At 51.6% G+C, this 142,733-nt stretch overlaps 3 long non-coding RNA genes across 23 annotated transcripts; 1 reads left to right on the top strand and 2 right to left on the bottom strand.

Moving 5' to 3' along the window:
• Window positions 1–7,032: 7,032 nt before the first annotated feature.
• Window positions 7,033–20,197, bottom strand: LOC147341737 (uncharacterized). 6 transcript variants are annotated; one of them, XR_015157749.1, is made up of 4 exons: window positions 19,924–20,197; window positions 19,185–19,326; window positions 18,931–19,096; window positions 7,033–16,141 (listed from the first exon to the last, which is right to left on the bottom strand). It is a non-coding gene; the product is annotated as an uncharacterized LOC147341737 (long non-coding RNA). The 6 variants fall into 6 exon arrangements; XR_015157750.1 differs by having other exon boundaries at window positions 7,033–14,205; window positions 18,973–19,096; XR_015157747.1 differs by having other exon boundaries at window positions 7,033–14,209; window positions 19,920–20,196.
• A 12,086-nt stretch (window positions 20,198–32,283) lies between these two features.
• LOC147341735 (uncharacterized) lies at window positions 32,284–93,626 on the top strand. 16 transcript variants are annotated; one of them, XR_015157717.1, is made up of 5 exons: window positions 32,294–32,382; window positions 35,261–35,349; window positions 36,655–36,914; window positions 47,618–47,686; window positions 56,732–58,307. It is a non-coding gene; the product is annotated as an uncharacterized LOC147341735 (long non-coding RNA). The 16 variants fall into 16 exon arrangements; XR_015157718.1 differs by having other exon boundaries at window positions 32,335–32,382; window positions 35,258–35,349; XR_015157725.1 differs by lacking the exons at window positions 32,294–32,382; window positions 36,655–36,914; window positions 56,732–58,307 and adding exons at window positions 79,184–79,348; window positions 90,710–90,907; window positions 91,670–93,626 and having other exon boundaries at window positions 33,352–35,349.
• On the bottom strand, window positions 32,372–38,391 carry LOC147341736 (uncharacterized). Its single transcript, XR_015157729.1, has 3 exons — window positions 38,221–38,391; window positions 37,802–38,063; window positions 32,372–32,497 (listed from the first exon to the last, which is right to left on the bottom strand). It is a non-coding gene; the product is annotated as an uncharacterized LOC147341736 (long non-coding RNA).
• Window positions 93,627–142,733: the final 49,107 nt, after the last annotated feature.

Here is a 142,733-nt window from a genome sequence, read left to right as displayed (position 1 = left end):
AAAGTCATCCTTATTTTATCCACTCAACAGTTGTTTTAGACAAAACTAGTCCCTTTAGATCCTAAAAAGAAACCCTATATTCTAATGTGTGTGTGTGTGTGTGTGTGTGTGTTCAGCGGCTTAGTCGTGTCCGACTCTTTGTGACCTCATGGACTATAAGGCTGTGTCAGGCTCCTCTGTCCATGGGATTTTCCCAGCAAGAACTCTGGAGCAGATTGCTGTTTTCTCCTCCAGGAGATCTTCCCAACCCAGGGATTGAACCCGCATCTCCTGAGACTTCTGCGTTTCAGGCAGATTCTTTACCTCTGAGCCACGGTGCTGTGCTTAGTCCCTCAGCTGTGTCCAACTCTTTGCGACTGGGAAAGTCTATATTCTAATGTAACCGATGTTATTTACTTAAAAAATCAAACCTATTAGCCTATAAATTAAATTCATCTGTGAAAAACTAATGTTTCTACAATTTTTTTAAATTTTGAAAAATTTATCAAAATTGTTTAAACTGTATTGGGTTTTTAATATTATCTAAGAAGTGGAAAGAATAGACAGAACAACTATACAAAAAAGATCTTAATGACCCAGATAACCACGATGGTGTGATCACTCACTTAGAGCCAGACATCTTGGAGTGTATAGTCGAGTGGGCCTTATGAAGCATCACTATGAATAAAGCTAGTGAAGGTGATGGAATTCCAGTTGAGCTATTTCAAATCCTAAAAGATGATGCTGTGAAAGTGTTGCACTCAATATGCCAGCATATTTGGAAAACTCAGCGCTGGCCACAGGATTTCATTCCAGTCTCAAAGAAAGGCAATGCCAAAAAAATGTTCAAACTACCGCACAATTGCACTCATCTCACATGCTAGCAAAGTAATGCTCAAAATTCTCTAAGCAAGGCTTCAATAGTAAGTGAACCAAAAACTTCCAGATGTTCAAGCTGGATTTAGAAAAGGCAGAGGAACCAGAGATCAAATTGCCAACATCTGTTGGATCATCAAAAAGGCAAGAGAGTTCCAGAAAAAACATCTACTTCTGCTTTATTGACTATGCCAAAGCCTTTGACTGTGTGGATCACAACAAACTGGAAAATTCTTCAAGAGATGGGAATACCAGACCACCTTACCTGCCTCCTGAGAAATCTGTATGCAGGTCAAGAAACAACAGTTAGAACCAGACATGGAACAACAGACTGGTTCAAAATTGGGAAAGGAGTATGTCAAGGCTGTATACTGTCATCCTGTTTATTTAACTTATATGCAGAGTACATCATGCAAAATGCTGGAGTGGATGAAGCGCAAGCTGGGATCAAGATTGCTGGGAAAAATATCAATAACCTCAGATATGCAGATGACACCACCTTTATGGCAGAAAATGAAGAAGAACTAAAGAGTCTCTTGATGAAAGTGAAAGAGGAGAGTGAAATAGCTGGCTTAAAACTCAACATTCAAAAAACGAAGATCATGGCATCCAGTCGGGGCTCCAAAATCACTGCAGATGGTGACTGCAGTCATGAAATTAAAAGACACTTGCTCCTTGGAAGAAATGTTATGACCAACCTAGACAGCATATTAAAGAGCAGAGACATTACTTTACCAACAAAGGTCCGTCTAGTCAAAGGTATGGTTTTTCCAGTAATCATGTATGGGTGTGAGAGTTGGACCATAAAGAAAGTTGAGTGCTGAAGAATTGATGCTTTTGAACTGTGGTGTTGGAGAAGACTCTTGAGAATCCATTGGACTGCAAGGAGATCAAACCAGTCAATCCTAAAGGAAATCAGTCCTGAATATTTATTGGAAGGACTGATGCTGAAGCTGAAGTTCCAATACTTTGGCCACCTGATGGGAAGAACTGACTCATTGGAAAAGACCCTGATGCTGGGAAAGATTGAAGGCAGGAAGAGAAGGGGATGGCAAAGGATGAGATGGTCGGATGGCATCATCGACTCAATGCACATGAGTTTGAGCAAATACCAGAGATGGTGAAGGACAGGGAAACCTAGAGCGATGCAGTCCATGGGGTCGCAAAGAGTTGGGCGGGACTGAACTGAACTGAAAAAGTGGGCAAGCCTGTCAAATTTACTAATCTATATTATTTTAAAAACAATCTATGTAGAAAACCTATCAAATTGAGTACATAGTATTAATATGTTAATGATATAGAATGCTCTAGTTACAAACTTTTAAAAAATGTTTTACTCAGAAATTTTTGCTGGTACTTTTGGTAGTTCTTTTTTTAATTGGAGGAGATTTGCTTTAGAGTGTTGTCTTAGTTTCTGCCATACAACATGAATCAGTCATATGCATACATATCCCCTCCCCCTGGAACCTCCTTTCCACCCCTCACCCCATCCCACCCCTTTGGGCTGTCACAGAACACCGGGGTGAGCCCCTATGTTAGACAGCGATTTCCCATAAGCTATCTATTTTGCATATGGTAATGTATATGTTTTAATGCTACTCTCTCTACTTGTTCCACCCTTTTCTTTCCCACTGTGTCCACAGTCTATTCTCTCTGTTTGTGTCTCTATTCCTGTCTTGCAAATAAGTTCATCAGTAACATTTTTCTAGATTCCATATATATACATTAATATATAGTATTTGTTTTTCTCTTTCTGATTTCTTTCACTCTGTGTAACAGGATCTAGGCTCATCCACCTCATTAGAACTGACTGAAATTTGTTGCTTTTAATGGCTGAATAATATTCCATTGTTTTTCCAGTGGTCATGTATGGATGTGAGAGTTTGACTATGAAGAAAGCTGAGCTCCAAAGAATTGATGCTTTTGAACTGTGGTGCTGGAGAAGACTCTTGAGAGTCCCTTGGACTGCAAGGAGGTCCAACCATCCATTCTAAAGGAGATCAGTCCTGGGTGTTCACTGGAAGGACTGATGCTGAAGCTGAAACTCCAATACTTTGGCCACCTCCTGTGAAGAGTTGACTCATTGGAAAAGACCTGATGCTGGCAGGGATTGGGGACAGGAGGAGAAGGGGACGACAGAGGATGAGATGGCTGGATGGCATCACCGACTCAATGGACGTGAGTCTGAGTGAACTCCGGGAGTTGGTGATGGACAGGGAGGCCTGGTGTGCTACAATTCATGGGGTTGCAAAGAGTCAGACACGACTGAGGGACTGAACTGAACTGAACATTCCAATGGATAAACTTCTTTATCCATTCATCTGTCAATGGACATCTAGGTTGCTTCCATGTCCTAGCTATTGTAAATAGTGCTTACTGTAAATTGTAAATAGTGTTCACTGGGGGTACATTGAGGTACTCAGCTGTCTGTTTTAATGAGTCCTCTAGGTGAGTCCCGGGCACAGTCTGAGAACTGTTGGAGGAACAAGGAAGCTAGGTGGGGGTGCAGAGGGAGCCACGTTCGGAGGCCGCCTCACTCCTTGAGCCCCTGCATATCCGGTCCCAGCAGCCCCCGAAGCCCTCTCCTGGGGGCAATGGTCTGCAGTGTCTCTGATCCCTGGCCTGTCCCTCTCCCTGTTTTTATCCATCGTCCTACCTGGGCTGAAGCCTCAAGGACTCCACTCAGCCTGACTCACCTGATGGCTGACATCTCTGTTCTCCATCAAACACACACCATGGTCCCTTCTGGAGCGAATCTGATTGGGTGGAGATGAAGCTCTCTTTACATCATTGATGCCTAGGGAAAGGCAAGTTACGTTCACACATGAGTAGAGTTTTTTTCTATCATATGTATTTTAAACTCTAATGTAATGCTGGTGTCTTTCTTGCACCTCTGCTGGCCCAGCTCTGGTTCATTCTGATACCTCCTTGCAGGACCAAGTGCGCTTTCCTCCCCCTGGACTCCTCATAACCTTCTGGCCAGCACCTTCTGCCACTGCTTCCCCCATACCAGCCACCAGAGTGGCCTTCCTAGAGCACAACCTTGTAAGATTTCACATGTGTTGTGTACTCAATTTTTATTGTTTATTTGTTTTCTTAGTGGCTTATGGTTTCCGGTCTTGCTCAGGAAGGCTTCCTGCACAGTGGGATTGAAGAATATTTGCTTCTGTGATCTTCCATATGTTTATAGCTTAAAAAAAAATAACACTACTTTCTTTGGATTCACTTGGAAATTACTCTTACATATGGTGTGAAATAGGGATTTAAGTTTGACTTTTTCCAAATGACTGGTCGATCGTCCCAACTCTTTCATATTAAAAAAACCTGTCCTTTGTCATATTTTAAGTTCCTGTATATACTTGGAGGGGCTTCTGGACTCTATTTCTTCTGTTGCTCTGTCTGTTCCTATCGTAGGAACAGTTTAATGACCACGGCCGCAGAGTGAGGTTTAAAATCTAGTTGGTCACAACCCCTGCAAGGTCTCTTTCCAAAGTTGTTTTGACAATTTTTGCAGATTGATTTTTCCACTTGAACATCAGATTCAGACATGCAGAATCTTAGTTCCCTGACCAGGAATCGAACCCACGCCCCTGCAGTGAGAGCATGGAGTCTTAACCACCGGACCACCGGGGAAGTTACTTACATGGTCCAGTTTTTAAAAAATGAAGATTTAGTCTAGTTTTTAAAGAAATGATTCGGACTCAAATTTAGAATCTTTCTGGGATCCAGAATGAATTAGAATAAACATATTAATCCTTGGAAATTTGGCCAATTGTGACAGTAATGTCTTTTTCTTGGAGAACATTTCTCCTCATTGATTCAGGACTTCAGTTCTTCAACGGTGTTTTGTCATTTTCACCATAGAGATCTTACCCTTTTTGTGTTAAACTGATTTTGAAGTATTTCATAGCTCACTCACTGAGGTTGGAGAATTAGGATGTGGCAGGCCTGGGGGAAGCAGGGCAAAACCAATCCCATGTGGCGATGAAGGAAGTATCTAGAAAGTTCTTACTCTGTGGGTCTGTGGCTACCCCGGCTTGTAACCCCAGCTTGGGGAGATTCCAGAGTCAGGTTCAGATCTGAGCAAGATGTTTCCTTGGAACTTACACTTGTGATATCAACATTCATCTGGAAATTTCCAGGTGGATGGTGAGATTAAGGGATGGGTCCTTCTCCTGTGCCTTCAATGTACATGTTTAAAACTTCTGGGGCCCTTTAAGACCTAAAGGGCCAGACATCAGCATTGGCAATGTGACTTTAAGTGGTGGAAGACCTGCAGCTTCATGATCAGAGCCTGCTTGGCTGTGTTGATTTTCCACCAGGCTGTCCTCAGTGGGACCCGGCATGAACCGCTGGCCAGGGCAGGCACCCTCCAGCTGAGCTCCTGTCTGGGTGACTTTCCAAGGAGTCCCCACAGGGCCCCAGGTGGTGGTCTCAGCTTCTTGGGCAGGACCCTTTCAAGATGACCCACTCTTGCCTTCCTTCCCTTGTCAACAACAGACAGTAACAAGTGTCCACGAGGATGTGGAGAAATTGGAACCTTCTTATGCTGCTGGTGGGAATGTAAATTGTGCAGCCACAGTGGAAAAGAGCTTGGCAGCTCCTCAGAAGGTTAAAAGCAGAGTTACTGTATGATCCAGCGTTTCCACTCCTAGGTGGATGCCCAAGAGATATGAACAAATACTTTGACGTGAGTGTTCACAGCAGCACTAAGGCTGGAAAGAAAACAAGTGCCCATCAGCTGATGGACGGATGAATAAACTGTGGCAGAGGCAGTAGAATATTATTTAGTCATAAAAAGGAATGAAGTGCTGACATTGACGTGCTACAACATGGGTGACGATAGAAAACAGCATGCTGAGTGAATACAGCCAGTCACAAAAAAATACTTCCTGTCTGATTTCACTTAGATGAAATGTCCACAGTAGGTGAATCTATAGAGACAGAGAGTATATCAGTGGCTTCCTGGGGCTGATGACTAATGGTGCAGAGTTTCTTTTTGGAGTGATTTGAATGCTCGAAAAAAGATTGTAGTGGTGAGTACACAGCTCTAGGAATTCACTAAAAATACTTTAAATGATGAATTGTACAAAACATAAGTTATGTCTCAATAAGGCTGTCATTAGAAGAAGAGCCCAGCCATGGCTTGTCTTTCTGGAATAAGGTGACCTACCTAGATCTTAGGGGTGGGGAGGGTGCTCCTAAGAATCTTAACCTGCTCCTTCCTTCTCCCCACCTGCCTGGCTGTGGTCCCTTCTACTCCTTGTTTCCCACAGCCCCCCATCCCCAGACTAGCAGAGAGGATCTGCCCTCACTACACTGCAGGGCCCCTTTAACCCCTGCTCCCTGGAAGCACCAGGTCCCCAGCTGCAGTGGGCTCTCCTTCCACTATGTGGTCCCTGCCGCCACAACGGTGCATTTATGCCAATGAGATCATGCCTGTCCACATCCACCCCTACATCCATCCATCACCCATCCATCCATCTATCCATCCATCCATCCACCCATCCATCCACCCACCCATCCATCCACCCATCCATCCACCCACCCATCCATCCATCCATCCACCCATCCATCCATCACCCATCCATCCACCCACCCATCCATCCATCCATCACCCATCCATCCATCTATCCATCCATCCACCCACCCATCCATCCACCCACCCATCCATCCATCCATCCACCCATCCATCCATCACCCATCCATCCACCCACCCATTCATCCATCCATCCATCCATCCATCTATCCATCCATCCACCCACCCATCCATCCATCCACCCACCCACCCATCCATTCATCCATCCACCCATCCATCCACCCACCCATTCATCCATCACCCATCCATCCATCCACCCATCCATCCATCCATCCACCATCCATCCATCCATCTATCCATCCATCCACCCACCCATCCATCCATCACCTATCCATCCACCCATCCATCCATCTATCCATCCATCCACCCACCCATCCTGCCATCCACCCACCCATCCATCCATCCATCCATTCATCCATCCATCCATCTATCCACCCATCTATCCATCCACCCACCCATCCATCCATCCACCCATCCATCCATCCATCCATCCACCCACCCATCCATCCATCCATCCATCCATCCATCCATCCATTTTAGTCCATTTGGCCTGTTATAACAAATATCATAGACTTGGGTAGCTTATGAACAACACAAATTTATTCCCTCCAGTTCTGGAGGCTGGAAGAGGTAAAAGTGTTGGCAGATTTGGTATCTGGTGAGGACCCCTTTCTAAATCATAGATGGCCAACTTCTTTCTGTGTCCTCACATGGCAGAAGCAGGGAAGGAGCCCTCCAGGGTCTCTTTCATAAAGACTCTAATCCCATCCATGAAGCCTCACCCTCAGGACTTCATCAGCCCACAGCCCCCACCTCCTCATACCATCACTTCATGGGGTTAGGATTTCAGCATGTGAGTTTTGGAGGGGGTACATTCAGTCTATAGTACTATCCACCCCTCTCTCTGCCGTCTCATTCCAACTGTCCGCTCACCCGCCCACCACTCACCTACCACCCAACCCTCCATCGTCCCGGCAAAGACTCGCTGAGTGCCTGCTGTGTCAGCCTCAGTCTGGTGGGAAGACAGCTGAGTAAACAGTGACCACTGGGTATCCAGGGCCAAGAGCGAGAACATTTCCCGCTTTGGTTCTGAAAACATGAGTCTCACACCCCTCTCTGTGCTGGGCTGTGTCTCAAGGTAGCTGACATGGCCTGATTATTTTACCCTCTAAAACAGTGGTCCCCAACCTCAGTTCAGTTCAGTTCAGTTCAGTCGCTCAGCTGTGTCTGACTCTTTGCGACCCCATGGACTGCAGCACGCCAGGCCTCCCTGTCCATCACCAACTCCCCGAGTTTGCTCAAACTCATGTCCATTGAGTTGGTGATGCCATCCAACCATCTCATCCTCTGTTGTCCCCTACTTACTGGAAGACAATTTTTCCCTGGACCCTGAGGGCAGGGGATGCGGGGGAAGATGATTCGGGTGGCAATTTGAGCAGCGGGGAGCGGCATGTGAAACTGCTTGCTCCCCTGCTGTGTGGCATCATTCCTAACAGGCACCCAGACTGGTACTGGCCTGAGACCCGGGGGTTGGGGACCCCTGCTCTAGACCCAGATTGCTCCTCTTGGATTCCAGGGAGGCAGAAGGTGCTGGTCTGGGCTGAAACCAAATAGATCTCAGCTCTCCCCCTGACTGGCCATGTGACCTCAGGCAGGTTGCTGCCCCTGACTTGGTCATCCCTTCCGGCACTGCGAAGGGACCAGCTGGCCATTTTCCAAGGCCCCCACTGGGACTGGACCCCTCCTGCCACATGCGGAGCAGGACCCCCGCCCCCCACTACACTCTGTTAACCCATTACAGTCACACAGGCGGGAGGCGCGCTCCACGTGAAACATCAGGCTTTGATGCTCCCTTGGAGAGAAGGCTTCAGGGGTCACCTGGGCCTCTGTGGCACCTTCTCCCCAACCTGGACTGGGGCTGCGCATCAGCTCAGCCTTCCCTTAAATACCACACGCTTTCCTGTGCGTCTTGACCCTGGAGCCTGTTGAGCACCCACCACCGGGCTAGCTTCAGGGCGAGCGATCGTGTAATTGGGTCTCCCAGCCCTCAGGGCACACACTTGACTCTGCTCCGCAGTAGCTACCTGGAAGCGCCTCATGTTTTTTTGAAGGAGAGCCCGCTATTTGGCCCCTGTGAGTCCTGCCAAGGGTCTTGTGGCCCAAAGGCCCAAGCCTGAGCAGCCCTGGCTCAGGCCCCGCCCCCGTACTCCTGTGAGGGAGGTGGGCTGGGGGCGGCATGGGGCAGGGATGGAAGCTTCCCAGGTGCTCCCTTTCCAGTGCCCACCCACCTTGCAGACCATCAGAAATTAGGAGTAGAATCCTCTGTCCACGGGAACATCAAAGCCTGATGTTTCACGTGGAGGGAGCCTCCCGCCCAGGGCACTTGCTGTGGGTGAACAGAGGGTGCCCAGCAGCGAGGGGTTCCCTGGTGGCTTAGACAGTAAAGCGTCTGCCTGCAATGCAGGAGACTCGGGTTCGATCCCTGGGTCACGAAGATCCCCTAGAGAAGGAAATGGCAACCCACTCCAGTACTCTTGCCTGGAAAATTCCATGGATGGAGGAGCCTGGTAGGCTATAGTCCACGGGGGTCGCAAGAATCGGACTTGATTGAGCGACTTCACTTTCACTTTCAGCAGCGAGGGGGTCCTGGGCTTTTCAAGTCAGGACAGTGTCAGAGTCTGGGTCACATTCGGTGACGTTTGGCTTCCCTGGGGCCCAAGGCTCAGAGCTGTCACAGGGCCACCTGTCACAGGTCAGTGTGAGTATCAGGCTATGAAATGCCAACCAGAACAGCCTTCTAGAGTTTAGTCCAGAGTTTAGTCCTGGCTCTCCTCCCTGGGCTTCCCTTGTTGCTCAGTTGGGAAAGAATCTGCCCGCAATGCAGGAGACCTGGGCTCGATTCCTGGGTCAGGAAGATCCCCTAGAGAAGGAAATGGCAACCCACTCCAGTATTCTTGCCTGGAAAATCTCATGGACAGAGGAGCCTGGCGGGCTACAGTCCATGGGGTCACAAGAGTCAGACATGACTTAGCGACTAGACCACCACCACTCCTACCTGGAATGGAGCGACTGAGAGCAACTTCTGGCCTCAGTTTGCTCATCTGCACAGTGGGCATAAACTCATCATCTGCAGGGGTGGGGGCCGAGGGAATGCGATGACTGCTCCAGGAGGCCTGTGAGAGCCCCCAGTGATGTGCTGTGTCTGAAGAGGACTACGGAGGCGAGCCCTGTGCTGGCACAGAGGAGCACTCAGGGAAAGCCAGTCACGTGGAGGGAAGGCAGGGAAGGATGGACGCTGTGAGCTCCAGCGATGCACCTGGACTCGAGGTTGCCAGGCTCAGGCCCTGCGGTGAGGCAGGGCCATGGCTGGGAGGGCGGGCGGGGGACGATGAGGCAGGAATGTCAAGGGGAAGGCGGCACTGGCCGGAGCTCAGGAAGGAGCGGTAAGTAAGCAGTGCCCGGAGGATTAGGAAATGCAGGAGGAAACGAGAGGCGTGGAGGGCCCTTCGCAAGTCAGATGGGAAGAAAGATTAGATGCTGAATCAATAGAAGAGGCTCCAGCAGGGTCAAAGGTGCTGCTGGGGAATGCGGTGACTTCAGGGTCAGGCTGGAGGACTGGGGTGCAACCACCCAGGGAGCTGGGGAGCAGGGCAGCTGGTACCTGCCTGGTGCCTACTCACGAGTGCTCCAGACCCTCAAACTAGGTTCCACACTTGCCAGCTCTGTGGCCAGACCTCCCAGATCCTGGGGTCCTGCCTGCTGGAGGCTCCTGGCGAGGGGAAAGTACAGCGGGTGAGGAGAGGTCTGGAGGGACAGAAGCAGACCCCCATGCCCACCCCGCTTTATTCCTCCCCAGGGAGCCCAGCCACCTGTCCCGGCCTTTTGTCCCAGGCAGCAGGCTCCTCTGGACCACGGGGGACTGTGCTGTGTCTCCAGGGACCCAGGAAGGCAGCCGTTTGGCCCCCACATCCTTGGCGGTGGTGTGGCTTTGAGTCCACCTACTCCCCAGAGCAAGGAGACAGTGGCAGTCCTCACTAATTGAGTGTGGGTAGAGGGGGCCAGGAGCCCACACCTGCTACCGGGAGCTTTCTAAGCATCTTCCTCCAACTTCAACTCCACACTAGGTTGGGCCAGAGCCATGAACCCAGCACTTCGGGGCTTCGTGGGCACCTTGGGAAGTGTTTCTCAAAGAGGGTTCCAAGGAACACTGGCTCCATAAGATGTTCCAGGTAAAGAATTTCTGAGGTCAGATTAGATTGAGAAACTGCTTGCTGTCTGCGGTTGGAGGCACATAGGAAAGGCTCTGACCCAGTCCTCGGGAAGACTTTGCCTCGTTCTGTGACCCCCTAGTCTCTGATCCTACTGACATCCCGTGGAACTGGAATTGGCTTCGGGAAGTGGAGGCCATGTGTATCCGAGCTCTCTCCACACTAAATGGGTGTCTGCAGAGCTGTGTGCTTCATTTCCTCGGGGGGATTGTGTCTGCAGGGTGGGTCAGGTGCCGCCCTTGCCCCCTGCCCAGATGGTGCTTCCTTCCCCTATGGGGGTGGGGGTGGGGGTTGGGTGGGTGGAAGGGGCCGTCCAGAACCCTCCATGCTGGGGAGAGGGGCAGGGAGAGTAGATGAATGTCTGCTCCTGTGGGTGGAGACCCCTTTCTGCCTCCATGGATGGAGGGAAAATGGCCAGGCCACCGAGAGTAGTGAACTCGGTCCTGATCAGGTGCTGGGGTCCCATGCAGTCACAGAAAAACATCAGTGGAGTCTCTCCTTGGGCTGCTGGCCCCTGGAGAGGCTGGGGACAGGGGTCCCCCCATCCTGCCCAGGAACGGAGAAAAGACAGGAGGGTAGAGAGGACCCCAGGGCCCAGCAGTGCTGGCTCTATGCAGAGGAGGCCTGGAAATGAGATGCTGAGGCAGAGAGGGGCTTCCCAGACCTCAGGCTCAAAGCTGGACCACCCGGGCTGACCAGAGACCAGCATGGAACCAGTGAGTGCAGAGGGTCAGTGCGCGGGGGCAGGGAGAGACTTGGAGAGATCAGAGCCAGGGAACCAGTCAGCTGCAAGGGATTGGGAAGGGAATTTCAGGCCCCCGGTCAGACCAAGGGGGATGCCCTGAGTGCACAGAGGGCCAGTGTGGGCATGAAGAAGGACCCCCCAATCCCCCATCCGCCCCCTGCCCCAGCCAGGCTCACCTCCAGTCCCAGCATCTGAACTTCCAGCGGAGCAGCTGGCAGAGGCTCTGCTGTCCAGCCTTGGTGGGCTGGAAGCCCCTTCCCAACCCATGGGGGGCCAGCCCGGAGCCCAGCAAACACCTCATGAGCTCTGTGGCTAGGCGGTTGCAAGGGTCTTGGGTGGGCTCCTTGTGCTGAGCACCGCGATGGCAGATGCCAAGCCTCAGGAGGAGCCGGGACCCCAGGCCTGGGCCATGGGGGGACCCTGCCATTGGGGCCTGGGAACTCTGGGACTCAGGCTGCGAATGGCCCCGAAGATTGACAAGGGGCAGGGCCTGCCCTCTGGCTCCCGGGGGACGGGATTGACGGTTGATCAGTGGGGGGCAGGCGGCCCCAGGCTGGGTGTGCTGGGAACGGTGAGCCCCTGGCTCCCACCTCACCCCTCCTGCTCCTCCCAGGCCTGGTCGCTCAGTTTGGAGGGAAGGGCTGGGGCACCACAGTGACCCCAAGAAGATGGCCGCATTGCGGCAGGAGGTCAGCCCCAGGCATCCACCTGCCGGGGCTGGGACGAACACAGAAGGGGATGGGGGAGCCTCGGAACGGACCGTGTCTCCCTCAGGCTTCCCAGGGCCTCCGGCTCCCACTGCTGGACTTTCCACTGCCCATCCCCCAACCTGCTCTGGGGCATGTGCGGCTCATGGTGGCCTACAACCCCCCCAGTCCTCCCACAGGCCCCTCCCTGCCAGGCCCAGGACACCCCAGACTCCAGTCCCAGAAAAATTCCCATGTTCCTGACCCACACTGTCTTCCATACAGGCTCAAGACAGAGATGGGAAGGTGGTCCCAGAGGAGGGGTTGATCTTGGCCCAGCACACGTCCAAGGGGACACCTCTGTCCAGGTGAGTGTTGATGTTCAGTTGCTCAGTTGGTCCGATTGTTTGAGACCCCATGGACTGCAGCACAGCAGGCCTCCCTGTCCATCACCATCTCCCAGAGTGTGCTCAAACTCATGTCCATCAAGTCGGTGATGCCATCCTACCATTTCATCCTGTCATCCCCTTCTCCTCCTGCCTTCAATCTTCTAGCATCAGGGTCTTTTCCTATGAGTCAGCTCTTTGCATCAAATGGCCAAAGTATTGGCGCTTCAGCTTCAGCATCAGTCCTTCCAGTGAATATTCAGGGTTGGTTTCTTTTAGGATTGACTGGTTTGATCTCCTTGCAGTCCAAGGGACTTTCAGGAGTCTTCTCCAACACCACGGTTCAAAAGCATCAGTTCTTCAGTGCTCAGCCTTCTTTATGGTCCAACTCTCACATCTGTACATGACTACTGGGAAAATCATAGCTTTGACTAGACAGAGCTTTGTTGGCAAAATAATGTCTCTGCTTTTTAATATGCTCTCTAGGTTTGTCATGACTTTTCTTCCAAGGAGTAAGCGTCTTTTAATTTCATGGCTGCAGCCATCATCTGCTGTGATTTTGGAGCCCAAGAAAATAAAGTCTAACTCAATGAAACTATGAGGCAAGATTAGGAGCCCAGATAAACCAAGGATCTTTTCTCCTCCAGCCGCCTTTGCAGTGTGAGCTACCGGAACTTGGTTTTCTTGGCCTGAATCTCAATTTGCTGAAGCTGGACGAGCCCTGGAGATGGTCCTGGCCAGTGCGTCTGGAGACCCCTCACCTGTGAGCAGTAGCAGCGGGAACTACGAGGGGGCCTCTAGGCCAGTACCTGCCTGGGTTTTCACTCCTGTCCTGTTGCCCACTGTGATAGAATCCCCAAGATGCGCAGGGCCTTCCAGGATACATTAGGTGAGTGTCAAGGCTGGCGATGTGTCTCCAGCCCAGGGCTCTCCCTCCAGCTTCTCCGGTTGGGAGGGAAAGTGGCTGCTGACTCGCCTTTGCCTGCAACGGGGCTGTTGGCACAGTAGAGGGGACACTGGCAGCATCTGGACCACAGGGCTGAGCCTCATCTTGGGCTGGGTGCCGGGTGTTTGAGAAAGTCTCTTGTGCAACTAGAGTTCGGTCAGCAGGGACCCATCCATCGCCTCACTCACCTAACTTTAAACCCATCTCTCTGTCCAGACTTCTGTCTTTCATTCCAGTCATCCAGACACACATCCACCATCCATTGGCTCATCCATCCATTCATTGCTTATTTATCCATCTATTCATCCATCTCTTGGCCCACTCATGCACAGGTTTATCCATCCATCCATTCATCCATTCAACCATCTATACATCCCTCTGTCTTCCCACGCTACTTATAAATGTGGCAGTCATCTATCCAACCATGTATCCATCTATCTAGCTGTCCCACTGTCCATCCACCTGATTCCTCGATCCAGTCGGATATCCATGAACAGATAATGCAGCACAAAGTCGCCATATTGGCCACAAAGCACAGAGTGACGTCATTTCTTGGACTGTAAGACTCTCCCCACTCAGGTGAAAACCCTGAGGCGCCAAGGTCACATATATACTGGAAACTATTCTCAGTCAGACAGACGTTGGTTCAAACCCTAAGTCCACTGTCTCGTTAGCCGTGTGGTCTTGGGTCAGTCACTTGTCTCTCCGAGCCTCCGTTTTCTTCCTGTGTAAAACAAGAATATGAACTTTGAGATTGTTCTAGAAATTAAAGAAAAACATGTAAGATATTCTGTGCATAGCAGGTTTTTTTCTTGAATGTTGTTATTCAGTTGCTCAGTCGTTTCAGACTCTTTGCTACCCCATGGACTGCAGTACACTAAGCTTCCCTGTCCTTCACCATCTCCCAGAGCTTGCTCAAACTCACGTCCATTAAGTTGGTGATGCTCTCCAACCATCTCATCCTCTGTCACCCCTCAATCTTTCCCAGCATCAAGGTCTTTCCCAATGAGTTGGCTCTTCACATCAGGTGGCCAAAGTATTGGAGCTTCAGCTTTAGCAACAGTCCTTCCAATGAGTATTCAGAGTTGATTTCTAAACATTCATTTCTCAGAGTTCTGGAGGCTGGGATCCAAGATCACGGCGCTGGCGTCCAGCGTCTGGTGAGACCCTCCTGGATTTGTAGGCCGTCATCCTATTGTGTCCTCACAAAGTGGACAGCAGAGAGTGCAGCATGTTGTAGGTTCTTAATAAGAGTTTGTGTCCTGGAGGAATGACCGTCGCATCCAGGGCTGTGCCCAGGTCTTGTTCCTCTAGTCTCCCAACTCTTTGCCATCCTGTTCAGATGGCCATCTGTCTACCCAGTGAAGCTGAGTGGTGCCAACGGCAGGCAGGACTTTGGATCCGTCAGGGGCCATCAGATGACTGCCACCTTGGTGTGACCTGGGCCTGTCCTGCAGCTTCCTGCCAGGGGAGCCCTGCCTCTCCTGGCCCAGGCTGACCGCTGCAACCCCAGCAGGCAGCTGAAGGTGTGTGGCCCGCACTCCTAGGACGTAGCTTCCCCCTGTCCCCTGCCGACGTGCCCCCACCCCAGTCCAGTGGCCAGGCATGGATGTGCAGCAGCAATCGAGCCAAAGGCCTCTGAGCTCATCTCTGCCCGCTCTACCAGGCAGGCCCGTGCCTTCCCCATGGAAGGTAAACACAGGAGTCTAGTTACGCAGTAACACGGCCAGTCTGCGTGGCGGTGTAGGTGGCTTACGTAATGGTAGCGTGGTGCTTGGCAGCCCCCGGGCACCGCAGGAGAGGGAGGCCTCCTGCATGACAAGACTTGTACCCTGGGGCCGGCTCCTGGGGGTTGCTGGTTTGGCCCAGGAGCCCTGGATGGCCCCAGTGGCAGGGGTGTCAGGCCCAACGCCTCACCTGCCTGCAGGCTCCCTCCTCCCTGCGTAGCCCCTCCAGAGGCACACACATGCCTACGGGCTCGCCAGTGTCCAGCGGGCATCGCCACGGGCTCTCATGGGTCCTCCACTGTCCCCACTCTATGGACAGGGCTGCTGACCCTCAGGGAGGAGAGATGCTTGTTCAAGACAAGGGTTGGTCTGACTCAGCCATGCTGTAGCGCTGAGGCCCCTGCTCTGGGCTGCCTATGCTTGGCCTGGCCAGGCTTGGCTCGCTTGTCCCTGGGGTCTTCTCCAGCTCCCACCCTGGGAGCTCTGAGGCTGGCAGCCTCTGAGTCGAGTGAGGCAACCAGGCTATGAGGGACCCATCTTTCCCCCACCTCCCCTTGATATCACGGCTCTGCACCAGAGGTGCATCTGCTCTTTCCTCCTCTGCTTGGGGACCCCCTGGGTGCCCTGCCCAAGCCCACTCAGGCTGCTCTTCTGAGAACCCAGGTCTCCATGGCAAGGCTCCTGAGGCTCTGTGGACCTCAGACTCTTCTTCTGCCAAAGGGGAGAGCGATCCCGGAAATCGCTTGGCAGATTAGGCAAGAAAACATATGAAGCTCCTTCCATGTCCCTCACGCGCAGAAAGGGTCCCGCACATAGAAGTGATAAGGTCACACTGCAGATGGACCCCGATGCATCTCAGAAGCTGACACTTTCGAGGGCAGCGGGTGTCCCCGCTTCTGTCTGGATCCCCTCCTGATGCAGGCCCAGTCCTGAGGAAGAGAAAAACCACTAGGGACTGAGGGGTGGATAGATGGATGGAAAATGGAAAGAGTAAACGGACACAAGACTTAATGGGAGGGAGGGAGAGGAGAGACGGAGAGAAAGCAGAGGTGGGAGGTGGTTAACCCCGCAGGCCTGGAGTCGGCCGGCGCAGAGCCCAGCTCTGTGACTGGCTGCAGACGGCACCTGTATGCGTCTCATTTCTATCTTTTTCACCTAGAAAAGGCCCTGTAACTGTGCCCACCCCGGAGCGCTGTTGCAAAGATGAAACAAAACGATGAGATCATGCAGGGACCTATCTTAGTGTGAGAACGCCCCTGGAAAGGGACGCTTCCTCTCGGACACCGTGGCTCCAGTTCCCAGCGGGGCAGGTACCTGCACAGCCGTTCCTGTGCTGGGTGTGACCCGCCTTCTCCCACCTCGGATAAAAATCCCCTGGATCAGTGCCTCTCCCAGGTATGTCCCGATTATGTAATCTCCGCGGGGCAGCTACGCACCGGCGGCTCTTCCCTGACTCCTGTTTACTCTTTGGCTCAGGGAAGAGCTTCATTCAGAAGAAATTGCTATTGTTTCTCAGCCTTCCCATGGGAAAGTGGCGCTGGGGAGGAGCTCTGCGAGCTGGCACGGGAGGAGGGGGTGGTGGCAGGGGAGGAGGAGAGAAGGAAGCAGGCCCTGGCACAGCCTGGGGCTTTCTTGATACGCACACAGGGCTTACCGTTTACTTTGTCTCTTTAAAAACAAACGTCTCAAAGGATTTTTTGCATGACCTGGTTTTCTGATAAACCTGGAAAATGGTTAAGAAAAAGGCAGACCCTTATCTCACTCACTTCCCTAGTCATGACCTTTTATTCACTTCTTACCATGTTTTGTGGATTTATCATTCATTCATGAGTACATGCATGCATCCATCCACGCTTCCACCCACCCATACATCATCCATCCATCCATCATCCGTCATCCATCATCCATCCGTCATCCATCCTTGCATCCATCCATCCATCTGTCATCCATTATCCATCCATCCATCATTCATCCACCCATCCATCCATCTCTTCTTCAACCTCACAGGTTTGAGTTAGTGGCAGAAATACTGGACTTGAGTCTTGTGACCTGGTTTCCAATCTCAGCACAGTCATAGTGTTGAAGCAGAGTGCTCCGTGCAGAAAGCCAAGTTTGAACGTGATGCCTACCCAGGTCTGGGTCTCACATCTGTCATTCTACTCCTGTCCTTGGCCAAACCCTTCGCCTCTGTGAGCTTCAGCTTCCTCATCTACGGAACAGAGCAATAATGGTACTTGTCTCCCTATTTTGCAGGCACGATAAGAAAGTATGCATGGGTTTTCCTGGAATCATGTGAGCCTTCCGCAGGAGGTACTCGTGTCCTGTGATTTGGGCAGGGGCTGCCAAGATGGGGCAAGAGCTGGCCCTGGTCCTTGGGGCTTCCTGGGCAGTGGAGCAGAAAGGGACGCAGCCAGCACTAGTGGGGCGGAAATGGAGGAGAATGGAAGAGGCCAGGACAAGCGAGGCGTGGTGGGGAAGGGTCTTGATGACCGTGGTGGCTAAGGAAGGGTTTTGAGCAGGGTGGAACATGATTGGATTAGTATTTTGGAAGGACGCTCTTGGCTGCTGCATGGAGAATGGATTAGAAAGGGTCCCACAGGGACAGAAACCAGCCAGGAGACTGGCGGCAGCCTGGAGTAGACTGGGAGACTAAAGGATGGGTGGGGGGAGGGATGCGGTTAGAAAACTTCACAGGTGTTTTTTTCCTAAGCGTGGGGGGACTTCCCCAGTGGTCCAAAGGTAAATTCTACCTTCCAATGCAGAAGACATGGGTTCGATTCCTGCTCAGGGAACTAAGATCCCACGTGCTGCAGAGCCACGAAGCCCACACATCACAACAGAGAAGCCAGCGTGCTGCAGCTACTGAGCCCATGCTCCACAACCACAGAAGCCTGAGCACCACCGTGACAAGCCTGTGTGCTGGAACAAGGACCCAGCGCAGCCAATCATAAAAATGATCAATGTGAAAACTACGCAGGTGCCAGAATTGACGACTTGGACCCCAGGTGACGTAGGTCATACCAGTTCCCTTGGTCGTTGGGTGACACGGTACTCGTATCTTACCGTCTAATCCGGTGTCCCTGGTAGACATTGCTAATCAATTACAGCTCTTCTTTTCTTAGAGCCTAACACCATGCTGCCCCAAATAGTAGCCACCAGCCACCGTTTAAAGATGGCTATCATCGCGCACGTGTGTGCCTATTTGTGTTCATGACTCTGCGACCTCATGGACTGCAGCCCGCCAGGCTCCTCTGTCTGTGAGATTTCCCAGGCAAGAATACTGGAATGGGTTGCCATTTCCTTCTCCAGGGGATCTTCCCGACCCAGGGATTGAACCCGCATCTCCCGCATTGCAAGTGGATTGTTTTTTGACCACTGAGCCACCTGGGAAGTCCTGGTAGACACTGCTAATCAGCTGTAGCTCTCCTTCCCCTAGGGCCCCAAACCATGTTGCCCCAAGTGGTAGCCACCAGCCACCATTCAAACATGGCTATTTAAATCTAAATTCAATCAAGTGAAATCAAATGAATGATTCTATTGCTGAAAGGCAGTAGTCACATCTCAAGAGCTCAATTCCTCCACGGGGCTAGCAACTCCCTGTTGGCCGGAGCAGACACAGAACATTTCTGTCATCGCAGACATCCTCTTGGACTCTGCTGGCCTCAGTCAGGCTACCGTAGCCCGTCCCTCATCGCTGGGAAGGACAGCAAACACTCACCTTCTTGGGCCAAGAAGGCATGAGTTCTGCCAAACCTCACACTTGCCTGGGGTCACATCTCGCTGCAGCTTCTGTTTCCATCCGCATTTTACATACAGCAAGGTCATACATGAAAAAGCAAGGTCCTTGTGGGCTGACCCTTTTCAAGTTCACTTTCTGGTTGTCTCTTAAGGAAGAAAAAAAACAAACCCAGTAAAACCCTTGCATGCAGCCACACACGTAACCAGTGAGTGTCGTTTCTGCCCTGAGTTCACCTCATTCTCCAGCCTCCAGAGACCGGGTCCTTCTGTATTGCGTCTATTTTTAGTGCCTCTAGGTGAATGTCATTGCCGCCAGGGGCTGACATTTCATACTCTGGGAACCTTGACCCGCTGCTTTTCCGGTTGTGAGCTGAACCTGCTTTTTCATGCCCCAGAAGGAAAGAACAATGATCATTAATAATCAGCATCTTCTGGAAAATCGGAAACGGGGCCTCCGTGATCCGAGACTGCCCTTAACCCCAGCTGTGCTGCTGGCTGCAGCCACCACAGGGCTGACCTATCGACGGCGCCACGGCTGCCAGGGTTATGCCCTGGGGCCACCAGCCACGCCAGAGCAGGGACAGTGGGCTGGCCACATCACCGGGGGGAGGAGGAGGCTGAGGCCGAGTGATACAGACTTGGTGGAGAAAGCATTTCCAACCGTGTAGAGACCAGCGGTGGCCCACCCGCAGAGACCAGCACGGGGAACGCCCGCTCAGGGCAAGGTGGGGTGGGGGCAGGCAGGAGGAGGGTGCCTTACTCTAGGTGGGTGGGGGTGTCTCTTTGGGCTGGGGAGCTTGATTGATCCAGAATGCCAGAGCCTCTGACCCTGGGCTGGGTCTTATGCTGGGTCCTGGGGGCACAGAGGAATGGGGACCAGGTAAGTGGTGGAGTGATATTGGGGTAAGAAAGGGGCGCTGGCCAGATGCTGGCGCAGGGGTGGGGACAGAGGGGCACAGGGCCTCATACTTGCCAGCAAGGGACGAGGTTGCAGGTTCCCCTCGACTTCCCAGGTGTTCCTTCTGCCCCTGTGGCAGTGGGAACCAAGGCGGGCCTGGTCTTTAGGGAATGGGGGGAGCGGTACTTGCCGAAAGCACCTTTGACAAGGAAAGCAAAGGTCGCGGGAACAATTCCTCCCTTTCACGCTGGGCGACCTGGCAGGAGTGCGCTGGAGCTGACGGAGGGTGGCAGCCCTTCCCAAGCAGCCCAAGACAAACAGGGTGGCAGGAAGTTCCCACGCTCCCAGGGCTGGCGCCTTGGAGCCTCTGCAATCACCTGAGGGGTGGGGGTGCGGGGGGAGGCCAGGAGGAGGGCGGGGCCTCAGCCACCCACAGGTGAGCCTGGGGCCTGCCGGCCTGGGGGCGGGGCCAGCTGTGGGGGCGGGGCCAGCTGTCCTGTGCCGTTTGCAAATGCCATCCCCCTGAGTCCTTACAGGAATCCTACTAAATTAACGTTGTTGCTGTTCAGTCGCTCTGTTGTGTCCAGCTCTTTGTGACCCCTTGGACTGCCGCATGCCAGGCTTCCCCATCTTTCACTATCTTCCAGAGCTTGCTCAAACTCATGTCCATTGAATCAGTGATGCCATCCAACTATCTCACCCTCTGTCGCCCCCTTCTCCGCCTGCTCTCAATCTTTCCCAGAATCAGGGTCTTTTCCAATGAGTCAGTTTGTTGCATCAGGTGGCCAGAGTAGAGCTTCAAGTTCAGTGTCAGTCCTTCCAATGAATATTCAGGGTTGATTTCCTCTAGGATGGACTGGTTTGATCTCCTTGCTGTCCAAGGAGTGGGGAGTCAGGTCAGCAGTCAGGGGTCCGTCCTGCCCACCCACATCTGGACCTGCCCATCCACCCATCCTCCTTCCTGATCCACACTTTCCATCACCTGCCCAGTGTGAGCAGCCACCCCATCAGGTCACCCACCAGCCAGCCACGCACGCAGGTTTCCGTCCTGTCATCCCTCCACTGGTCCAGCCGTTCACCCGCCAGCATCCTCCACTGACTGTCCATCTGCCCGTGCAGCCTTCACCCACCCACTGAGTTGTCACTCTGTCCACCCTGCACATCCACGCCCTCCTGCGAATCCCCCGAGCCAGGCCTGAAGCTGTCAGCTCAGAGCAAGGCTGGCCGGCATAAATTCTGGGTGATGTGGTCAAAACCAGGTGGGTTCAAATCGAACCAACTTTCAGACACTTTCAGTCACTGGCAGCTTCCCTGCCAGCCACACCTGCCCTTCTTCTTCTGGGAGGTCAAATGGAGTGGGGCTGGGGAAGCTTGGGCTTTGGGTCTGCGCAATGCTGGACATGGTAACTTGCATGGTGTGAAGAGTCACGCCAGCACGTTGTTGCTGAGAGATGTAACAGCAAAATGCCCAGAGTAAGTAATCTGTGTTATTGCCATAATTAACTGTCCCTGACAGAGGCTGGACTGTCCAATTGCACCTGATTAAGGAGAGGTTGCTGTGATTCCCGAATGCCCGGTTAATGAAAACCATCCCTTTCTGCAGTTTCTCCTTCGCCCAGGCCTTCCTTTTTCCTAGCTGGCCATGCCTTGTTTTCTATGGCACATTTCTTCTTTATTGATATTTAAGCAGCACTGATAACACCTCTTTGATAAAAGGAAAACAAAACTTCCAGCGGAGATAAAGGAATGTCCGTGCTCTTTGTCCGCGGTCCTGGGAAGGAGCGTTCCACGGCCCATGTTATTTTCTCACTGGAATGTGACAAAGGAGGTGTGAGATATTTGTCCAGCTCGTTTCTCATCAATGGGACATTCCAATAACCACCAGCCGTGCTGGCCCTTTCTCCCCAGAACACCCCAGAGGGAGCCACTGCTCTGGCTAATCTGGATTTGGGGGTGGAAGGGTCCTGGCTCACTGGCTGAACGGGGGGAAGGGGGCCCTTGTGTGTCTGTCCCTGTCAGCTGCGGGCCTGCTGCTGTGTCTGGTCTGTGTGAGGCCGACCCTGAGGCTCCGGTAGGTGCCAGACTCCTGGGCCTGTGGGGCTTTATTCTCTCTCTTGCTTGGGAGAAACGGCTAATTATCCCATTTTAGAGGAGGAGACTGAGGGTCAGAGTGGATCTGGGAGACTTACTCAGGGTCGCACAGCTCTCACATCCAGCTCCGAGGGCCACGGCTGGAGGGGCTGCCTTTCTCCTGGTCATTCGCTCCCTGAGTCCACTTGCCATTGCCCAGCAGGCCGTGTGTTTGAGAACAGTGCCTCCTGGGCCTGATCATCCTCTGTGTTTCCCCCAGTGTGATGACAGCCAGGTGTGAGCGTCTCCCTTCAGCTGAGACAGCTCCCAGATGCCGCTGTGGTTTGGGTCCCTCTGGATCGGTGCAGTGCCCCCAGCTGGCACGCCCCCCTCCTCCAGGGCACCCCACTCCCAATTGCCTGTGACACCAGACGCCACTGTACCACTGGCTGCTGGCTTTCCAGGAGAACTCAGGTGCCTGGTGGGAGAGTCAGACAGGCCTGGGGTGGCAGCCAGTTCGAGATGGCCTCTGACAATGCTGGCCCGTTGGTATTCACCCCTGTGTATCCCCTCCCCACCTTGAATGGGGCTCACCTGGTAACCAGTAGGATGCGGTAGGAACCTGGAACACGATCCCCAAGGCCAAGTCATGAAAGGCATTATGGCTTCTGTCTTGTTCTCTTCAACTGCTCACTCTGGGGTAAGCCCCGCATTTTGTTGCGAGGACACTCAAGCATCCCCGTGGAGAGGCCAGGAGGCAAGGTCCTGAGGCCTCCTGCCCACAGCCAGGTAAAGAGACCGTCCTGGAGGCGAATCCTCCAGCCTCTCTCAAACCTTCGATAACTGCAGCCCTGGCTGCTACCTTGCCACCAGTCTCCCAAGAGATTCTAACCCAGAACCACCCAGTCTAGCGACTCCTAGGTCCTTGACCCATAGAAATGGTGGGAGGTAATAACAATTTGGTGTTTCCAGCCACCTCGTTTTGGGATAATTTGTTACCCAGCAAGAGATAATTAAAACATGAGCTTTGAACTGTGTGCTTCTCCTTATGAACTGAGTCGCCTGGTTCCCTCCTTTACAAGACAAGCTTACCCGTAACCCCCTTAGAGGACCGTGCTGAGAACCGAATGGGATGCAGCCTGCACTGTGCCCAGCATCCCCAGGGGCCATGGAGATGCCGTGACTGTTGCCTGTGAGGGGCTCTGCCCTCCCTGCCCAGGGTGTCAGCACCACCTTCTTATATCCCTCTTATGCCCCGCCACACACACACTCACATACACACACACTCACACACTCACATACACACACACACACACACTCACACACTCACTCACACTCACACACACACTCTCACACACACACACACTCACACTCACACACACTCTCACACACACACTCACACACTCACACACACAGTCACACACACACACTCACACACTCAGACACACTCACACACTCACTCACACACACAGTCACACACACTCACACACACACACTCACACACTCACACACTCAGACACACTCACATAGTCACACACACACAGTCACACACACACTCACACACACACACACACTCAGACACACACTCACACACACACACACACTCACACACACACACACACACACTTACACACAGACACTTACACACACTCTCACACACATACTCACTCACACACACACACACACACTCACACACACACACATTCACTCACACACTCACACACACTCACACACACTCTCACACACACACACACACACGATCACCTGGCCCAGTGCCTGGCCGAGAACTGAAGTAGACTCTGCTGTACTCACTGCTGCAGACCCAATGGATGAATACATGTTTGCTTTAATTTTTTTAATCTTTAAAATTGTTCATTTACTTGGCTAGGCTGGCTCTTAGTTGTGGCACGCGGGACCTTTGATCTTTGCTGAGGTGTGTGAACTCTTAGTTGCGGCGTGTGGGATCTAGTTCCCCGACCAGGAACCTAACCCAGGCCCCTTGCTTTGGTGTGCAGAGTCTTCGCCCGTGGTTGCGGCGTGTGGGATCTAGTTCCCCGACCAGGAACCTAACCCAGGCCCCTTGCTTTGGTGTGCAGAGTCTTCGCCCGTGGTTGTGGTGTGTGGGATCTAGTTCCCCGACCAGGAATCTAACCCAGGCCCCTTGCTTTGGTGTGCAGAGTCTTCGCCCGTGGACCACCAGGGAGGTCCCTGAAATGTTTTCTTGTAATTAAAAATTGTAATGGTGATGAAATAAAAGTAAGGAAAATTTCACCTGTTAATCACTTTTGCATCCAGTTCAGTAGTGTTTAAGTATGTTCACGCTATTGAGCGGCCAGACTTCGGAATTTTTTCCTCTTTCTAAACGACACTCTGTCCCCATTAAACAGCAAGTCCTCATCCCCCTCCTCCAGCCCCCGGCACTACCATCCTACTCTCTGCCTCTGGGACCCTGACTCCTCGAGGGGCCACACGTAAGTGGATGCAGGCTTCATGGCACACGGTGCCCTCTGAGTCCAGCCACGCTGGAGAATATGTCAGAATGCGCCCTTCCTCTTGGAGGCTGAGTAATACTCCACAGTGAAGGCTTTCTCCATTCGTGTTCCCTTTCCCCCTAACCATGAGACCGTCGGGGTCAGGCATGAAGTCTTACTTATCTGCTTGTTCCCAGCCCGTATCTTGGAACTTGGCCCTGAACCAGCCTGACTCAAGATGTATTTATGGAAGAAATGACTGAGGCCCACACGTCTGCCACTTGCTGGTGGGGTGGCCTCTGCGGGCGGCTTGCCCTCTTTGAGCCTCTGTTTCCTCCTCTGTGGAATGGCGATGGTGACTCAGGCGGCAGCTGGGGTCGAAGGTGATGACTGTACTGTTGGGTATGCGGGCAATGTAGAAGCTTCCTGATTCTACCCTCGAGGTCAGAAATGGTGATGCTCCTTTGCCTGACCCTGGCCTGGCCAGATGGCCACGCAGCAGGGGGCTGGGCTTGGTGGCCAGTCTGTAGTTTCAATATGGCAGCACAGGATACTTAATTACCACCTGTCTTCTGAGATAAAGCTGGTAGGTCCCACATTCCAGACTCGATAATTCCATCAATAAGACCCCAGGGCCGAGTGGAGATGTCTTATGCCCAGGAATGCCGCTGAAAACGATAGCAGGGGAGGAATTAGACCCAAATTTGCTTTGAGTGAGGTGCAATTTCACATACAGGCTGATAACTTCTCTGGGGTGAGGGGGGCTAAAGGCTCTGGAACTCCAGCTGAACCTGGATCAGAGGGCAAAGGATCAGGAGAGCAGGCTTCGTGTAGTGACAACATGAGCTAAGACCTCGGGTGGCCTGAATTAAATCTCAGGTCAGCTGCTGGCTTCTTAGGTAACCCTGGGGACCTAACTGAACTGCTCTGAGCCTCAGTTTCTCCACCTGTAAAACAGGGCTATTAACGGTTACCACCATTGCAGGGGACAGGCATGTGGATGGAACCCACTGAGGCTCCGTAGCCTCCTGGCTGCGTTCTCCTCTCTGAGCCTTGGTGACTTTGTCTGTAAAATGGGGAGGCTCTCCTCCTGCCCCATAAAATGGCTTGTTGATCCCTTTTCTCCCACTCCCACCACATAGATGTGGTGAATTGGCCAAGTTGTCTTTCCAGAATAAGGGGGCTTTTCAAATGTGCCTCTTCCAAGCTTGGGTCAGCCCCCTGCCCTGAGCTCTGTGCATCCGGGCCTCTACCAGCATCCCCACTGGGGTGGCTTGGGGCACCGCACACTGGCATGTCCCCAACGCTCTGGCCCCCTGCTCCCTGCTCCTGTCCTTACCTTTCCTTCTAGGCAAGCCCACCCCTTGTCTACCCAGGGCTCAAGACCAGAACCTTTGCCTCAGCTCCTCCAGCCCGCATAGCCCGTACCCAGCCCCTCACCCAAGCCCTCCCATCATTCACCCCTGCTGGAGACCCATCACAAAGACCCTCGCTGGACCACGACGGGAATACCGAACAGATCTGAGGTTTAGTGTGATGGTAGCCCAGCCTCGCACGGCCAGACAGAACTGCCCTGGGCAGCTTGTGCCCTGCAGCGGCCGGGAGGGTTCATCACCTCCCCTGGGCTCCCTGCACTTGGCCTTTCCTGTCACATCCCACCTTGCTGGAGTCGCGAGCTCAGAGGACCCCCCTCCTGGCCTGATACCCCGAGGCAGGTGCATAGCACCCTGCCCACGCCTCCGTTCATGGGCCCTGCCGAGTCCCTCCTCCCCAGGGCTCTGGCTCTGCCGGCCGAGCCTGTTGGGTGACTGGCCTTGGCGGGGACCCAGCTGTCCTCCGCGTGTGCATTCTTCTTTCCCGAGGAATGTCCTGGATCCAGGTTCCCACAGAGGTGCCCGAACCGAGGGGAGTGACTCTGAACTCTGGCTGTTGTTCTGCTGCAGAAAAAGCCATTCTTTTGAACTCGGATAAGCCGGCCCACGAACAGGGCATAACTGAGACTCAGGAATTCCAGGGTCAATGGGCACTCACTCGGGCGGGGCCGCCCTCCCTCTGCGGGTCAGCGGGAACGTCAAGTGAAACCCATTCTAATTAAAGGGAACATTGAACAGGGGCCTTTAAAACACAGACATTTCCGAAAATCCTCTCTTGATACTAATTAATTTCCCTGAGGAAGGAGCAGGGATGTGGCCGGGGGAGGCGGAGACCCCTCGGAAAGCCCGGTTTTTCCACCCCCATCACTCACTCGGCATTTATCTAGAACTTCATCTCAATGGTAATTTAAAGGCCCCGGGAAGACTGCTCTACACCCTAATTCATCAACCGTTTAATGAGAAGGCTGGCCCTCCGTCAACACCACTTCCTGGGGGAAGAGATGACCATCAGGGCGCTGGGACAAGGGGGCTGAGACGCTGACGCAGCCAGGAGACCGTGCTGGGGAAGCCAGGGCTGGTCTGAAGACAGCTTGGAGGCACAGGGGTTCCTTCACTCAAGAGGCATTAATTGAGTGCCTTCTGTGTACTGTCCTAGATGCTGGGACAGAGCCTGAGGCGGGCCTGACGGGTGCCTTCCGCCATGTGGCTTGCATTTCACTCTGCTTCACGTGATTTGTGATGCCAGTGGCCTTGCTCTACCTACATTCCTCTGTGCGTGAGAGAGAGGAGGGGGCGGGGAGAAAGAGGGCTGTCTCATTCTCGCATTATGCTGTTGCTGTTGTTCCGTGGCTAAGTCATGTCTGACTCTTTGTAACCCCATGGACTGCAGCTCACCAGGCCTCCCTGTCCTCCATTATCTTCTGGACTTTGCTCAAATTCATGTCTCTTGAGTCAGTGATGCCATCCAACCATCTCATCCTCTGTTGCGCTCTTCTTTTGCCTTCAACCTTTCCCAGCATCAGGATCTTTTCTAATGAGTCAGCTCTTCGCATCAGGTGGCCAAAGTATTGGAGCTTCAGTTACAGCATCAGTCCTTCCAATGAATATTCAGAGTTGATTTTCTTTAGGATTGACTGGTTTGATCTCCTTGCTGTTCAAAACCATCAGTTCTTTGATGCTCAGCCTTTTTCATGGTCCAGTTCTCACATCTGTACATGAGTACTGGAAAGACCACAGCCTTGACTACACAGATCTTTGTTAAAAAGTGATGTCTCTGCTTTTTAATATACTGTCTAGGTTTGACATAGCTTTTCTTCCAAGGAGCAAGTATCTTCTAATTTCATGGCTGCAGTCACCATCTGCAGTGACTCCTGTTATACTGGTTTCTATAATCTTCCAATTGTCTTGGCCAAAACTGGCCAGAGCATGGAGACTCAGACCCTAGTGGGCTTCATGACAAAGCTAGTGTCCATCTCAGTGGACACAATGGCTCAAACCCCAAATACCCTGAAGGATCAGTTGCTTGAGTAACTGGGTTGAGAATTCTACCACGGATTATGGAAAGGGATAGCATGCGTGCTTAGCAAGTGCTGGCCCTGCTCTAAGATCTAAATTGAAGTAGCTTTTGAGGAAAAATCGTGAATGTTCCTGAACAAAGCCATTGAACTTTATCTCAAGGGCCTGGAGTACCTTGTGACACGTCCTGAGATTAAAAACCCACATTGGCCTCACCCATTGCCCCGGGTCACCCGATGGCCTCAGACACCAGGTGAGGGCTAAACCTCTACCTGCTGAGCTCAGCATCACCAGATTCTTGGCCTCTGCTCTCACCCTCGGGGGTCTCCCTTGGGCCCTATTTGGTGGCTGGCTCAGTCTGTAAAACTTAATGGGAAAGTGGTGCATTTGGTTAATTAATCATCTGAGTCAGTCTTGGAAGGAATAGCAGCAAAGGAATTCCCTTCCAGAAGTGGGGCCCAGGGCTCCTTCCCAGAGCCGACAGCCCACCTTGTGCCCAGCAGCACATGGTTCCCCAACAAGCCTCTGTACCTTTGCCCAGGCTGTTCCTTCTGCCCACTATGCTTTTCCTCACCTGGTCTGCCCGGAAAGCCTCTTCTGGCTCCATGAGGCTCAGATAAAGCTTCCTGACCGTTTCAGCCCACCATCTTCAAGCTCCACAGCCTCCCCACGGATCACACCACATGATAAACAGCCTATGCGCTGGGTCTCTGTCCTCTGCTCGATTCCAGGGCCCAGAACTCAGCCCAGCCCGGGGTGTGGTGCAGGCGGGTGCCCTCCGAGTGGCACAGGACAGTTGCCTCTCTCCTTGGTGGCTTGTGTCAGCTGTCATTCCCGAGTCTGCCTCTGCCAGGGCTCATGGAAGCAGCGACTGGGTTTATTTTGGTCCTAATGGTACCAGCAGAGGACCTGTGTCCAGTTCATTCAGAGTCCGTGGACACAGAATAAAGGCCCTTGTAGGTTTTTAAGATGTACTTTTTATCATTGCTTGATAAATGTGTGTGTATGTATGTGTGTTAGATGCTCAGTCGTGTCTGACTCTTTGCAACCCCATAGACTGTAGCCCTCCAGGCTCCTCTGTCCATGGGATTCTCCAGGCAAAAATACTGGAGTGGGTTGCTAGTCCTTTCTCCAGGGGATTTTCCTGAGCCAAAGATCGAACCCAGGTATCCTGCATTGTGGGAGGATTCCTTACCACTGAACCACCAGAGAAGCCCTGTTTGATAAATGTTATGCCATGCTTAGCTGCTCAGTCATGTCCGACTCTTTGTGACCCCTATGGACTGTAGCCCACCAGGCTCCTCTGTCCATGCGATTCTCCAGGCAAGAATACTGGAGTGGGTTGCCATACCCTCCTCCAAGGATTCTTCCCAACCCATGGATGGAACCACATTGCAGGAAGATTCTTTACCATCTGAGCCATCAGGGTGTTTGATAAATACTTTTTTTTTTTAAACTCCTCTGAAAGGTTCTTGAGGGCATGAGTATGTGGGCTTTTCTAGTGGATGGCAGGGTTCCTGTCTGCCCCAGGAACTGGAGGCGGGGAGGCACAAACTGGCCTCTTTGTCGCTCCTTGGGTGTGAGATTCTCACCTAGGACTCTAACCAGGGAGGCAGAGATGCCAAAGTCTGTTCTCCTGCCCCAGAACTTAGCTGGGCACCTCTTCCATCTGCATGGAAATCATAAAACAACTATTGTTGTTGTTGTTCAGTCACTCAGTCATATCCAACTGTTTGTGGCCCTATGGACTGCAGCATGCCAGGCTTCCTAGTCCTTCCCTATCTCCCAGAGTCTGCTCAATTATTGTTAATATCAGCATACTATCAGCCAGGCTGCATTCCTCCTGGAGGCTCTGGGAAGAATCCACTTCTGCATCATTCAGATTGAATTGAATTCACCAGACTCAATTCCTTGAGGCTGTGGGACTGATGTCCCCATTTCTTTGCTGAAGAAAACCCCTTGCTTCCAAAGGGCTCCCATAGTGAGGTCAGCCCCCCTACCTAATTGATATCCCTTTCTTAGAGTGAACAGGTTGTGTGTTGTAACACCACTTGTCACAGGAATGGAACCCATCATATTCACAGCAGCAGGGAGTAGAGGGTCATGCACCGGGTTGGTGGGATCATGGGGACCACCTTAGAATTCTGCCCACCACAATGAAGCAACACACTCAGCATGTGACCACCTTGGTCCCAGGGGCTCGTTTCCATGGAGGCAGCAGGTGCTGGGCTGGATGGGCTCCCCACCCATGGCAGCAGCAGGTGGACTGGTGGGCTGGGTGGGCTCGAATCACAGCTCCCTCCCCAGTGATTTGGCTTCCACTGTGGCTCAGATGGTAAAGAATCTGCCTACAATTCAGTAGACACAGGTTTGATTCCATGGACTGAGGAGCCTGGTGGGCTACAGTCACGGGGTTGCAAAGAGACATGACTGAGTGACTAGCACTTTCACTTTTTCCCAATGATTGAGAGCCTCAAGGAAGCAACTTAACTGTTCCAGGCTTCAGTTTGCTCATCTGTAAAATGGAATGAGAGCCACTGGTGGGACAGCAAGACAGCCGAATGAGTCAAGCAGACGAGGGTTTTGGTGGACCGTGTAATGAACACGGCTGCTGTATCACGGTTTTTAAAAACAACCCAGCTTTCCATTTCATTTCAAGCAGGATGGGATGGATATAAAGCATGTTTTCAGGCTCAACGCATCCAAGTACACTTTAGGCATTGTTCCAGGCAAGTGTGGCCAGGAAAGGGCCTGATTACCAGATGGGGGTCCTTGAGAGACATGCCGTGTGCTGACCGGTGCCTGTCCTGGCTGGAGGTTGCAGCTGGCCAGTTGCTATGAGGGGAAGAATGTCAGGGCCATGCCTGACCAATGGGTTAGGGTTAGGGTTAGAGCAGGAACCTTGGGTGGGGAGTGGTGGCAGGTGAGGTGGTCATGTGCCTCCAGCAATGCAGTGGTGTTGGCAGTGCCTTACAGGGCACCCATGACCCTGTGTGCCCCCATCAGCGACCTCAGCTTCCTCCTTGGGTCTTACCGGGAAAGAGCGGCCTGAAGGGTATCGATGGGGACGGTGTTTTCCTTTGGAGGCAAACAATGAGTATCATAGGAGGGGCACACCTAGCAAGCTGTTTCACGACAAAGGCAGGGTGGGGAGTGCTCAGTGAGCAGACTCTGCTACAACCGCCTGTGTGAGCCTCTCACCTCGACTGCTAACTAGCTATGTGACTGAACCGCCCCGAAATCAGCCTCATCTTCCTCTTGTAAAATGGAGATAAGTAGGGGACTGCGCTCAAAATGTTGTCACGAGGATTAAATGAATTGGTGTGGGAATGCAATTGGCAGGTAGTGAGTGTTCCGTAAAATTATCCTCTCCCTTATCGTCTTCATCCCACCCTCACCGCCATCACTGTCATCATCGTTACTGTCATCCTGTCACCACTGATGCCACCACCAATATGATCACTGTCTTCATCGCCATCTCCATCATCATTATCTCCATCATCATTATCACCATCAACGTTGTCATGTCCGTCACTATCACCAGCATCCCCAGTATCGCCACTGTCTTCATCGCCATCTCCATCATCATCACCATCATCACGGTCAGCGTCAGTGTTATCATTACCATCACTATCACCATCACCACCATCATCATCACCACAGCATCACCATATCATCTCATCATTGGTTTAACAGGTGGACTTGCACCCAGAGGGAGAGAATTCAGCCAAGACCAGTCACAATTCTATAGTACTCATCACCTCCCAGCAGGGCCCAGCAGGTGGTGGGGTGGTCACAGAAGCAGCCACTTGCTCAAGGGAATACATTTTGTTAGCCAACACTAGGCTCTGGTCGGACTGAGTCTGGGGTCAGCATGGGGGTGCTGGAAGTATCTAGGGTTGCTGGGATGTTGACAGCAGACAGCAGTGGGATGAGGCATCTCCTGGCACCCACCTCTTTCCATCTGCTCCTCAGAAGCGGCTCTTTGGAGAGGGGCTGCTTGGCAGGACCCCAGAGGTCTCACACCACCTCTGCCTCTTGCTGGATGGTCTCAGACAGGCCTCTTTGGCCTCAGCTCCCCGTTCTCTAAAGTGGGGACACATCAGGACATCACTGAGGGCCTGCCCTGGACCTCCAGTAGGTGGTGCTGGTGGGCATGAAAGCGACCTGGGGTGGGAGAGGGGGCACTGGGTATGGAGGAGCTGCAGAATGTTCTGTATCTGTGGGCCTATTATTATTGCCTGGGACGGGGATGGTGAAAGCAATGAATAATGAATGAAGGAAGGAAGAAAGGAGTAAGGGGCGCCCTGGCTGCACCATCCCCTGGTCCCCTGGGCTCCTCCAGCCTCCCTGAAGGAGGTGGCTGTGTAGATCCCCCATGGGGTGACCCAAGCCAAGCGGGGTGCCCTGACACCCAGGGCAGGGTGGGTGTCTCTCCACCCTGACCTTAACCCCAGGGGAAGGAAGGGTGATGGGGGAAGCCCCGCCCACCCCGATGCCCCGCCCACCCCGACTGCCCCGCCCACCTCACTTCTGAGGTCTTGGTTCTGCTCCCTTTCTGGCTGGCTCCGTCCACGCGCCCCGCTGTCTTACCAAGGAGGAAGGTGAGTCTGGGAGAGGGCAGGTGACTTGGGAGATGGGGCTGGGGCTGGGCTAGCTGCCGGTGGCTGGGGTGCTCTCTCACTGGATCCCACGACTGTCTCCCACCCTCTGCTCCTCCTGTGTAGGAGACAGGGAGGGCACTGCTGCTGTGAACACTCTTGGACCGGGTGAGTCCACCAGCTGTCTCAGCCCCAATACCCATGTCGAGGGTCCCAGCTTTCATACCTCTGGGGCCAGGGACCTCACCATCTCAGAGACAGCCTGGTCGGATGATGGGTACCTTGTATCAGAGAGTTCCGCCAGCCTCTGAGCCACAAGCTTTCTGGACCTTGCTGCTCTTTACCGGGGGGCCCTGGCTCCTGGGGTGGGGGGGCGAGGAGGGCATAGCTCAACTCAGGCCCCGCCTCATGGAGATCTGGGGGCGATGGTGGGTGTTGCCTGGACAGAGGGAACTGGGGCCTGTCTTGGTCTCGTATCTTTTGGTGGAGCAGTTGTCGGGCCATCCGCTGGCCAGGGACCCCCCACCCCAAGAGGACAGACAACTGGCGGCAATCACGTGGCCCTTTCAGCCTGGTGGAGAGTCTGGGTTTTATCCAGAGTGAGGTGGCTGGGCCCTGGTGGCCTGAGCGGGGAAAGTGGTGTTTGTTGTGTTTTAAGGAAAGCCCTTTGGCTGGAGTGTGGAGAGCTGCCTGGCGGGGGCAGAGGGCAGCCTGCCCGAGGTAGTGCCAAGGCTGGGCCATTGTATGACATGAGGCCTCCAACCGCCGCCCCCTCCAAGACAGCCCAGTGGCTTCTGCTTGGTCATTGTCTCGAGCGGAGGGCAGGAGGGTCCCAAAGACCCCTGATCTCGGGTTGAGAACCTTAGCTGAGAAGGCTGCTCGTCCCTTCCTCCAGGACAGTGGGAGGGGCTCCTGGGCTGGGCTGCCCCGGGGGTCTGGGCAGGTCTCTCTACCTTCCAGGTTCTGGGCTGGTGAATAAAGATGTGGAGGGACCCGGAGCCCATGGGACCCAGGTGTGGCGTGGTTGCTGGCCCTCACCCTGATAGAAGTGGTGTGAGAAACCAGCCTGAGGAGGTGACGTGTGGGTGGGGGGCTCCTGCAGGGAGTCAGCCCCGGCATGTCTCCTGGAGTCAGGGTCTGCTTAGGAGCAACCAGGTAGTAAATCAAGTGGGTCATGCTGTGATCACCGCCTCCAGCGACGTCCCAGGCATTCAGAACAATGGCCACGGATGTCCGCTCCACGTGCCCTGGAGGGCTGGCCCGCGGCGTGTCTGCTCACACCCTGTCCCCACCCGGGCCTTTGCACACTCCGTTCCCTGTACCTGGAGCAGCCTCTTCCTTGCCTTTGGCCCTCAGTTTCAGGTTACCTCCTTGGCCGGCCTTGCTGGCCATTCCGAGCAGCAGTGGTGCCCACTGCTTGCTTCCCTGACAGTGTCTGCCTCCCTGGGCAACGGGCCTGGCCTGCCGATGGTCGGCCCGCTCCTGTCTGTCCTCTTGTTCACTGCAGTCCCCCTTAAGCGCAGGGCAGCATGCTCCCTGCATGCATGCTAAGTCACTCCGTTGTGTCCGACTCTGCCACCCCATGGATTGTGGCCCTCCAGGCTCCTCCATCCATGGGAGTCTCCAGGCAGGAATACTGGAGAGAGTTGCCATTTCCTTCTCCAGGGGATCTTTCCAACCCAGAGATCAAACCCGGGTCTCCTGAATCACCTACATCGGCAGGCGAATTCTTTACCTCTGAGCCACCAGGGAAGTCCCCCTCCCCCTTTACTAGAAAAATTTTAATTGAGCATCCACTGGGTGCAGGCACCAGCCAGGTGCTGGGAATACCGAGATGACTCAGGCCCTCCTGGGCCTCTCCTCAGCCGCTTAGAGGCAGGATGACAAGCAGGTTGGTGCCCAGGCTGATTCTGGCACATTGCTGGTGGCCTCCCTGGTGGCTCAGATGGTAAAGCTTCTGCCTGCAATGCGGGAGACCTGGGTTCGGTCCCTGGGTCGGGAAGAGAATGGCTACCCACTCCCGTACTCTTGCCTGGAAAATTCCATGGACGGAGGAGCCTGGTAGGCTATAGTCCATGGGATTGCAAAGAGTCGGACACGACTGAGCAACTTCACTCCCCTGGAGAACTGCGTTGCGAGGGGCTTGGGAGGCAGAATCTGGCTCGGGGAAAGTGTGCTACAATCCATTAATGATGTCTGCCGTGCCCAGAGGTGTGGGAGCTTGGGAAGCTGTGCTTCAACCTGTAGACTCCAGGCCAACAGAGCCTCTAATATGCATCCAGGTAGTGCTGGGTGCCTGGCCTGGCCCTCCAAACCAACTTTTCATTCTTCTCTCCCTTTCCGGGTGAGAAAGAAGCTCCTGAGATCTTACAGCTCCTGTGTGGCAGAGCTGGGGTCTGAAGCCCGGTTTCCCAGATCCCAGTTTTCCATAATGTCACGCTGTCCCGTTCCCCTCTTTGCTCCGTCTGCTAGGGAGCTCAGCCTGGAGCTTTGGGCTGACTCTCGGGGCCACATCAGCCTAGGCTTTGGGTCATATTTGTGTCAGCCCCGTCCTCATACTTTCATCCTCCCTGCCGGGCCTCCCGTGGAGCAGGCCGGACGTAAGTTATCAACTATAAATAAAACCAAGACTTCCGTTCTGGCTCTCACTTTAGTTTCCTGGTGCATTTTTTTTTTTTAAAGTCCTTCATTGGGGGAGGTGGGGGAAGACTCCTAACGGAAGATGACATCATCATCAGCTGGCCCTGGGGGGCAAGTCCCCAGCTCCACAGGCCCGCGTGGGCCCTGAATGCCCCCTTTATGAGGGGTAACCTCATTACACAAGCCACGCCACATGGTGGAATTTCAAATGGGGTTTTGTGGTTTCTGCCCTTCTCAGCAGAGCGCACACAGGCAGCTGCGGTCGCCCGGCTTCCTCTGCCGCCGCAGCCCTGGCACCCGGCCAGCCCAGTGACCACCCGTCCATCCATCGTGAGTCAGTTTCATTCTTAATTCTCTGAATCAGGCCCCTTTAAAGGGACGGCAGGGCTGATTCCTTGGGGCAGGCAGGCGAGGAAGGGGAAGCGGCGGTCGGAGGTCAGGAAGGAGCTTGGGGACCTCTGGCAGGCAGCATGCCTCCATCCGCCCTCCCTCAGGATGGAGGGGGTTTCCTGCCCGCTGCCGGGGAGAGGAGCTTGTGATTGCCCCCCCTCCCCGTCCAGAGCTGACCGTCTGCAGGGCGGGAAGCCCCGGGCCCTCGGCGACCTTGCTTCTTGCCTGGCAAGAAACCCCACCCAAGCTCAGAGGCCATCGGAACTCCGTAGCCACCCTCTTGGTCCTGCCTTCTTCCCATCGCAGGTCCTAGGATGTCCGAGCTGCCTCTTGGGCAGCCCCTCTGGCCACCTGGACTGCATGGCCCTGATGTTTGCGGTCCTGTCCCCTCTCCCGAGGTGCCCCTGCCAGGCCTGCCCCAGAGCTCCCTCAGTTCTACCAGAGTGAGGGACAGCTCCCACCCTGCTCAGTGCGTGTTCATGGGCTTCCCCACGCCCTCCAGACCATCAGCCCCATGAAGGCAGGGATATTGCGAGTCTTGTTTGCAGCACAACGCCCGGCCAATTCACAGAACGGACAGATGAAGGCTGAGTGGCTGCAGGGCATTTGAGGCGTCCTCCGTTTGGAGCCTGGGCTGGCTCCTCCCTGAGGCTGGGGGCCAGGGGGCAGGCCGAGGAGACTTGTGGGTGATGATGAGCCTGGGGGGCTCCTGTGGGTGCCGGACCTGGAGCTCCAGCCCCAGGGCAGGTCTCAGTATGAGGCCTTAGTGAGGCTGAAGAAGAATTTCCCTCTTTTCCTCCTCTGTCTGACTCACACTTAGGTTTTGAAGTTCCCCTTTTTGTCAGCGTTTCTGGGGAGGTTACGGAGTGGTCAGGCGAGGCCGGCAGGATCTGGCAGAGGCAGGGACACAGGCCATGGCTCCATTCACAAAAACAGGACCTGCCTGCCTCACGGGTCCTGCCGGCTCGTTGTGTTTGCAGGTTTGCAGGGAATGAGATGCTCGGGGGCGGGGTTAAGAGTTCGTGCGTCCACGTGGCTGGTGACCATCTAGGCATCTCCCTCCAGCCTCTTGGCTCATCTTCCCTGGAGGCTGGGGCAGGGACGGGGTGAAGTGGGGGCAGGCATGGGAGGTGGGGACTTGTCACGGAGGTCTTGCTTCTCCCCCGGGGTCCAGGCAGTCTGGAGACCAGGCAGACTGCCTCCTGCCCTATGGGTGCCTTCCCCTCTGTGGTTCCCACCTCCCAGGATGAGTGGATCAAAGAAGGAGGGAAGACAGAGTGGTAAGAAGAGCAAGGCGCCTTCGGGGCACACGTTTCCCAACCCAGCCACTCGCTGGTCCCTCGGCGGGGGGCCCTGGGGCCGCACCAGCGTCACGCATCGAGGGCTCATCAGCTGGTCCTGAGGCCCCTCCAGGCCAGGGCGTTGCGGGTCCATCAGTGACTTGACTCGATCCTTTCCCTCTGGAGCTGCCAGTCTGAGGGTGGAGACTGCTGGACAGCCAGACGGTGAGAATACAGGGTGGGCAGTGCCTCAGCAGGAGACAGGCAGAGAAGAGACCCAGCCCGGCTGGGGAGTCAGAGAAGCCTTCCAGGAGGAGGGGGGCTGGGGCCGAGCCCTGAAGGGTGAGGGGACCTTAGCCTGGGTGAGGGTGGAGGGGAGGCGACAGGAAGGGCTCCAGGCGGAGGGGACAGTTCATGCGGAGGCTGGAGGCAGAGACCTGTCAGGGCAGCTGAGCAGAGTGTCCTCTGGGGGGGGGCAGGACAAGGCAGAGGCTAGAGGGGAGGGAGGTCCTGCTGAACCTGGGGGCAGAACTCAGCGATGCTGGGGAGCTGTCGTGGGCTTGGTTTGCTTTGGGAACTGGCTCCTCTCTGCCTCCGTGGGCAGGGTGGGTAGGGAGGGCTTACCTACACTCGACACCAAGGCCGTGCCCCAGCCACGGGACTGCCCCCAGAACGGTGCCAGGAACCCCCTCCCCCGGCTCCCCGCACCCAGACCCAGTAGGCAGAAGGAGGTCTAAGACCTGGCACCTTGGCTGGTTCGGGGAAAGCTGAGACAGGATGGAGGTGGGGAGGGCCTCAGCCCTGAGCTTGAAACCGAAGAGGGAGTCCTATGAGAGAGCCACAGCCAGCCCTGCATCCCCCACGCGGGGCCTGGGCCCTCTCTCCGGGCAGAGCCGTGTCCCTGGCACTCTCCTGGGACGCGGCTCAGCGCCAACCTTGTCCGCAGGCTCCAGGGGCTCTGGGACCCCGAGGAGCGGGGGGATGGGGGAGCAGGGGTGGCCCAAAGCCGCCGCCCGCCGGCCCCAGGTGCAGGCTGGGCCCCCATCCAGGCCTGCCACATGGGCTCCTGACTGCGCTGTGGGTCCCATCTGCCATCCGTGGCCGTTTCTTACCTGTAGAGACTAGCTCGGTTACCTTGCTTGCATCTTACAGTTAATAATGGAGCATGACAAAGCAGCAGGGAAGATGAGAGAGGTGGCTGAAGGCTTAGAAGGGGCCCGCCAGGGTGTGGCCAGAGGAGGAAGTTCGCCGGAGGTTGCCATGGAGCTTCATGTTCGTGGTACCCCTGAACCACTCGAGGGGACGAAGTTTCTCAGCGGCAGGTGGGAGAACCTCACCCCATTCTGCCATCCTTGCCCGACTGGCCACAGCCTCCTGTAACGAACCCACAGGGTACTGTGCTGGGTGCTCCTGTAGAGGATTCATTCTGATCTTGTGCCCCCCTGGCCGAGTGGGAGGACACTGAGGTTCCAGGGGATATTTCAGTCCTGGCTCACACAGGGCCGTGTGGTCCAGTGGTCTTTCAACTGACCTTCTAATCCCCCTGTGCTGTTGCTGCAGGCCCTAAATCCAATCACAGGAGAGAAACACTTTGAGATGCAAAAGCCCGAAGAGATCATTGCAATTATTCAAAACACAGCCAGTTAAGGTTTTATGAGGCTGAGTTGTCCCTCTGGAATTCCCTCTTATCCAGTGATCTCAAAGCGCCCGGGTCCAGAATTAATTAGGCCCTGCAGCCAAGGACAGCAGACGGCACCTAGGAGCCTGGGAGTGGCAGGCTGGGGCCAGACAGGAAGAAGCAAGGATTGCTCACACTCACTGCTGCCCTGGAGTTCAGGGCCCCTGCCTCCTCCTGGAGGCACCACCCCAGCTGTCCTTGACCACGCCGGTAGGAGGATGGGGAGCTTGGGGGCCATGTCTCATTCAACCACGTGAATGCTGAAGGTCAGCAGCGGTAGGAGCAAGACCAAGTTCCACAGTCAACCAGGACGGGAGGAGGGGATGGTTTCACGTGGTCAAGGGCTTTCCAGGTCTGGATCCCAGAACACTGGCAACCGAAAGCTCCTGAAGGGCATGGGCCGTGGCCTAAGTCACAGAGGCTACTGGGATGGACACAGTTTGATGTCTGGAGAGGAGGAAGTGGGCCGTGGAAGAGTGGGGGTAGAGGAAAGCCACAGAGCCCGCTGTCTGGTCACGGCTTACTAAGCTTGGTTCGATGACTAAATAACTGATGGATAGATGGATGGCCAGATGGATATGTGGAAGGATAAGCGGACTGACCAACACCTGGATAGTCTGAGGGAGGGTTGGTGAGCGGGTGTGTGAATGGATAGGTGGATGACAATGTGGGTAGATAGAGGGGTGGACGGGTGGACTGACAGGTGATGGGTGAATGTGTGAGAGCACAGAAGGATGGATGGATGGCTGGTGGATAGGTGATGGAGGGATGGACAGAGAATGGGGCATGAAGAATACAGGATAAACGTGTGTGTGTGTTCCAAAGGGATGCTGAGGGTAAGGCCAGGCTACAAGGGGTCACACTGGATGGACGATGGATGCACGGATAGATGGATGGATGGATGGATGCACGGATAGATGGATGGATGGATGGATGGATGGATGGATTGGTGGGTTGGAAGACAGTGGAGCAAGTGTATCGGTCCATCTCAAAGAGGGAACACGGGCCATGAGAGATGATGCTAGCAGAGACCTTGGTGGGGCCGGCAGGACCTCCTGGAGAGGGTTTCCGCATGCCTAGCCCCAGGACCATGTCCTCCACCAGCTGGGCACCAGCTTGGGGATCAGTGATCCAGTGAACCTGGGCCTGCATCCTCTTGGTGCCCCAGCTTTCTTGGCTCCTTGACTTTGGCTGGTGGCCCCCTCTCCAGGCCTTGGTTTCCCTGTCTGTCTGTAATGTGAGGATGCTGGACGGGATGGGCTTCTGAGGAAGGTGGGGGTGGCGGTCGGGCCCCCGGGGGAGGGGCCACAGATCAGCCCTCCCCTCCCGCTCACGGGCTTTCCCTCGCGTCTTTCCCAGACTCGGCTCCAGGCACCTGCCATGCTCCCTCTCCCCCAGTGCCCTCCAGGCATCTGGGCACAAAGCTGGTGGAGAGCCGGGCCCCGGGGAAAGGAGACCTGGCCCCTACCCTGAGTGGGGAGGGCGAGGAGCTGCTGTGATCACAGACAGTGGTGCAGCAGGCCCCTGGCAGGCTCCAGGCTGAGTAACCCTGAGTCACCAGTCACTTCCTACCGCACATTCTCTCATTCATTCGGTTTCATCCCAAAGAGCACCTCCCTGGACTCCTCCCTGGGGAAGTTGCCAAGGGTGTGGGGGGCGCTCAGCCTGCCCTGACTGGATGGACCAAGGGCTTGGCCCCTTAACCCTGGCAGGGAGAGAGGACCAGATAGTGCAACTTCTCAGGGAGGGGGTGGGCACTTCCTGAGCCCCACTCTGGCCCAGGAACGCTCTGAGCCTCACTGGCCAGGAGCCTGCCAATGGGCGGGCCAGGTTCCTGCTTCCATGAGGTCCTGAGATCTGGGGGCCTGGGGACGCGTGGCCTCGCCAGCTCATTGAGTTTCAGTGGACCAAGGAGAGAGAAATGGCCCAGCTGCTGTCTCGCCTCACCTGTCTCTTGCTCTCCACTCACTTGTTCATTCATCCTCTACACGTTTCTCGCCTGCATTCAGTCTCCCCAGCGTTGTACCAACCCTGGAGAAACGCCATCTAGCCCAGGGAGGGGCAAGGCAGCCAGAACAGCATCCTGGTTTTAACGACCTTGCCAGCAGCCCTCCCCCTGCTAAACTCTGTATCCCAACAAGGCTACAATTGTTTTGTATTTGAAATTCCACTAATTTTTTCATGTCTTTGCACTCATGATTCCTCTTTACACATCAAAGGGACCTGGAGGACATTTTTACTCCGAACCGTTTTGTACGCGAGGTGGCTGGTCATTATCCACGGCTCCAATGATAGGCTGCACGCTGTTCAGATTCCCAAGATTACAAAAGGAAATTCAGCTAATTATAGTTTGATAGAAATTACAGTCCTGCCGATTCCTGATTGACTCGGTGGGTTGGCGTGAATCATTGTGTTCTTGGATAAGATTTTATTAATCTTTCTCAGGAATCTCAGGAGGCACCTCCTTCAAGGAGACGTTTCTTTTGTGTTTCTCTCCTGCAAAAAAACCTGCCCAGATTGCCCCCGGAAGATATGAATTAGGGGTGTAGGAGCAGGAACCGAGGCCTGGAATTCCTGGTCCAGGACTCCTGGGTTGGTGCGCCAGCGGCCGCTGGGTAAGCTTCTTCAGGCCTCCTCCCTCTCTGGACAGTCTCTGCTTCATCGGAACGGAGGCCTAGTGGTGCAGTGGTTAAGAACAGGGCCTCTGAGCTCGGGCTGGCCTCTTCCACCGTGTATTTTTGGGCAACCTCTTGGAGCCTCTGTTTATCTGTAAAATGGGGGTGATGGTGATAATTTCCTTGCAGTGTTGCTTTAAGAATTAAAAGGGCTGGGAGACTGGGATTGACATACATACACGATTGTTGTTGTTTAGTGGCTAAGTCGTGTCCGACTCTTTGGGACCCCATGTACTGTAGCCAGACAGCCTCCTCTATCCGTGGGATTTCCCAGGCAAGAAGACTGGAGTAATAAAGAATAAAATGGGTTAATCTATGTAGGCTGATGTCAAGATGTATTATTTGTAAAGTGGCTGGCCTCAGATGAGAGCTCCAAAGATAGGAGGTGCTTTCCTATTGAAGTGACCCCTTGTAGGGGGCGGAGCTGGAGTCAAGGGCCGACGTTGCAGATGACCTTCATTGCTCCATCCTGAGCAGAGATCTGCATGGTCAGAGCTGTGAGGGAGGTGGGGTCCCATCTCACAGATGGGAAGACTGAGGCAGAGAAACTCAGGGATGAGTTCACAGTCGTACGGGAAGCAGAAGGCCCGCTGCCAGAGGTCCTGGACATCCCCATTCCCAGTGGTATGCCTGGAGGCCTCTGGACAAGGAGCTGCTCCAGGAGGATCTTTGAAATGGGGTTGGCCTGGCAGAACGCTGGGCACATGGCGGCAGCATTCACCAAGGCCTTCTTGCTGCCCATGTGGTTAAGGAACAGGGCCCTGATGGGCATCTTCTTGAGGGCAGCTGGGGATGGAGGGTGGGGCTTAGGCCAAAAAAGACCCCAGCCAGTGGGAGAACCATTTCTGGGGAAGCTGATGAGAGGTAGGAAGGGCCTCCAGGGGCACTGGCCAGTTACGGAACACACTTACTGAGCTGGGAAGGTGCACGGTCAGGAAGGACACTGACATATACGTATGGTGAGCTGGCGCTGGCGGTATAGACAGAGGTGGAGAGAGGGGGCTTGAGGCCAGGCGACCTAGGACTGGAGTTCTTTCAGTCAGTGGAGGCCATTACATCTCACAGATGTTAGTCCGTGGACTGTCTCCTTTCAGGAGTGCACCCAACAACACGAGCAGGGGACCCGGAGGCCCAGACAGGGACCCGGTTACTGGGTGGTCCCCAGGAGCCCTGGTCTCCTCCACTGTTGACACCTGGTGAACTCAGGACTAGGGTCACCCTGCGACCTCTGGGACAGAGGAACATGCCAGAATGAAATAGCTGACCAGCAGAACTGCTCTCCACCCACCCCCTGTGTGCTCAACTCCAGAATGTTCTTCCTTCCCGTCCAAGGAGCAGTTGCATTATTGCCGCTTCCTTTTGCCACCAGGAAGTTAGCCGCGGGGCCAGAGGTCACATGAACAGCTAGCTGAGTTAGAAGGTGCTGGCTCGGGAACCCGGGGACACCCGGCGCCCCTGCAGCCAGACCCCTGGGCACCGTCTGTGTCTCCCAGACAGCCTAGGGTCCTGGTGATTCCCCTCACTCCAAAACCCTGGTGGAGCCAATTCCTGCCCAGCAGACCCAAAGGGTTAGGGTTGGGACTGGACAGGGGGAAGCAGGAGTAGGTAGCTTCCTCCAGTTTCTCCCATCAGGACCATGTGACCCCTAACCCCACCTTCCCAGGTCAGAAAAGCAGCCTCTCCCTCCATCGGATTCCTGCGCCCTGGCCTTAGTCATGGGGATCGTCCCCTGCATGTTTGTGTTATTTACTGGCCAAAGAATAGATGCTTTCAAACTGTGGTGCTGGAGAAGACTCTGAGAGTCCCTTGGACAGCAAGGAGATCCAACCAGTCAATCCTGAAGGAAATCAACCCTGAATATTCACTGGAAGGGCTGATGCTGAAGCCAAAGCTCCAATCCTTTGGCCACCTGATGCAAAGAGCTGACTCTGATGCTAGGAAAGATTGAGGGCAGGAGGAGAAGGGGGTGGCAAAGGATTAGATGGTCGGATGGCATCACCGACTTAATGGACATGAGTTTGAGCAAACTCCAGGAGATAGTGAAGGACAGGGAAGCCTGGCCTGCTGCAGTCCACGGGGTCGCAAAGAGTTGGACATGATTAACTGACAAAACAACAACAGGCCAAAACAAACTCCTCTCGGCCCCTGAACATGCACCTCATGCCAGATGCACTCTGAAGTGCCTTCCATGCCTGGTTCTCCCCTTCCGTCCGCATGGCATGGACCCCAGTGGGTCCCACCACCACCCCCTTCTTGTGTCTCCAGCCTCCCTGGCCTCCTCGGAGCTCTTCCCTGACCCCCCAGGCAGTGATCTTGTTAGAATCTGAGTCTTGTCACGCCTGTCCTGCGCTCACCTCCCACTGCTCCATTTCAGAGGGAACGGCAGAGTCTTCCAGACCTGCAGCTGCACATCCCTGCCCGCCCCTTCTGGTCCCTTCTCTGGTCTCCTCCTTGTTCCTTCCTTGTCTCCAGCCACAGTGGCTACCCTGACACTCCTCTGACCTGGCGGTCGGCTTCCTACCCCAGGGACTGCACTTGCTGTGACATTTTCTGACATGGCAGTGTCTGTGCACATGAAGGCCTGCTGGGTTCGCCTCTCTGGGGTCTCTATTTACACCACTGCCCCCCCCTGCCCCCGAACATGCCAGGTGGCTTCCGTGTTGGCCGTGTGGCTGCTGCCTCTGTCTGCCTGCAGCCTGGCAGCAGAGACTCTGGTGTTTTGTCCACTGCTCTGTCCCCTTCACCTACAGCCAGGCTTGGCACGTTCGAGATGCTCCATAAGGAGTCTCTGAACTAGTGAGGGAAGGCCCCTGTGGGGCAGGTCACGCTGTTGCCTGCACTTAGTGCGTGGAGATGCTGCCTGTCTTGGAAACGGACGGCCTGCCGGCCACGTTCCTGTTCTTGTGTGAATCTGAACCTGGCTCTGTCTGACTGCAAGACCCGGGTTTTCACCAAGATCACACAGAGAGCCCCTCCTGGCAAGGGAGGAGGCCACTAGGCAGCCCCCAGGATGGAAGCTACTCCTGGGGGTGCACCCCCAGAGTAGAAGCCCCTAGGCTGAGCTAGAGAAGGTGATGGGGAGGAGGGATCCGGCTCAGCCGCAGATGCGGGAAGGGCATGCTGGGAGAGGGAACAGCATGTGTGAAGGCAATGAACCAGAAGATTGGGCAGGTTGGTGGTTGCCCCGCTGGGTCTTACAGAGGAGGCAGTGGTGTGGACCTCAGGACGGGACCTGGAGGAGGGCTGAGGGGTGGCAAGGCGCCGGAGGGCCTCAGAAGCCCACCTGGAGCCCCATGGGAGAAGGAGGCAACAATAGCAGGGTCCTGCTCGAAGGACTCCTGAGACAGGTGCAGGGCGCATCAGGAGGGGAGCCGGGCAAGGCAGCAAGCTGGGGGAGATGCCTCACAGAAGCCTGAATGCCTAGAAGAGTGGCTCAGCGGGGCTCTGTGGACATGTCCCCAGGTTGGTGGCTGGGTGACTGGATGCCTACAGGAGGAGCACCCCAGGGGACAGGACGTGAAGGGGTAGGTTTCGTGTGGGGGCATGCTGAGGTTTCGCAGCTCACAGATCTCTCAAGGGCAAAGGGGAGCCCTGAGTAGCTGGATTAGCAGTTCTAGACCCAGGGAGAAGTCTTGGCCAGAGAAAACGATCTGAGGGTCCGGGGGACCCCTGGAGACTTCAGATGATGATGAGGTTCCTCCAGGAGGGGGTGCATGGAGGAGACAGGGCGTTTATTTGCATCCACTCCAGGCCCACGAGCTGTGTCAGGCCCTCCTGCCCACAGCACCTGTTCCTCGCGGGCACAGAGCTGCTGGCGCCTGGCTCTCTCTGAAGCAGGAGGCCACCGGGGCTGGGAACGCTCTGAGGGCCCCCTGTCTGCTGCCTCTGATTTCACGGCGTGAGTGACCAGGGCAGGCTTGCCATTCTTTTTCACCAGGAAAAAATGTATAGATTTTGGGTCCTCGCCAATGATTCAAGAGGAAAACAGCTGAAAGGATCTGTGTTTTCAAGGGAACATTCCTCTTTGGGCTTTGTCCACCCTGCATCCTCTTGGAAAAGCCACAAGGAGGGATGGACAGTCTCCAGACTGGACCTGGGGGGTAGTGGAGACCCAGGTCCTGGGCCCAGCTCTGCTCATAGCTCTGTGTGATCCTGGGGCAAAAGCATGAACAGTAGTGGCTGGGCATCTCACAGCTGCAACCTCTCCTCCAAGCCCCAGGTCCCCTCTTCCACCCATCAGAGTGTCACCCGTGGGTGCTCAAGGGCACCCCAGACCTGTCTTCAACCACCTACTCATTGTCATCATCAAGTGTGCAAAGGCACCCCCAGATCTATCTCCCAACCACCAGTTAGGTTGTTCAAAGGCTCCCTCAACTCAACACACCCCAGACCAAACTGGTGACCACCCCACCAGCCCCAATCTGGATCTCCACGGTTCTCCCCATCTCAGGGAATGGTGCCAAGCCTCACACACAGCCGTCACTCCTGACATGTCTTTTCAAAGCCCATCCAGTCCATCATCTCTCGGACGCAGCTCTCAGATTCTCCACTTCATTTCAGTGTTCCAGCTTCTTTCATGAATCTCAATCCATCTCATTCTCTGCATATTCACTGTACCCACTGTATCCCCCTCAGCCATCCTGCCTCACAATAGGTCCCTCTCTCCATCTCCATGGTGACCTCTGACGCCCCGCCCACACAAGTGAAAGCATCTTGGTCCAGGTCCTACCCCAGCCTCCTGGGGTTTCCCACGGCACCTAGGGGGGAAGAGCAGCAGAGAGACAGGTGGAGATAAGCCAGCGGCCCCTGTCCTAAGGAATCAAGTCCAACAGAACCTTAGTATTTGTTTAACGCACCGGGAGTGAAGACGTGCCGAGAGGAGGGTCTGGGGAGAATAGAGTCCAGCCCTGGAGCCTGAGCCTGCGGAAAGCCTGCGAGAGGAGACAGATGATGAGCAGGGCCTCCGGACGTGGGGCTGTGGGGACATGGGCCTCCCATCCAGCTGTGGGGGCGGGAGAGGAGCTCCAGGCAGAGAAAATGTATCCTGACCTCTGCCCAGGATGACGCTCAGGGAGACGGCTAGGTCTCCATCAGCTCCGGGACCACCCAGGCCCGGCACTTTGCTTAAGGAGAATAAATAGCAGTCTTGGAAGACCCCTTGGAGAAGGGAATGGCCACCCACTCCAGAATTCTTGCCTGGAGAATTCCACAGACAAAGGAGGCTGGTGGGCTGCAGTCCATGGGGTCACAAATAATTGGACACGACTAAGTGACACACACATCAATCTTTGGGACTTCCCTGGTGGCTCAGATGGTAACGAATCTGCCTGCAATGTGGGAGACCGGGTTCAATCCCTGGGTCGAGAAGATCCCCTGGAAGAGGGAATGGCAACCCATTCCCTCTTGCCTGGGGAATTCCTTGGACAGAGGAGCCTGGTGGGCTACAGTCTGTGGGGTCGCAAAGAGTCGGACACGACTGAGTGACTTTTAACACATGGATGTTATGCTAACATACATCAGGCACCTACCGTGTGCCAGGCACTAGAAAACACTTGACAGCTTTCACTCACCAATTGTCCCAGCGGCCCAGCTATTGCTCCTAGTTTGCAGATGTAGAGATGGAGGCTCAGAGAGGTTCCATAACTTGCTCAAGTTCACCCAGTGAGCCAGGGCTGAAGCCACTCGGCTCCGGGGCCTGGCTGTGGATGGAGAGAGGCTGGGTCTTGGGCACGGTGAGACGGGGAGGCTCAGCCCCAACAGAAGGTCTCTTCTGACCGTGCGGCCTCTCCCCGCGACCCATCACCCCTGAGACTGAGGTCCCCTGGGACCCCCAGTCTAGGGACAGGAGTCCTGTCTCTCTCTGCCCAGGTCTTTATGCCTATTGTCTGCCTCAAACCTTGCAAACAGCCCCGTGTGTTATCACATCCGTTTCACAGCAGGGATGTGCATTATCTGGGAAATCAGGTCCCTGAACAGCGGGGACTGGAAGCCAAGTCGGTCTGATGCCAAAGCCCACCGGCCATCCCCAGACTGACCCCTGGGGGTCGTTGTCCATGTCAGCTTTCTGCACCCACCCTGTGTCAGGCCTTTCATGATGGTCAAGTCGCACAATCCTCAAGATGACTAGTAATGTCGACACAGCCAGGTCCCCTCTTACGGACCTGGAAACCAAGTCACAAAGGAAACAAGAGGCTTCCCCGGGCCTCACTGCTCTGCCATTAAAAGGCCAGGCTGAAGTGTGACCCCAGGTAGCCTGCTCTTAACCTCTGTCTACACTACATGTGTGGAGCAGGGCATGACAACCCACTCCAGGATTCTTGCCTGGAGAATCCCAGAGACAGAGGAGCCTGGTGGGCTATGGTCCATGGCGTCACAAAGAGTCGGACATGACTGAAGCTGCTTAGCACACACACACACACTACGCACGTAGAGAGAATGGCTGGAAGAATCCCATCTTGACACGCTGCGTTTCCTCCAAGAAGCTGCAGGAGTCTCACCCTTATCAGTACCTATTATGTGCCCGACGATTTCCTACCATCACCTGGCAAACGAATATTCTTAATCGTGTCTTACAGACAAGGAAATGACACTGAGCTTACTTGTCCCCCTGGGTCAGCTGGAGATGGTTCGTGGCACAGAGGCAGGTAAGCAAGATTCACTGCCCGGGACCCCCGGGGTCCCCACCAAAGATGCCTGAGCATCCTGGTCCCCGAGGCCGGCCCCTTAGTGGGGTGGGGGCGGGAGCCCCACTGCAGCAGGCTCAGTCCTTCTCCCCCTTCCCGCCTGGGGAGAATTAAGTGCTGAATGTTTTCAAAGTCGACTGTCAAAAGAAAATGGTTGGAGGAAGGAAATGTGCAATTAGGAGCTTCAGAGGAATTTCCATCGTGTGGTTTGAGCTCGACTGTAAACACTCACGATGAAGAGGACGCCGCTTTCCCCCTGGCTGGGGCTCCTGCCGGCTCTGCGGGGCCCCAGAACCGGGTGGGCCCAGATGGGGGCCGGTGGGCGGCCAGCCTCGAACCGGGGAGGTGCTGGGGAGCGCACGGAGCCCCCATTCCCAAGAGAGGCTTTTTCCAGCAGAAGGTGTCGACATTACAGAAAGGAAATATTAACATTATAATTATAATTCTGTTTATTTAATTAAGTTATTAAACAGGTCCGGCCTGGAGGAGAGACAAAAAAAAACCCCTTAGTTTCGTTCTAATTGTTTCTCCCAGGATATAATTAGAGACTTTGAGGAGGAATCAGAGCCAGAAAAGGCGCAGGCTCTGACGGGCCTGGGGTCTAGGCCCGGGGTCTGGGCCTGGGGTCCCGGCAGGGCGGCCCCCGGTTGGGGGGGCATACCAGGGAACATGGGCTCCATGAAGGCAGGGATTTCCGGCCTGTGGTGTACCCACGCCCGGCACACAGTAGGTGCCCAACCAATAGGAGTCAGGTTGAAGGGCTGGAGAGTGACCATTTCAGCTGCCCCAAAGACCCTTTGCTGATGGTTTGTCCAGAAGAGATTCCCCAGCTCCTTGCTTGGGCTAGACTCAGCCAGAACTCAGTACCCTGGCCCACATGCTGGTCAAGAGCAGTGTCCATCCCGGCCGTGGGGGCCAAGCCGAGGGCCATGCCTGGTGCTTATACTGACCTTCACCTCTTCCTGTAGCCTCTGCCACAGTCACCAGTGGCTAATGACCAAGGAGGACAGTGTCACCTCGGGGAGGGGGCCAGCAGATCCTGCCAGCCCCCAGACTCCAGAGCAGCTCCTGACCCCTGTGTCTCCGAAAGGGGAAGGTTTCCTAAGGCCCTGGACGTGAGGTCTCTGAAGGTTCTAGCAACTGCAGCCTCTTCCCCCAGCTCCCCTGACTCCCACTCCAGCCCTCCACTCTGTGGAGCCAATTTGGGGACCTGAAACCAGGCCCGGAGGAGTCTCTGCTGAGGCCCAGGAGGGTGCCGGCCCCCAGGAGGCCCCAGATCCGGTCCTGTGCCCCGCAAGCTGACAGCTGCCCCCAGGCTCTGTGCAGAACCTCCCGTTGGACGGGAAGTGTCTCGTTCCAGCTGGCACAGCCTTATCGAACAGTCAGGCTTTGTAAGTGTGGACAGCTGCGGTGAGGGGGACAGCTCTGGGCTGGGGGTGGGGGCCAGCGGAGGGGCTGGATTTGGGACGCTGAGAAGAGGGAGGCCAAAGCCAGCAGCATCTGCAGTGGGTGGTTCATGGAAGGGATCACGGTGATTTGATTCTGGTGGAGCTTCCTGGAAAGCTGACCCCTCAAAGAGGTGTCATATGTGAGGTCTCGTTGAGGAGGGACTGTGAGGAGAAGGGGAACGTGTGTGGGGAAGGGAGTGGGGGCCTGGGCCTCCCATCCAGACCTCCCAGGCCTGCCCTTGCCCTCTAAAGAGCCATCCTTCAATGGACAACACCGAGACAGCCACAAAACTAACCACTGTGGAGGAAAAGAAGGGTGTGGGGACTCTCTATACACAGCCATCCATCCACCCATCCACCCATCCATCCATTTATTTACCCACCCATCCATCAATCCACCCATCTCTATCCATCCATCCACCTATCCATCCATCCATCCATCCACCCATCCACACATTCATCCATCCATCTACCCATCCATCCATCCATCTACCCACCTATCCATCAATCCACCCATCTCTCTATCCATCCATCCACCTATCTATCCATCCATCCACCCATCTACCCACTCATCCACACACCCATCCATCCATCCACCCATCTTTTCACCCACTTACCCATCTCTCATCCATCCACCCACCCATCCAGCCAGCCAGTCAACATCCATAAAAATTGATACCCAGCTACCTCCTCTGTTAGCTTCCAGGGACCTAGAAAATGATCAGATTGTTCCTCTCCTGATAGCATTCCCAGTGTGTGTGAGGGGAATGGTGGTGAGGTCAAGGGAAACAGACAGAAGACAAATAAATGCCCGTGTTGCCTCATGGAAGTTCTGTAGCTGAGAAGGTATACTTTAGCTGTCAGGAAAACGTTCAATATTTGAGGAAGATCTGAAGAAGGAAGATCTGAAGAAGACATAGGCACAGACCTGCCAAGGTCCTGAAACAGAAGCAAAGTTAGGTCTGTCAAGAATGTTTTAAAAGCCGGTATGATTGGAGCAGACTAAGAATAATGAGGCTTATGACCTGAAAGGAGGGTGTGAAGCTAGGAGGGTCCAGTCGTGCAGAGTCTTGTAGGTGAGAACTGTGGATTTTGTTCTGAGCAGTATGTAAAACCAAGGGAGAGCGTTAGGAGGAGGAGGACTGGTCTGAGTGAATCTTTCAAAGGATGTCTTTGGCTCCCAGGTGGGGTATACAGAGTGACACGGGAGGAGAAACAAGGACAGGGGTGAGCAGATCACCATGGATGAGGCTACTCTGGAGACAGACCGATGAGGGCCGTGGAGACAGAGCTGGGAAGGCGGGGCAGGTTCAGGATGTACTTTGTAGGTACAGACAACAGACGTGGTTTGTGGATTGTCAGGAGGGAGAAGGCAAGTGGGGTGGTTCCCAGGTGTTTGGCCTGAGGACCTGGGAGGATGACGAATCCTTTTCAGAGACCAGGATGACTCTAAGAAACAGGGTTGAAGAACAGGCAGGCAGACACCTCACTTTAAACACGCAGGCTCTGGAGTCAGAGCACCCGGGGTTCATGACCCGGCCCTACTACTGTCCATGTGCTAGTCACTAAAGTCCTTTAGGCCTCTGTGTCCTCACCTGGAGAAGAGGGATGCTATGACAGTTAATGCAAGGTTCTTAGCTCAGTGCTGGTCCACGGTGAGCGTTCAGGTAAAGACTACTTTGAATCATTACTGGGCTGGGGGGTAGTTCTTTACCCCCGTCTCAGCAGCCCTGTTCCTATTTTTTTCGTTTGTTTCAACAAAAGAGCAGGTCCTGACAACTGTCCCCCACCCCTCATGTTCTGGAGCCTATGGGGATGGGGTGTCTCTGGGGAGACTGCTGGCTCCCAAGATCAAGCAAGATCACAGAGCGCTTTGAGCAAGAGTGGGAGGAAGCAGGAGAACTGGTCTGCTTGGTACCCAGCGAGGAGCCCCACTCAGAGCAGTTTTCCCAAAGCAACGCTTGTTGGCAGAATAGGATCCCCAAGGCCTCTCTCTGCTTCACAAGGATCTTGCAGTTAGTGGTTGGGCTTCGAAAGGTGCAAGGCTGGCTGAGGCTCTGCTTGAGGGGCGCAGGGTCCTCTGAGTTGTAGGGTTGAAAGGATGGGTGTTATCTGCAGTTACTTAAGCTCTCTAGGGGGCTTCCCTGGTAGCTCAGCTGATAAAGAATCCACCTGCAGTGCAGGAAACCCTGGTTCAATTCCTGGGTTGGGAAGATTCTCTGGAGAAGGGATAGGCTATCAATCAATAGGGATTGATTTCTATTGATCCTTGTTTTCTGTTCTTGGCTATGAGTCACACAGTTCTGCTTCTTTGCATATTTGGTAATTGTTGATTATATACTGGACATTGTGAATGATGTGTTGTAGAAATGCTGTTCCAGTATCTCCCTCTGAAAAGGGTTGATTCTTGTTCTAGCAGTCAGGTTAGTTACCAGTTAATCACTTGAGTATGTGTGGTCGTGGTTTAGTATTTGTTATGGTCAATGAAAGTGGACGGTATCTCCCAAACTTCCCTAACATGGTGAGAATCAAACTCCAAATTGCCAATTCTACTGAAGTTGGCTTTAAGCTTTGTTATGGAAGGTCTACAATTGGCTTTACTCCACTGTGTGGTCTTTATTACTAAGACGAAGCCTTTGTTGTGTTACGTTTGGATGGCCTAGTGTTAGTGAGGTTGTTCCACTTTTGAGCAAAAATCCGAGAGTTCCCTAGCATTGCTTGACATCTAGTATTTCTGTTCCACTTTCAAAACTTTAGGGATTGAGACCACCTGTTAAGCCTCAGGTGGTCTCGCCAGAACCCAGGGACCCTCACATGGACTTTCTCCCTTTCCCGCATGCAGCTTCCAGCCCTGAAGATCCTAGCTGCTTCAGTGACCCTGAAGCCCCATCTCTGCGCCCTCTGTTCAGTGGGCCCTCTGAGTTCTGCGTGGACACTCACAGGCTGCACTGTGGTCCAGGGAGTGGTCCAGGGAGTACCCCAGGTGCAGATCCAAGGAGCTAGCGGGCTCACCGCATGCTTTTTCTTCTCTTGGAGATCACAGTCTTGCCCTGCCTTTGATACTGTGTTGAAGATGGTGGCCTCGTGTATTCTGCGTAGTTTTATGGTTGGTTATAACAGAGGGGCTGATCCAGTTCCAGTTAACTGTGCTGTGACCGGAAATAAGGAACTCACCATCTTACCCCAAGCCTTCTTCCCTTACGTTGTCCATCTGAGGACACCCCACCCATTTCTCCAAAACAGAATCCTGGGAGTCATCTTGGCTGCTACCCACTTTATCACGCTCTTTGGGGACCCATCAACCCACATTGGCCTCTTTGGCAGTCACAGGAGCTCTTGGGTCAGATGAAATTTCCTTCTCTGATCCCGCTGCCCCAGTCTGTCCTCTCCGGCAGCACACCGAGAGCCTCCTCATCAGCCTTCTGACCTCCAGTCTTGCTCTGTTCTGATCTGCTCCCCACTGGGCAGCCAGAGGGGCCCTTCTCAACCTGATCATCGGGCCTCGACACTGCCTTATTAAAATCCTGCTGCTGCTGCCTCGGGGGACAACTCGAGATCTCTCTGTGTCCGTCTCCACGCCCCCTCTTATTGCCAGCTCCCCATATTCCTGCAAGTGGGCCTATTTGCAGCTCCCAGGTGCCGTCACCTCTTGTCTGAGGGCCCTCATGCGGTGGGTGAGCGGGATGCCGTGCTCTGGGTATTTTGTGTGGAAACTGTTCTGATCTTATCTCATCACCTCCTCAGGGTGACCTTCCCTAATCTTCCAAGCCTGAAAAAAAGAAAAATGAAAGTGTTAGTCACTCAGTCGCATCTGACTCTCTGCGACCCCGTGGACTACTTGGAGCCCGCCAGGCTCCTCTGTTCATGGGATTTTCCAGGCAAGAATACTGGGGTGGGTAGTAGCCATTCTCCAAGCCTTAGTTGGATGCTTTTTCTACGTATAAACACCACGCCTGCGTTTCCTCCATCATAGCAGGCTCTCAGACCCTTAGGAGCCGGAGGAATGGCAGGTCCACAGTGCCTCCCCAGAGCCTGGCTACCGGACATGCCCCGTCACCGTGTGATGAGGGATCAGTGCCCGGGGCTGCAGAGGGACCAGTGGGTGAAGGTGTTGGTGTGTCGCGATGCTGGAGGTGGAACCTGGGGTTTTCCCCAGAGGGAGGCAAACCCCAGAGAAGGGAAGGACATATGCACAGGCTGACCGTCCCTGGTGATGATTCTGGGGGTTCTGGTCCCTGATGGTCTCACAAGGAAAGAGACAGTGAGAGCTCCTTGCAGGACCAGTGGATGCACCAGAATGAGAAGGTATTGCGGACAGGGCTGTGTGTACACTTGGCTCCAGATGGGGCCTCCGGGGCTACCTGCCACCCCCAGAGGACCCCCGGGCACACCGGAGGACCCAGAGCTGAATGGATGTCCTGCCTGCTTCACAGACGGGGCACGCCCCTTGGCCAACTATCTCCCTTTCCCAGTCTGCTCCCCCACTTTTGGTAGGGAAACTCCAAGAGACACCTCTATTTCCTGTGACATTGCAATCTCTGGTCTCAGACACATCCCAAGAGTCCCCAAACCTAGGACATTTTCTCTGGATTTTAGGAGACACCATGGGTCCACAGGTTCATATGCTAACTTTGTCCCAGGGGCTCAGCCCAATGGACCCCTTTCCTGGGCTCTCATAGCCTCTGGCTCCCTACTGGCTTTGGCTCTGGGCAAGCTCTGGTTGCAGGTCAGAGGGGGAGGAGAGAGAAGTCTGCATGTCCACATCCAGCATCTCCCCTGGGGGGTCACCTTGGGCAGGCTGTGTCCTTGCCTTGAAGGGCTTGTCTCACCCTTCAGATCTCTCTCCAGGGTTTCTTTCCAGGCCCTGGCAATGGTCCTTTCCCCTCACTCCTTCAGCCTAAAGCTTCCCAGGGGGTGCAGTGGTAAAGAATCCGCCTGCCAGTGCAGGAGACAGACACAGGAGACCTAGGTTCGATCCCTGGATCAAGAAGATCCCCTGGAGGAGGGTGTGGCAACCCATCCCATTATTCTTGCCTGGAAAATTCCATGGACAGAGGAGCCTGGTGGGCTACAGCCCACGGGGTCATAGAAGAGTTGGACATGACTGAGCGTGCAGCCCTTCAGTCTAAGGGTGACTGCGGCCTGGGATGCGGTACACCGCCGACCTCGCGTGGGTCCCCTCCATCCTGCAGGATTCTCAGCTCGAGTCATCTCTTTCCTGGTAGGATCTGGACTGATACTCACTCCAACCCAGGCAGCCCAGGGGCTGCTCAGTGAGGGGGATATGGAGCATCCCTCAGCACCACCCATCCAGCCATCCTCCCCCTGAAGTCGGGCGAGAGCCACTGAGAGCCCATCTCAGAGCAGGTGGCAGAGCCAAAGGGCCAGCCTGGTGAGAGTGTAGGGCACTGACGTCTGTGGGCTCTGTGGCCACAGATTGGGGGCTGACTCCTGCCTCTTGCTGTTACCATGGAAGCTTAGGATGCACTGCTTCTTCTCTCTGAACCTCAGTTCCATCCCAAATTCCACACAGGAGTCATCTGGAGCCCGAAAGCACAGTCCCTAGGATCCACCCCAGCCACCAGCAGCCCCAGCACGGCTTATGAAGAGGGGCGTGCTCCCAGCTTCGCTGCCCGCTTGCTGGTGAACCGCTGCTGAGTCAACGAAGCAGGTTCCCAAAGTAGAAACCTTGTCAGATTCCAAAGAATGTCAGCCCCAGTGACTCACGTGTGTTGCTTCCTAAACACGCTCCCAGGGGGTTGGGATCAGCCCAGCCATCTCCGGAGAAGCATCCCAAGGCTCTGAGAGGAAAGCTGGGTTCTGGCCACGAAGGAGCTGGGCCCAGGCCTAGCTGCCAAGAAAGGAGCTCCCGCTAGGAAACTCTGAGTCAATCAACTTATCCTTTTGAATTTGGCTTCACAGCTCCTTGCTGTGCCTACAGCTGAGAACTATGGCTCTGGGAGGCATTGCCTGGTGGATGGTGTCTGGGAGGTTTGCATTTCTTGTGGTGACGGTGTTGTTGATGGCAGGGGTGGCGATCCTGGTGGTGGTGGGTCGTTTGTAATGGTGGTGGTGGGTGGAGCACAGGCTGAGGCTGAGAACAGAGAAACACAGGGAGCTCTGCCATCAGAGAACCTAGCTCTTGGTACCAGTCCTGGTACTTACCACCTAGTGAGCTGGACCGCTTCTCTGGTCTCTTTGAACCTCAGTTTCCCCATCAGTAAAGGGAGAATGGTCTGTCTGCCTTTCTGAACTGTTTGGAGATCAGAGTGACCAAGGCCTCTGAAGGCTCACAGTCACGTGGAAATCTTGGACGACACATGGCCATAAAGCTCTGAGCGTGTGCCCGCTGTGTAGATAAGCACTGGAATCTGTCGAATGTGGCTACGGTGCAATTTTTTTTCCCCCTGTGGAGCCGGATTCCCCTCCTTCTTTGGGCAGCATCACCCTTTTCCCTCTGGAGAATCTTGCACAATTTCTCTCCCTCATTGGAGAGGCTTGGAAGGACTGGGCAGTTTCAGTACCCCACTTCCCCTGGTCGCAGGGGTGGGCCTGTGGCCCAGGCTGGGCAAATCGAGTTCTTCCTGGGGCTTGTTAAGTGCAGCAGAGATGAGGAGAACTGAAAGTAGGAGACAGGGAGAACGGGAAGAGGAGAGAACCTTAGGAGCTTTGTTCAAGCACCTGGATCCAGCTGCACCTGAAGATAGCCCGATCCAGCCCTGAAATTCCAAGTTATATGAATCATGTAGCCACCCCCAGGAGTCTGTGCTGGGCACCTGGACTTTGCAAACCAAAGTGTCCTTCACTATAACTCTAACCTCCTCAGACTCCTAGAATCCAGAACCTTCCCAAGAAAGCAAAATTTATGACAGCCTGCCTTCCAAGTTTGACTCTCATCTTGCCAGACCCAAGTCTGGCTCCTTTTCTTCCTCTTTTCAGGGAACAGATTGGAACTGACCCAGCTTCCAAATATCAGGGGACAGAGGTTGAGACCTGTTGCCTCACCCCAGGGGCTACCTTTGTAGGGCAACTCTGTTATAAACTGTAAAATGCCATGACCACTTTTGCTGATTATATAAACAAAATGTTTCACCTAAACAACTCAAATAATACAGCAATGCACAAGTGGAAAAAGTTAAAAAACAAAAAGAACCACCTGATAGACGCCTCTGCCTCCAGAGATAACCCTGGGATGCCTGCAGACCTCTCTCTCCCCAGGGATGAACATTCCATTGCTTGCTGGTGGGTCAAATACTTGAAGTTCTGGAACTTTCTCCAGGTACCAGCACATCATGACAACTTCTGGACACTGAACACAGCTCCCGACTCTGTCAGAGTTGAACTGCTCAGCAGAATCGCACAGATGTGCTGTTCAGTCTCCGGGGATGTATATTTGGGTCATTGCCAGTTTTTGCTGCTTTATCACTGCACTGAACCTATGTAGATGCTCAGATTTCTCACATGTTTAAGCATTTCACCGGGGGGATTTCCTAGAAAGGGAGTTGCTGAGTCAAAGAATATGAATAAATGAAAGGCATTTGGTGCGTTCTGCCCAAAGGTTCCCAAGGAGTCAAGGGTCCACGGTGGAGGAAGGCGCTGAGCTCCACGTTCACAATGCTGGGGAAGGACTGATGCTGAAGCTGAAGCTCCAAACCTTTGGCCTCCTGATGTGAAGAGCCGACTCATTGGAAAAGACCCTGATGCTGGGAAAGATTGAGGGCAGGAGGAGAAGTGGGGCACAGAGGATGAGACGGTTAGATAGCATCACTGTCTCAATGGACATGAATTTGAGCAAACTCCGGGAGATGGTGGAGGACAGAGGAGCCCGGCATGCTGCAGCCCATGGGATAGCAAAGATGTGACATGACTTAGGGACTGAACAACGGCATCAGTAGAAAATTATTTTTGAGGTAGGAGAGAAAAGTTGGTGAGAAGGTCCCTCTTTTAAGAGCAGTGGCTTCCTCTGTGCTTAGTATGGGCTTCTGTGCTCTTGGGGAAGAGCAGGAGGCTGGAGGAGGCCGGGGAGCTGGCACTGTGTGCTGGCTCAGTGTGAATTTCCCGGTTGGCTTTACCGCAGGAAGCCCCCAGTCCTAGAAGCCCCCTCCTTCCCAAGCAGGCCAGGCCGGTTGGTCTCCTGCTCCCAGCTTCTGGGACCTGCTTCCCGAGCCCCGGAGTCTCCGCTGGGACGCTCTGTTGCCTGTCTCTGGGACAACGGGTCCTGCGGGTCCTCGCATGCTGGCTTCTGGGAAAAGTGAGTGCTGAGACGCTGCCAGGCCAAGTGTCCAGGCAGCCTTGGCCCCTGGCTACCAGGGGCTGGCAGCACAGACCGACCCTGGGTCCTCTGAATCCAGGAACCCGGGGGACTCTGTGCCTGGTCCCATGCAGAAGGTTCTTTGCTTTAGTCCAGACCCGGTGAGAGTACTAAGGCTGGATGCTGGCCGGTTCTCACCTCTCCCACCCCCACCCTGCCCAGAAAAGGAAAGAGCACAGAGGAGGGAAGTGACCTCACAAAAGGCACCCGGTGCCTAAGGGCCAAGCAGAGACTGGAGCCTCGAGCTCCCTACCGCGATTGTTGTTTCCTCTGCCCTGGGTACTCCAGCCTCACGCACTGCAGTGCTGGTCAACATCGTGACTGCAGCCTCGAAGATGTCCTGACCCAGCACCGCCCAGCAAAGCCCTTCCCGGATTCCTGACCCTCAGAGTGTTAGTCCCTTACTCATGTCCAGTTCTGTGTGACCCCATGGACTGTGGCCCACCAGGCTCCTCCGGTTGAGCTTCTTGGACCTGTAGGTTTATAGTTTTCCTCAAATTTAGAAACTTTTTATCCATTATTTCTTCAAATACTTTTATCTGCCTCACCTCCCTCTTCCAGGGATTCCAGTGAATTTGCCAGTCTTTTTTTGCTCCATGTTTCATTTTGAATAATTTCTATTTTTCTGAGCTCAAGTTTATTTCTCCCCCTTCTGCAATAATGTTTAATCTGCTATGATCCCATTTACTGTGTATTTGACCGGATGCATTATCATTTTCACCAGAAATTCAAATTGGATCTTTTTATATCTTTTATGTTTCTACTTAACATGTTCAACCTTTCCTCTCGCTTTTAAGAAAATAAACATTTAATTTGGGAATAATCTTAGATTTGCAGAATACATGCAAAGGTGTTACAGGGGCACCAAGGTTCAGCTCTTGGGATTTCCCTGGTGATCCGTCCAGTGGGTGAGACTCCACGCTTTCAGTGAAGAGAGGGCGTGCTGGATTCCTGGTCAGGGAACTAAGATTCCACAGGCCACCACGTGCAGCCCAAAACAGAAGTACGCCTCTCGCCCAGTGTTTGATTCCTGCTAATCTTCTCACCCACTCCAGTGTTCTTGCCTGGAGTATCCCAGGGATGGGGGAGCCTGGTGGGCTGCCGTCTATGGGGTCGCAGAGTCGGACACGACTGAAGTGACTTAGCATAGCACAATCTTCTTACATGGCGTTACCATGGTGCTGGAATATAGTTTTAATATCTGTTTTAATCTGTTATTAATCCTATCATCATTGTCATTTCTGGATCGGTTGGGTGGATAGATTTTTCTCCTCAATTTTGGTTGTATTTTCCTCTTGATTCACATGTTGATAATGTGGTTTTGTTGTTTTTTTTTTTTCCTTCTAACTTTATTGAGATATAATTGACATACAGCACTGTGAAAGTTTAAGGTATTCAGCATAATGATTTAACTTACATACATATTGAAATGATTATCACAATAAGTTTAGCTTCCCAGATGGAGCTAGTGGTAAAGAACCCCACTGCTGATGTAGGGGACAGAGAATGTGAGTTCAATCCCTGGGTTGGGAAGATCCCCTGGAGGAGGGCTTGGCAACCCGCTGTAGTATTCTTACCTGGAGAATCCCATGGATAGAGGAGCCTGGCAGGCTACAGTCTTAGGGTCACAAAGAGTCGGCCTCACTGAAGCGACTTAGTATGCATGCACACAGCACATAATGAAATGATTATCACAATAAGTTTAGCGAACATCCATCATCTTACATAGGTACTAAGTTAAAGAAATAGAAAAGCGTTTTCCCTTGTGATGAGAACTTGGATTTACCATCTTAAAACTTTATACAGTGGTGTTAGTTATATTTATCATATAAAATATCCCATGTCTATAGTTACGTTGTACATTACACGTCTCGTGCTTATTTATCTTATAACTTATATTTTATAACCACCTTCATCCAATTCCCCCTACCCCACCCCTGTGTCTGGTAACTACCAATCTGATCTGTTTTTCTATGAGGTGGTTCGTTTCTGAAGTATAATTGCCCTATATAATTCTATGTTAGTTGGGGCTTCCCTGTTAGCTCAGTGGTAAAGAATCCACCTGCTAAGGCAGACGATGCGGGTTTGGTCCCTGAGTTGGGAAGTATTCTTACCTGGAGAATCCCATGGACAGAAGAGCCTGGGGGGCTAGAGTCCACGGGGTCGCAAAGAGTCGGACCTGACTTGGTGATTAAACAGCAGCAACAGCTATGCTAGCTCCTGTTACACGGCATAGGGATTCATTTCTCCATACGTCTCAACGTGATGGCCATGATAAGTCTGGTTACTGGCCGTCACCATACAGAGATATAGCGTAGCTGTTAACTGTATTCCCCGCATGGCACGTTCCATACGCATGACTCATTCATTTTGCAACCAGAAGTCTGTCCCTCTCGATCTCGATGCCCTGTTTCTCTCCTCCCCCACATCCTTCCCTCTGGCAACCACCTGTTTGTTCTCTGTATCTATAGCTCTTCTTCTGGTCCGTATGTTTGTTCATCTGTCTTGTTGTTTAGCTTGCACATATAAATGAAATCATCCAGTATTTGTCTTTCTCTGTCTGGCTTATTTCACTTAGCATAATACCCTCTGGGCCCATACATGTTGTTACAAATGATGAGATTTCATTAGGTTTTATGGCTCAGTAATAGTCCATTATATATATATATATATATATATATATATATATCATATCTTTTATATATATACATACATAAGTCATCTTTATTTATTCATCTATTGATGAGACTTAGGTTGCTGCAGTATCTTGGCTATTGTAAATACTGCTGTAATGAACATTGGAATGCACATATCTCTTCAAATCAGCGTTTTTGTTTTCCTGGTAAATACCCAGGAGTGCAATTGCTGGATCAAATGATAATTCTGGCAGGTCAGGTCCCAGGGCTCTCTGGCTGCAGAGCCGTGGGGATCCCGGACCTGAGGCTGGCCTGCTGGGGAGTGGGGCCCAGGTGGTCCTGGAGCTGGTGACAGCCCGCTGTCCTAACCCGGCAGGTTATGGTACCCCAGGGGCTGTTGTCTGACAGCTGATGGGTGAAGCCAAAGTCCAGGGGATCCCAGGTCTGGTGCCTGCCCACTGGTGGGTGGAGTGCTGTCCCTGGGTCTCTGGCACTGGTGCTGGCTCCCTGGTATGCTGGAGGACAGGGCCAGGTCCCTGGGGGTGGCTGTGGGCTCAGGGTTTCTTAAGGCAGCTGGGCTGCTGGTGGGTGGGGCTGTGCCCTGCCTGACTAGGTGTTTGGCCTGAGGGGTCCCAGTCCTGGTGTCAACAGACTGGTAGGTGGAATGATCCCGGTGCTAATTGGCTAGAGGGAAGATTCCAGCATGGCGCTTGCCAGCATCAGCATCCACGTGGTAGACAGAGCTCCCCAGATGGCTGCCTCCAGTGCCTGTGTCCCCAGGGGGAGCAGCAGTTGCCTCCTGCCTTCCTGGGAGGCCACGTAAAAAGCACTGAACACAAACCTTTGCTACTGTAGCCCTTGAGATGGAGGGACTGGGCGTGGTTCGTTACCGTGACAAAGGTTCTGGGAAACATGGCTTTCACGGGCTGGGTTACCACTGGGGTTAAGGCTTGTTCATTCTACCCACTCCCAGGAATCTAGCCCTGGCCAAGCCCACTGACAGAGCATCTGGATCTGGACACACCTGTCAGTTATACTAACTAGTCTGGGGCCAAGAGGGAAGACAAACACCAATGCCTCAGACTTTTAAAAATCATCAGCTTCGTGTGTGTGCTGAGTTGCTTTAGTCGTGTCTGACTCTGCAACCCCACAGACTGTAGCCTGCCAGGCTCCTCTGTCCATGGGATTCTCTAGGCAAGAATACTGGAGTGGGTTGCCATGCCCTCCTCCAGGGGATCTTCTCCTCCCAGGGATGGAACCAGCATCTCTTAAATCTCCTGCACTGGCAGGTGTGTTCTAGTGCTGCCTGGGAAGCCCCATAATCAGCTTTATGGAGGTTTAATTCACACACAATGAAATAGGCCAGTTCAGTTCAATGAATGAGTGGATACATGCACACAGCTGGGCAATCGTCACCTTTATCAGAATACAGAGTGCTTCTAGAAAGTACTCTCGTGCCTCTTTGCAATCAGTTGGCCCTTCCCATCTACAGGTGACAACTCATCTACCGTCTCGTGCTACAGCTTTTATCTGCCAGGTCTGGATCCCACCCCAGGAGAACCGTGTGTGGCAGGCACTCTTCTGGGTCCATCTTTCTTTTGCTCAGCAGGGCAGTAATGAGGTTTTAGGAGCCTGTGTGTGTCTGAACTTTGTTCCTTTCACTGTGAACGTGGCTGGATTGCTTATCATTCACATGGTCATGAGAGGCGGGCTGCCCCACTTCCTGCCGCTGTGAACTCGGTGTGGGAGGCTCTCAAGGATGTAGGTGTCTTTTCCCCTGGGTGAATCTCTGGGAGTGGGGCAACTGTGCTGTGTAGTAACAGGGTATTTAATTTGCAAGAAACTGCCAAAGTTCCAGACATTTGCAGTTTCCACCAGAAAGGCTTTTCCTTCTGTTAGCCAGTTCTTCCTTGGATGTCTGAGTGAGCATCTTCATATGAAAGAAAAAGAAACTGCCAAATTCTTCAAGTGGAAGGGCAACTGGACTTGCCCCCACACCAGTGTGAGGATTCCAGATGTCCTGTGCGCTGGCTGGCGCGTGGTGACGCCCGTCTAACACAAACCATCTTAGTGGGTGTGGCATCACCTCACTGCCCTTTCAGTCCGCATTCCCGTGATCACTAACGGTGGTGAGCAGCATTTCACCTATTTATTGGCCAGTTAGATGTCTCCTTTGGGGAGTGTAAGTTCGTATCCTGTGCCCACATTTTTATTGGGTTGTTTATTTTATGATTGAGTTTAAGAGTCCTGTATGTCTTCTGAATAAAACTCCTTTCGTCAAGAGATGCCGTGTGAGTCTTCTCTCTTCATCTGTGATCTGCCTTTCAGATTTCTTTACCATCTTTTTTCTTTTTTTGAAGTCCAGAATATTTTAACTTTGATGAAATAAATTCATCAAGTTTCTGTTTTCATAGTTAGTGCCTTAGTGCCCTTGTGATGATTTTATTGGCTCATGAGTCATCAAGTGGTTCATTTTAATTGACTGCTTTCTACTTGACTATGGGTCACATTTTCCTGTTTTTTTTTTTCATATCTGCTAATTTTTTATTGCTAACTAGACTTTATGAGGGATATATCCTGCGGACAGTCTCTCCTCTTTAATCCCTCTGAGGATGTTGGTATTTATTTATGTGGGGAATGTTGGTATTTATTCTGGTGAGTAACTCCATTTCTTTCTGCTCCCCTGAACTTGTACCTCCTTGATGTCGCACAGCATTAGTGGGTATTAGGGAATCCAAGTGTTACCACACCCCACTAACTTGGGGAGGTTCCCTTCCCATACCATCTCAGCTGGATCCTATGAGAGCTTGTCTGTTCCAGGAGATTCTAAAGTGGGTCTTGCCTCAAGATGGCATCCTTACTCCTAAGGCAAGTCTTCCTGGTACCCAGATGGCATCCTTACTCCTAAGGCAAGTCTTCCTGGTCCCCAGATGCGTGTCTGGGGAAAAAGTGATGCTCTATCCCCGGCTGGATCACATATCCCAGCAATGCTCAACCTCTAGAATCACATCCCACCTCCAATTTGGGGACCTCCCTTGGGTGCCTGGCCCACAGCTTCCAGAAGCATCAGTGTCCTGGGCTCTGATCTCTGCTCAGTGGGCCCAGCATGCTCCGAGGACCCCCACCTACTTGCTGCTAACCCAGCAGACCTTCCTTGTGGCTCCTTTCTGAGCCTCCTTCTCTGAGGACCGTGGTCACATGTGGCTGCGTATCCGGCATTGGTCAAGAGCTGCCTCAACTGCACTGTCCAAATGTAATGGCCATCCCTGGGGGGAGGGTCAGCCCAGGACCAAGAACGCCAACAGAGCTGGAAGCAGAATTTGCCTCAAGATTTTGTCTTCTACTGTTTATTTATTTGGTTGCCCAGGTCTCGGTTGCGGCATGCAGGATCTGCAGCATGTGAGCTCTTAGTTTCAGCATATGAGAGTCCCTGACCAGGGATTGCACCCAGGCCCCTGCGCTGGGAGTACAGTCTTAGCCCCTGGACTACCAGGGGAGTTCTTGCCCTGAGTTTCTTCAATAGACTCACTAGACGTTATCCAGAAACGCTGAGCCAAAGGCAGACATCCCTGGACAGAAAAGTCCCCGGCGGGCAACAGGCAAGAGCGTGGGTCCCCCAGGTTGGGGAGGAGCCAGACCAGGCACCAGGTGCTGGGAGTGTCACGACAGGCGAGAGACCATGGAGGGTGGGCTTCACGAATCAGACCTCCCTCAGGGCGGAATTGTGCCTCCCGACTTCATACGGTGGAGCCCTAACCTTAAATATTTCAAGTAAAAAGTGGAAGTGTTAATTGCTCAGTCGTGTCCAACTCTTAGGGAACCTGTGCAGCCCACCAGGCTCCTCTGTCCATGGGATTCTCCAGGCAGGAATAATGGAGTGGGTTGCCGTCTCCTGTGGCGCACACGCAGACCCAGTTTCACAGAAGGGAGGCTGGTTCCCTGTCCACTGGAGCCACCGTGCCGGAGATCCACAGGGCTGGGCCTCATGCTGCGGGGCTGAGCCCTGGGGAGGCCAGGGCTGTGGGCCCTGCTGTGGGGCTGGGTGGAGATCCGCAGGCCCCTTTGAAGACGCCGCCCTCATTCTGGGCTAAGCTTAACAGGGAAAATTCCACCTAACGACCAGCCCCACCTGACACATTGCATTTGGGTTTAATAAGAACTGTTTCTCTCTTGGAGGTGGGATGAAACGTGGCCAGCCAAAGAATTTTAATCACTTGCATAAACAGCACACAGTCTGCAATTTTTCCTCGGCCACCTTTATGTATTTATTTGACGTTCACCTTGGATGAGGCATGGGAGTCTGGTGTGTGGACACAGCTCGCCGGCCCTCGGGTCTCTGCAGGTTGGCCCTGGATGAGGGCCAGAGGCACCCGCTGATGACCCAGAGCCGAGTGGCCCCCGGGGCCTTGTGTGGACCAGCCTGGCACCCGAGAGTGGAGGGGCCCAGTGCCAGGCTTGGTGCTGGCTGGCACTCCATCTTCAGACCTCACGGCAGCCCTGGGCTTAGGGGCCACGATCATCCTAGTTATAGGCGAGGAAATTGAAGCTTTGGGAGGTTCTGTACCCTGCCGAATTCATGCAACTTCTACGCTGGGCCCACCCCAAGGCCCGGGCCACCTCCAAACTCTGGGGTGGTTTCCCGGGCAACCCCATGTCTGTGCCATGGGAAAAGGCAGAGGGCCAGCCAGCTGTGATCAGCGGGCCAGCCCTGTGGGGGGTACATCAGCCCTCAGACCTGGGCAAGTGGGCCCCGCCCCACACCCTGTACTGAGAACCCGGGCCTTCTGGGCATGACCTAAGTCTCCTCCGGCGGGTCACCTGGGCTGAACCACACGACCCCCAGCCCCTCCTTCTCCCCTCCAGGGATTTGCTACTCTCCCCGTACCTCCTCACGCCTGCAGTGTAGACCCGTGAATGGTGACCTCCAAAATGCCACGTCCAGGGATGCCCCTGGGGGACCAGGGGTTAAGACTTTGCCTTCCAGGGCAGAGGGTGAGGGTTGGGGAGTTAAGATCCCATATGCCTCCTGGACAGAAATCCAAAACATAAAACAGAAACAACACAATATTGTAACAAATTCAATAAAGACTTTAAATATGGTCCACCTTCAGAAGTAAGTCAGAGAAGGAGACATATCGTATGACATCCCTTATATGCAGAATCTAAAAAGAAATGATACAAATGAACTTGCAAAACAGAAAGTGTTAGTCACTGAGTTGTGTCGGACTCTTTGTGACCCCGTGGACTGCAGCCCGCCAGGATCCTCTGTCCGTGGGACTCTCCAGGCAAGAACACTGGAGTGGGTAGTCATTCTCTGCTCCAGGGATTGAACCCAAATCTCCTGCATAGCAGGTGGATTCTTTACTGTCGGAGCTACCAGGGAAGCCCTACAAAACAAAAAGAAACTCAAAGACTTAGAAAACAAACTTATGGTTGCTGGGGGGAAGGGATAGTTAGGGAGTTGGAGAGGTCATGTACATACTGCTAAATTTAAAATGGATAACCAACAAGGACCTATTGTATAGCACATGGAACTCTACTCAATATTGTGTGCTGGCCTGGATGGGAGGAGGGCTTGGGGAGAATGGATGTATGTATATATGTGGCTGAGTGCCTTCACTGTTCAGCTGAGACGACCATCATCAGTTCAGGTCAGTTCAGTCGCTCAGTGGTGTCTGACTCTTTGCGACCCCCTGGACTGAAGCACAACAGGCTTCCCTGTCCATCACCAAATCCCGGAGTTCACTCAAACTCACGTCCATTGAGTCGGTGATGCCATCCAGCCATCTCATCCTCTGTTGTCCCCTTCTCCTCCTGCCTTCAATCTTTCCCAGCATCAGGGTCTTTTCAAATGAGTTAGTTCTTCACATCAGGTGGCCCAAGTATTGGAGTTTCAGCTTCAGCATCAGTCCTTCCAAAGAATACCGAGGACTGATCTCCTTTAGGATGGACTGGTTGGATCTCCTTGCAGTCCAAGGGACTCTCAAGAGTCTTCTCCAGCACCACAGTTGAAAACATCAATTCTTTGGCACTCAGCTTTCTTTACAGTCCAACTCTCGTATCCATACATGACTACTGGAAAAACCATAACTTTGACTAGATGGACCTTTGTCGGCAAAGTAATGTCTCTGCCTTTCAATATGCTGTTTAGGTTGGTGATAGCTTTTCTTCCAAGGAGCAAGCATCTTTAAATTTCATGGCTGCAGTCACCAACTGCAGTGACTATCATGGCATTGTTAATCGGCTATACCCCAATAGAAAATAAAAAGCTTAAAAAAATGCTTGAGACACAATTACTAACAAAAATAAGGAACTGGGATACAAAAAAAAATAACAACAAAAAATAAATTAAAAGATAAAGCTGTGCCTACATCTTTATCCGCATACCTGTGAGTATGACCTTATTGGGGAAAGGGCTTTTGGGGATATGATTAAGTGAAGGGTCTTGAGATAAGGTCACCCTGAATTAGCCTAAGTCCAAACAAGGGTCCTTCTAAGAGGAGGCAGAGAGAGACTGTATAGACAGAGAGGAGGAGGCCACGTGGTGACAAAGACAGAGGCTGGAGGGACGCGGCCACAGCCCAGGGAAGCCTGGAGCCCTGGAAGCTGGAAGAGACAGGAAGCACTCTCCCCCAGAGCCCTAGGAGGAAGCAAGGTCCCACCCACACCTCGATTTTGGACTTCTGGCCTCCAGATTGTGAGAGAAGACATTCCTATTGTTAAAATCACCCAGTCTAAGGTCATTTGTTATGGAAAGTGACACGGAAGTGTTAGGCACTCAGTCGTGTCTAACTCTTTGCAACCCCATGGACGGTAGCCCACCAGGCTCCTCTGTCCGTGGGATTCTCCAGGCAAGTGTACTGGAGTGGGTTGCCATTTCCTTCTCAGGGATCTTCCTGACCCAGGGATTGAATGCAGGTCTCCTGCATTGTAGGCAGATTCCTATGTGGGGTCAATTGGATGCTGTGACGACATATGGGGTCTTCTGGTGTGGTCACCCACAGCCCTGGGTCCTGGGGATGGGGAGTGCAGCTTGAAAAGCCAGTGGCTCCAGCTGGCTGGCCTGGGGTTTCTCTTGTGGGACAAGCAGGCCTGGATCAGAGCAATTGTGCCATGCTAATTTGAGGTGACATAGTTTGTTGCCCTGCAAAAATGTACATTCCCTTAAGGTCCTGCCCACTGTGGGGGCAACCCTGTGCCAGGCCCTTCAATACTCTCTTACTGAAGGTACATTTTGCTCCATGAACCTTTGGTATCTCATTGTACCAGCCAGGTAATGCGGTGCAGTGGGGACTTGAGGCTGGGGTCTCCCTCGAGACAGCTTGGGCGCAAAGAAAGGCCTTATACCAAGCTGCCCCCTGCTCCCCTCGGCTGGGGGAGGGGCGAGGCTGGAGCAGGAGGGCACAGGGCTGCCTGGCTCCCACGCTGCAGACAGTAGGGACCCCTTATACCCCCGCCGGCCCACATCGGGAGAAGACATCGTCTCCAGAACCCCACAATCCACACACCCTCTGCCATCTCGGCCTGCTTGATCACCCCAAACCCTACCAGTCACCCATCCCAGGAAGTGTTCCCCAAGCAGACCTTGAGAAGGGGGTCCTGTGGGAGGGGTTTATTAGGAAGTGACCCTGGGCAGCAGGGCAGAGGGAGCAGGGAGCCTGGGAGGGGCGATGTTATTCAGAGTCCTGAAAGGGATGCTGAGACATGGGGGTCACACCTATCAAGGGCAAGGGGCTTGCACACCTGTACCCTTCCTGAACTGTCCCTCACTCTTCCCCCGCTGACAATTCCCAAAGGAGTCCCCTAAGTGGGTACCTGTACCAGCAGCTGGAGTGTGGTCCCCTGACCAGAGAACACAGGAGCTGCCATGGGACACAGGAGTCAGAGAAGGACAGAGGCCATGTGGCCACTCTGCCCTCCCTGCAGGTCTCCATGCCCACCAGTCTGCCTGACCCCAGGGGATAAGGACCCCAGACCTCAGGCCATGCGGTGCCCACCTCACTTATGGCAGAACCCAATCTGGAGGAGGGTATGGGGAGGAAATGGAGGCTTAGTAAAGTCCAGGGGGCTGCCCGGGGCCCCCAACCAGCATGGAGTGCAACAGGACTCAAACCCAGCTCTCTAGGGCTCCTTCCCACCATGGCAGGTGGTGCCTGCCCCCTCGGGAAGCACCTATAGGACCCGAGAAATTGGGGGCTGCCTCTCCATTTTACAGTCAACTTCTGTCCCATGGCTCGAGAGTCAGGGCTCAGCGCCCTGCCCGCACAGCACAGCACTCAGCCCCTAGGCTCCACGGCCCTCCTGCCCACCCCAGAGAGCCTGGCAGGGGGAAGTGGGTCAGGGCAGCCACAGGGAGAGCTGGGGAAGCCTGAGGGCTCGTTTCCAGGAACCCAGAACCCAGGCCCGTCTATCTGGCAGTGGCCTCGAGCCAGCGTCGCTGCTAAACATAGGTCTGTATGATCACCTTCCAGCTCCAGAAGGTAAAATAACAGCCACTTGGGGTTTCCCAAGACCTCCCTGGGGGCGCAGGACAAACTCGCTAAAATCCACAGGCTACAGAGATCCCGGCACACTCCAGGTCCGGGCAGGGAGGCGTGGAGGAGCAGCATGGCCAGGTCCACCCGCTCATTCATTCATTCAATCACTCATTCATCCATCCATCCCTCAGGCACTCACACAACAATACTCACTGAGCACAGGTGGGTCCTGGCTCTTCATGCAGATCTGGATTAGCGCAGACACTAAGGTGGGTGGGTGGGGAGTTTTCCAGAGGTGAGAACCAGACTTGTGTCCTTTACTGGGGGCTGATCTGGCCTGGGGTTCCTGGAAATGCCTCCTGATGAAAGAGTAAGGTGGAGAAGTACAGTGAGAAAGGAGAAGAAAGATCTAGAAGGACTGTGATGAGCCAAATTGTATCCCCCTCCTAAATTCCCCCACTCCTCACTCAGAATGGGACCTTATTTGGAGACAGAGTCTTTGTAGATGTTGGTTAGTTACTAAACTGTGTCTGATTCTTTGTGACCCCAAGGTCTATAGGACACCAGACTTCCCTGTCCTTCACTATCTCCTGGAGCTTGCTCAAATTCATGTCTATCGAGTCAGTGATGCTGTCTAACCATCTCATCCTCTGCCACATCCTTCTCCTCCTGCCCTCAGTCTTTCCCAGCATCAGGGTCTTTTCCAGTGAGTTGGTTCTTCACATCAGGTGGCCAAAGTATTGGAGCTTCAGCTTCAGTATCAGTTTTTTCAGTGGATATTCAGGATTGATTACCTTTAGGATTGACTGATTTAATCTCTTTGCAGTCCAAGGGACTCTCAAGAGTCTTTTCCAACACCACAATTTGAACGCATCAATTCTCAGCCTTCTTTATGGTCCAACTCTCACATTCATACATGACTACTAGAAAAACATAGCTTTGACTAGATGGACCAGATGTAATCTGGTTAAAATGAGGTTCTTAGGGTTGGCTCTGATCCAACAGGTGTGTGTGCTCAGCTATTCAGTTGCTTCCAACTCTTTTAGACCGCATGAGATTATCCAGGCAAGAATACTGGAGTGGGCTGCCATTTCCTCCTTTAGAGTATCTTCCTGACCGAGGGATCAAATCTGCATCTCCTGCATTGGCAGGCAGATTCTTTAACACTGAGTCCACCTGGGAGGCAGTTAGACAGAGACATCCAGAGGGAAGACTCTGTGAAGATATCCAAGGATGGAGATCTGAGAAAGAAGAGGCCCTGCTGACTCCTGGATCTTGGACTTCCAGCCTCCAGAACCAAGATAACACATCCCTGTGGTTTTAGCCACATAGTCTGTGAGACTTGTTATGATGGAAGCCCTACCACACTAATACCCTAGATGTTCCATGTGTTCTAATGAGAAGCGCCTGGAGAGGGGAAAGGACACAGCCTTTCTGAGGAAATTGAAGTCCCCCACCCCCAGTGAGACCAGTGGGCTTCCTGGGTGGTGCAGTGATAAAGAACCTGCCTGCCAATGCAGGAGATGCAAGAGACGTGGGGTCAATCCCTGGGTAGGGCAGATCCCCTGGAGTAGGAAATGGCAGCCCTCTCCAGTATTCTTGCCTGGAGAATCTCATGGAAAGAGGAGCCTGGGGCTACAGTCCATGGAGTCACAAAGAGTCAGACACGCCTGAGAGACTGAGCACAGGAGCACAGTGACAAGAGTGAGTGTGGATTTCATCCCAAATGTAATAGAAGGCCTCTCCTAGTTTGCTGAAATTGTTTCATTAAGAATGGGTATAAAATTTGATGCAATATTTTCTCTGTATTTATTTTAAAGTTCATGAAGTTAAACTCTATTTAGTTAATATTTCAAGTTATATTGATTGATTTTCAAATGTTTAGCCAAGCTTACACCCTACTTAGACCTAATATGTTATTATTTTTATGTATTGTGAGATTTGACTAGGTAATATTTTTAAAGGATTTTTCTGTCTATGTTTATGAAGGATGTTGGGCCACAATTTTCTTTTAATTTAAGATCTTTTTCAGGTTTTTTTAAATATATCTTTTTCATTTTTTTAATATTAGGATTCTGCTGGCCTTAAAATGAGTTAGCAATGTTTCCTTCATTTTCAAAAAAAAAATTGTAATATATAACCTAACTCTACACCTAAAGCAACTAGAAAAGGAAAAAATGAAGAACCCCAGGGTTAGTAGAAGGAAAGAAATCTTAAAAATTAGGGCAGAAATAAATGCAAAAGAAACAAAAGAGACTATAGCAAAATTTAACAAAGCCAAAAACTGGTTCTTTGAGAAGATAAATAAAATTGACAAACCATTAGCCAGACTCATCAAGAAACAAAGGGAGAAAAATAAAATCAACAAAATTAGAAATGAAAATGGAGAGATCACAACAGACAACACAGAATTATAAAGGATCATAAGAGACTACTATCAGCAACTATATGCCAATAAAATGGACAACTTGGAAGAAATGGACAAATTCTTAGAAAAGTACAACTTTCCAAAACTGAACTAGGAAGAAATAGAAAATCTTAACAGACCCATCACAAGCACAGAAATCGAAACTGTAATCAGAAATCTTCCAGCAAACAATAAGCCCAGGACCGGATGGCTTCACAGCTGAATTCTACCAAAAATTTAGAGAAGAGCTAACACCTATCCTACTCAAACTCTTCCAGAAAATTGCATAGGAAGGTAAACTTCCAAACTCATTCTATGAGGCCACCATCACCCTAATACCAAAGCCAGACAAAGATGCCACAAAAAAAGAAAACTACAGGCCGATATCACTGATGAACATAGATGCAAAAATCCTTAACAAAATTCTAGCAATCAGAATCCAACAACACATTAAAAAGATCATACATCATGACCAAGTGGGCTTTATCCCAGGGATGCAAGGATTCTTCAATATCCGCAAATCAATCAATGTAATACACCACTTTAACAAATTGAAAAATAAAACCCATATGATTATCTCAATAGATGCAGAGAAAGCCTTTGACAAAATTCAACATCCATTTATGATAAAAACCCTCCAGAAAGCAGGAATAGAAGGAACACACCTCAACATAATAAAAGATATATATGACAAACCCACAGCAAACATTATCCTCAATGGTGAAAAAAATGAAAGCATTTCCCCTAAGGTCAGGAACAAGACAAGGAACAAGACAGGAACTAGACTCTCACCACTACTATTCAACATAGTTTTGGAAGTTCTGGCCACAGCAATCAGAGCAGAAAAAGAAATAAAAGGAATCCAGATTGGAAAAGAAGATGTAAAACTCTCACTGTTTGCAGATGACATGATCCTCTACATAGAAAACCCTAAAGACTCCACCAGAAAATTACTAGAGCTAATCAATAAATATAGTAAAGTTGCAGGGTATAAAATCAACACAGAGAAATCCCTTGCATTTCTATACACTAACAATGAGAAAGAGAAATTAAGGAAATAATTCCATTCACCATTGCAACAAAAAGAATAAAATATTCTTTAGGAATATATCTACCTAAAGAAACAAAAGACCTATATATAGAAAACTATAAAACACTGGTGAAAGAAATCAAAGAGGACACAAATAGATGGAGAAATATACCGTGTTCATGGATCAGAAGAACCAATATAGTGAAAATGAGTATATTACCCAAAGCAATCTATAGATTCAATGCAATCCCTATCAAGCTACCAATGGTATTTTTCACAGAGCTAGAACAAATAATTTCACAATTCGTATGGAAATAAAAAAAACCTCAAATAGCCAAAGCAATCTTGAGAAAGAAGAATGGAACTGGAGGAATCAACCTGCCTGACTTCAGTCTCTACTACAAAGCCACAGTCATCAAGACTGTATGGTACTGGCACAAAGACAGAAATATAGATCAATGGAACAAAATAGAAAGCCCAGAGATAAATCCATGCACCTACGAACACCTTATCTTCGACAAAGGAGGCAAGAATATACAATGGGTTAAAGAAAATCTCTTTAACAAGTGGTGCTGGGAAAACTGGTCAACCACTTGTAAAACAATGAAACTAGATCGCTTTCTAACACCATACACAAAAATAAACTCAAAATGGATTAAAGATCTAAATGTAAGACCAGAAACTATAAAACTCCTAGAGGAAAACATAGACAAAACACTCTCCTACATAAACCACAGCAGGATCCTCTATGACCCACTTCCCAGAATATTGGAAATAAAAGCAAAAATAAACAAATTGGACCTAATTAAAATTAAAAGCTTCTGCACAACAAAGGAAACTATAAGCAAGGTGAAAAGACAGCCTTCAGAATGGGAGAAAATAATAGCAAAAGAAGCAAAGGACAAAGAATTAATCTCAAAAATATACAAGCAACTCCTGTAGCTCAATTCCAGAAAAATAATGACCCAATCAAAAAGTGGGCCAAAGAACTAAACAGACGTTTCTCCAAAGAAGACATACATATGGCTAACAAACACATGAAAAGATGCTCAACATCACTCATTATCAGAGAAATGCAAATCAAAACCACAATGAGGTACCATTTCACGCCAGTCAAAATAGCTGCTATCCAAAAGTCTACAAGCAATAAATGCTGGAGAGGGTGTGGAGAAAAGGGAACCCTCTTACACTGTTGGTGGGAATGCAAACTAGTACAGCCACTATGGAGAACAGTGTGGAGATTACTTAAAAAACTGGAAATAGAACTGCCATTCAGTTCAGTTCAGTTCAGTTGCTCAGTCATGTCCTACTCTTTGTGACCCCATGAATCACAGCACTTCAGGCCTCCCTGTCCATTACTAACTCTGTGATGCCATCCAGCCATCTCATCCTCTGTTGTCTCCTTCTCCTCCTGCCCCCAATCCCTCCCAGCATCAGAGTCTTTTCCAATGAGTCAACTCTTCACATCAGGTGGCCAAAGTATTGGAGTTTCAGCTTTAGCATCAGTCTTTCCAATGAACACCCAGGACTGATCTCCTTTAGGATGACTGGTTGGATCTCCTTAGGGTCCAAAGGACTCTCAAGAGTCTTACCCAACACCACAGTTCAAAAGCATCAATTCTTTGGCACTCAGCTTTCTTCACAGTTCAACTCTCACATCCATACATGACCACTGGAAAAAACCATAGCCTTGACTAGATGGACCTTTGTTGGCAAAGTAATGTCTCTGCTTTTTAATATGCTATTTAGGTTGGTCATAACTTTCCTTCCAAGGAGTAAGTGTCTTTGAATTTCATGGCTGCAATCACCATCTGCAGCGATTTTGGAGACCAAAAGAATAAAGTCTGACACTGTTTCCACTGTTTCCCCATCTATTTCCCATGAAGTGATGGGACCAGATGCCATGATCTTGGTTTTTTGAATGTTGAGCTTTAAGCCAACTTTTCACTCTCCACTTTCACTTTCATCAGGAGGCTTTTTAGTTCCTCTTCACTTTCTGCCATAAGGGTGGTGTCATCTGCATATCTGAGGTTATTGATATTTCTCCTGGCAATCTTGATTCCAGCTTGTGCTTCTTCCAGCCCAGCGTTTCTCATGATGTACTCTGCATAGAAGTTAAATAAGCAGGGTGACAGTATACAGCCTTGACGTACTCCTTTTCCTATTTGGAACCAGTCTGTTGTTCCATGTCCAGTTCTAACTGTTGCTTCTTGACCTGCATATAGGTTTCTCAAGAGGCAGATCAGGTGGTCTGGTATTCCCATCACTTTCAGAATTTTCCACAGTTTGTTGTGATCCACACAGTCAAAGGCTTTGGCATAGTCAATAAAGCAGAAATAGATGTTTTTCTGGAACTCTCTTGCTTTTTCCATGATGCAGTGGATGTTGGCAATTTGATCTCTGGTTCTTCTGCCTTTTCTAAAATCAGCTTGAACATCTGGAAGTTCACGGTTCACGTATTGCTGAAGCCTGGCTTGGAGAATTTTGAGCATTACTTTACTAGCCATATGACCCAGTAATCCAACTGCTGGGCATACACACAGAAGAAACCAGAATTGAAAGAGACACATGTACCCCAGTGTTCATCGCAGCACTGCTTATAATAGCCAGGACATGGAAGCAACCTAGATGTCCATCAGCAGACAAATCCATGAGAAAGCTGTGGTACATATACACAATGGAATATTACTCAGCCATTAAAAGGAACACATTTGAATCACTTCTAATGAGGTCAATGAAACTGCATCCTATTATACAGAGTGAACTAAGCCAGAAAGGAAAACACCAATACAGTATACTAACACATATATATGGAATTTAGAAAGATGGTAATGATAACCCTGTATGCGAGACAGCAAAAGAGACACAGATGTATTGAACAGTCTTTTGGACTCTGTGGGAGAGGGCAAGGGTGGGGTAATTTGGGGGAATGGCATTGAAACATGTAAATTATCATATGTGAAATGAATCACCAGTCTAGGTTTGATGCATGATATAGGGTGCTCGGGACTAGTGCACTGGGATGACCCAGAGGGATGGGATGGGGAGGGAGGTGGGATGGGGGTTCAGGATGGGGAACACATGTACACCCATGGCTGATTCATGTCAATGTATGGCAAAACCAATACAATATTGTAAAGTAAAAAAAAATTTTTTTAATTGTGTATAATTAATTTATCTCTTCCTTGAATGTTTGATAAAATTAACCAGTGAAACAACCTAACTCTGGATATTCTTTTTTGGAAGATTTTTAAAAATGTAATCAATAAAATTTTGTTTATAGATGTACAGCTATCAGATTTTCTGTTTCTTCTTGTATCAATTTTTTGTTTGAGTTTTCCTCAAACTTGTCCATTTCATTGAAATTTTTGAATTTGTTAGTATAGAAATATTCCTTTTCTATAGATATCCTTTACCTGTAGGATTTGTGATCATAATATTTTGCCACTTTCTGGTGTTGGTACTGATACTTATCAGTCCATGTCTCTTTCGCTTCAGCAGTCTAGCTAGGAGTTTATCAGTTTTGTTGATCTTCTCAAGAATCAGGCTTTGACTTTGTTTTTTTCTCTATTGTCTGTTCTTTATTTCACTGGTTTCTGTTCTTTTTATTTCCTGCTTTTTTCTTCATTTGGCTTTACTTTGCTCTTCTTTTTCTAGCTTCCCAAGGGGAATCAGTGGGTAATTCATTTTAGATTGGTTTTGTTTTCCAGTGTGTTTAAAGTCCCGAGCTCCCCTTGAATCAGGGCTTTTATTGCATCCCACAGATTTTGATATGGTAGATTTCCATTATCATTCAATTTGAATTACTTTCTAATTTCCCTTGTTTCATCTTGAATTCATGAATCGTTTGTAGATTCATGAATCATTTATAAATATTTGGGGTTTTCCTAGATGCCTTGTTATTAATTCCTAATTAGATTCAGTTGTGGTCAGAGATGACACTGCATGCTTTCCATCCTTTAAGAGTTACCGAGACATGTTTTATGGCCAAGCATGTGGTCTATCTTGGTGAATGTGCATTTGAAAGGAGTGTGTTCCCTGCAGTTGCTGGCTGTACTATTTCATAAATACCAATTAGATCAAAGTGACTAATAGTGTTATTTGTACCTTTCGTATCTTTACTGGGTTTTTTTTTTTTTTTGTATATTTGTTTTATTAATTGCTGAGAGAGGAGTTAAAATCTCCCTTTAGGATTGTGAACTTGTCTAATTCTTCCATTTACCCTGTCGATTTCATTTCATGTGTTTTGAGGCTCTATTACTAGGTAGATAAAAGTGTATAATTGTTTTATCTTCCTGATTCATCATCTCTGCTATTGTAGTAAAATGTCTCTATCTCTGGTAGCATTCTTTTTCTTAAAGTTTACTGTTTAGTATAAATCTTAATTAATACGAATATGTCACTGGCCACCTTATGATTATTTTTAGTTGATTTACTTTCAACTTATTTGTGTCATTATATTTAAAATCAGGGAATTCCCTGGTGGTCCAGTGGTTTGGATTCCATGTTTTCACTGTGGACGGTATGGGTTCAATCCTTGGTGGGAGACCTAAGATCCTGCAAGCCCCACTGCAAGGGAAAAAGCCAAACAAACAAAAACAAACAAACAAACAAAAAACCTCTTTAAAAAACCTGTTTGAAAAATGAATCTCTTGTTGGTAGCACATAATTGGGTCTTAATTTTTTTTTTAATCCATTTGATCAATTTCCTATTTTTATGTAATTAGAGTGTTTAGAATTAACACTATTGGTCCTTTCTAATTTTTTGTCCCTCTGTTCTGACTTCTCTGCATGCTTTTGGATTATTTGAATAATTTTAGTATTCACTTTCAATTTATCTATGGATTTTCTGGCTATGTTTCTGTGTGTGTGTGTGTGTGTGTGTGTGTGTATGGTTACTTCTGGAATTGCAGTGTGCATACTAACCTTTCTCAGCCTAATTAGAATTAATTTTGCTCTGAAGTGAAGTCTCTCAGTCGTGTCCGACTCTTTGCGATCCCGTGGACTGTAGCCCACCAGGCTTCTCATCCATGGGATTTTCCAGGCAAGAATGCAAGAGTGGGTTGCCATTTCCTTCTCCAGGGGATCTTCCCAATCCAGGGATGGAACCCGGGTCTCCTGCATTGCAGGCAGACTCTTTACCCTCTGAGCCACCAGGGAAGCCCAATTTTTTTTTTTTTTTAGTGAAATATAGAAAGATCTCAACCATGTAGGTCCCTTTCTACAGGTCTCCCCATTTAAAAATTTTTACGGTTGTCATACAAAAGAAACCCCACCAGTGTTTTGAAGTTTGCTTCAGATATTCCTCTGTATTTTAAGGAACTTAAAAGTATCTTCAAGAGTTAAAGAATCCTGTATTTACAGACCCCCCCAACCACTTTTAGCACTCCAGAGGGGTCTTCTGGCCCCCATGATTTATAATAAGAAACCTGAGGTCATTGAAATTGCTCACCCCTATACAAAATGTGTCATTTTCCTCTAGCTCCATTCAGGAGTTTTTCTTCCTCTTTGCTTTTATCACTCTGTTTATGATGTGTCTACATATGGTTTCTTTGGATTTATTGTGTGTGGGGTTCTCTGAGCTCTTGAGTCCACAAATGTTGATCTTTCACTAAATATGGGAAATTTTAGGATATATGTCTTCAAAGATTTCTCTACTCCACCTCTTCCCCCTTTTCTTCTGTAGTATAGTTAGAACGTGTTCAATCTTTTGATGTCTTCCGATTCCTCATCATCTGTCCATTTTCTTTCTCAATCTTTTTTCTCTATTTTCTTCAGATTGGGTAATTTTGACTGGTCTGCAGATTTACTGACTTTGTCACCTTCATTCTAGTGAGTCTATCCACTGATTTTCTAAAATTTCACATATTTTATTCATTAGGTCTAACATTTCAATATCCTCTCTCAATACCTTTTCTGCCAAGATTTCCTATCTTCTCATTCATTTCAGATGTGTTTTTCTTTACTTCACTGAGTAGAGTTGTAGTAGCTGCTTTGAATTCTTTGTCCAACCATCCCAATGCTTGAATCATCTTGGTGTTTCCATCTGTTGATTGTTTTATCCTTTGAGCATGGGCTTAAATTTCCTGTTCCCTTACATGTGAAATGATTTTGGATCATAACATGGGTGTGATTGCATCATGAATGCTATGTTGTACAGACTCTGGGTTTTGCTAAAATCCTCTGAGGAATGCCAATGTGTTTGTTTTAGCTGCAATGAGCCCAATGGGCTTCAGACCGTGAGATTCGTCTTGCCTTCTATGGGAGGAGAGGGTTATGTCTCATTTCAGCGCTCAGCTGGATGCTCACCTTGGCTGTTTTGGGTTCATCCTGCATGCATAGCTCAGGGTGAGACTGGGACTCGTGGGGGTTCCTGCACAGGGTTGGATGAGCCTATTCTTGGCTCTCTCCCTCAGGATTTCTCCCTCACACTCCAGCCAGCCTGGGTTCTTTTCCTCCAACCAGGAAGATGGCAAGGTTTCTATCACAGTTTTAGCTCCCCACAGAGCACTGATTTGGGACTAGGGTCCATGCTTGGGGCACAGTTACAGACAGTATAAAAGGAAGAAAACTCACCCTTAATGCAGGTCTCTGCTCTAAGTTTTGAGCACCTTCACAATGTGTATTTCGTCTGGAGTAAGTAATTATAATCCACAAGGGGCTGAGCTACAGGGGAATTACACCACTGCAGCAGACCAGGATCCTTGAGATTTTACCTATGTGTGCATCCACATAATCATTATCTGATCTACATGAAAAGTATTTCTAATTCCTCCAGAAGTCTCGCACCACAGCAGTGCCTACTCCCACAAGGTAAACATTCTGACTTATTTAACCATGGGTGGTGGTTGTTATTCAGTTGCTAAGTTGTGTCTGACTCTTTGAGACCCCATTTGCGACCCCTGCAGCACATCTGGCTTCCCTGTCCTTCACTATCTCCCTGCGTTTGCTCAAACTCAGGTCCATTGAGTCAGAGAGGTCACTCAACTGTCTCATCCTCTGTTGCCCCCTTCTCCTCTTGCCCTCAATCTTTCCCAGCATCAGGGTCTTTTCCAATGAGTTGGCTCTTCGAATTAGGTGGCCAAAGGATTGGAGCTTCAGCTTCAGCATCAGTCCTTCCCATGAATATTCAGGGTTGATTTCCTTTAGGATCAACTGGTTTGATTTCCTGACTATCCAAGAGACTCAAGAGTCTTCAGCATCATAGTTTGAAAACATCAGTTCTTTGGCGCTCAACCTTTTTTGTGGTCCAGCTCTCACATCTGTACATGACTACTGGAAAAACCGCAGCTTTGACTCTAAGGATCTTTGTAGGTAAAGTGATGCCTCTGCTTTTTAATATGCTGTCTAGATTTGTCATAGTTTTTTATCATATAAGATGTAACATAAGGGGAGGTTGGAACTCTACAATTTTTCCAATTCTTGTGAATCTAAAACAATCTCCAAACAAACACTTAAAAAGAAAGACTTTATTTCCCATACCATGCTTTTTTAATATTAAAATATAAAGGTTCACCACTGGAAAAGTCATAAGAGTAAAGGAATGAAATGATTATTGAGAGGAAATGTTTTGTCGCCATTAACTGTAGAATTCTCTCTGTTTGTTCTGTAATCAAAGTTTAAGTTCGTAGAATTCATACATTGTGAGTTTCAGAATATTTAAACATTAATATGTTTGAGAATTTTAATATGTGGCCAATACTTCAAGCGTTTCTTTACCAGACAGAGTCTTTTAGGAGACAGAGTGGCTGCAAGCACATCTCCCAGAGTTGCACAGGCCTGGCTCAAATCCTGGTTCTGCCTCAAACCAGCTGTGTGACTTTGGGGAGGTCACTTGCCCTCTCTGAGCTGCGGTCTCCTCATCTGTGAAGTGCAGATCGCATTAACAGTACTCACTCACAGGGCTGTTGTGACAATCAGGCAAGATGAAGCACATAAAGCCCCTTGCCCACTGCCTGCCTGAGGCTGATCAATAGATGGCAGCTGATCAGTCAATGGCAGCTGCTGAAGTATTATTGGTGGGAGGGACAGCAGTCACAAAGACTCTGGAATCTGATCTGGATTCAAATTTCAGTGTGAATGAGGCAATTGTGATCAAACACTCCCTCTAAGGCAAAGCAAATAGTCAGCTCACAGTTTGTTATCATGATTAGTATCTGATGCTTTAAATGCTAATGACCTTTATAACATTCCCCTCGGGAGGCTTGCCATGTCATAGAGAAGAGACCTGTTTCTCAAAGATGCAAGGGGGAGTCCCCAGGCCACACAGTGGGAACGAGGGGCAGCTGGGATTGGGATCCCGGTCAGAGCCCTGCTGGGTCCGCACTGCCTTCTACTTGGGGGTTCCAACTCTGCCGGGGTTGAGGGCACTGTCCCAGCCACCCACAGCCTCACTTGCATATCAGAGAAGGTTGCAGTAGAGGTTAGCTCCCCACTGGCCTGCACCCACCTGGCTTCTATCTCTTGGCCAGCCCGATGCAGGTGTGCCAGGGTCCCGCAGCCATCTACCCTCAGCTCTGCCCCGAGTCCGCTCCGGGCCACTGTGTGGGCGTGCAGGTTGCGCACTGCACAACTCTCAGGGCAAAACAGTTCTTACAGTCTCGAGGCCCATGCTGCCCTCGTCCTCTGTGCTTGGACCTCCAGCTTGCCCTGCCATTTGCCCAGCACAGGGCGGTGCCAGAGTGCCAGCCGCAGGCACTGCCCAGATGCCTGGGTGCTGGCTGGGCTCTGTGGGGCTCCTCTGCCCTCCTTCCCCCTGCCCAGGGCATCCAGGGCTGTCTAGGGGTGTTGGGGTGATCAGTTGATCTCCAGGTGCCCAGAACCTTATGGCGGGCTTCCCCCGGCTGGGGGCCCCCCAGGGTGCCTGGGGAGCTGGTCCCAGGAGGTGCTCTGAGTGGTGAAGTTCCATCTGGGGTCTCTGAGTGGGCAAAGCATCCGGTCCTGGGTTTGGCTCCTCCCACAGGGACCTGGGGAGGATTTCTCCCCTCCCTGCACCTCACTGTGCTCATCTGCAAAGTGGGGATGGGATTGTACCTGCCTCTCGGGGTCCGGATCAAAGCAGAACCGCCCAGGTGATGCTGCTGGGTCAGTGCCGGCCACGCTTACCCCCACGGTGGCCAGGTCAGGGCAGGGCCACCAGCAGCGTCCGGGGGCCAGGCGGGCCTTTGAGAGGGGCCAAAGGCCTTGGGCCCACATACCAACCACCACCCACACAGGCCGACGTCCCTTCCAACGTCGCAGCGGGGCTAAGTTCACTTGGAATCGCAGAGAAGGGCTGGTGCGTGGGGGGTGGGGGCAGGACAGAGTCCCTGATGACCGAGGCTCGGGGGCCCCCTTGGAGAGCACCCCAGGCCCCATGACTGCTCCAGGCCAGGACCAGCCTCCATCACTGGTGTGAGGGACAGCAGAGGGCTTCGTGGACTCAACAGCAGTCTTCTGGGGGCCCGAGGATGAGGCTTGGGGCTGAGATGGGAGAGGCAGGGGCTGGTGGGCAGGGCTGTGCATCCCCCAGGCCAGGCTCAGAGGGGTCAGGAGACAAGTTTCAGGGTAGCCTGGTGGGGGTGGGGTGAGGATCTTTCTGTCCTCTGCCCTGCTCTTTCTCAGCCTACGGCCAAGGATGGGTGTTCAGCCATCACCTGTGAGTCCCAAACCCAGGCCCGGATGCTTGGCCCACTCAAGGACCCCAGACTGGCCTTCACCACTCAGAGCACCTCCTGGGACAAGCCATCCAGGCACCCTGGGGGACCCCCAGTAGGGGTGAGCCCCCCACAAGGGGTGTTGTCACACCCCTGTGTGCCAGGTAATAACCACGGAGCCCACCCCAAAACGGCAGCTGTCACCCCGCTCCTCAATCCCCTGTTCCCGACGATTGACGTTCAAGGTCAAATCTAGGGTCACCCAGGCTGCAAACGGTAGAGACAGACCCAAAGCTAGGTCGTCTGACCCTCCCTGCCACCCTCTGCCTTCACCATATTGGTTCAGGAATAAACCAAATTGGCTAAACACAGAGTTGCCTGCAATTCCACTCCTAGGTATAGACCCAAGAGAAAGGAAAACACCAGTCCGTGCAAAAACGTGTGCACACATGTACAGAGCAGCACCGTTCACAAGAGGCAGAAGATGAGGGTAACCTAAACGTCCAGCACTGGAAAATAAAATGTGGTCTACTCGCACACCGGAATAGTGTTCAACCCCCAAAAGGAATCGGGTGTGGACATGTGCTATAGTGCGGATGAACCTCAAGGACGTGGTCTTCAGAGAAATTCAGAGCCAGGCACAAAAGCCCACGTAGCGGGACGGGTCCTCTGATATGGACCGCAGAGGGGGACCTGCAAGGGTGGAGAGTGTGTTAGTGGTGGCCAGGGGGTAGAAGTGGTGGGTAGCTGTGGGGAGGGGACTGGGGGGGCACTAAGGGCCTTGGGGTTTCTTTAGGGGCATGAAAACGTACTAACAGTGACTATGATGATGGATACACAGCCCCGAATATATTAAAACCGCTGACTCACACACTCTCAAAGGGGTACGTTGCATGGTATGTGAATTATGTCTCAGTAGAGTTGTTAAAAATAAAGGAGCCTGGATTCATGTGGAAAGTGCCTAGCCCAGTGTCCTACCCCTTGTAGGCAAAAAAAGAAGTGAATCAATAAAAAAGAATAAATAATAATAGTGAGTGAATCAGGACCGCACAGAGAACAGCTGGAGCAGCATGTTGCCACTGTCAGCACCAGTAAACGCGGGTCTTTTTTCTCTCATTCTGTGCCTCTCAAAGCAGCCTTCCAGTGCAGGCCCTGGGCCCTCAGGCCCCACCAGTCACTTTGGGGCCAGGTCCTAGGCTGGGTACCCAGAGTCCAGAGCCACCCACGTCACAGTGTGTGGTCGCCTGCACCCCCCTCACGTGGCTGTTCAGACAGTTCAGGCTCCACCTGCCAGAGCAACACATCAGAGGTGGACTGCACAGTGGTGAATCTTCTATCGGTCAGTAGACCACTGCGTAAGAAAAAGGCCTGAAGACACAGCGGCCCCGCCTTGAAATTAGCTTCCCAGAGAAAGGTCAGGTAGGGAGCCCAGGGCTACCGAGCCTCCTTCCACATTATCAATCAGCTGTCCTCTGCGAGTAGCTTCCATCTCACGTCCCACGTGGGGAAGAAGGAGGGGAGACACACCTCTTCACCTTGCCTTGGCCAGGACTCATTGCAAGGGAGTCTGGGAAATGTAGTGTTTAGCCTGGAGGCCATGTGCCCAGCTCGGCATTTGGCAGCAGAACGGGAGGGAAGGCAGGACGGTCAGGCCGCAGGAATGTAGCCAATGAGCATTGGGAACCGCAGTTTCCTCATCTGTAAAGTGAGGGTAAGAGCAGCGAGGATTTTTTAGAAGAGAAAATGCCTGGGGCTCAGCGCACACCTTCAAGTGCTGGGAACCACCTGACTGTTCTCTCCCCCCAGAGCCCCCGTGCCCCGGGCTGGAGGGATGGAGTGAGTCATTGCTGCTCCCATAGCAACGGCCCCAGGGGGCGTGGAACCCCGGGGAGGCCAGGACACCCGGCCTCCGCCGCCTTAGGCTGGGAGTGGACCAGGCCTAGGAGAATCAGAAGCGCCTGCTGCTCATGATCCGGCCAAGCTCCTGCGGGCACTGCCCCGTCCACGCTGTCAACTCAGCACACCCAGTGGTCACAGCTCTTCCCTCGGCTCTGGCCTCAGACCCGCTGGTCAGCCAGACGCTCGATACGTTCTGTTTTGAAAGAAAACAAACTCTTTTGAAACTGCCTCTGGGAGCGCAGACTGAGAGACTCTTCCCTTCCCTTGGGGGCTGGTGGACGTCAGGGTTTTGGGGAAACCTGACGGGAGAGGCTGCACGTGGGGGGATCGCCTGCACCAGACCTCCGGGCTGGCAGAGGCCTCGCAGGACAGACTGAGGGTAATAAGGAGCCATGGAAGGATGGGGAGGAAGGGTCACCGGGTCAGAGGAGCGTTTCAGGAAGTTGGGCAGCACGTTAGAGAGATGCGGCAACGGGTGTCGCAGATGAATTAGGGGCCAGATGGGGTGACAACTGTGGCTTTTCAAACAGGAATTCATAGATTAAGTGGGGGTACTTAGACCCAAAGGGGTCCAGGTCATCTCCAAGGCCCCTGAGAGTGGGTTCAGTGTGGGGTTTTGAAGTCAGGAATCAGGCCCCCCAACAGGAGGCTCTGGGGACCCCAGAGGACAGAGGGCTTGGGGCAGGGCCCTCACCACAGGGGCAGTGGCCCTGGGGGAGGGCAGAGCACAGAGTCAGAAGCAGGCAGTCAGGAGCCGCTGTGGCTGGTTTTCTCACCTTCAGGGGCGCTGAACCCCGGGCGGGGGATCCTTGCTCTCAGAAGCACCCTCCCTCCCGCACCGGTGAGGATGCACTTTCCCTGGAGCTCTGAAGCCGTCTTGTCCTGTAGCCCGAAGGATGCAGGTGTCCGGGAAGCTGAGCCTGCATGGCCCCCTCGCTGAGCTTGGTCATCTCCAGGGGGACCAGGAAGTGGGAGTGAGGGGAGCCGTGCCCCCCAGCTCAGAGAAGCTACTGCCCCCAGCCTGCTTCCTCTAGAGGGTCCAAGGCAGCTGGGCACAGTGACCCCTGACAGCCTTGGAGCGGCCAGGCAAGGCCACAAGGCAGGGTGACAGCCATGGTGACCTTCTCCTGGACTGTCCCTGGACCAGGGGCTCTGCTCCAGCAACTCCTCTTGAGTCACCTTGTATCCTCCTTAGAGAACCCCCAGAGTGGGGGGACCACTGGGGCGCTGTGCTGCAGATGAGGAACCCAGGGTGCCAGGGGAGGGGGTGCTGGCTGGCAGGGATACAGTGCGAGAGGCACAGACCTGGGATTCAGCCCCCCGAGGCCGTCTGCTCACAGCCCCGTGCCAGGCAGGTGGCTGTAAGGGCACTGCCGTGCATGGTGTGTGCCCGTGTATCTCCGTGTGTGTATCTGTATCTCTTGAATCTGTGTGTCTATATGGTGTCTCTGTGTGTATATATCTCTGCGTGTCTGTGTGTCTAAGGGTTTGTGTGCACATGTGTGTGTGTGTATACGTGTCTGTGTAAACCTGTGTATAAGTCTATATGTGTCTGTGTGTGTATATATCTGTGTGTCTGTGTATGTGGCTGTGTATGTCTATGTGTCTGTGTGTTTCTGTGTGCCTGTGTCTCTGTGTGTCTGTGTGTGTCTCTATGTGTCTCTGTGTGTCTGTGTGTGTGTCTGTGTGTGTGTCTCTGTGTCTGTGTGTGTGTCTCTGTGTGTGTCTGTGTGTGTCTCTATGTGTCTCTGTGTGTCTCTATGTGTCTCTGAGTGTCTGTGTCTGTGTGTCTGTGTGTGTGTCTCTGTGTCTGTGTGTGTGTGTCTGTGTGTGTGTCTGTGTGTGTCTCTATGTGTCTCTGTGTGTGTCTGTGTGTGTGTCTCTGTGTGTGTCTCTGTGTCTCTATGTGTCTGTGTGTGTGTGTGTGTGTGTCTCTGTGTGTCTCTGTGTGTGTGTCTGTGTGTGTGTCTGTGTGTCTCTGTGTCTGTGTGTGTGTCTCTGTGTGTGTCTGTGTGTGTCTCTATGTGTCTCTGTGTGTCTCTGTGTGTCTGTGTGTGTGTCTGTGTGTCTGTGTGTGTGTGTCTGTGTTTGTGTGTCTGTGTGTGTGTCTGTGTGTGTGTCTGTCTCTATGTGTCTCTGTGTGTGTCTGTGTGTGTGTCTCTGTGTCTCTGTGTGTGTCTCTGTGTCTCTATGTGTCTCTGTGTCTGTGTGTGTCTCTATGTGTCTGTGTGTGTCTCTATGTGTCTCTGTGTGTCTGTGTGTGTGTCTCTGTGTGTGTGTCTATGTGTGTGTCTCTGTGTCTGTGTGTGGGTCTGGGTATTTTAATGGAGTGGAAAGTGAGGGACAGGGCAGGGCTGGAGCCGCCCCTCTGCCTCGGGCGGTCCTGGTCCTGGGATCTGGGCGGCTTTCCGAATAAGGGGCAGGGTGACGCCTCCTCCTGCAGCCACAGGCCCAGGTTGGCCCCTTGTTCTCGCAGAGACCTCCATTTTTCATCCTCGAAAGCGGGTGCACATCTGCTTCTCACAGCGCTTGGGGCCTAAGCGGGTAGCGCAGCAGGACTGCTGACCCAGTGCCACCGAGAAGTCCCCGAGGCAGTGGAAGGGCGCAGTGGGCGGGAGGAGGGGGCTGCTCTTCTGGGTCTCCTCCTTCCTTGCAGGAGACCCCAGGCCAGACACAGCTCGGGGCTCCCTGACTGAAGGCTGGGGACGGGTCTGTGACCTCCAGCCTCGGGGAGGAACGCAGGACTGTCTGTCTCATGGCAGTCAGTTGGGGGTGAGGCTGTGAGGTCAGAGGAGGCAGGGCCGTGGCGGGCATCCGTGGTGGGCATCCGTGAGTGGACCGGCGTGGCCCTCCCTGGGGTGAGCGGATCTCTCCTCCCGACCCCACCTCACTCAGGTGACTCTCGCTCTGTCTCAGGACCCAGGTCATGAGTCGCTGCCCAGGGCAGGCTCTTTTGATTTCCCTGGCTGGGGTCACCCTCACAGTCCCACCCTCCGTGCCCTCTTCTGAGGAATTGTAATGTCACACTGATTCACGATGTGATCTTCACTCAGGCTCCAGAAGCTGAGACCTCTGGAAGTCACAGAAATCTTATAGAAAAATAAAGCAGATCGGACACAAAGAAGCCCAGTTAAGCTGACAGTAACAAGAGAAGCCAAAGACGATAGGAATAACACTTAGAGAGACTGGGTGAAAATCATGATTGGTTGAGCCTTATGGAGCAGATACACTATCATTTAAGATAATAAGGGTGAAACAAAGTTGTTTGGACAAAAAATAGAATTTACCACCTATAGACTGTCGCTGAAAAAATACTACTCTGAAAAAATTAGAAAGAATTTGATGAGCATATAAGTAAATCTAAGTAAGTATTGCTGTATAAAATTCTGTTATATAATACAATATTACTATATTGTATTATAATACAATATTAGTACATTGTATTATAATACAATATAGTAATATTGTATTATATAACAGAATTGTATTGTATTGTATTGTATTATAATACAATATTACTATATTGTAATAATACAATTACTATATTGTATTATAATACAGTTATTACATAACCTATTATTATACTTTGCAAAGTATTACAGCTTCAGCTTCAAATTATTGAAAGATATTGAAATAATACTGGATACAAAATTAAAAAGAGGAAGACTGTAAGCCTTCTAAGGTCCTTATATTCTTCAGCAATCGGTAGAAATATTTAATTTTACACTTAAGTCAAACATGCATGTTAAAAATTGTAAATTAACCACCAATACATTAGAAGTCTATTATATAACTTCCAAGTGAGTAAGGGGTAAGAAAAAGAATAAAAGTCAATTACTCTTAAAATAAAGAGAAAATATAAAAAGAATCATGGGAAATACTGCAAAAGCAGAAAGCCCAAGATAAGAAAGGTTGAAATTATGAATACCAGACTATTAGTTACAATAAGTGTAAATGAATCTAAAACATAAGTTAAATGAGAGAGCTTATGAGAACTCATAAGAAACAAATAAAATCATCTATTATGCTTTTACAAAAGACATCTATAACATAAGGATTTAGAAATATTGAATTTAGAAGACCAAACAAATATAAAATATGTATCAAACAAAAGGTAACCACGAAGAAGTTAATGTAGCTATATTAATGTCATATTAAATGGCTTTTAACATAAAAAATATAATTTACCAGAAAGACGTAAGAATTCTAAACTTATTTGCATTCAATAGTATGGTCTTCATTTCAGTTCAGTTCAGTTGCTCAATCATGTCTGACTCTTTGTGACCCCATGGGCTGCAGCACTCCAGGCTTCCCTGTCCAGAAACATCTACTGGAGCTTGCTCAAACTCATGTCCATTGAGTTGGTGATGCCATCCACCCATCTCATCCTCTGTCATCCCCTTCTCCTCCTGCCTTCAGTCTTGCCCAGCATTAGGCTCTTTTCCAATGAGTCAGTTCTTCGCATCAGGTGGCCAAAGTATTGCAGCTTCAGCTTCAACATCAGTCCTTCCAATGAATATTCAGGACTGATTTCCTTTAGGGTTGACTGGTTTGATCTCCTTGGAGTCTAAGGGAGTCTCAAGAGTCTTCTCCAACGCCACAGTTCAAAAGCATCAATTCTTCGGTGCTCAGCCTTCTTTATGGTCCAACTCTCACATCCATACATAACAGCTGGAAAAACCATAACTTTGACTAGACAGACCTTTGTTGGCAAAGAAATGTCTCTGCTTTTTAATACTGTCTAGGTTTGTCATAGCTTTTCTTCCAAAGAGCAAGTGTCTTTTAATTTCACAGCTGCAGTCACCATCTACAGTGATTTAGGAGCCCAAGAAAATAAAGGCTGTCACTGTTTCCATTGTTTCCCCATCTATTTGCTATGAAGTGATGGGATAAGATGCCATGATCCTAGTTTTTTGAATGTTGAGTTTTAAGCCAGGTTTTTCACTCTCCTCTTTTACTTTCATCAAGAGGCTCTTCAGTTCCTATTCGCTTTCTGCCTTTAGGGTGGCATCATCTGCGTATCTGAGGTTATTGATATTTCTCCTGGCAATCTTGATTCCAGCTTGTGCTTCATCCAGCCCAGCATTTTGCATGATGTACCCTGCATAAAAGTTAAATAAGCAGGGTGACAATATACAGCCTTAATGTACTCCTTTCCTAATTTGGCACCAGTTCGTTGTTCCACTATGGTCTTAAAAACATCTCAAACAGAAATGACGTTAATTACAAAAAGAAATAAAGTCATGATTATAGAGTGATATCTTAATGTTCCAAAAATAACTTAAGAAGAAATAGAAAACTTCACGAGCCCTTTAACCTTTAAAGAATTGAGTTGGCAGGCTTAAAAAAAAACTTAACTCTTTTAGATTTCCATATTATTGTGTTTTCTAGTGTTTTATCATTGATTGGTCTGATCAAAGTACATGTGCACACACTGAAATAAATATATATTTTATTGGGGATGTAGAAACAATTTTTTCCCCACTAGTAGAATGCACCAAGAGAAGATTGGGTCTTCCTGGATTAAAATCCTAAGATCTCTAGTAAAATTTTCCCATAGCAGCTCTGGGAGGTCAGGGCTGTTTTCCCCTTTTTACAGACAGGGTGATCAATCTTGGAGAGATGCTGCTGTGACACTTTCCCCATCCAGCCAGCACCTGCTTCCCACCTTAGCTCCTTGCCAGGCGAACTGCTGCCCATTCCATGTTCGGCACCAGGAAGCTCAGTTCTGAGCTGGGAATTCCTCTGCAGAAACGATCCAACAGATGTGACAGACCACGAGCGTGACGGTCACTGCAGGATCAGTGTGAGGAATGGGGGCGGCATGAGCCGTGTGTCCCTGGAGAGGCAAGGAGTCCCCACGTGTGGCCCTTGATTCTCCTGGATGCGTCTCTTCCTCCTGTGGGATCTTAAGTCCTTTCCACCGACAGGTGTTGGCTCCTCCCCAGAGGGTCACTGAGACAATGGCCACGTGATCGTGTTGCGGGCAGATCAGCTGCGGGGAAAACTGAATCTCAGAGGCTGCCACCGTGGTCCCCACCCAGCGGGAATGTGCCTCTTTGCAGAGAGGACAGGCAGGCGGGAGAAATAAACCCAGTGTTGGAATCAATGATGCGCTCCTGGACAGAGTGACTCAGGTCAAGCGCTATTGAATGTTGGTGTGATAGGATTTTTACAAAAAATAACACAGTACAGAAAGAACCCCCTGCCCTCCTGGGGGAGGAAGGGCATGCGCAGCGCACTGGGTCACGTCTTGGCCACCGAGCCTTGAATTCTCCATCCCCTGTGAGCTGGTAACTGCTCTTGGAGAAAATGGAGGAAGCCTCAGTGACTGGGTGACTGGCGGTTAATCAGGTGGGGTGGGTGGGCCTGTGCTCATTCTTCGCACTTGTGTTTTTAACTTTTCTGCTTCCCTGCACTTTTCAGGTTTTCTTTCATGAGATGCATCACTTTAGTAAGAGGGGAACACACCATGTTTGTGGATCTCTCTGCTCCTACAGCATCTCCAACACACCCTCTCAGGGCAGAGCAGGGAACTCCTCTGGGTACTAATGCCTGGGCAGCCGACCCGCCACCCCTCGACCCTCAGGGGGCATTCCCGCCTGGCATGCTATGTGCCTCACTTTAAACTGGTTTAGCAGCAGCAGCAGTCAAGGCAGGGGCTCGGGAAGCGAGGATGTGGGGCCAGGAGCAAGCAGAGTCCCAAGTGAAGGCATGAGGTCCAGCGGCCAGGGCGGGGCCCAAAGATTCGAGCTCAGGGCTGGCTAGGGGCAGAGGAGCAGCGTGGGGTCCCCTGTGCTCTTCACCCAGCTTTCCCTAGGGTTAACCTCTTAGAACCCCACAACCCACTCATCCAGGTAAGGAATGCAGTTCCATATGACGCTATTACCTAAATCTCAGGCTCTTATCGGATCTTAGGTTTTTCCACTAATGTCCTTCTGCTCCAGGATACCCTCAAAGACCCCACGTTGACTCTGAAGTTGTGTTTCCTTAGCTTCCGTTTATGCTGGTGAGAGTCACCCGTGTTGATACAGGCAACTCCTGTTGGTTCCCTCCCACTCCTCCATCATATGTAATTGTGTGGAAATAGCCCAGTCCTCCCGTGGCTGGGTGCCTACGCTGTTTCCATATGTCTTGTTAGAATGCTGCAGTGAGCACTACTCACAATAGCCAAGTCGTGGAACCAACCAAAGGGCCTGTCAACTGATGAATGGACAAGAAAGACGTGGTTCGTATACACAACGGAATACTACTCAGCCATGAAAAAGGATGGACACACGCCATTTGCAGCAACATGGATGGTCCTAGAGATAATCACCCTAACTGCAGTAAACCAAAGGCAAGTATCGTATGATGCCACTTGCGGGTGGAATCCACAGAATGATATGAGCGAGCTTGTTTACAGAGCAGAAACAGACCCACAGACAGAGAAAACAAACTTATGGTTAGCAAATGGGAACGGGGAAGAGGGATAAATTAGAAGCTCGGGATTAAGAGATACACATTACTATGTATAAAATCAACAAGGACCTACTGTATAGCACAGGGAACTCTATCTGATATGTTGTAATAACTTTTAATGGAAAGAATCTGAAAAAATAAATATACATATATATATATATAACCAAATCACCTTGCTGTACACCTGGAACAAACACATTATAAGTCAGCTAGACTTCAATTTAAAAAGCTGCAGTGGACATTCTCACGCTGATCTTCACACGAGTGAAGGATGAGGTGAGGGACTCCGAGCAGAGCTGAGGGGCCGGAGGGTGACAGAGCCCCAGCTCCACCAGACAAGGCCATGGTGCTACCCGAAGCGACCCCGCCCATCATCTGGTGGGGCCTGAGTTCCCATTTCTCTCTGCTGGGGCTTCCCTGGTGGCTCAGACGGTAAAGCATCTGCCCACAGTGCAGTTTTGATCCCTGGGTCTGGAAGATCCACTGGAGAAGGAGACAACATCCCACTCCAGTACTCATGGTGGGAGAATTCCAAGGACAGAGCAGCCTGGAGGGCTACAGTCCATGGGGTCGCAAAGGGTCAGACACGACTGAGCCACTAACACTTCTGCTTTCACTCTGCCGCCCTCGCTGCTGCCAGACTGACTTTCTGCAAACCTGGGATGAAGGCTGGGAGCTGGCAAGGATGTCACACCGTCTGACTTTCCACGCCCCTGATTCAGTTGACACGGCCAAGCTTCTCCTCCACGCGTCCTCTCTTTCCAGTGGGATTTCCTACAGTTTGTTGAACATCACATATGTGGGATGCTGGCACTGCGTCTGTTTTCATAGAGATGCGACTCTGAGAATCTCCTTGAGGAAAAGACTCCCAGCTTAAATTTAGGAGTTGGGAGGAGACCACCATGGGCTGTGCAGGTGGGCTCTGCCTCCAGTGACACGTGTCCTGCTAGGAGAGAGGCGGGGGGCCTTTGAGCCAGACACAGAGGAGGCCGTGTGAAGATGGAGGTGGGGATGGAGGGCTGTGCCCACAAGCCCAGGGATGCCTGGGACCCCAGAGGCTGGGGGAGGTGAGGAAGAACCATCCCCCAGCGTCTCCAGGGGGAGCATGGCTCTGGGACACTTTTAATTTTAGCCAAATATAGCTGATTTTCGACATCTGGCCTCCAGAACCATGAGAGAATAAATTTCTGTGGTTTTGAGCCACCCAACTTGTTTACAGCAGCCCCAGGAAACTAATCCAGAGCTTAATTTTGTGAGATAGGAGAGATGATCTTGGTCATCGTCATGTCAGCAGGGAGCTGGCGGGGCGCTCAGCTCCTCCGGCCCTGGAGGCCCTCCAGGCGGTATCTGGTGTCACCTAGTTCTTGATCCTGAGGCTGGGGGAAGGCCACCTCGTCACCCAGGATCTTGGAACTAGCCACGTGTAACAGGCTGCTAGAGGGTACCTCGGTGGTGTGTTGCCCCCTGCTCCATGGCCAAGGCTGGTTGGGCCACAGAGGAACATGCGAGCTGAGCAACCACCAGGGCTGACCGGTAGCCTGCTGGACCAGTTCTTTAAGAATTGGAACTTGAGGGACGCAGAGACAACTGAGACTTGTCATGAAGCTTCCACGAAAAGCTTGTGGAGAGTCAGGACTGGACATCCACCCTGGGCCGTGCCTGAGACGAGGCTGAACAGAGAAGCAGTTGTCAGAGAAATGGCAGACGGGGGTGATGTGGAGAGAGGAGCAGAGGCCGGGGACCCTGTGCTAACAGCGTGGGTCCCAGCAAGGGAGTGAAAGTGGAAGTCGCTCAGTCGTGTCCGACTCTTTGCGAGTCCGTGGACTATATAGTCCATGGAATTCTGCAGGCCAGAACACTGGAGTGGGTAGCCTTTCCCTTCTCCAGGGGATCTGGATTCTTTACCAGCTGAGCTATCAGAGAAGACTGATAGCCCAGCAGGTAAGTCAGGACATTTAGACCACAGGCAGGGTCCACACCCAGTCGGGACCCCAGCCCTGGCCAGGAGCCCGAGAGTACTTGACAGCGGCCTGTGTCTGAACCAGCCACTTCTTCAGCACCCAGCACCTCCCCTAGAAGCTCTAGGGGCCAGAGAGGCCCACCTTGGGGACAGAGGACTCAGGGCACGTGATGCGGAGGGGCTTGAATGGAATCTTGGAGGGGTGTCTGGGTCTGGCTGTGGAGGGCGGGGACGGGAGGAAGCTGGGGAACATCAGAAAGCAGGGAAAGAAGGTGGAGGGAAGAGGGCTCAATGCCTTCCAGCTGTCACCCTGTGAGCTCGCCAACCTTGGTATTTGCTAAGTGGGGAGGATCAGCTCTAGACAGCCCCCTCCCTGGGGACTCAAACAATGCAAAGGGCCAAGCGCTATGGATGCTGGACAGCACCGACATGCCGGGAGGGGGGAATATACCTGTGTAGCGCACAGGACAGGAGAGGGCACCAGGGAGGGTGTGGGTGAGCGAGTACAGGTCAGTCCCTGGCTCACCAGATAACCCAGGGGTCTGCATGCTTCTGTCCATAGCCAAATCCGGCCCTGTTACCTGCTTTTGTAAATAAAGTTTTATTGGAACATGGCCACACCCATTCACATGCTCAATGCCTCTGGCTACTTTGCTTTTTAATGGTAGAGTTGGATGGGGAAACAATGGAAACAGTGACAGATTTTATTTTCTTGGGCTCCAAAATCACTGCAGATGATGACTGCAGCCATGAAATTAAGATACTTCTCCTCGAAAGAAAAACTATGACAAACCTAGACAGCATATTAAAAAGGCAGAGACATTACTTTGCTGGACTTCCCTCATAGTAAAGAATCTGCCTGCAATGCAGGAGACCTTGGTTTGATTCCTGGGTTGGGAAGATCTCCTGTAGAAGGGACAGGCTACCCACTCTAGTATTCTTTGGGCTTCCCTTGTGGCTCAGCTGGTAAAGAATCCACCTGCAACGAAGTAGACCTGGGTTCAATCTCTGGGTTAGGAAGATCCTTTGGGGAAGAGAAAGGCTACCCACTCCAGTGTCCTGGCCTGGAGAATTCCATGGACTGTATAGTCCATGGGGTCGCAAAGGGATACAACCGAACGACTTTCACTTCACTTTGATGACAAAGGTCCATCTAGTCAAAGCCGTGGATTTTCCAGTAGTCATGTTATGGTTGTGACAGTTGGACCATAAAGAAAGTTGAGCACTGAAGTATTGATGCTTTTGAACTGTGGCGTTGGAGAAGACCCTTGAGAGTCCCTTGGACTGCAAGGAGATCCAACCAGTCAATCCTAAAGGAGATCAGTCCTGAATATTCGTTGGAAGGACTGATGCTGACGCTGAAACTCCAATACTTTGGCCACCTGATGTGAAGAGCCAACTCATTGGAAAAAAGCCTGATGCTGGGAAAGACTGAAGGTGGGAGGAGAAGGGGACGACAGAGGATGAGATGGCTGGATGGCATCACCGACTCAATGGACATGAGTCTGAGTAAGCTTCAGGAGTTGGTGATGGATAGGGAAGCCTAGATGGCGTGCTGCAGTCCATGGGGTCAGAAAGAGTGGGACACGACTGAGCGACTGAACTGAACCGAACTGGTTAGTTTCCACAGAGATCGTGTAAGGTAGAAGCTGAAAGTGTTTACTATCTGGTCCATGACGGAAAACATTTGCTGACCCTTGAGGAAAAGCAAAATAATTTCTTCTCACAGACATTCACAAACAACTGTGTACTGAGTCTTAGGCTTACTTTAGGTGCTGGGCATCCAGCAGTAAAAACACAGATGAAGCTTTTTGCCTTTGGGTGGAGGGGGAACATCTTGGTCAAGGGAGTTAGACAACAAGCAAAATAATGAAGAAAATTATGTGACCTGCAGGTGATAAGTGTTATAGACAGGAAAGGGGATCTAGAGGATTGGTGGGGGCAATTCAAATGAGGTGGTCAAGGTGACAACTTAAAAAGATGTACAACTTGAGGGTTGTGTTAAGTTTTATTTGGGGCAAAACGAGGACTGCAGCCCAGGACGCAGCATCTCAGTTATCTCAGAGAGACCGCTCCAAAACGGCAGTGGGGAAGGGCAGTATACCAGGTTTTGGTGAAGGGGGAGTTCAGTACCATGAAGCACTCATTTTACAAAAGGTTTTTTATTAGTCATGAGGATCTGATGGCACCGTGAAGGGATTTAGTGCTTCTTCCGATATGAGGAGATACGAGGATTGAGCTAATAAAATCTGTTCCTAAAAATATCCAACTATCTAAAGACCTGTCCCACCAGATTCCCTGCAGCAGAGTGCCTCATTCCACCCTGAACTCCCTCAGGGGTTGTTGAAGGTTAACAGCTATAGCAGCAATCTTGAGAGTCCCTTGGACTGCAAGGAGATCAAAGCCGTCAGGCCCAAAGGAAATCAGTCGTGAAGAGTCATTGGAAGGACTGATGCTGAAACTCCAATACTTTGGCCACCTGATGCAAAGAACTGACTCATGGGTTCAGTCTCCCTAGAGGCAGACGGCAAATGCTTTTTTTGTTCAGTTGTTGGCAATGCTCTTAGTAAGCGCCAATTTGTAATTGACAAAAGGCAGCATCCTTGAAAAAGGAGAGGAAAGAGGACCCCGGGCTGGGAGAGGAGCCAGTGCCAAGGCCCCGAGGCAGGAGCATGGTTGTAGGTTTGAGAAGAAGCCAGGAGCAGCCAGTGTGCTGGCGCAGGTGAAAGGGGGAGAGTGGTGGAGACCAGGACAGACGGCGGTAGCAGCCGCCCACGAGGACATCCTGGGGACCAGGGTGTGTTCCCTGGCGGGAATGAGCAGCAGGTAGCTTCTGACACCGATGGGCTGGAACCCCCGACTCTGTGCCGAGAAGAGCCTGGGGCAGGGGGACAGAAGCAGGGGCCAGCGGGGATCCCTGCAGGGGCTGGGACCCGGGGGTGGTGGGCCAAGGACGGCGGTAGCATCCAGCGGTGAGCAGGTCAGGAGTCAGGGGCTGGCTTGAAGTGGGATGTCGGAAGGCGGGGGGAGAGGAGAGGAGCAAAACGTGACCCCAGACACGTGACCTTTAGGTTGCTTCCGACCTCATCTGGCCTTTCCTTCCTGGCTTCCCACTCAGGAAGCCCCTTGGGGACAGGCCACTTCCATCCTGTCCATCGTATAGCCACCTCTCCACTGTACACAGAGGGCACTCGGCCGACATCTGTGGGGTAAATGCGTGCGTGATGAGCCGAGAGCGCAATCTTCTGCTCTCTGGGCAGGGGGAGTATGAGCAGAATTGTTTCTGATCAAATTCACATGTTTTGGTCCTGACCCCCGCAACACCCTAGAATGTGACTGTATTTGGAGATAGGGGGTCTTTAAAGAGGTGGTTAAGATAAAATGAGATCACTAGGGTGGGTCCTTATCCCACCAGACTGGTACCTTTATAAGAAGAGGAGGTCAGGACACAGATAAAGCACGTAGGGGACACAGGGAGAAGACGGCTGTCTACAAGCACAGGAGAGAGGCCTCAGGAGACAGTAGCCCTGCTCACACCCGGATCTCAGATTCCAGCCTCCAGGACTGGAGACCGTAAATGTCTGTTGTTTGAGCTGCCTCGTCTGTGGGACTTTGCTATAGGGGCCTGGAGACTCACATGGGAGCAACGTGGAGCAGGGCATGAACTTCACGTGGGGAGGAAACACCCTGAAGGCCAGCACTCAGCCAGCACACCTGGGAGTTGCTGACCGGGCTGGGGCAGGACCCTGATCTCCCAGGGGCCCACACCCATCCTGGGGACGTGGGACCAGGCAGCAGACAGTGGACGTGCTCCTCTGGGGGGGGTGGTGGGATGGTGTCCCTGGAAGGGTAGAACTCCAGTTCTCACCCGTTTGCTTGGCTGTGACACTGGACCCAGCACCTACGTTGCAGGGAGGAAGCCAATTCTGACTCCAGGTTGGAAACTTTCCTTGACTTGCTTTTCGTAAAGCAAGTTGACTTTGCTCTTGCTATTATAATCATACTCAGTGGCTTGCCTGGAGGACCCTGCCCCTCTGCTGGATTGTAAAGTGCCTTTGTTAGGCTCATGGAGAGACAGTTTGTCCCTCCCTGCCTACCTGTCATATCCACAACTGGGTGTTGTTTTCACTTTGACTCCATCTCTTCATTCTTTCTGGAGTTATTTCTCCACTCTTGTCCATAGCATATTGGGCGCCTACCGACCTGGGGAGTTCATCTTTCAGTGCCGTATCTTTATGCCTTTTCATTCTGTTCATGGATTCTCAAGGCAAGAATACTGAAGTGGTTTGCCATTGCCTTCTCCAGTGAAGACTCTTGAGAGTCCCTTGGACTACAAGGAGATCAAACCAGTCAATCCTAAAGGAAATTGGTCCTGAATATTCATTAGAAGGATGGATGCTGAAGCTGAAACTCCAATACTTAGGCCACCTGATGCGAGGAACTGATTCATTGGAAAAGATCCTGATACTGGGAAAGACTGAAGGTGGGAGGAGAAGGTGATGACAGAGGATGAGATGGTGGATGGCATCACCGACTCAATGGACATGAGTTTGAGCAAGCTCCGGGAATTGGTGATGGACAGGCAGGCCTGGCGTGATGCAGCCCATGGGGTAGCAAAGAGTCGGAGGCGACTGAGTGACTGAACTGAACCTGTGAATAGACGAGATTAACACACCCATTTCTCCAAAGGCTGGCCATCCCCTTGGAGATGTTTTGCAAGACTGAAGCCCCCTCCACTTTACTTCCCCACGGCCTCTCTCTCTCTGTTCCTCCTTTTGACTTTAGTTCCTCATTGCTCCTTTGTCTCTAGTCTACAACAGAACCCAGAATCCAGACCCCAACAACATGGTTATTTGCAGGCGTTAACCTTCCATCTTCTTTGGTCTGCCAGCTCCCCGATTAAAGTCTCTTCCTTGCCTCAGCACCTCATCTCTCCGATGCGAATAGAGTGAGCTTGGACTTGATAACACCTCTACAGTGTGGGGGAAACCAGGCCGGGTTCACTGTGGGTTCCTCCCAAGCCGCCCCTGGTGCCCTGGACAGGGCATCTCGGGCTGTGAGGCTCCGCCCCCGACCCCGCCCCTCTGGCGCCCACTGTGGGCGGGGTGGGGCGAGTGGGGGGTGATGCTTCCACGTGGCCGGGCCGCTGCTGACCCACCAGCCGCTTCCTCTGGGTGCGTCCGTTTCCTGCAGATCTCCTACAGCTCCGCAGAGGCCGCACTCCCTTCCCTCGCTGCTGCTGCAGGGGGCCAGCACCCCAGGGTCCAGGCGGGTTGGCACCACGATCCCCGAGGGCCTGGCCATCACCCCAACAGGCCACCCGGGATGGCACCAGCAGAGGCCAAGGCTGTGGGACCCGCTCCTCTGGGCCCGGTTTGCATCCCCTTCCGATGGGTCTGAGCAGCGGGAAGCACGTTCCCAGCGCAGTGCGTTGGCCTGGGGCCCAGCTGCCCGGCGCAGGGTGAGGTCATGTCCTGCAGTGGCCACGCGGAAAGGGCGGGGCTCCCCCTCCCGCCGGGACTCCCGTGGCCCAGGCCTTTTCCCAGAGACCCCAGGGGAAGGGGTGACTGGGGGTGACCTCCGGGCTGGGGATGAGTGAGTTGGTGCCCTTCCCGCACTGCAGCTGAGCTGAGGCCGTCGGGGTGCCGTGCGGACCTCCTTCCCACTGAGCTGAGGGAATGGCCAGCATCCGGGGTCCCTTGGCCCGCCACCTCTCGTGGTGTCTGTGCCGGCAGAGGTCATGAACTGGGAAAGACGGGGAGGGGTCTCCATCCAGCGGCTGGCAGAGAGGGAGTGGACGCCAGCAGGGGTGGGTGCCCAGCTCGGCGGGCGCAACGCAGCAGAGGCAAGCATCCCGCTTCTGTTCGGACCTCGGGCGCCAGGAGGGGCTGCTCTGGGGGCCCTGAGCCTCCAACCCCAGCGACTGACCTGGTCTCTCAACAGAGAAAGCGAAAGTGTCAGTCGCTCAGTTGTGTTCTATTCTGTGTGACCCCAGGGACTGTAGCCCACTAGGCTCCTCTCTGGCCAGGGGTTTCCCAGGCAAGAATACTGGAGTGGGTATCCATTTCATTCTCCAGGGGATCTTCGTGATCCAGGGATCGAACCCATGTCTTATTGCATCTTCTGCATTGCAGGCTGATTCTTTACCGTCTGAGCCACCAAGAAAGCCCTAAATGTGAAATGACACCAAAATTAAAAGTTGCAAAAAACAGAAAGCACTGACCTGATTGCAGTGGCAGTGCTCCCAGCTGGTGACACTGGTGGCCCACTTCACCTCTCAGGCACCCCCTCCTCTGTTACCTGTACCCACCACCTGCTGGGAGGTCCCTGGGACTAGAAACTCAGAACCCGAATGCACGTGACCTCCTGGTGCTCTCAGAGCTTCTTGGCTCTGTCCCCAAAATGTCCCCGGCTAGTGGGAGTCCTCTAGATGAGGACACGGTACCTCCAGAAGGTGTCTACTTTCCACCATCCAAGGCGATCAGGTGTACAGGGCCCACTGGACCTTCAGCCTTCATCTGGGGAGCCGCAGGCAAGAGGGTGGGGGCCAGGGGCTGATGACCAAGTGGGGAGGGGGCAAGGATGAATTGAGCACAGCGGGCAGGGTGCAGTGCTGGGCATGGGAGAGGGGCAGGGCTAGAAGGACAAGGCAGGGGAGGGCCTTGGAGACGATTTAGATTTTGGGATGGTTGGAATCCTGGCTTCCTTGGGGCTGGGGTGCCAGGGTGCCCCCATACCCGCCCATACTGCCCATTTCAAACATACAGCTCTGTTTGAAATGACATGCAATGTCCCATTTGGGATATTAGCTGCAGATGATTTTTTCTGTTTGAGTTAAAATCTACATGGGACCAAATTCTGCTGGCTGAGAGAAGGGGACCCCAGACCCTTGCTCAGAGCTCCTTTTTCTTCTGTTCATCTGGGTTCCCACAAACCTCATCTGGGTTCCTCCATTGCCTCAGGTGTGTTAAGGGGATTCAGTGAAACAGCAGCAGAAAATAGGCAGGAGGGTGTGCGTCAACCACAGAACTCAAATACCAAAGATGGGGCACACTGGGTACTGCGGTGAAGTGCTCTCACCCCGCAGCAGGTGGTGAGGGCAGTGTCACACAACCTGTAGGATTAGGGTGACCAGCCAGCCCAGTCTGTGGGGCCCAAGGTCGTTCCTGGATATGAGACTTCCGGAGCTGATGGTGATGCTGGAGGTGATGCTGGAGGTGATGCTGGGGGGTGATGCTGGAGGTGATGCTGGAGGTGATGCTGGAGGTGATACTTAGGTGATGCTGGGGATGATGCTGGAGGTGATACTTAGGTGATGCTGGAGATGATGGAGGTGACGCTGGGGGTGACGCTGATGCTCTTGCTGGAGGCATCGCTGGTGATGCTGGTCCTGATCTGCAGGTGATGCTGGAGGTGGTGAAGGAGGGGGGGCAGGGAGAATCTGACTGTATACAACAGGTGCCTTCTAGCTGTGCGTAACTTTCTCTTTCTTCCCTCTGAAAGCACAAGGCCGAGAAGTAAACCCTTGATGAAGGCACCCTGGAGGGGCCTCCCCAAGTGTCAGGGAGGGCCCTGCAGTGTGCAGAGCTAGGCCAGAGACCTGGTTTCCCTCTGGCCCCACCACAGAGCCTCTCTGGATCTTAGCTTCTCCATCCCTAGAGCGGAGGATAATGCTGGGCCTAACACATCATTCGTTGAGAGCAGTCGACAAGATGACACTGTAGGAAGAGCCCCGAGAGCCATGTCCGGCACACAAGCCCTGATGCGCACTAGCTCTTTCTGTTCTCCAAGGATCCAGACTGAGAGGCCATTTCTAACTGGGAGCCAGCCCAGCTCACATCCCCATGCCAGGTAGGTCCCCCGCCCCTTCGGTGAGGACCCAAACTCCGCAGGGTAGGGACCCATTAGGGTCCCCGTACAAGGTGGGGCTGGGTCTCCAGCCTCCTGGCTCCCCGCTCTGTGCGGGCCTGGCGGGTCCAGGAGCCACTGCCGGGTGGGCGGGCAGCGGGCTCTGCCCCATTTAGCACAGACGCCGTCTGTGTCTCCTGGCCACCCAGTGGCCGGGGGCGTCTGGACAGCTCCCGCACACAGGCGGCGGCTTGTTCGCCGGGGCGGCCCTGTCTGCAGTGCCTCTCTGTCCCAGCTCTGTCTGTCTGGACTTGGAGAGCCAGAGAAATTTCCACCGCTTGGAGCTGTTTGTTGATCTTTCCAGAGCCCACGAAGGGGCCCTGGGTGGCTCTGCCTGGAGCTTGGGGCTGTGTGGGGACTGACCTCGGTCAGCCAGGTAGCCAGCCCACACTGGGGCCTGCAGAAGAGGCCACAGGCGGGCCGACCCAGGGGTGACAGGGGTGAGGTCTGTGGAGGTCGGACAGCCACCGGGACGCCTTCTCAGCCTTGTGACCTCCTTGGCTCTTGAAGCACACTTCTCCGAAGCGGAGACAACCAGGGCACTGCCTCCAGCAGGAACGGGGGGCCCCTTGGGAGAGGCCAGGAGGCCTGGAATGTCTAGCTCACCCCAGCGGCCAGTCAGGCCAGCCCAGAGGTTCTGGCCACTGGCATACCCTGGCCTGACAGCACTGAGCTCCAGACCCCAAGGAGAACCACCCAGCAAGGGGCGGCCAGCGCCAGGTCCGCAGACACTGGGCCGCCATCACTAGCACCGAGAGGTGGACCCCAATCCCGCAGACCCCCATGGGTGGTCTCAGAAGCACTGGGAGCATAGCCAGACATGGGGTGCTTCGTTCATGCCAGGCTCCTGAGGGTCATCCCCAAAGAGCCCGGAGCTGGGGGTAGGGGTGAGTTGTGCCTAAGAAATAATTGACCAGAGAGGCTGGGCCGGCAGCTGTGGCAGCAGTGGAGGGGCCAGCTTGGGGCCAGAGGTCCGCTGCCTGGGGCAATATGATGCATACAGCTGCTCACTGCTGCCCATCGGGGGCTCACGCTGTCTGCAGAAGGGGGCCCTTTATAAGCGAGCGTCCCAGGAGGCCCATCTGCCTGACAGAGGGTACCTTAGAGTCCAGCCACGACCTGAGCTGTGAAAAAAGAAAGAATAAGCAAAGGATGGAAGGACAGCGAGAAGGAAGACAGCCAGGCGATGCTAAAGATGAAGGATCAGGAAACCGCAGAATTGCCAGCTTGCCAAATCGCGAGAGGAGTGATGGCGACCAGCACAAACATGCGTGTGATCCACCTCAAAGCCTGTAGGCTCTGTGTCCAGCAAGCAGATTCAGTCTCAGACCCCTAGCTGCCCTGGGACCCTTGCACAGTCAAGTGGAGTTTGGTTCTGTAGCACTCTGGATAGAGCTGGTTATGCTGCAGTAACGTTCATGCGTGCTCCATCTCTCAGTCATGTCTGGCTCTTTGTGACCCCATGGACTGAAGCCCACCAGGCTCTTCTGTCCTTGGGATTCTCCAGGCAAGAACACTGGAGTAGGTAGCCATTCCCTTCTCCAGGAGATCTTGTGAGCCCAGGGGTTGAACCCGGGTCTCCTGCGTCTCCTGCATTGACAGGCGGGTTCTTTACCGCTGGGCCACCTGGGAAGTCCATGCTGCAGTATCTGAGCAGCTCGAAAAAATAAAGGCTGATGTCTGATTCACACAGCATGTCCATCACGGACCCACCAGGACCTCCGCTGACCAGAGAGCCTTGCTCTCTAATGTGCAAAGAAAGGCCAGAGACCCATCCTCACCGGCCCTGACACCAAGTCCAGGTGCCCCTTCCTGCCCCCGGTCTCAGGCAGCGCACAGCCCTACATAGCCTTAGGTCAGACGAGGGCCCCTCTGTCCAGGAAGGAGTTGCGGGGCTGGGCCCCAAGCGCTGTCTGCCCTGCTGTCCTGTGGCCCCCCTTGCAGAGGGCAGTGGGAGCCGATTACAGGGAGGAATCCAGCGTGAGGGCCCCAGCTTTCCAACACCCGGGAAAAGCGGACCCCTCACCTAGAGGCCTGCTCTCCGAGGGGCCCGAGTGGCCGGAGGATGGTGGTTTCCGCCCTGGAAAGGCCTGGCTGGGGAAACACCCTGGGACCCCACAGTGGCGCCTGACCTGGGCCCCTCCCATGGCCCACCTGAGGCTGTGCCCAGTGGACGCGGAAAGCTGGTGGACGGAGGCCAGAGGGGCTCAGACCACCAGACGGTGGTCCCTGTGGGACCGAGGCAGTCAACCTCATCTCTGAAACGGCTGCCAGGGCATGAGCTTCCCGTTTGCCCCTCCAGAGAAGACCCTGCTGTGGAGGGTGGGGTGGGGTACCCCAAGGGAGGGCTCCGGGGGTCAGCACTCAGTTAGCAGCTGTGGTTCATGGAGCACGTGGGTGAGCCGGGCTCCATGGAAGGGTTCTCACCTCGCTCCAACCATCCCGTGAAAACAGCCTCCCCATCCCCTTGCCCTTTATTGGCTCCCGCCGGGAAGCAGGCGAGCGGGAGATTCCAGCCAAAGGAGGCCCAGGACGGCCCGTGATTCTCCCAAAGGCACCCCCACCAGAGCAAAGTTTCCAGGGCTCCAGGTCTGCGCCCTGCCTCCCGCCTGGGGGCCTGGGGGCCACTGCCCAGCCCGTGGCTCCGCGTGGTCCCCAAGCAGAGCTCACGGGCCCTGTGTCCTGAGGGGCCCTTCTGGGCCCTCCCCTGACTCACATGGCTCCACTCCTCCCCAGTGTTGGCAAAGGCACGCGGACGCCCTGACGTCGGAGCTAAAACGGGCTCCGTTTTCACCAGGAAAGGTTTGAGTGTTTCCTTTTTTCCTGCCCTTTATTCATGTACTTCCTGGCATGCAATCAGAGGACATTGTGTGCTGGAGTGGACAACTGCCTTCCAGCGAAAGGAAAACCCAGGAGCGCCCCCTCCCCACCGCACACCACACACACACCAGGAAGAGGTGCCCAGGCTCGGGACCAGCTGGGCAGTGATGGGCACGAGGGGGCGCCGGGCCCCGAAAGCTATCAGGAATTTCAACACGGTGACGGCAGAGCATGAGCCCTGCGTGGGCCGTGTGACGCCAGGTCTGGAAGGCAGCCCTGCCCGGGGGGAGGGGCTGGGACCGTGGGCTGGCCCTTTGCCTCCGGGCCTCTGTTCCCATGGCTGTAAACGGGGGTGTGGCGGGCGGAGGGAGGGCAGCACTGCCCACGGTGTTCCTGGCCCCGGAGTTCACCTGCGTCCCGTCTTGTCCGGGGCTGCAGCTGGGTGGAGTGCTAGCACCCAGGGATGCCCAGGTGCTGGCTTGCCACCCTCACTGAGCTGGAATAACCCCCTAAAAGAGTGGTCCATTGGCTGCAACCATGTGGGGGGGGCAGGTGCGAGGGCCCCCAGGCTGATCCAGGGAGAGGGGAGGCCACAGCAGGGGGCAGGCGTGCGGCCAAGGACCATCCCACCTCTCTTGAAGGCTTTGGTGGGGAGCGGGGGGACAGATGAAAGGACAGACAGGGCTTTGGAGCAGGACACGGCTTGAGCTTGTGAATGGAGAATCTTCTCGTTGGTTCATTCATTCATTTGTCATCCATCCATCCATCCGAGGTTCATAGAGCACCTGGTGTGTGCCAGGCCTGTGCTGAGGCCAGAACCCCAGGCAGAGGTGCCCGGAGACCTCTGACGCCAACTGCACCCACCTTCCCCCCGCCCCATGCTGACCCAGCTTCTGTGCCCAGAGGTCAGACCCCCCTGCAGGCACATCCTCTAAGCCTGGCCGTCTGGCATCTGTGTGGGGGATCTGCCTCCTTACCCCGACTCCGTGACCCCTCCTCCAGGCACCGCCCCCCCTCCACCACCACAGCCCACTCCCTGCCTCCGGCTGTGTCCTCTTATCCCGGCTCCTCAAGTCTCGCTGATGCCTCTGTGGTCTTCCTCCCAGAGCCCTCGCCTTTGGTCTGCTGCAGGCCACGGTCCCCTCCGCAGGACAGGCCGGGGCTGCTCTGGGGACTCTGGCTTTTCCTGCTCCCTCCAGGGCGCCTCCATCGCCAGGACAGAGCCTGGCCCCTCGACAGGGACCTCCCACCACCCGTGGTCTTTTCCTTCCTCTGCTTCGTCTCAAGGAGTCAGTTGGGGTCTCTGAGCACATGGGGTGCCCTTGTGCCTCCTGGCTTTTGCACGTGCTGTTCCTTCACCCTGGAAATATCTCCTCCTTCCTCCCATTTGTAAGTTTCCCTCTACCCCGTGGGTAAGCAGGTCAGTGGCTGTGGCCTCCCTGCTCATCTCTGCCCCGGCTCCTCCTCTCACCTTTCCGGTGGTCTCTCTGGTTCTAAAGACTGCGCAGATGTAGAGAACTAAGGACCAGGACCCCAGCACTCAGCACAGTGCTCAGTTACTATGTGTGGAGTGAATGAATGAATGGGCTTTAGCATTCATTTGCTTGCACTTAACTCTGTGACCTTGACCTTTTCCCATCAGACCTCAAATTCCTCATCAGTGCCCCGTGTGCAGCATCAGGCCCCACGTCCCAGGGCCGTGGCATGATGCCATTCTGCTCAGCTCTGATCCCCAGGGTCTGAATCAAGGACGGTGCCACTTTCCTGGAAGAACGGCTGTGTGAGTTGATTTCCTCTTCCGGCGACATGCTTTGCTTCACTCCATATTTTCCTGGCAAACTCTCTCTTGCAGGACATTGACAGGCAGACTCCAGAATTCATGGGAAATTGCAAAGGGCCAAGATGAGTGAAGCTCTTACACAAGCTGAGGGCTGATGGCAAATTTCAAGGCCAGTAACAGGGCAATAGTATCTCAGTGCAACACTGGCCCAGACAACCCCATCCACCAATGGTTCAGGGAGCCCCACAGGGGCTCATGTGCCAGGCCGAAGGGGCCACGGCAGGCCTTTTCTTTACGTGACTTTGGGTTAATGGGTCCTCCTAAGAGAAGCTGTGTCTTGGCCTTCACCCTGCAACACCCAAATCAGCTCCTGATGGATCCCAGATCTGATGGGACACTTACAGGAAATAGAAAGGAAGGTCTTTATGACGATGGAGCAGGAGATGATTTCTTTTTTTAAAAAGGCTTTTATTTCATATTACAGTATAGCTGATTAACAATGCTGCGATAGCTTCAGGCGGACAGAAAAGGGACTAAGCCATACACATGTGCGTGCATGCTCAGTGCCTTTGGTCATTTCCAACTCTTTGCAACTCTATGAACCATAGCCCACCAGGCTCCTCTGTCCATGGGACTCTCCAGGCAAGAATACTGGAGTGGGTTGCCATGCCCTCCTCCAGGGGATCTTCCTGACCCAGGGGTCGAACCCACATCTCTTGTGTCTCCTACACTGGCAGGTGAGTTCTTTACCACGAGCACCTCCTGGGACGCCCACCAGCCCTACACACACATGTATCCATTCTCTCCCAAACTGCAGTGATTTCTTAAACAAGACACAGGAAGGCCAGCCATAAGAGGAAATGTTTATAAATTACATTACATGAAGATGATTAAGAATTACCACTGTTCATCAAATGTTTTTCAGTTTAGTTCAGTCACTCAGTCATGTTGGACACTGCCATCCAGCCATCTTGTCCTCTGTCATCCCCTTTTCCTCCTGACTTCAATCTTTACCAGCATCAAGGTCTTTTCCAGTGAATTGGCTCTTCACATCATGTGGCCAAAGTATTGGAGTTTCAGCTTCAGCTTCAGTCCTTTCAGTGAATATTCAGGATTGATTTCCTTAAGGATTGACTCATTTGATCCCCGTGCAGTCCAAGGGACTCTCAAGAGTCTTCTCCAACACCATAGTTCGAAAGCATCAGTTCTTCGGCGCTCAGTCTTCCTTATGGTCCAAATCTCACATCCATACATGACTGCTGGAAAAACCATAGCTTTGACTGTACAGACCTTTGTCAGCAAAGTAATGTCTCTGCTTTTTAATATGTTGTCTAGGTTTATCATAGTTTTTCTTCCAAGGAGCAAGCGTCTTTTAATTTCACAGCTGCAGTCACCTTCTGCAGTGATTTTGGAATTAAAAAAAAAAATCTGTCACTCTTTCCATTGTTTCCCCATCTATTTGCCATGAAGTGATGGGACCAGATGCCATGATGTTAGTTTTTTGAATGTTGAGTTTTAAGCCAACTTTTTCACTCTCCTCTTTCACCTTCATCAAGAGGATTTTAGTTCCTCTTCATTTTTTGCCATAAGGGTGATCTGCAGATCTGAGGTTACTGATATTTCTCCCAGCAATCTTGATTCCAGTCTGTGCTTTATCCAGTCTGGCATTTCACATGATGTGCTCTGCATATAAGTTAAATAAGCAGGGTGATAATATACAGCTTTGATGCACTCCTTTCCCAACTTTGAACCAGTCCGTGTTCCATGCCCAGTGCTAACTGTTGCTTCTTGACCTGCATACAGGTTTCTCAGGAGGTAGGTAAAGTGGTCTGGTATTCCTATCTCTTTAAGGATTTCCCACAGTTTGTTGTGATCCACACAGTCAAAGCCTTTAGCATAGCCAATGAAACAAAATAGATGTTTTTCTGGAGTTTTTTTTTGCTTTTTCTATGATCCAGTGACTATTGGCAATTTGATCTCTGGTTCCTCTGCCTTTTCTAAATCTGCTTGTCCGTCTTGAGGTTATCAGTTCATATGTTGTTGAAGCCTAGCTTGGAGGATTTTGAGCATTACTTTGCCAGCATGTGAAATGAGTGCAATTTTGCGGTAGTTTGAACATGCTCTGGCATTGCCCTTCTTCGGGATTGGGATAAAAACTGGTCTTTTCCAGTCAGTTTCAGTCATCAACTTCCGGTCACCAATTTATGCTGCTGTTTATGAATGGGTGCCATCCTCTTGGTGGACATCTTCGTTCACCCTGCAGAGGTGATTAGAACCTAAGTAAAATAAGAGAGATGTAATATTGGAGTTGTACTCATTTGTCAAGAATGGGAGCTACTTCTTTGCTGAATGGGGGTAATTGGTTTTGAATCCTGGAATTCCTATGCTTTGAATTTGAATCCAATTTCCTATGCTGTTCACACTAGAACAGCTACAGAACGCTAATGCTAAGTCACTTCAGTTGTGTCCCACTCTTTGTGACCCCATGGACTGTATATAGCCTGCCAGACTCCTCTGTCCATGGGATTCTCCAGACAAGAACGCTGGAGTGGCTAGCCATGCCCTTCTCCAGGGGATCGAACCCACATCTCTAATGTCACCTGCATTGGCGGGCAGGTTCTTTATTACTAGCGCTACCTGGGAAGCCCCCAAATGCTACACTCTTCAATTTAATCTGCATTGACATTTTCTCCAGCTCATTCTTAAATGTACAGTTAACAAAGCCATCGGTCATATATGCCAATTTCCACAGTATAAATACTCCCATGATGGCTGGTAGCAAACTGCCAAAGTGAAGTCACTGAGCAGAATTTGGCAGGCGCGTACAGCTGCACTAGTGTGTATGTCCATCTATGGACCTGAAGACCATATGAGGTCAGAGCATAGGTACTAGTAGAATAATTAGGAAGTGATGAGGTTTGAGCACTATGACAGTGACTTTTTAATCGGTTTTATGTAACCCTGAGCTTGTATAATTTGATTTTCTATCCTGGTCATGGTTAACAGCCAGCTCCTCAAACTCCCAAGAACTTAGTACTCAGCTCTTGGGAGCTGGTGTGAGGGGGGATTAACCCTCTCCTCTCCCTGCTCCCGCCACCCTCCAGGCCTCTGCTACTTCAACACAAGGCAACCATTCAGTCCTATTCTATCTCCTCAAGACGATCTGCTGGGGCTGGGAGGGGAGATGCTGCACCTGCCTCCTCTTATCTCCTGGCTCCACGCCTAAGCTCCTCCCACAAGAAAGTGGGAGCATGCAGGTGACATGCCTCCACCCTGAACTGTCCCACCCCTGGGCCCTGGGGGTCTCTCTTCAGAGGGCATCAGGCCCTGCCCTTCTATGTCTGGGGGTGGCTGGAAAGAGGGGTTTTGTTGACCCCTTCAGCCTTAACATCCCACATAGCATGTGGGAGACAGAGGCAGGCATGTGCCTGGAGGGGGCAGGTCAGGTCAGTGGCCGAGGGCAGAGCCTGAACGTTAGGACGGGTATGAGGGACAAGGGGCAGCAGGGCAGACAGCGAGAGGATGGAGGGGGGAGGGAGGGGTAGTGAAGGATGGGGTGGGGAGGCAGATGTGCAAGGGGAGGGGGAAGAGAAGGCCAGGACAGGGAGAGCTGCAGGCCTGTTATTGGCAGAGGGTCAGTCACATGGCCTGAGACTGGACAGAGAGAACGTGGTGGCCCTCATCTAAAGTAGACCAAGCTGCACTCTGGCCAGTCAAGGGCTCCAAGGGTCCCCAGGGCTCATCCTAGAGCTAAATCCCTGGGGGGTGGAGGGCAGAGTGGAGGGTTATCAGGATGCTCGAGACAAGAGGGAGGAGCCAGAAATCAGAGCATGGGGCTGGGGCAGCATGTGGGCAGAGATTCCACCTAGCAACCAAACAGCTCCACCCACCTCAAAGATCCAGCTCCTGCCTGGAGAGCTGGACCCTTGAAGAATGTAAGCAGCAAAGGATGCTGGGAATATCCTGCGCAGCCCATCACTGAAGGAGGCCCAGAGAGGGCACACAGCTGAATCTCGTCTCCCAGCCCCTCCTGGCCAACCTGGCCAAGAGACAGGGAGCAGGATCCCAAGCACCCCGGTCCTCCTTCCTGGGCGCCCAAGTGGGGCCAGGACAGGGCCCTCTCGGGAGCTCTAAGAGGCGGCCGGGAGATGCCTGGGGGCCCCGTCGCCTAGCGACCGGCTTCCCGCAGCCCTGGCGGCCCCTTGCTCTGGGCGCTGCCCACTCCTGACACTGGCTCCGAGCACTTTTCACTGCCGTCCTGCATGAATAGGCGCCAGGCCTCCTGCCAACTGTCCCCTCTTAAAAGGCAGCCCCGGCGAAAGGCCTTTTCAAGTGGGATCGTGCAGTGCCACCCAGGCTGGATGGGCATTGTCGGGGGGCCAGGGTCCCAGCTTGGTGGCTGGGGTCAGGGGGCCACACAAAGGATCCTGATGGAAGCTTCATGCAGTCGGCCGCAGCAACCCTGTTTATTAATCTGCAAAACTGGCGCCACCATCTTTAGAGGGGAGCCTGAGTGAAAAGGAGGTCTTTTGAGAAGTGGCCTTTGAAGCTGCAGTCCTAGGATCCTTGTTAAATTGATTTGAAAGGGCAGCAAAACCCCATAGGTAGTCACGTGAAGCCAGAAGCCCCCGGAGCTTGGGTGGAAGTCTGAATGAGGGGGTGCACCCCTGCACAGTAAGGTGGCTGGCCAGGTGTCTCCAGCTGAGGCAGGTGGAAAGATGTGAGTCTTGCTGTGGAAAGGCCTTCAATATTTCCCAGCATCAGTGGGTTTTCCAATGAGTTGGCTCTTCCCATCAGGTGGCCAAAGTATTGGAGCTTCAGCTTCACCATCAGTCCTTCCAGTGGATATTCAAGGTGCATTTCCTTTAGGATTGACTGGTTTGATTTCCTCACTGTCCAAGGGACTCAAAAGAGTCTTTTCCAGCACCACAAATTTGAAAGCATCAATTCTTTGATGCTCAGGTTTTGTGAAAGTGAAAGTGTCAGTCACTCAGTCGTGTCCGACTCTTTGCAACCCCGTGGACTGTAGCCTGCCAGCCTCCTCTGTCTGTGGGATTCTCCAGTCAAGAACACTGGAGTGGGTTGCCATTCCCTTCTCCGGGGGATCTTCCTGACCAGGGATCGAACCCAGGTCTCCTGCATGGCAGGAGATTCTTCACCGTCTGAGCCACCAGGGAAGCCCTCAGCGTCTGTGGAAGGAGGCAACTGGACTTGTGAGTGGCGGCTCTCCGCCCTCCCACCATCTCTGAGTGTCCGGGGCCAGTTCCAGCCCTGTGGCACGGGTGCATCCACGGGCAGGACAGTTCCCCCTGCCCTCGAGCAGTCTGCCAGTTGGCAGAGTCAAGGTGGCATAAATGATGGAGAAAGCTAAAATTGTAGGGCTCCATAAAGGAGTGGATGAGCTTATGGTGGGCACCCAGTCTGATTTGAGACTGGGGGTGGCCCAAAGAGGGAGGGATGGCCAGGTGCAAAAGTGGGAGTCAGAGAAGTATCCCAGGGTCAGGAAACTCTGTGCAAAGGCCCCGGGGTGCCTGGCTCCGTGGAGGATCTGAAAGGAGGCGTGGGGCTAGAGGGGCTGGGCCTGTACCGTGAATGGAGGGTGGGCTTTCCGGGGGCAATGGGGAACCAGGGATGGAAGACCGCCTGCTTCGGCCCCCATCCTTGGGCCCTGCCCTGCATACCCTTTCCTCCTGCCCAGGCCCCTCCCCCTGCCTGAACCCCGAGCCGTGGGGACAGGCGGAGAGACTCCGGCAGGCCGTCTGCACCGCAGGGCCCGCCCACAGCCTCTGCCCTTCCTCGGGCCTGGGAAACGAGGCCACTTCTGCTCCCAGCCCCCAGAGGGCCTCGGGGGGCCGCCGGGCTCAGGGAGGAAAGTTGTGGGAAACAGCCAGGTCCCCCGGGGCCCTGATGGGATCCTTGCAGCTTCTTGCACCAGATAAAGACTCTGTGCCTCCACTGAGCAGCCCCTGGGAGCAGGGTCAGAGCCCCTCTGCCAGGGGTGGTGGCAGAGCAGGGTGGGGCTGGTCCCTCTGCAAGCCGGGAGTCCTGAGGACATGAGCCCTGAGTTTAGCAGGTCCAAGACCCCCAACCACAAAGCGGGATGTTTCCTGTCAAAGTTCAGCCATTTCGCCCCAGCGGGACGGGCAGGCACAGGGGCTGGGGAGGAGGCTGGCTGGCAGCTGGTGGCACCTGAACAGGCTGACAGGCAGAGTTGGGAAGGGATCTGGGGAGAGGGCTGGGGCCCTCCTCTGCCAGCCTCTGCCATCTGCAGTGCCGGTCCTCACCCCCTCCTCACTGCAGAGAGCAAGCCTCCAGGTGGACAAGGCCCCCGCCCTGACGGACAGGACCTCTCAGAGCAGGTCCCAGAGATGGACAGCAGGGTGGAGGCAGCAGAAACCCCTGCCAGGGTGCCCTGGCTCCTAAGCCCCCCTGTGATAGTCCAGGGAGCCCCCTCCTTCCTCCAGCCCCGCCTACAGAGCTCTCCCCAACCCCGTCCCGAGGCCCAGAGGCACCACCTGGCTGAGCACGCACCTCTCCTGCTCCAGAAAAGCCCAACAGAACCAGCCCAGAAAACTCACTTCGAAGGTCAAAGTCATCCAGGGAGCAAAGCGTGCCCCTTGATGACATCTTTCCAGAGCTCTGTGGGGGCCTCAGCCCCCCGGCAGCCTGAAGAGGAGCCCAGGGGTGAGGATAAGCGGGCGCCCCCTGCTCCTCCTCCCTGTGGCCTGAGTGCTCCCTGGACCCCTGGGGGCACGGTTACAGAAGAGACACTCAGGGCATCTCAGCATCTCCTTCACGCCTGCACCCAGGAGCTGGGGGAGGACAGGGGCCCCACGTATACCCGGAGGCCACGCGGACAGAGAAGACATCTCCACTTGGCCTGAGTCTGAGAGCTGAGAGGTCCCCTGGGGTGGGACCCAGCAGGGGAGGGGCTGTGATGGCAGCCAGCCCGAGAAACTGGGACATGGGCCCCTCTCCCTAAGGAGAGGGGAGGAGATGGCCTAGCACCCGAACTTCGGGTCCCAGCACTGAAGTAGTCTGAGTAGGGCGAAGAAATGACACAGAACCCAGCTCGTGTCATAGAGTGCGGCTCTCTGCCCGCTCCGGAGATGATCCGGACCACCCCACCCCCACCTTTTCCATTCACATCACGATTATTTATTGAGCGCCTTTTGTATACCAGACTCTAGGAGTGCTGTGGTGACCAAACTCAGACATGATTCCTTCCCAGGAGGAACTAAATTAAAAATGCAAATGCATAGAAAACATGCACAGTGCTGAGTTCTGCAAAGAGACTGGCTCGTGGTGCTCTGAATGCTGGTCGCAGGTGGAGCTGTCTTGGTGAGGAGGTGAGGGAAGGCCCACCCTAAGGATGTGGCCTTAGAGCTCCAGGCTAGAGTGGGAGGCAGAGGGGAGGGCAGAGATGGTCCATGCAAGTCCCCCTTGTGGGGGACCGCGGTTCATCCAGGAAACGGCCCGGAGGGTCAGCGTCTGCGGGGATGGTCAGCATCCACGGGGAGGGTCAGTGTCCGTGGGGAGGTCCGTGGGACCACTTGGGGAAGCAGACTCTAAGGATGCCTTGTTTCTAAGTCGAGGGTGGGGGGATTCCTTGCAGGGCGACCGGAAGGTCACATTTCACAGCCCACAGACGTCCCCAGAGCAGAGTTGACCCATCCACCTGGGTCACGGTGGCCGCACATCCATGCTCCCTCATCGTTCTGATGTGGCCGCCTCGGATGCATCTTAGCATCCCTGCCCTACCTCCCGGGTCCATCCTCAGCATCCCTCCTCAGCACGCCGGCCAGTCCAACCGGCTTCTCCAGCCTCCGTGTTCCCAGGCCTGGCTCAGGGGTGATGGAAAGCACACCCAGGTAAAGAAGAGATGAAGGAAGGCTGGGGGTGCGGGGCAGAGGCAAGGGGGCAAGTCCAGCTGAGGACGGTCAAGGCCGAGGGGCCCACAGAGCTGAAGACTGTGGGGCTGGGACGGCCCGGGGAGCCTCCAGGACCCCTCGGAGGGCACTTGTGTCAGAGCACATGGGGAGCCAGGGGGTCCAGTCCCCAGGGGGCTTCCTAGGGGCCAAGAGTGGGGGTGACGTGAGGAGCAGGGAGGGAGCCCAGCACCACCTGCCTTTCATGTGCCCACAGTGGGCACGGCCAGCCCCACGCTCAGAAGTTCAGATTATTGGGCGAACACGCTTCCCTCCCCCCTCCCACTGCCTGCGTTCCTGAGGCCAGCCTGGGTTTGGTTACCAGGCAGCCAAGGCCCCCGAGGGCACCCACCTCACAAGCTGGCCTGAGTTGGAAACTGCTGATGGGTCCTGGGCTTCGGCAGCAATGAAGCAACTTCCAACCGGCAACTGCTTGGCAGTGGGACGTGGAAACTTCTCACCACCACGGGTGGCCGTGGGGCCCTGAGAACACGCCTGTGGGTCTGTGTGAGTATGTGCGTGAGCGTGTGGGCCGGGGGAGGGAGTGTGTGCATGCCCCAGAGACCATCCGCGCACCTGAGCGTGTTAGTCTCAGGCGTCCACGTGTGTTCACAAATGGGCACGCCCAAGGCTTCCCCTGCACACACGGGTGTGTGTGATGTTCACCCGGCAGGTCCCGCCGCTGCACGCAGGTACGGGCTGAGCTCACACGCCTGGCACCTGTGTTCATTGGTCACAGGTGTCTGTGCCTTGGGACCGTCTGTGAGGGATGCACCTCTCTGCATGGATGTACATTCAGCCTCTGACCGTCTGCGCGTTTGTGCCGGGCGTGGGGGGCCAACGAATCTGTCTGTTGGTGTGCAGATGAGCACACGCGTGCACAGACATGCTTCCGTGGGATTTCGTGTATGTGTCTGAAGCATGTTGACAAGAGTCCCAGCACACAGCATGGGACTCAGCATCCAGGGGAGACGTAAGAGATGCTGCGAGGTGGATGGATGGGGATGGTCAGGATCTCCAGACAGACAGAACCAATAGGTGTGTGTACAGGAGGAGGTTTATCATAAGGAACTGGCTCATGAGATGATGGAAGCTGACAAGTCCCAAGAGCCCCAGCTGGGAGACTGGAGGCACAGCAGAGTTGGTGGCTTAGCTCCAGTCTGAGTCCAGAAACTTGAGGCCCAGGAGAGCTCACGGTGTGGTTCTAGTCCAGAGGACATCACGCTGGAGATCCAGGAAGAGAGACGGTTCAGCCTGAGGCCGGAGAAGGCTGATGTCCCAGCTCAAGGGCACTCAGGCAGGAGGAGTTCCATCTTACTCAGGGGAAACAGCCTTTTGTTCTATTCAGATACCTGGGTCTATATCAACTGATTAGACAAGGCCCATCCAGTGTGGGGCTTCCCTGGTAGCTCAGCTGGTAAAGAATCCACCTGCAATGAAAGAGACTCTGGTTCGATTCCTGGGTCTGGAAGATCCCCTGGAGAAGGGATAGGCTACCCACTGCACGTATTCATGGGCTTCCCTGGTGGCTCAGGTGGTAAAGAATCTGCCTGCTATGTGGGAGATCTGGGTTTGATCCCTGAGTTGGGAAGATCCCTTGGAGAAGGAAACGGCTGCCCTACTGGGACACTGAGTGCTGGAACACTCCAGTATTCTGGCCTAGAGAACTGAATGGACTGTATAGTTCATGGGGTTGCAAAGAGTCAGACATGACTGAGCGACTTGCACTTTCAATCTGCTTTACTCAGACGATGGATTCAAATGTTACTCTCATCTAGAAACACCCCTACAGAATAATGTTTAATCAAATGTTTGGGGCTCCTGGAGCCCAGTCAACTTCATACACAAAATTAGCAGTCACAGGTGGAAAAACAATGAATAGGAGGTGGATGGCGATGCATGGGTGGATGAGTGGATGGGTAGGTGGGTGGATGAATGAGTAGGGTGGATGCGAGGATTGGTAGGTGATGGCAGATGGGTGGGTGGAAGCAGGGGCGCTGAAAACTCAAAACCCAAGAACATTCTGAGTCCCCATGAAAAACTGGCTTGAAACTCCACATTCAAAAAACTAAGATCATGGCATCCTGTCCCATTATTTCATGGCAAGTAGACAGGGAAAAAAATGGAAACAGTGACAGACTTCATTTTCTTGGGCTCCAAAATCACTGCAGATGGTGACTGCAGCCATGAAATCAAAAGAACCTTGATTCCTGGAAGAAAAGCTGTGATAAACCTAGACAGTGTGTTAAAAGCAACTTTGCTGATAAAGGTTCGTATAGTCAAAGGTACGGTTTTTCCAGCAATCATGTATGGATGTGAGAGTTGGACCATAAAGAAGATTGAGAATGGAAGAATTGAGGCTTTCAAACTGTGGTGCTGGAGAAGGCTTTTGAGAGTCCCTTGGACTGCAAGGAGATCCAACCAGTCCATCCTAAAGGAAATCAATCCTGAACATTCATTCGAAGGACTGATGCTAAAGCTGAAGCTCCAATACTTTGACCACCTGATGTGAAGAACTGATTCACGGAGAAGACCCTGTAACTGGGAAAGACTGAGGGTGTGGGAGAAGAGGGCGACAGAGGATGAGATGGTTGGATGGCATCACTGACTCAACACACACGAGTTTGAGCAAACTCTGGGAGATAGTGAAGGACAGGGGAGTCTGCATGCTGCAGTCCCTGGGGTCTCAGAGTCAGACGCAACTTAGCGACTGAACAACATGACATCCAGCCCTTCCAGGGCCCTGCCCATCAGGACCCTTGAGCTCCACTGAACTCTCTCCAGCTCCTCCACTAGCCCCAAATCCCTTTCACCCTCAGACCTTTGTCTTTCTCTATGAATCTGCCTATTCTAGGGGATGCATATAAACAGAGAAGTCATATCAATGGAATACAATATGTGTCCTTTTGTGTCTGGCTTGTCACTTAGCGTGATGTTTTCAAGGTTCATCCTTGTAGCATACCTCAGAGTTTCAATCCTTTTTACACGTGTGTTAGTTGCTCAGTCGTGTCCAACTCTTTGCGACCCCACGAACTGTAGCCCGCCAGGTTTCTCTGTCCATGGAATGGTCCAGGCAAGAATACTGGAGTGGGTTGCCATTCCCTCGTCCAGGGGGTCTTCTCAATCCAGGGATCAAACCCTTATCTCTGGCATTGCAGGCAGAATCTTCACTGTTTGAGCTATAGGGAAGTCATTTTTTATGGCTGAGTATTATTCCACTGTAGGTATCGACAACGTTTCCTTTATCCATTCATCTACTGGTGCACACTTCAATGGTTTCTGCCTTCTGTCTGTTGTGAGTAATGCTGCTGTAGGCACTGATGCACGGATATCCATTATAGAGTCCCAGCATTCTTCAGGGGTATTTACCTAGAAGGGGAACTGCTGGGTCATGTTGCTCAGTAGTTCTGTGTTTAACTTGTTGAGGTAACACTAAACTGCTTTCCACAGTGACTGCATCATTTTATATTCCCACCAGTAGTGCTCAAGGGTTCCAGTTCCTCGGCATCCACACCACAGTTGTTATTCCCCCCACGCTTCTGTTTAATGACAGCCTTCCTAGTGGGTCTAGGGTAGAATCTCATTGCAGTTTCGATTTGTATTTCCCTAATGACTGATGATGATGAGTATCTGTTCTTGGGCTATTGGCCATTTTTAGATCTTCCTTGAAGAAATGTCTATTCAAGTCCTTTGCTCATTTTACAATTGCGTTTTTGCTGTTGTTGAGTTAAAGGTGTTCTTTAAATATTTGGATATTAAGCCTTCGTCGGAGGACTGATGTGCAAATATTCCTCTCATCATGTAGGTTATCTTTTTACTTTCTTGATTGCAGTAATGTCCTTTGATGCACAAAATTTCTTTAAGACTAATTTATTTATTTTTTCTTCTGTTACCTGTGCTATCGGGGTCATAGCCATAGAACTATTGTGCAATGCAGTGTCATAAATATTTTCCTTGAGTTTTATGTTTTAGCTGTTTAGGGGTCAATCCATTTTGAGTTAATTTTTTAATTTTTTGTTTCATAGTGGAGTATAGCCAATTAACAATGTTGTGATAGTTTCAGGTGGACGGCCAAGGAACTCAGCCATACATACACATGTGCCCACTCTCCCCCAAACCCCCCTCCCATCCAGGCTGCCACGTAACACTGAGCAGAGTTTCCTGTGCTACACAATAGGTCCTTGTTGATGATCCATTTTAAATATAGCAGTGTGTACATGTCCATCCCAAAAGCCCTAACTATCCCTTCCTTCTACAGTTTGAGTTAATTTTTGTCTATACTGTAAGGTAAAAGTTTAATTTCAATCTTTTTTATGTGGATGGCCAGTTTTCCCAGAACTATTTGTTGAAAAGACTGTCCTTTCTTCACTGAGTGTTCTTGGCACACTTGTTGAAAAATCAGCTGACCATGTATGTGAGTGTTCATCTCTGGCTCTATTTTAATCCATTGGTCCATGTGTTTGTCCTATGCTAGTTCCACACTGCATCATTTTAATTTCTATAGCTTTGTAGTAAGTTTTGAAGTTGTTCCCACCCTATGGGAGTTCTTTAACTTCTATTCTTCTTTTTCAAGATTATTTTGACCCTTTGAAGCTCCTTGCAACTTCTATCTATGCCTTTGAGGATCGTCATTTTCATTCTATGAAGAAGTTTCTTGGACTTGCCATAGGAATTATTGTACCTATAGATCACTTAGGGTAACAGAGACATTTTAACAATGTTAAGTCTTTCTATCCATGAACATGGGATGTCTTTTCATTTATTTAGATCTTCTCTCATCTCTTTCAGCAATGTTTTGTGGTTTTCAGCATACAAATCTTTCACTTCCTTTGTTAGATTTATTCTTCCTAAGTGTTTTGTTTTTTTTTTAGAAGCAACTGGAAATGGAGTTGCTGAATTTCCTGTTCAGATTTTTGGTTGCTGGTGTGTAGAGCACAGCTGATTTTTGTGTGCTGATATTTTACCCTGCAACTTTGCTGAATTTGTTTGTTTGTTCTAGGAGTTTTCTTGTGGATTCCTTAGGATTTTTTTAGGACATAGGATCATGTCCTTTGTGAACAGATAATTTTATATCTTCCTTGCCAAGTTGGATACCTTCTGTTTATGTATTTTCTTGCCTAACAGTCCTGCCTAGAACTTCTTGTGCCATGTTGAATAAAAATGGTAAAAGCAGATATCCTTGTCTTGTTTCTGATTTTACTGTGACACTTTCATCCTTAACCACTGAGTATGACATTAGCTTTGTCATACTTTTTCCCACTAATATCCTTTATCACATTGAGGTAGTTTTCTCCCTACTCCTAATTTTTCTAGAGTTTTTATGACAACAGGGTGTTGGATTTTGTTAAATATCTCTCTCAGATAACTGAGAAGATCACAAGTAATTTTTTCTTCCTTCTAGTATTGTAATGTCCAACACTGACTGGTTTTCTTATGTTGAACCAACCTTGCCTTCCTGGGGTAAATCCCAATTGGACGGGATATATAATCTTTTTAATATACTGCTGGATTCTAATTGATAATATTTTGTTAAGAAATTTTGCATCTCTATTCATGAGAGATATTCGTCTGTGGTTTCCTTTCTTTGTAAGGTCCTTATCTGACTTTGGCTTCACAGTAATGCTGACCCTGTACAATAACTTAGGAAGTGTTTCATCCTTTTCAATCTTTTGAAAGAATTTGAGGACTGGTGTTAATTCTTCTCTAAATATTTGATAGAATCTACCTGTGAAGCCATCTGGTCCTGGGTTTTTCTTTGTTGGGAAGTTTTCGATTACTAATATAATCTCCTTACTCATTATAGATCTATTTCGATTTTCTATTTCTTTTTGAGTCAGTTTAGGTATTTTTTGTATTGCAAGTAATTTATCCATTTATTCCAGGTTATCTAGTTCATTGGTATTCATAGTATTAGTTTATAATCCTTTTTATCTCTGTAAGGTTGGTAGAAATATCCCCATTTTCCTTTCTGATTTTACCTATTTGTGTCCTGGTAAATCCACCTTTATTCTGGAGAGAAATAACTTAGACTTTACCCACTGACACCATTGAAAGCACAGTTCTTCCATGAACCAGGCCAAGTGATGTTCATTCCCATCAGTTCATTCCCACCTGGGGCCAGCCATGATTAATTTCCATTTCTATTCTCCCAGCAGGCCCAGTCAGCTCTGCCAGTACTTGCTGAGTGACCTGGGGAAGAGCGTGTTTCCTCTTGACCCCACCTGACCCAGGGAGGCGGGACAGGATGTGTGGATGCCCTGGCCTTCCACGCATGCACGGTGTTTCCAAAACGGAGGGGGCTTCATTCCTGGGAGGCCTCCCTTACGGGGAAGGGGTGCCACCCCAGATCTGCTTCCAGCCGCCCAGGATCCCCATCGAGCAAATCCTCCCCTAGTGCCCGCCTAGAAAGCCCTACAGTCAAGGCGGGGCATGTGGGCTCCTTCAAGTGGGAATCTGCCTTCCAGGAGCAGTCGGATCTCCCTGGAACTGACTTGTAGGAACTCTGGGGCCAGGGGAGTGGCAGGAGGGGTGTTGGGGTGGGGAGGCAGAAGGAAATGCTTGCGCTTTCTAGGAATTCTTATATAGTAGTTCAAACCAAAGCGTGAGGACTGGACTTTGGCTTCTAGTGGGGCTAAAAGCCATGTATTTCCAGGCACAGCCTGTGAGTCAGGAGACTCCAAAGTCTGAGGATGACGCCCGTGTGTCCCAGGGATCCATCAGTGTCTCTCTTTGCCCAGTCCCCAGCCCCACCATAGCTCCTTAAGTGAGGTTTCACACAGACCCCCATGCAGTGCCCCGGAACAGTGCCTACTCCATATACTAATTTAGTGTGTTATGAAGGCAGCCTTTCAAATTCACGGGGAAGATGGAGCCAGTTAATAAGGGGGCCTAGGGTCTATTAAAGCTGAGTCCCAGTTTCATCCCTGATTCCAGAATAAATTCCTGGAGCTTCTGTCTGCACAGCCCCCTGCCTGGAATCCTGACTCCAGACCATTGCACGGCTTGATGACTTCAGCCAGACCCTTCTCAAATGTCTACTGGAACAAGCCTTCTGCCTCCACATCTGTGGTCCCGCACTGGGCCCCACTGGCTGTCCCCGGCCCAGTTTCCCCCCCACTGTCTGAGCTGATATTATACATCCTTTGTTGGCTGATACTCTCTGACTCCTAAGTTCATTCGCCACTGAATCCCCAGCTCCCAGCAGAGTGAACAATTGAACGAGTCAATGAATGAACACACGGACTCATGAATAGCTGTAAAGTACAGAACCATATGAGAACTCGAAGAAATATCCTGCATAACCCCAGGACTCACCATGGATGTGAATGAGACCACAGCTGTGTGCAACCCCCAAATCCCACCAATTGGTCACAACCTCTCCACCCCAGGCAGAGCCTCTCTCGTGTGTGGATGGATACCCTGGGTGTCTCACACCTGGGCATGAGAGGGTGCTCTCTAGTCCTATTGCTGCAGCTGGTTGTCTGGGTGATGGCCATGTTTTCAAGGCCAAGGCTGAAGCCTTCTGTCCGGGGTGGAGGCCCAGGGTCCACAGCGCACATGCAGAATCTGCTGAGCTGTGCTACCTTCTGCAGAGAAACGGTAGGGCAGTCTGGCTCCACAGCCTCTGGCATAGACCCCAGGTGGGATCAGGCATCCACCCACAGCAGGCCCCTCCCCCCAGTGAAGCAGGTACCCCCATGGAAGCTGAGAGTACATCATTGTTGCACTCCCTGAAAAATTCCGCATTCCAGGTGAGGTGTGACTGAGCCCTTGTCACAGAAAAGTGAAATCTATGGTGAACTGATCTCTGGTTGAGAAAGACCTTTCTGAACCTTATTTCAAAAAAAAAATCCAAAACAGTAACAATAAAGAAGTTCAAGACATTTGACTGGACACAGCCTCCTTTATATTAAGGAGAGAAACCCAAAACAGAGCCCAGAGATGCTAAGAAATGTTGCAACACACAAAAGACTGACGTAGTCTCCATATACAAAAGACACTCACAAATCAGTAAGATGAACAAGGCATAGATGGCTGGATAAAAGACAAATAGGAATTTCATGCATGAAATACGCATGGTGATAATCCTATAAAAAAAAAAAAGGTGCTCATTTTCACTACTGAGCAGAGAAGTAGCCATTGAAACATCCTGATGCCATTTGCAGTCATCAGAGACAAAATAATGTTGCTCTGCTGCGTTGGTGGCCGTAGGTCTCTTACAGTGCCGCTGGGAATGTAATTGCTAGCAGCTTTCTGGAGGACAATTTGGCAACATGTAGCCAGCCTGGCAATCTCGCTCCTAGGAATTCACCCTGAGAAAACCCTCCCATGTGTGTACATAGACTTTGGTACCAGGGTGAACATCATGGCAGTACCTGTAATACCTAAAAGCTGGAAACAGCAAAGAACAGGTCATTTATTAAACACTCTGTTCCATAAAATAGTATTCAGCCATTAAAAATCATGTTTTCAGAGACTGCGTAACAGCATGGGGAAATAATCAGGATCTGTTACGTGAAAAATCAGGAGACAGAACTGCAACCACAATCTGACAGTAATTATGCAAAACAAGTAAGTCTGCGTCTGCATAACAGATAGACTGGAGGGAACATGCCAGCAAGTAAACAGAGCTGGCACGGGGACGCCCATCTGGGCTGTTGCGTATTTTCTCCTTTAGAATGCCCTGAATTTTCCAGGTTTCCTGCAATGATCATTAGTAAATAAAAGGTGGGTGTTTTTTTTGATTGATGTATAGGTAATCTGAAACTTTGGCGGCCTGATATGAAGAACTGACTCATTGGAAAAGACCCTGATGCTGGAAAAGATTGAAGGCAGGAGGAGAAGGGGAAGAGTGAGGATGAGATGGTTGGACATGACTGAGCTACTGAACTGAACCAATAGTTGGTTTACAATGTATTAGTTTCCGACAAGTGATTCAATTATACACACACATGTGCATATGTATATATGTACTCTTGCAGATTCTTTTCCATTATAGATTATTATAAGACATTGAACATAGTTCTCTGTGCTACACAGTAGGTTCTTGTTATCTCTTTTATATATAGCAGTATATATCTGAACTGAACTGAACTGAGTATGCTATCTGTTAATCCCAAATTCCTAATTATTCCCACCTTCTTTTCCCCTTTGGCAACCAGGAAGTTTGTTTTGTATATCTGTGAGTCTGTTTCTGTTTTGTAAGTAAGTTCATTTGTATCATCTTTAAACTCCACATGAAAGTGGTATCATATGATATTGTTTTTACCTGGCTTACCTCAGTTCAGTTCAGCTCAGTTGCTCAGTCGTGTACAACATTTTGCGACCCACGGACTGTAGCACACCAGGCTCCCTATCCATCACCAACTCCCGGAGCTTGCTTAAACTCATGTTCATTGAGTCGGTGATACCATCCAACCATCTCATCCTCTGTCATCCCCTTCTCCTCCTGCCTTCAATCTTGCCCAGCCTCAGGGTCTTTTCCAATGAGTCGGTTCTTTGTATTAGGTGGCCAAAGTTTTGGAGTTTCAGCTTCAGCATCAGTCCTTCCAATGAATATTCAGGATTGATTTCCTTGAGGATTGACTGGTTTGACCTCCTTGCAGTCCAAGGGACTCTCAAGAGTCTTCTCCAACACCACAGTTAAAAAGCATCGATTCTTCAGCGCTCAGCTTTCTTTATAGTCCAACTCTCACATCCATACATGACTGCTCGAAAAACCATAGCCTTGACTAGATGGACTTTTCTTGGCAAAGTAACATCTCTGCTTTTTAATACGCTGTTTAAGCGACCGAGCGACTTCACTTTCACTTTTCACTTTCATGCATTGGAGAAGGAAATGGCAACCCACTCCAGTGTTTTTGCCTGGAGAATCCCAGGGACAGGGGAGCCTGGTGGGCTGCCATCTATGGGGTTGCACAGAGTCGGACACAACTGAAGCAACTTAACAGCAGCAGCAGCAGCAAGTTGGTCATAGATTTTCTTCCAAGGAGCAAGCGTCTTTTAATTTCATGGCTGCAGTCACCATCTGCAGTGATTTTGGAGACCAAGAAAATGAAATTTGCCATTCTTTCCATTGTTTCGCCATCTATTTGCCAAGAAGTGATGGGACCAGATGCCACGATCTTCATTTTTTGAATGTTGAGTTTTAAGCCATCTATTTCACTCTCCTCTTTCACTTTCATCAAGAGGCTCTTAAGTTCCTCTTCGCTTTCTGCCACAAAGGTGGTGTCATCTGCATTTCTGAGGTTATTGATATTTTTCCTGGCAATTTTGATCCCAGCTTGTGCTTCATCCAGCCTGGCATTTCACATGATGTACTCTGCATATAAGTTAAATAAGCACGGTGACAATATACAACCTTGATATACTCCTTTCCCAATTTGGAACCAGTCTGTTGTTCCATGTCTGGTTCTAACTGTTGTTCCTTGACCTGCATACAGATTTCTCAGGAGGCAGGTAAGGTGGTCTGTTATTCCCGTCTCATGAAGAATTTTCCACAGTTTGTTGTGATCTACACAAAGACTTTGGCATAATCAATAGAGCAGAAGTAGATGTTTTCTGGAACTCTCTTGCTTTTTCTATGATCCAACGAATGTTGGCAATTTGATTTCTGGTCCCTCTGCCTTTTCCAAATCCAACTTGAACATCTGGAAATTCACAGTTCATGTACTGTTGAAGCCTGGCTTGGAGAATTTTGAGTGTTACTTTACTAGTGTGTGAGATGAGTGCAATTGTGCAGTAGTTTGAGCATTCTTTGGCATTGCCTTTCTTTGGGATTGAAATGAAAACTGACCTTTTCCAGTGCTGTGGCCACTGCTGAATTTTCCAAATTTGCTGGCATATTGAGTGTGGCACTTTCACAGCATCATCTTTTAAGATTTGAAATAGCTCAACTGGAATTCCATCACCTCCACTAGCTTTGTTTGTAGTGATGCTTCGTAAGGCCAATTGACTTCACATTCCAAGATGTCTGGCTCTAGGTGAGTGATCACACCATCATGGTTATCTGGGTCATGAAGATCTTTTTTGTATAGTTCTTCTGTATATTCTTGCCACCTTTTCTCTTTTTAAAAAAAAATTAATCTATTTATTTTAATTAGAGGCTAATTACAATATTGTAGTGGTTTTTGCCATACATTGACATGAATCAGCCATGGGTGTACATGTGTCCCCCATCCTGAAACCCCCTCCCACCTCCCTTCCCATCCCATCCCTCAGGGTCATCACAGTGTACCAGCTTTGAGTGCCCTGTTTCATGCATTGAACTTGGACCGGTGATCTATTTCATGTATGGTAATATACATGTTTCAATGCTATTCTTGCAAATCGTCCCACCTTTGCCTTCTCCCACAGAGTCCAAAAGACTGTTGTTTATATCTGTGTCTCTTTTGCTGCCTTGCAAATAGGGTCATCATTGCCATCTTTCTAAATTCCATATATATATATATATATATATGTATATGTTAATGTACTGTATTGATGTTTTTCTTTCTGACTTACTTCACTCTGTGTAATAGGCTCCAGTTTCATCCACCTCATTAGAACTGATTCAAATGTGTTCTTTTTAATTGCTGAGTAATACTCCATTGTGAATATATACCACAGCTTTCTCGTCCATTTGTCTGCTGATGGACGTCTAGGTTGCTTCCATGTCCTGGCTATTGTAAACAGTGCTGCGATGAACATTGGGGTACACGTGTCTCTTTCAGTTCTGGTTTCCTCTGTGTGCATGCCCAGCAGTGGGATTGCTGGGTCGTATGGCAGTTCTATTTCCAGTTTTTTAAGGAATCTCTACACTGTTCTCTATAGTGGCTGTACTAGTTTGCAATCCCACCAAAAGTGTAAGAGGATTCCCTTTTCTCCACACCCTCTCCAGCATTTAATTTTTGTAGACTTTTTAACAGCAGCCATTCTGACCAGCGTGAGATGGTACCTCATTGTGGTTTTGATTTGCATTTCTCTGATAATGAGCGATGTTGAGCATCTTCTCATGTGTTTGTTAGCCATCTGTATGTCTTCTTTGGAGAAATGTCTGTTTCATTCTTTGGCCCATTTTTTGATTGGGTCATTTATTTTTCCGGTATTGAGCTACATGAGCTGCTTGTATATTTTTGAGATTAATTCTTTGTCAGTTGCTTCATTTGCTATTATTTTTTCCCATTCTGAAAGCTGTCTTTTCACCTCACTTATAGTTTCCTTCATTGTGCAAAAGCTTTTAAGGTTAATTAGGTTCCATTTGTTAATTTTTGCTTTTATTCCCATTACTCTGAAAAGTGGGTCATAGAGGATCCTGCTGTGATAAATGTCAGAGAATGTTTTGCCTGTTTTCCTCTAAGGGTTTTATAGTTTCTTGTCTTACGTTTAGATTAATACATTTTGAGTTTATTTTTGTGTATGGTGTTAGAAAGTGTTCTAGTTTCATTCTTTTACAGATGGTTGACCAGTTTTCCCAGCACCACTTGTTAAAGAGTCTTTCTCCATTGTATATTTTTGCCTCCTTTGTCGAAGATAAGGTGTTCATAGGATTTATCTCTGGGCTTTCTATTTTGTTCCATTGATCTATATTTCTGTCTTTGTGCCAGTACCATACTGTCTTGATGACTATAGCTTTGTAGTCAGGCAGGTTGATAGTCTGAAGTCAGGCAGGTTGATTCCTCCAGTTCCATTCTTCTTTCTCAAGATTGCTTTGGCTATTTGAGGTTTTTTGTATGTCCATATAAATTGTGAAATTATTTGTTCTAGTTCTGTGAAAAATACCATTGGTAGCTTGATAGGGATTGCATTGAATCTATAGATTGCTTTGGGTAGTATACTCACTTTCACTATATTGATTCTTCTGATCCATGAACATGATATATTTCTCCATCTATATGTGTCCTCTTTGATTTCTTCATCAGTATTTTATAGTTTTCTATATATAGGTCTTTTGTTTCTTTTCATTGCAATGGTGAATAGAATTGTTTCCTTAATTTCTCTTTCTGTTTTCTCATTGTTAGTGTATAGGAATGCAAGGGATTTCTGTGTGTTAATTTCATATCCTGCAACTTTACTATATTCATTGATTACCTCTAGGAATTTTCTGGTGGTGTCTTTAGGGTTTTCTATGTAGAGGATCATGTCATCTGCAAACAGTGAGAGTTTTACCTCTCTTTTCCAATCTGGATTCATTTTATTTCTTTTTCTTCTCTGATTGCTGTTGCCACCTCTTCTTAATATCTTCTGCTTCTGTTAGGTTCATACCATTTCTGTCCTTTATTGTGCCCATCTTTGCATGAAATTTTCCCTTGGTATCTCTAATTTTCTTGAAGATATCTCTAGTCTTTCCCATTCTATTGTTTTCCTCTATTTCTTTGCACTGATCCCTGAGGAAGGCTTTCTTATCTCCCTGGCTATTCTTTGGAACTCTGCATTCAAATGGATATATCTTTCCTTTTCTCCTTTGACTTTTGCTTCTCTTCTTTGCTCAACTATTTGTAAGGCCTCCTCAGACAATCATTTTGCCTTTTTGCATTTGTTTTTTGGGGGAATGGTCTTGATCACTGCCTCCTGAACAATCATGAACCTCCATCCATAGTTCTTCAGGCAGTCTCTATCAGATCTAATCCCTTGAATCTGTTTCTCACTTCCACTGTATAATCCTAAGAGAATTGACTTAGGTCCTACCTGAATGGTTTAGTGGTTTTCCCTACCTTCTTCAACTTAAGTCTGAATTTGGCAATAAGGAGTTCATGATCTGAGCCACAGTCAGCTAGTCTTGTTTCTGCTGACTGTATAGAGCTTCTCCATATTTGGCTGCAAAGAATATAATCAATCTGATTTTGGTATTGACCATCTGGTGATGTCCATGTGTAGAGTCTTCTCTTGTGTTGGGTTGGAAGAGGGTGTTTGCTACACCAGTGTGTTCTCTTGGGAAGGCTATGTTAGCCTTTACCATGCTTCATTTTGTACTTCAAGGCCAAATTTATCTGTTACTCCAGGTATCTCTTGACTTCCTACTTTTTCATTCCAGTCCCCTATGATGAAAAGGACATATTTTTAGGGTGTTAGTTCTAGAAGCTCTCGTAGGTCTTCATAGAACCATTCAACTTCAGCTTCTTCAGCGTTACTGGTCAGGGAATAGACTTGGATTACTATGATATTGAATGATTTGCCTTGGAAACAAACAGAGATCATTCTGTCTTTTTTGAGATTGTACCCAAGTACTGCATTTTGGACTCTTTTGTTGACTATGGGGGCTACTCCATTTCTTCTAAGGGATTCTTGCTCACAGTAGTAGATATAATGGTCATCAGAATTAAATTCGCCCTTCCAGTCCATTTTAATTCACTGATTCCTAAAATGTCGATGTTCACTCTTGCCATCTCTTGTTTGACCACTTCTAATTTACCTTGATTCATGGACCTAACATTCCAGGTTTCTATGGAATATGGCTCTTTAGGGCATTGGACTTTACTTCCATCACCTGTCACATCCACAACTGGGCATTGTTTTTGCTTTGGCTCTGTCTCCTCATTCTCTCTGAAGTTATTTCTCCACTCTTCTCCAGTAGCATATTGGGCACCTACCAGCTTGGGGAGTTCATCTTCCAGTATCATATCTTTTTGCCTTTTCATACTGTTCATGGGGTTCTCAAGGCAAGAATACTGAAGTGGTTTGCCATTCCCTTCTCCAGTGGACCACATTTTGTCAGAACTCTCCACCATGACCCATCCGTCTTGGGTGGCCCTACACAGTATGGCTCATAGTTTCATTGAGTTAGACAAGGCTGTGGTCCATGTGATGAGTTTGATTAGTTTTCTGTGACTTACTCTATTTAGGATGATAATCTTTAGGTCTGTCCATATTGCTACAAATGGTATAATTTCATCCTTTTTTATGACTGAATAGCAGTCCATTGTACATGTATACCACATCTTTATCCATTCATCTGTCAATGGGCACTTACATTGCTTCCTTCCACATCTTAGCTGTTGTAAATGGCGCTGTAATGAACATGGGGGTGCATGTATCTTTTCCAATTAGTTTTCTCCAGATAATGCCCCCAAAGTGTGTTTTAATTGACTTATCAAAAGCTGTTTAACCACACAGGGCAGTGACGTCATATGACATTTGGTGAAACAAACATTATGTTAACGCAATAGACTGATCAATAGCTAGATCGATAGGTTAAGTCTGTATGGATTATCAAATCACTTCAATCTCCTTCATGATTCATGTATGTATGTCCCAGACTTTCTACATTAAGATGTGTTACTTTTATAATCATTTAAAGAGGTTATTTTTTTTAATTTATTTATTTTAATTGGAGGCTAATTACTTTATAATATTGTGGTGGTTTTTGCCATATATTGACATGAATCAGCCATGGGTGTACATGTGTTCCCCATCCTGAACCCCCTCCCACCTCCCTCCCCATCCCATCCCTCAGGGTCATCCCAGTGCATGTTTGATGCATGAGGCAGGGTGCTCAGGGCTGGTACACTGGGATAACAAGGAGGTTATTTTTTAAATAATTAAAAAAAATTTTTTGGCTGTTCTGTACAACATACGGAGTCCTAGTTCCCCAACCAGGGATCAGATCTGCACCCCAGTGGACTGTACCCCTCCAGCTTCCTCTGTCCTTGGGATGTTTCAAGCAAGAACACTGGAGTGGGTTGCTATTTCCTCCTCCAGGAGATTCTCCTGGCTCTGGAATCAAACCGGTGTCTCCTGTGTCTTCTGCATTGCAGGCCAATTCTTTACCCACTGAGCCCCAGGGTCCCCTGCAGTGGTAGCATAAATTCCTAATCACTGGACCTCCAGGGAAGGCCCAGGGAAGCTATTTTTAATAAAGGAGGCACTGGCTGAATTCATAAAGAACACTGGGGTGCCACATTAAGAGTCCACCAGACAGGAATTTTTACTGTTTTGAAAAATGCAGAAACCCTTCTATAGGTGTCAACATACACAATTTGCAAAACTTTTAACCCCGAAATCCCACCTCAAGGAATTTGCCCTACAGAGCAGTTCCCATAAATGTAAAGGGTTGTGTCCAAGGTTGCTCCACACGGGCGTTTATAATGGGAAGATTGGAAACTACATTCATCTCTGCCAACAAGAGCGTCATTAATAGGATGACGATACAACCAGGCAATGGATGCTCTGAGCATTAAAACAATGATGCCAATCTTTGCTTACTTATTGACATGCACAGATGCCTCTGCTGTACCAGTTTGTGGGGAAACAGGTTACAGGAGAAAAAAAAATAAACGTGGCTAGAACAACCCCATCTTTAAACAGGCTCTCTGTCTGCAAGGGCAATTGGGGATATTTTTTAAAGACTTATTTCTAGGGGGGCGGGTGACCCTTTAAGGTGTTTTTGCTTCTTCTATTGCTTTTTACAATGAGCTCTGATCATTTTCTAAATGAGACTACTTTAAGACAAAGTTTATTTGAAAACAAATGAAATCTATGATTCAATTAAATTTAGATGCAACAGATAATTCAGAGATGCTTTTAGGGGGATCAAGTGAGAAACAGAGAAAGGGACTTGTAGCCCTCCAGGCGGTGATGTGGGCTCAGCCGCGCCCAGTGGGGACCAGCGGCTCCCAGCACAGTGACAATGTGGAGGGCCAGCAAGGGGGATGTGAGTAGTCCAAGGCCAGGCCTCAGTCAGCGCCTGAGCTGGGGTCTGGACCCTGCTTGGCTGGGAGTCCAGCGCCCCCTCAACCTTACAGCGCCAGCTCTGACAAAGCCAAGCCACCCAGCCAAACACCTGCACGGTCTTACCTGGGCTCTAAGACTGGCCCCCGAGGTGACGTCAGGAATTCGCACCCGGACAAAGGAGCACTGCCTTTTTTTAAAGTGCTCTGTAATTCAGACTTCCGTTGCCTGCACTCCATGTTCCCCCAAATCCACTTAACCAGAGAAAAGAGGGGTCAACCCTAAGGACCAGGAGGAAGCCTATGAACCACTGAGCCTGGCACAGCGTTGGTGCTCAGGAAACACTGCGGATGGAGCCCTGAGCAAGCCTTCCTGGAACGGTCCACTCGCCCTGGTGGCCTCTGCCTGCTTCCTCGGGTCTTATGCAATTATGGCTTCGGCCTGCCTCTCATCTCTCTCTTTTGATCTCGCTGTCTCTGTCTCTCTTGCACACACACACACACACGATCATCCACTTATTCATGTGGTGGGAAGAAGCACAGACCCTCGAGTGCCCCTGCCTGTTTTCCTTAGCAATGTGAATTTCAGCAAATCATCCACGACCCCCTCAAATTCAAGGTAGATTGTTTCGAAAGCAACAGGGAGTACAACTGGACAGTCTGCTCACACTGCACCCCGAGCTTGGACCCACATGGGATGGGAGGTGGGTGCCTTGAACAGATTGACTGGGTGGGTGCTGACCTTGAAGGCAGCAGCCCCACCTCCGTGGGTTCACATCCAGCCCAGGGACCAGGCTCCACAGTGATGCACTCCTCCAGTCATCCTAGGCCTTCCCTGACATCCGGGGTGCCCGGTCCTAGGAGACCCGAGGAGCCACTGGGAGGAGGAAATCTGAGGCCCCCATGTCCTGCTCCAGGACCAGCTGGCCTTGAAGATTCCAGAACTTTCTGCAGTGGCCGGCCAGCCATGGGGCAGGAAGCGGAAGGTGCAGAAATAGAAATGCACAGTCCGGCAGCAGCTCTTTGGCCGAGTGAGGAGGGGAAGTGGGGGCTGGGGGATGCGGGAGCCGTGTGAGGAGGGGAAGTGGGGGCCGGGGGATGCGGGAGCCGTGTAAGGAGGGGAAGTGGGGGCTGGGGGATGCGGGAGCCCTGTGAGGAGGGGAGTGGGGGCCGGGGGATGCGGGAGCCGTGTGAGGAGGGGAAGTGGGGGCCGGGGGATGCGGGAGCCGTGTGAGGAGGGGAAGTGGGGGCTGGGGGATGGGGGAGCCGTGTAAGGAGGGGAAGTGGGGGCTGGGGGATGCGGGAGCTGAGTGGCCAAGGAGAAGATGTGGGGAAAGCCAGGGAAAGTGGAGCCTGGCGCCTCGGAGCCAGCTCCCCTAGCCCCCTTCCACACCTTGTGACCCCGCTTCCCCGACAGGAATCCATAACCCATGGTGACCGCTTCCTCCTGGGGCTGTATGAGGCAAGGGCCAAGGCTTTGCACAGAGATGACCACTCGCCTCCATGGCCACCCAAGAGGCACGTGCAGAGGGAAACCGAGGCCCAGGGAGGTACCAGAATAGAACCCAGGTCTGCCCGCGCCCAAGTCTATAGCCCCTTGGCCCCTCAAAGATCCTGCCCTGACCACGGCTGCCCAGGGCCCCAGGGGTTGGGGCATCTGACGTCTGATCACACCCTTACTCCCTAACCCCCGACTGGACTGGGGCGACCTCAGAGCCCTTGTGAGATCCATAAGTGCTTGGGTAATGGTGATGCTGGGCCAGGCCCCAGATTTAGCTCAAAAGGCTGGGCCAGACTCGGGGTGTCCAGTCTAGCCCCCCCGGGGCCTACAGCCTCTTGGTGGTTTGATTTCCCCTGGGCCTTATTGGTTAAGCCCACTCACTCAGGGCAGCTTCCCCCAGTCCCCCTCATCCCCTCTGCTCCCCTCTGAACTTGCTGTTTTCACAGGAGACAGGAAGACAGAGGGTCCTGCCTCCCACCCCTCCACCCAAGAGCATGGCCAAGAGACCTGGCCAAGGAGGGCCTAGAGTTGTGGGCCAAGGATGTCTTCTGGGGACCCCGACACCTGCCTTCCTTTCTGCCCCTCACCCAGGCCCAGGAAGGGGGGGATGAAGCCCCCACATGTGACCCCGGGAAGTCCCATCCCTCCTCCTGTCCAGAGAGAGGCAGCTTTACTGACAGGGCTGCAGGAACCGGGAGCTGGTGTACAGAGGATATGGGGAGGCAGTGCTTTGTGCCCACCCTGTTCCTGCCGCATGGCCCACAGAAGGCCCTGCTGTGGCTGGATTGTGCTGGTCACGTGGGGACAGCAGTGGGTCTGGAAGAAGCCCCGTCTGGCTGGCCCTGCCCAAATGTCCATGTAGAAGCTCCTGCAGAATAAGAGGGGCCTGGATTTCAGAACTCCAACTGTGGACGGTAATTGCAGCCATGAAATTAAAAGACGCTTGCTCCTCTGACAAACCTAGACAGCGTATTGAAAAGCAGAGTCATCACTTTGAGGACAAAGGTCCATATATTCAAAGCTATGGTTTTTCTAATAGTCATGTATGGACGTGAGAGTTGGACCATAAAGAGAGCTGAGTGTTGAAGAATTGATGCTTTTGAACTGTGGTGTTGGAGAAGACTCTTGAGAGTCCCTTGGACTGCAAGGAGATCAAACCAGTCAATCCTACAGGAAATCAACTCTGAATATTCATTGGAAGGACTCATGCTGAAGCTCCAATACTTTGGCCACCTGATGCGAAGAGACGAGTTATTGGAAAAGACCCTGATGCTGGGAGAGATTGAAGGCAGGAGGAGAAGGGGATGACAGAGGATGAGATGGTTGGATGGCATCACTGACTCAATTGAAGTGAGTTTGAACAAGCTTGGGGAGATGGTGCAGGATGGGAAAGCCTGGCGCGCTGCAGTCTATGATCCCGTACAGAGTCAGACATGACTTAGCGACTGAGCAACAACAGCAACAACAGTGGTGTCAATACTAGGGCTCAAACCCCAGCTCTGCCCCTTATTCCACTCACCCGTTGTGTGGCTTCAGACAACCGAAGCAGTTTCTCTAAACCTCCATTTCCTGCTCTGTGAGAGGCATGAACACCTGCCTGTCTCTGAAGCTGGCTGGAGGCTCCAGTGTTGGGTGAAGGCGAAGACGTGAAGGCTCTCAGAAGGCAGATTGCTGCCTCGCTCCAGGCCTTGTGTGACCGCTGTCCCTATGCTTCAGCACAGCGGCCCCTGCTCAGCAGCCCCCCAGCCAGCAGCCTTTAATAACCGTCAGGGCTGGAAGTGCAGTTTCAGCTTCGCCCTTTGTCCCATGCTTCCTTGTGGGTTACTCACCTGCGAGGTCACAGCAACCTTCCAGGTAGCCACCCCGCCACCCTGGACAACTTGAGTCCGTGGTGGGTGCTCGTCCGCGGACATGGAACGAATGGACGAGTGAGTGAGCTGCAGTCAGTCCTCTAGACCCAGGGTGTGGAAGACGGTGTGGGGGGATATACCTTGAGGGGGGAGAAGTAAGGTCTGGCACAGCTGCACAGTGCCCTCATGGCTGGCATCCTGGGGAAAGTCACAGCCTCTCCCAGCTCCAGGCTCGCTCCACATGGCTCTTGGAGTCCAGACCCCACATACCCCCCAGGGGTGCCAGCAGGACTTGCAGCCAGCTCGGCTTGTGAATGGGACCACAGGGACCTTCTTTTCTTGCATTCTCACATCAAGAACAGGCTTCCCTGGTGGCTCAGCGGGAAAGAATCTGTCTGCCAATGCAGGAGATGTGGGTTCCATCCCTGGTTCGGGAAGATCCCCTGGAGAAGGAAATGGCCATTCACTCCAGCATTCTTGCCTGGGGAATCCCATGGACAGAGGAGCCTGGCGTCACAAACAGTCAGACACGACCTAGTGACTAAACAAAGCCACCTCAAGAACGCACATGGAGCCCTAGAAATGCTGCTGGGTTCAAGCTCGCACACGGCCGCCAGCAGGGCCAGGCAGGCAGGGACTCCTGCCTCCCCAGGAGGTGAGCTGGCTGGCGGACCCTGTGAGTAGGGGCGGGCGTTACCCTCTGTAGTAAGTAGAGTCCCCCCCTCACCCCAGCTTTCAGCACAGAGCCACCCCCCCGAGGCCTTCAGGGAGACAGAGAGCCACCCTGCCTTGAGAGACTGGTGGAGGGGTCTCTGAGGCAGAGACCACAGTGGGGCACCCCCTCCTTAATTTCCCTCTTGGCTATGAGCTTGTGTGGAGTGGCAGGGCTGAAACCCACCCTCCCGGTGGGGGGCAGACAGAACCCTGGCCCTTTGCATGCAGCAATCTGCTCTGGGGTGGGTGGGTGGGCTATTGGGGCAGGGCTGGGTGAGGGGCAGTGCAGTTATGAAGCCCCCCTTTTCCGGCCTAACTCCTGAGAGAAGGAGGACAGGAACCCCGTGCCCATCACTTTCAGAGACCCTGCTGGGCCCCTGTCTCCACTGCTGGACTCCCACGGGCCCACTCCAGATATGACGCTGCGGACACCCTCCCCGCCAGGTGGCCGGCAGTGACGGCAGCAGGCAGCGGACAGGTGGGGCCTCCTGGGGGCCTGGTCACCCTCCTTTAAGGACCATTGTTTCTCAGCCGTGACCAGCATGCCCCTCTTCCCCACTCGCTCCAGGAAGTCAAGGGTCCTTTCTCCATGGGCTTTCCAGACAGTTCCTGGTGGTTCAGTCTTTAAGTCGTGCCTGACTCCTGTGAGCCCATGGACTGTAGCCCACCAGGCTCCTCTGTCCACAGGATTCTTCAGGCAAGGATACTGGAGTGGGCTGCCATTTCCTTCTCCAGGGGATCTTCCCGACCCAGGAATCGAATCCAGTTCTCCTGCATTGAAGGCAGATTCTGATGAGCCCCTAGAGGAGACGGAATTTATCATCTTCTTAGGACGCCCAGATCAAGGCCTATTTTTTCCCCCAAGTCGATCACATGGTCTTTCCAAATTAGGGGCCAAGCTCAGATTCCCTGAATGTATTTTTTCACTCAGGAAGGCTGAAAAATAGAAATAAGAAATTAAAAAATAATAAGAACATGACGTGTCTTTTTAAAGCAGACCCTGCTTTTCCGCCCATCAGGGAAAAGCGAGCTGACGCTGTCCTGAAGTGATGCTGTTCTTTCCCCTCAGTTGATTGTGCGCAGGAATGCGAGGCAGCCTTCAGCATCCAGAGGCAGGAAGGGTGTAGGAAAAGTTCAAAATTAGCATTTCCCCAGACTCCCTTTCAGATTCAAGGGCCGAAAACCGGCAGGCTCCAACTGAGCTGCCTTTCCCTTCTCGGGAATCTCGCGGGTTTTATTAGCACAAGTTCCCTCTTTATGGCCTGGTTTTCCTGTAAAACCAACAAATTAAAAAAGAACAGGATTTGATTTCACCTTGGCCAGGCCCCCCGAGGGTCTGGGCCTGAGCAGGACCCTCTTAGCTCTCTCCCAGCCCCCTCCTCTGGGGCCCAGCTTCTCTGGGGTCCACAGCCCTGATCAATGCATGTGCTTGAGAAAAAAGTGAATGAATGAATGAAGTCCATTGCAGGCGATGGGCAGAACCTGCCTCCACTGGGTGATTATGATTCGTGTGTGTGTGTGTGTGTGTGTGTGCGCGCGCGCGCGTGCGCACGCTCAATCACTCAGTCATGTTGGACTCTCTGCGACCCCATGGACGGTAGCCCACTAGACTCCTCTGTCCACAGGATTTCCCAGGCAAGAATACTGGAGTGGGTTGCCATTTCCTTCTCCAGGGAATATTCCAGACCCGGGAAGTGAACCCTCATCTCTTGCATCTCCTGCATTGACAGGCGGATTCTTTTACCACTGGGACACCTGGCTTCATTAAGCCTGAACTTGGACGCTTTCTCTGCACCCACCACCCAGGACGGGCCACTTACTGCCTGGCCACCACCCGCCTCCGAGCCCCAGACAGAAGGGCCTCTCAGCGTCCTGTGTGTTTCCCCATAGGTGAGCCAGCAACGGGAAACTTGCTCCTGATCAGGGCAAACTTCAAAATTGGAATTCACAGGAAGGAGCTTTGGGTGACGTCACTGGTGGCCGAGGCACAGTTGGGCACACAAGGCAGGCTTTTCACGAGTGGCTGCCGGGGTGGCACGTCCCCAGGGCCCACCTGCAGACCTAGGCAGGGCCGGCCATCGGGCAGGAAGGCGGCCCTAGCAGGGCCTGGGGACAGCGCAGGAGTCAGGCAGCAGAGCCATCCACGGCATGGATTTGGCAGGGCACAGATACCCCGAAAGCCTGGGCCCTGCTGGAATTCTCCTAGGAGCACACCTGCCTGTCTCTGGGGACCTGGGTCACTTTTGCTTCTGCCCAGGAGAGGAGCTGGGGATGGGGGAACTTGCAGCTGAGATGACAAGCTTGAACTGTCCTATCTCCTTGCCATGGTCCCAGGACGCTCTGCATCACCTAGTATGGCCGCTGCTGGCCAGGGGTGGCCCCTGAGCATCTGAAACGTAGCTGGCCCGCGCTGAGACATGCTGGGAAAGCAGAACAGGCACCAGAGTTTGAAGGTGTGGTCAGAAAGAAGGACTGCAAAGTGTTTCATCAGTAACCGCAGTAGTGATTACAGGCTGCAATGATGGGATGAATTGTTGCTGCTTTTGTTCAGTCACTCAGTTGTGTCCGACTCTCTGCAACCCCGGGGACTGCAGCACACCAGGCTCCTCTTCTTTCACCAACTCCCAGAGCTTGCTCCAGTTCATGTCCATTGAGATACTGATGCCACCAACCATCTTGCCCTCTGCCGTCCCCTTCTCCTCCTGCCTTCAATCTTTCTCAACATCAGGGTTTTTCCCAATAATTCGACTCTTCACATCAGGTGGCCAAAGTATTGGAGATTCAGCATTAGTTCTTCCAATGAATATTCAGGATTGATTTCCTTTAGGATTGATTAGTTTGATCTCCTTGCAGTCCGAGGGACTGGAGTCTTCTCTCGCACCACAATTCAAAAGCATCAGTTCTTCAGCACTCAGCCTTCTTTATGGTCAGACTCTTGGGACCATTCATGACTACTGGAAAAATCATAGTTTTGACTAGATGGGTCTGTGTTGGCAAAGTGATGTCTCTGCTTCTTAATACGCTGTGTAGTTATGTCACAGCTTTCCTTCCAAGGAGCAAATATCTTTTAATTTCGTGGCTGCATATATTGAGTTAAATAAAGTATATTATTAAAATGCATTTCTCCTACCCCTTTTTTCAGTGTGGCCACTGGAAGGCTTAAAATGATATATGAGGGTGGCATAATCTTCCTATTGCAAATGTGGTCCAAGGGAAGCTGGACTGAAGTTTGGAGAGGTGGTGGGAACAACTTCTGAGGTCCTCTCACCCTGCCAGCCAGAGCAGAATCCCCCTCACCACTCTGAGAAGTGCTGTTCACCTCAGTTTGAGGTGCCTCATGTGTTCAGAGACCCAAGTGTCCCTCCCAACCTGTGGGCTTTGTTTTGTCCTAACGTATCCTCCAGATATCCATGGGCTGTGAGGCACCCTGACACACGCAGGTTAATCACAGGATGTCCAGAGGAAGTTTCTCCCCCGGGCATGGCAGACAGTGGTCCAGCCTAGGGCTCTTGAGGCTACTGGGCTGTGAGAGGTTGACCATCTGGATATCTGGGGTGGGGGCGGTCCCTGGTATCCTACTCACAGATTCATGCTGTTTCATGTGGGCACTACTGGTTCTCACAGAGCCCTTGGGCACGGGCTTGGCTTTATTCCCATTTCACAGAGGGGGACACTAAGGCACAGAGCAGTCCAGCATCCCAGGACCCCAGGGTTGTGCAGGTCAACTCCACACTGTCCCTCTTGACAATCTCTGCCAGGAAAGGGTCACTGCTTGCCTTTAAGTGAAACTGTTAGTTGCTCAGTCATGTCTGACTATTTGTGACCCCATGGCCTGTAGCCCCTCAGACCCCTCTGTGGGATTCTCCAGGCAAGAATACTGACATGAGTTGCCATGCCCTTCTCCAGAGGATCTTTCTGACCCAGGGATAGAACCTGAGTCTCCTGTATTGCAGGCAGATTCTTTACCAGCTGAGTCACCTGAGAAGCCTTGCAGGGGCTTCAGAGACATCTGTCAAGTGTCTGCTTCCTCAGTACTTCTCACATATTAGCAATGTTCCTTGGAAGCTAATCTCTGATGGCTCAGCGGGAAAGAATCCACCTGCCAACGCAGGAGACGCAGGAGAGGTGGGTTCGATCCCTGGGTTGGGAAGATCCCCTGGAGGAGGAAATGGCAACCCACTCCAGTGTTCTTGCCTGGAAAATCCCATGGACAGAGGAGGCTGTCAGGCGACAGTCCAAAGGGTGGCAGAGAGTCGGACATGGCTGAGCAACTGAGCACAAGCACCGGAAGCTAAATCCACCTTCAGAGGCAAGGACGTGCTTCCTCCGGGGGAAAAGAATATGCAGTCAGCTCTCTGCACCTACAGCTTTCTTGTCTAAAGATTCCATCAACCATGCATCACAGATACTGAGGAAAAACAATTTCCAGACAAGTCCGAGAAGCAGAATTTGAATTTTCCATACCAGCAACTGTTTCCAAGCAATTATATTGTATTAGGTTCTTGTACGTAATCTGGAGTTAATTTCTAGTGTTCAGGAAGTGAGCATGTTAAAGGCGTATACTACATCATTTTATATGAGGGACTTGAGCATCTGAGGATAACAGTATCCACAGGGCTCCTGGATCCACTCCCCCTAGATACTGAGAGACAGCTATATGTCCATATATACCTGTATGTGTGTGTGCATATTCAGTTGTATCCGACTCTTTGCGAACCCAAGGATTGTAGTCCAGCTGCCAGGCTCCTCTGTCCATGGGATTATGCAGGCAAAAATCCTGGAGTGGGCTGCCATTTCCTTCTTCAGGGTATCCTCCTGACCACAGGCTTGAAGCAGCATCTCTTGTGTTTCCTGTATTGGTAGGTGGGTTCTTTACCACTGGGTCACCTGTGAAGCCCGTATGTGTACTTATAGAGATGGTGAAGGGCATGGAAACCTGGTGTGCTGCAGTCCGTGGGGTCACAAAGAGTTGGCCACAGCTTAGACACTGAACAATGAATATGCATATGTGTGTGGGTGCGTATGCACATGCCTTCATATATCTATCAGTGCAGAGGATTCATCTGTATCGAAATATGCATAAAATATTTACCTGGATATAAAGGGAAACTGATTGCACTGGTTGCCTGTCTGGAGGAAAGTGGCGGAGGGTTGGAGGACCCGGGGAGGAGAATTTATACCACGTACTTTCTCTTTAATACTTTTTAAATTTTAAACCATGTCAAGGAATTATTACAGATGAAAATGTCTTTAATGAGTCTTCTTTGAGAAAATTCAAAAGTATGTGAAAGGGCAGCCCTGAGCCCTTTCAATCTCAATCGATCCTTCTTCTGTCTGAAGTCCAGCCATGACAGCATGTCTCCTCCTGTTGGCTGTGGGCTCGGAGCCCATTGGCCTGGCATCCCTGGGGGGGCAGTGAGAGAGAGAGGCTGGGATGGACACCCCACCCCTGCTTCCCCGTCTGTCTCCCGCAGTGATCCTGGGCCGGGTGAGGCCGGACCTGCTGCAGGGCCAAGGCCTCTGCAGAGTCAGACCTGGAATCTCAAAAATGTCCTGTGGTCAGGCCCGTGCTTTGCTGGTGACTCAGCAGAAAGGCCCAGCCCGCCCCACCCTGGGGAAGGCCAGCTCAGCCCTGGGTGCAGCCATGGGATTGCAGCACCCAGAGCCAAGGTTTGTGGGAATGTGGGTCCAGTGGGAAATGCCTGGGTCCTTGGCCCGTGTCCTGGCTGGGCATGGAGCATGGGCAGGGCTAGTGCCTGCCTGGGGGCACGTTGCTCAGCTGTGCCCTGACTCACCAGCTGACCCTGCTCAGGTCCCTTCCCCTCTGGGCCTGCTTCCCCCTCCATGGGAGCAGGTATCAACAAAATGGTCTCCAGTCCCTTCCAATGTAAGGTTCTGTGATTCCATGTGAGAAGTGCAGTGTTTCCTGCCTTATCAGTAAACAGAGGACGTCACAACCGTAGTTAGTGATTGCCGCTGCCATGGATGCTGAGCTGGTGAGCCCTGAAGGAACTCAGGAAGGAAAGAATGCTTGCCATCCAGCAGCCATCAGACTGCAGCCACTCCCTAGGGTGAGCCTTGAGGAAATTCAGGATGTGAAAACACAGGATACTGGCCCTAGATAGCAGAGCTGCATATCAAAGACATGACTTCAGTGAACCCACACTCTTGCATCTTTCCACACGAGCTCTAAATTCCTTAACTTGGGATATCTGGTTTTCTTTAATTAGCAATCATCTTTTGATGTTCAGAGGACCTGCCCTTTGTTGCGAAATTCTCTGTAACCTGGCCCCTCCTCACTTCCTCGGAGCAGTTCTCCCAGAGTCACTTGAGATGCTGCCTCCCAGGCTTGAAGTCCTAAACATTCCTGTCAAGTAAATCATAACTCTCAACTTTTATGTTGTGAATATTTTAAAATCTACATTCAGAAGTCACCAGAACTGTTGCATACAAGCTGCATACAAACAGAACACTGGATTTAAAAATGTAACATGGCCATTCTGTTACCCAGGCGTGTCAAGAGTGAAAGGGCAGAATCAGAGGGTTAAGGTCACACCAGTGTGTGTGGTCGTTGGTCATCATGCTTGCCCCAGAGTCCCTTTTTTCCTCCATAAAATGGAGAGGTAAGACTCAGTCTGGAATGCATGCTTGTGACGGTTCAGTGAGACGACACCCAGTCCCCAAGACGTCAGACACTTGGGTGACATTTTCAGACTTCTGCACACCTGTATTTGCCATCATATCTGCACATGACCTATCCCGATACTGACCTAATGCTTCCAATCTGCTTATTTTCATAATTAGATGTTTTGGTAAAAAAAAAAATTTAATAATAATGCTGTACATGGTGAATCTAAGATGCACACATAAATTTCATCCTGAGAATACCAAGAGATGGAACTCGTCAGGCACAGATTGAGAGGGGGTTGGTGGGTGTGTCTGGGGTCTCAAGAATAGGTTGCTTGCTCACAGAGAAAACAAACTTATGATTGCCAAAGGGAAAAGCAGAGAGGAAAATTAAGAATTTGGGATTAGCAGTTACAAACGACTGTATATAATATAGATAAACAACAAGAACCTACTGTAGAGCACAGGGATTTATATCCAATATCTTGTAATAATCATAATAACCCTAGTGGAAAAGGATCTGAAAAAGAATATGTATGTGTGTGTGTATAACTGAATCACTATGCTTTACACTAGAAGTTAACACAGAAGTGTATCTTACCTATGGGCCTTCCCAGGTGGCGCTAGTGGTAAAAAGCCCGCCTGCCAGTGTAGGAGACATAAGAGATGTGGGTTTGGTCCCTGGGTCGGGAATATCTCTTGGAGAAGGGAATGGCTACCCAATCCAGTATTCTTGCCTGGGAAACCCAATGGACAGAGGAGCCTGGGGGCTACAGTCCATAGGGTTGCAAAAAGTCAGACGTGACTGAAGCTACTTAGCGTGCACACACGTGCACTGAATATAGTCCCCGGTGCTATACGTAGGACCGTGATGCTTATCCATGCTAAATGTAGTAGTTTGTATCCACCAACCCCAAACTCCTGGTCCATCCCTCTCTCCCCCTGCCCCCGGATTGCATAAATCTTTCGCCTTTTACGAAGGATGATGGACTGTTGATTTAGTTACTGCTCATCTGCCTGAAGTACAAAAGGTCAGCTCCACAGAGGTGGAGACTTGTGTTGTTCCCTGCTGGGTCCCCAGCACCCTGAAGAGTGTCTGGCTCTGAGGGACGCTCTGCCGGCATTTGCTGAATGAATGAATGAAGGGACACTATCCAAATGTCTAATCTAAGTCAGGGTACAGACACCCGCCCCATAGTGAGTCAGTTACCCCTGATACTCTCCGGAAACATAAGAAAATCATCAAGAGGGAAAACTAGAGGTGCAAAATCACATCGAGGTGATGAATAAAAGCTGTCAGCATGTCGGGGGCAGGGACTGGCATCCCGAGCCGTGAGGTCCAACCTGAAGGCCCAGAAGCTGCTCCCACGCTGGATGGAGGGACGGGACTGGCCAGGCCAGGCTCTGGGCGGCGGCTGCCGTCAGCAAACTCTGCCAGAGGCCCCCCGTGTGTCCCTCCGTCCCCAGCTCGGCCACGTCTGGCTCCCATGGTGCTTCAGTCCCAGCCAGTCAGTCAATGCTTCAGTCTTCCTCCCGCTGGACGGCCTCCAAGCAAAGTATTTCCATTCCTAACCAGGTTCACCAGAGTCGGCGCCGTCCTTTGAGTTGAGGAGGCGGCCGGGGTGAGATGGAGGGTAGTGGTGAGGGGCTGGCCCAGGGCCGGCCGCGAGCTGGAAGTGGAGGGGCTGGCGTTCCGGGAACCCTGGCCCAGCCTGAGAGTTAATCCCAGACGGAGGTACCAAATGTGAGGGGGCCACAGGGCTAACGAGGCGGCACCAAAGCCCTTCCGGGATAATTACTGCAGACCCCTGAGGAGGGGGCAGAGCAGAGCAGGGGAAGGAACAGAAGGCACGACCCCCACCCCCTCTTTGAAGACAACTTCAGGCATCTCTGCAGTTGTGCTGGGAAGTCGCACCTACTTGGGATTCTGTGAAGATGGGAGCAAGGGTGTCAGAGCCACACTGAGGACTCAG

The sequence above is a fragment of the Bos grunniens genome, chromosome 29 (genome assembly GCF_055505025.1).
Source record: "Bos grunniens cultivar Pamir isolate PY7600 chromosome 29, Bosgru_T2T1.0, whole genome shotgun sequence".
Taxonomy (NCBI): Eukaryota; Metazoa; Chordata; class Mammalia; order Artiodactyla; family Bovidae; genus Bos; species Bos grunniens.
The sequence above is the reverse complement of the archived record's forward strand: the minus strand, read 5'-3'. Positions and strand labels throughout refer to the sequence as shown.